Genomic DNA, 144,179 nt, shown 5'->3' on the forward strand with positions numbered 1-144,179 from the left:
GAAGCAGAATCATAAAGGTTATACAATGAAATACTCCAGAAACACATAGAAAAGTCTTCCTTTGCTTTTTAGTCCTTTTGTGTGATTTCTTCTTTCCAGAGGATTAATAACCTAAGTAGACACCCATAAAATCTCAGCTCCATGGCATGGGATTGCTCTTTGTCTACACCAACTGAGACCTCAGTGAAGCAATTGATTCTCCCTTGTGGCTTTGTAGACATCACCCTCAGAGTCAGAAATCCTCATTTCTGTGAATAGCACCAGGTCAGGTAACTCACATTTGATCTTCCCACTGTTACTTTGCTGCAGGCCCTTAGCCCAGCTTGCTCCTCTGCTGGTACTTCCTTGGCAGTTCACAGGTTTGGCTCCATCTGCACAGAGCTGCACGTTACTCTCAGGCCAGGATGGGCAGCTCTGAGTAATCATTTCACAGCACTCTGAAACAATTTCAAATCAATGAAATGATGAAAAATAATTTCAAACAGCGAAAGACTTTTTTTGGTTTTCCAAAAGTAGACTGCCTAGCAAATTTTCCTGTAGAAGTGTTTCTAATCTCAACAGAGGATGTCTCTAGAGCCCTAGAGCATCAAGAGCACCTGCCCCTTCTCCATGTCTAGATTTGCAAAAAGCTTTCTGGGAAGCAGGTGAGAAACTGCCAAAATAATCTTGGCGAGATTATTATTTCCAAAATCATACAACAAGCTGTATATGCTAGATAGAGAGCAATCAGGTCAGTGACTGGTGGCAGATGAGCTCCCAAACACCTGGACCCACAGTGGCTGCTGTTTTATATGGTGCTCCCAGGCACCCTGCTTGCTTCCCTCTCTCTTCCCCTCGTTTTTCCTTCCCTGGAGGCTGCTGCTGACTCCAAAAGAGCAAATGTCTTGTGTGCAGAAACAAGAGGCTTGTTTCATGGAAACAGTGTGCATGCTGAAGATAAGACTCCACTGAATGCTTTTGCCAGATCAAGCTCAAAATACAGAACGTCTTCAAGATTGTTATTGTCCTCGTGTAATCCATATGATTGCTGATTAAATTAAGGATATGTTGCAATTACAATAGAGATTTAAATATCTGATTTGGCCCAATGAAAGATGGGAGCTGAACAAGAATATAATAAGCAATGAGGAGTCAGGAATTTCCCTTGGGAATAAGTGCTCAGTTCTGAGAATATCCTTGAAAATTCTGACTTTCAGTTCCAGGTTATACATCTCCAAGAAAGTGCAAGTGCTGCCTGTCAACACTACAGGGCCAGGAGAAATCCCGTTTTCCCTCCTATCCTATTACTCAGGGTTAGTCATAACTGCCCAAAATAAATGTAACTTTATAACATAAGGCCTTCACTATGCCTTGCTGTCCATCTCTGTGGATTATTTAATTATTTCCTTCTCTACCTTACTTGTCCTTTCAGCTTATTGACTTTAAAGGAGTGTCTAGGGCTACATATTCATGTAAATTAAAAGAAAATAAAACATTTCAGGCTCTTCTCTTCTGTTTTCAACGGAATCAGGAAATGCAAAATTATCAAATTTAAAACAATTATTGGAAGCAAAAATCCTTACCAAGACAAGAAAACCCCACCCAAACTCAAACACTGCATATTATCTCTTGCTAACATCACCATTAATAATATTTGATTGTATTGGCAGAAGAAAGTAAATTATAAAAAACCACCTCAAAGGACCAGAAAACGACAAAATCCTGGAGGTTAAAGCTTGACTTTTCAAGAAGGATGTCAAAGGCAAATTGCAGTAGCTGGTCTCTTTGCTCTATTGAGTGCTCTGCAAGAGAGCACAATGCCTGACTTTAATTCCATTTCAAAACAAACAAAAAAAATATTGCTATTTCCCTGGAATTTAAATGACATTTCCTTTACCACAGGAAATACAAGAATGCATTTCTTTTTATATGCAGTTTTGTACGCTCAAAATTACTGTGAAAGAGAAATATGTATTTTTTTATCATTGTTAGTAATGAAACTTAAAGGTGTTCACTGCATGCAGAACTGACATGAGTTTCACAAATGAGAAATTTTAAGGCAGGACACTGATAGATTTTCATATCCCATCTTACAGCAGCAGAGAGAGAGAAATTTCTGCATTGTCCTGGATATTTCTAATATTAAAAAGCAGAAAGAGCAATAATTTCAAAGCCCAGAGCAACTTTGCCTTTTTCAGCACATGACATATTCTCCCTTTCGTAAAATTTTCACCACGGTTTCTGCAATATTGCTAAAGTTTCCCCACTGGGACAGTACAAGCCTGGATTAGCATTTGGGCTGAGGTCTAGATTATTACATTAGGGATGTTTCAATGCAAAGGATTTGCTGCTACATCAACCCCCCTCTTTTTTTTTTTCTTTCTTTTTGACTGACTTGTTTCTAGAAAGTTAACTGGAAAATAACTTGACAAAACAAAACTCAACATCTGGAATATATTCTCAAATACATAAATTTAATTTAGGCCCACTACAATCCTAGTTAGAGAAGCTCTGAGAGTGAGCATCTGATGGGAACAATAAGAGCTTTATGTTAATGAATATTCCTCAGTCTATAGAGGGACAGAGAAATGGGAAATGTGTACTCTTTAAAGGTAAAATCCACAGAGAGAAGCATTACCATTTACATTACTGAGGTGCCCTTTAGTTGAGATCCAAATTTATCTTACTGAATTACAATCTTTAGGCAATCTATCCTCTCTGTAGGTCGGAAAGTGCTGTTTTGTATGCCAAATATAATGTTGTTTAGTTAATAATATTCACAACTATGTCAAAAAGGGATGGCACTGTTATCATTACACACAGCTTTAGTCTTCTTCCTGGCAAAGTTGGAGTCACACTGGAAAAACTGAGATGGCACCCGGGTGTGGTTTTACTCCGTATCCAAATGCCAAATAATAAACTTTGTGTGATACCAACGTTAGGCATCTCAACTGAGCACAACTGGCTTTTGCAAAAAGGTTATTGAAGCTTCATATCAGCACATTTTCCTTCCAGATAAACACAACATTAATAATAACTAGCAACTATAAGTGATACAACACAGTGCTCTGAATGTGGATCAACATTTCAGTGCTGCAGTGACTTTGGGTTTGCCTCTGAGGTGACGGTGTGGAATCAGAGCTCTTCCCAGGGTTTCTGTGCTGTCTATTGGCCACCCATCCACCCATCCATCCCACATCCATTCATCTTTTGCTACAGCATTGCCCAAGTGTGCCTACACATAATTTGTCTGAGTGAATGGTGCCTGCTCTTGAAAACTCAGATAAAACAAGGTTATCCAGTGAGGTCTTCCCATTTGTAAAATTCAGTCATTAATTTAGTCACCACATTGGATGATGTTTTGCACTCTCTGAAATCAAGTTTCTTACCATTTTCTGTCCCAAATATATTTAATTTAGTACACTGGATGCTCTACCAAGTTGACAATGCCAATGCATCATTCATGCTCCACGAGCTTCACTTGGGACTTCTTTATTTCCCCAGTTTGGCAAAGTCTATTTGTTTCACTAAGTGCCTTTCTAGTTGGTTCATTAAGTGACTGTCAGATCTCAGCATGGACCTAATTCTCCACCCTACAAATTGGCCTGAGGTCAAGAAGCTGATCACTCTTCCTTGTGTTTCAGCATTTTGTCTCTAAAGTTCTATCTACAAAGAGATTTCCTCATTCTGTTATTAAAAGCAGCAAGGAGATCTGAAGGTTGGCTCCCACCAGCTGCAGGGAAATTACCAGGTCCAATGTCACACATCTAAGTGACGGCTGCAAGAATTGGAGCCCTTTTATCCAACTACACTGTTGGATGAAAACCCATTAACTCTATGCTTGGGATCTCTGAGTTGATAATATGTTGAGTGGATAATATCCCTTCATATGATAATATGAAGTTTATTATTTGGCATTTGGATACTGAGTAAAACAAAACAAAGCAAAAATATCTCCTTATCCTTCCCCACCCTGAAAAGAACAACCTGCTCAGGAGGAAGCTCATTTGTGCTTGAGATACAGGAGAGAAAATCTTGCAATCACATTCATTCTTTTATCTCTCCACGACTTGAATACATTTAAATCCCAAGTGATTAGAATGAAGAAGAGCAGGAAGGAAAGACTGTTTAGGGTGACTGAAAAATTATCAACCCCCAACAATATCTCTTAAAGTCTGTCTTACAAATGGCATTTTATCCTCTCACAATCACTGTTCTTCTGCAGAGCTTGCTGGGAAAGATCATGTCGTAGCAGAAAGGTAACAAAAGCCTTGCAACAGAAGACTGAAACTAAGACAGACATGGAATTGCTCAGATAGTTTTAGTTATCCAAATACTTAAGACTGAAATACCAGCAGGAAAAGTCTACAAACCCCCGACAAAATACAAGTAGTGAGATAGAAGATAACAATTTAGCAAGAGCAAGGCTGTGAGTGTTCTGTGGAGCAATCAATGAAGGACAGAACTTCCCTGTTCTGTTGACCCCTTCTTGACTGGCAGACCTGTGAGGGTGAGGAAGGGAAGTTGCAACACTCTTAGGCTGCTCAATCACAATCATTCACCTCAAACAAATATTTAGGGGGTTATATAGTGGTGGCATATAAGTGCCAGAGATTATGAAAACCTGAACTGCCCCCATCATCTTATCATGTGGCATTGTGCACAATCAATTGGTTCCTTGAGTGCTGTCTTCCAGATTTGAACTTCAGTAGTGAAGGCCTTGAACTGCAAAGCTCTTTAACATTTCTTCCCTTGGTTTGGCTCAAAAGGTCTTTTTCTATCTCATTCACACGCTGGTTCTCTTTGCCTATGGACAGGCTAGACTGAATCACAATTTTCATTCCAGAGGAACCACTGGTATTTTATCATTTTCTAAAATAACATCTTGGAAAGCTGAGATATTTTGTTTTAACATTTTTGACTGAAATGAACAATGTTGATGTTCCCAAGTTAGAATGTTTGTCTTGCTGAACTCAGTTGGAGTTTTATTTGAAGTCAATTCAAAATGAGCATACCTCTGCCAGTGGTGCTGCAGGCTCCTGGCTTGCCCCTTGCTTTGGGATGAAGCTGCAGTGACCTAGGGGAAGTTCAGGGCGGGATAAAGGAGTCTGGCCTGTAATGGAGCATGAGAAATAAGTCATGGGAATTCTGACATAACAGGATTTGAAGCGTTCAAGCAGAACGTATTTCTGAAAAGATGATCATGTCCTGCAGTCATTCTGTCTGGGAGAAGGGATGTACTGGCATGACAGAGGCACAGGAACATGACTTCCCTACCCAGAGAGGAGCAGTGCTGAGTCTCTAACACTGTTAGTGCTGTTGTTGCAGCAGGTCAGCACATGTTTTGTTCCAAAAACAATCCAAAGCAAACTTTAAGGAAGAGAAGACAAGTTCATGGTGTGCAAGAAAAAAGGAAAAGCATCAATCCTGAGCCTGCTTTTCAGTGCCTGTTAGGTAGAGGGGGAAAAAAAACCTGTGGACAACAGGAGGGCAGCTGATCAGCTGCCTGCTTCTCCCAGGTCCTTCTCCTCCAGCTCCCGAACAAATTGACTAAACATACTCAGCCACTGGGCAGGGTACTGAAATATTACCTCCCTCTTCCTCTCTCTCCTTCTACCTAAAATAATTCCTTCTCACTTGATGTAATTGACTTGTTTTCCAGGGAAATTATTATTTATTAAGACTAAAGGAGGAGAAAAGTGGAATAAACTGATAATGTGAGTAGAGGGGTAGGGGGATTTAACAGCTCACTGTCTTGAGTACTGATGCTACTTTGGGGTTCTCTGTTTTCTGTGACAGGGCTACTCAATGTGTGTGACTTTGGTTAATAACTTGTCCAAAACAGCGTCAAAGACACAGTATCCTATGAAATATTCTATTTTTCTCCTATTCCAAATGGACACGCAGTGTCTGAGATTTCTTGTGGACACTCTCATGCGACTTACCCAATGCTGTGGGGAGCCCACCTTGTCACGGCATGGACACAGGTCCTCTTGGACTTGGAGATGAAGCAATGAGAGGAGAACAAGAAGTTGAGCGAGAAAGCAAAATGCCCCAAGACAACAACTCAGGGTAAATCAACTAATTCTGAGCAATATAAATCACCTGACTTCTGCAGAGTATGTCAATACCTTGTATTACTGTCAGAGCAGAAAGCATTCCATGTTTTAGCATACACTGTTCATAGGAAAATTGTGCCATCTTGTGGGAAAATGTAGAAAATATCAAACCATACCTTCACATACATTATGCAAAATGAAAGGCAGGTGCCTCCATGATCAGATATTTGAGGGAATACTCAGGAGGTCACCATGCAAAGTGAAATCCCCAGCCTGGGCACTGAAAGACCAAAACCTTCAAAAGATAAGTTCAACTTCCTGATCTAAACACTTATGTGGCCTTTGTCGTTCTAAGACAGAGAAGACAAACTCAGCCAGGTGATTTATTACTGAAAAGTGCCATTCTGGCAGATTTTTCCCAGCCAGCTGTGAACTTCCACAGTAAGCTAATTCTTACCCAAAATAGATCAGCACAGGCTAGCTAACTCATACCATCCTAACGTGGAACCTTTAAAAGAAAAGAATATGCAGGTTGATCAGAAGAGATATCAATGAAAATTAAGGGAAAAGAAGACTATCAGAACTGGCAGAAGAAAAGTTGTATCATCAGAGCATCAGTCTCTGTGATTCTTGGCAAAGAGCAAGCCCACAAGACTTCATATCCAAGAGAATCCTGTTATATTAGCAGCAAAAAATAAAACCTAGATAATAGCAACAAATGTCTTGGTTGGAGTTCAAACGCTCTACAGCAAATCCTTGGATTATTTATATAGCTTGGAACACTGATGCTTTTCAAAGAGACGTTTAGACATGAATATTACTGAGCTGCCGTTGCTCAGGAATCCTGCTGCAAGAGGCATCATGAGGCAGAAAGATGAGAGAAAAGGAACTTGAATCTGCGGGGCCAGGGCATAGAGGCAGACAAAAAAAGGTGGGGAAAGCAGCCCACTCTCTTAGAAAAGAATAGGTAGTACAAATCTGTGACAGAGGAGGGCTGTGCTGTACCCTTCCTTCTCCAGTGCCTGGAGTGCTTTCCCACTGTTGGAGCCTGGCCCTGCTGTTGTGGAGGGAGCTCAAAGCCACCTCTCAGCCCCTCTACTCACAGCTGCTTCAATAATTGCAGCATACTGCTTCTAAAGGGTGAGGTTAATGAGCTCTGTACAGTCCAAGCTGCTCAAGCTGCTCAAGCTTCACAGCTGGGCTTACCCTTTGACAGGGAAAAGTGTCAGATGTGTCTTATTAGCTGCACTGCTTTCCCACAGCCATTTAAATAAGGCAAAGCAGGGAAGAAAATTCTGGAGTGCAAAAGAAAAAAACAAACAAGAATGCAGGTCAGGACAAAATGCATTGCCATAAAATCATATTTGGGACACACATGCTTTAAATATAAAAACAACTCAGAGATGCTAGACAGTGGAAGGAAAAAGGATATTAAAAAAGTAAAAATAAAAGACTTTCGGAAGTCTTAATAAGCAACAAAAAAAGGAAGTCTGAAAACTTATGTTTTTTGCTGCTTGGAAAGCTTCCTCTTTTATTAACAGCCCCCAGAGATATAAGGGAGGGTTCAATGGCAGGGAGAAAATTTTTAGTCTGGTTTGTTATTTTTACATTAAGAATAAGGACAGCACAAAGTAAGGAGAAGGTCAAGCATCAAAACAAAAGTTTATGTGATATGTCTGAAATGTTGACAGAACCTATTTTAAGTGAGAGTAGGTCCATGGAGTAGGTCAAGGCACTGAACTTAAGGCTAAGATGGAGATTCAGTGCATTTCTTTTCCCTGGGAGTCAATACAGAGAGAGGGGCTTCAGAGAGAAATGTACAGGGTTTCTTTTCAATCCTGTTGCTTGCAGTTGGGCAAATTGAATCCAGACTTTGCTGTGGCCACACTGACATTGGGGATGTTTGGTTCAGAACACCAGGTTTATGTGCTGGTTTTAGCTGGGATAAGAGTTAAGGTTCTTCATAGTAGCTGGGATGGGGCTGTGTTTTGAATTTGTGCTGGAAACGGTGTTGATAACTTAGGGATATTTTGGTTATTGCTGAGCAGAATTTACACAGAGTCAAGGCCTTTCTGCCACTTTCATCACCCCACCAGCCCTTGGGCTAGGGGTGCACAAGGAAATGGGAGGGGACACAGCTGGGACAGCTGATCCCAGTTGGCCAAAGGGATACCTCAGAACAAATTTGTCATGCTGAGCTTATAAACTAGAGGGGAAGCAGAAGGAAGAGGAGGGACATTCACTTCTACTCTTCCAAGTCTCTTCACCAGCTCAACCAAGCAGCATGAGCAGTTGTGTGGTACTTTGTCACCGGCTGAGGTTAAACCATGGCATTATGTCTAGTCCAAAGTAAAACTGCCCGTGGTGTGTTTGTGCCCTCAGCAATGTATTCTTCACCCTGTTGATCTGCCCTGGTTGTGCCAAACTGTTGCTCATGTGTTTGCTGAGGCAGCACTCCAGGAAGGGAGCCTGGACAGAGTGCTGAGTAGCCACTGTAATATTGTTCCCGGGCTGACTCCGACAGAGATAGCTCTGAAGGTTTTGGGGTTTTTGCAAAGCATGTCCTTTGCCCAGGGTTGCTAGGAAGGGCAGAGAATGACAGAAATCAATCACACTGTCCTCTCAATTTGATCAAAGCTGTTGTCCAGCACCCTGCCTCATGGCATGCAGGATTACCCACTGGCATGCAGAAAAAGCCTTGGCAAGAAGGCTCTTGGCACCTGCAGCCTTAATACTTAGGGCAACCATGAAGGCTTCTGGTTTTGTTGGTGCAGGAGGATGTCAGCCTGTGCCAGCACCAAGTCCTTCACAGCAAAATGCAGCGGGGATTTGTTAAAGCAGATAGAACAGAAAATGAGCCACAAATTTGGGATCTGGCCCTGATACTGAGACGAAAAAGAGCAAAACAGGGAGAGAATTCACAAGGAGTCAGCTTTAGCACCATGCTGCAGTAGGCTTTTTTGCATGTGAAGATGGATTACATAAACCTATCCTGAACACATCATGCATTGGTGAGCTTCACTTAGGAAGGCTGAGGCTTTTAGCTTTATTAATTGGGGCTTCCTCTGATGACAGCATCAACTCTGCTGAAGGAAATAGGAATGTATTTGAATAAAGACCTAATCAGGCCAGTAGCAACCATATTCCCACTGCTGAATGGCCTCTTTGTCAATTCAGCACAGATGTTTGATTGTATCTTGGTTGCTTGGCTTCCTTTTTATGCACAGCCTAACTAGTGTGATTAAAAAGAATTGCAATAACATTCCTCCATATTTGCTTTAAACTCCTCCCAGTTGGTTTTTCTTTTCTAAAAATATAACTACATGTGGGTTTTGACTAAGAAACATTTTTAATTCCTATAGTCTCTGACTAAAACAGGACATTGTGGTCATTCGCTGAGCTTGGGAAGCCCATGACAAGTGCAGGGGAACAGACATAAAGGTCCTTGGAGAAAAAAGAATATTTACAGGTTGAGAACTCACAGCTGATCCCTTAGCATAAGCTGTCATGGGCCACTAGTTGATGTTCACTGGCTACATCGTGTACCTCTCGTTCTTTGTTTCTCCTGGCAATAGACGTTCTACTGGCCCCTTTCCCAGTCCAAGCTATTCAGATTGAGACAGTGCCAAACCACCAAATTTGATCCAATTTTAATCTCCCAAAGTGTGGGGTAGGGTTCTACTCTCATATCTCGTTATAAGATTTCTTATAACAAAATCACTCCTTTCAAATATTCAGAATAGACAAATTGCTGCTGTCAAATCCACATAGTACATTATTTCAATTGTTTTCCTTTAGTTTTTCAGTCTAGCCCATGAAGAATTGGCATAGAAGTCCACTGATACTTGCCTCTTCTGACTTTCAGATTTATTGCTTTATTTCCTCCAGAGACTTGATTACCTCCAGCCATAAGATTTTTAACAGGCTCACTTCTAAGGCAGATCATCTCTTCTCCTGCCCCATCTCTCTAGGGAGACTTCCCTCTACTTTTCCGAGTGACAAGTTCTGCTTAAATACCAGGTTGTTTAAAAACCGAACCAAACAAAAGAAAACAAACAAACAAAAATGAAAGAAAAATCCAACTGCATCTGTTTTACATGGGTGGGCTGTTTTCCCCCTTGAACACCCATGCACTGAGGTGGAGGAGGGAGAGTACAGCCTCAGCCCATGGCCACAGCATGGGGGAGCCAATGAAGGTCCCAGAAAGTGGGTAAAGGTGTGTTACTGATCACCTGATCCAGTAACCACCAGCAGATGAAGGAAAGAAGTTATCATATGGTTTAAAACCGGTTCATTGAGGTTTTAAATCCAAACTCCAAAACCCTCATTGGCAATTTTTCATAATTTTTACTATCTTCCAGAAAGAAGTAGGTTATTTCAGCTGGTAGAAGTTTTCACCAGTCCAAGCACATTGTGAGAGCTTCTCCCTGTTCTGCACTGCTGATGGCATCTGCTTTCTGAAGCTGGATCCAGTTGGTGCTAGGTTGTTTTATGGATGAATTGCACAGGCACTTTTCAGTCTGTGTCCTTTAAACCACATCATTTTTAAGAAGTAGACCACGGTATTTTCCTTGGCTGGAGTTTCCCAGACTGTCTTGAGAATTTAGTCTTGCCAGATATTGTTATCCTGATCAGTGAAACTTTGCACTGCACTGATTTCCCTCCGCAAAGCAAGCAAGTTCAGGCCAGTGTGTTTCCAAAGACTGAATGCTATGTAGGATTTGTGCTGAAAAATCTGTGCTGGATTTATGTGCCCTGTGAACATTTCCATGATTTCACATATGTACATTTAAACCTTTGTGCTATGTAGTGCTGTTCTGTGCTGTTCCCCAGACATCTGCAGACACCATAGATAACAGTATTTCCATTATGTTCTCCCATCAAGAGATACACTCCATACCAATTTTCTTGTCTGCTGATTAGACATATCAAAATCTGGATCCATGTTTCTTCCACATGGTCATTCTTTGAGCCAAATTCATCTACAGATGAGCAGAGGAAACAAAAAAGGCTGCATAGCAGTGCTGCAATTGTTCCCCTACAAGGCCCTGGGATGATTAAAGCTGACGGTAGAGCAGTCTCCCTCTTTGTCTCAGCACTCAGTGAAAATAGATGCCCTTGAGTTTCCCTTTTTTCCTTCCATGGCCTTTGTTCCCCTCACAAGCTGTGATGAAAATTGTTTTGTTTGTACAGAGATGACATAATATCTTCTGACCCTAAAGCGAGTCTCCTGAACTTATAAATGTTCCTTAATATTTTCACACGTGCGATCCCCCAGTTTCAGCTGCAATGCCAGTGCACTGGGTGTTCAGTCCACAGGATCAAAGGCTGAGACAGTCACAAGCTGTGTGATAAATCACAAAGAGTGTCAAAACTGTTTACACTACTTCAGGCTGAACTTTTAAGTTATTTAGATATGTAAACATGCAGGGGAAGACCAAAAATCGTTTTTGAAAGGCCTTCTCTTGTTCAGGAACAAGAACACAAGATTTTAAAGATCCAATACTGCAAAAGGACATAGATGTGTAAAGTGAAGTTTAGGTAAGTACCAACCTTACAGCCTGATAATCTGCTGCTGGTTTGAAGAAACTCCAGCGGAGTTTCCCAACACAAAGTTGTTAAGGTACACCCTGCACAGGAGTTTTAGTCAGTTTTCTGATGTAGGCATGATTTTGCTTGGACTTCACTAAAGGAAGGTGGCAAACATTATTCCCCCACTGAGTTAAAGGGGGCAAAGTGAATCAACGGAGGAAATAAAAGGATTTCTTGAGTGAATCCTTTGGGTTACTTTATAAAAGAATAACTATCTCTTCAAATTTGCCTTAGGACCTGTGTGAAAATATAAGGCTTCACTTAGAAGAGACAAGTCTCCAGTTCCTAACTCCAGGATTGGGTCTTTTTAGCAGATTAAAATCATGATTCCCATACTTTGGTATTTGGCTGAGTGAGCCAGAACAAGGTTTTTCTGCCTGCCTGAGAGGAAGGGCACATGCCATCACTCTGCTTGTGGCACTGCAGTGCCTGGGACATGATGAGATTTTGTACCCAGTACCACAGTAAATGCCCAGCTCATATACCACAAACCTGACTCTTCCCAGAAGGGTTGCTCTTTAACATGCATTCAATAAATCATCAATAAGTCCTCACTTTGAGAGGGTTTTTTTTGACACATTAGCAAGCATATATTTATTGGGTTTACAATTACTGATTTATTGGTTTTCTATTTAGTTCCTGAAGGGCTGAAGTTTTTATTTTATCATGGCTTAGTGTCACTGAGCAACTGCTATTGTTGAAAACCTTATTAAGAGTATTTTCATCTCTTTCTGCCTTTATTTATAACAATACTAATTGGAGCAGTTAATAAGCCAATACCTACTTCCTGCTAAGGGCTGCTTTTAATTGTTGCTTTTTGAACTGAGGCCAGGTTAGTAATTCACATTCAATATCCATTCTCTAGTGTCCTGATCTCAGCAGGTAGGGAGTGTGAGAAACACCTGCCTCAGAAAACTCAGATCTTTCCCATTATTTGCAGACTAACATAGACTTGGCAATGAGCAGTTGTAGCAGTAAGGGGAAGCTGGGGTGATTGGAAGCTGGGGTAAGAAAGGAGCAAGAGCTTGTTATCACTGAGCATTCACAAGGCAAGCTGCTGAGAAATGTGTGTGGGTTGGGGATTTTTTTTTCTGGTTCTTTGTAAGAGGAAGCAGATGTAAAGTTCAAATATTAATTTCCAGCCTAATCCGTGCCTGGCAGAGAGGTTTCAGGTTCCTTGCCTGTTTCATTGCCCTGCCCAATGACACCTCACTGTTGCTGCTGTTCCTGGGAGAAGGGGGAAGAGCACCCTACATGCTTCCCTGGCAGGGTGGAGCTGCTGTCCTGCAACGCTGCAGTAGCTGGCACCAAGTGTGACACCTTCAGAATGAGGAACTCTTGGGGCAGCAATACTTGGTGGTGGCACACTAAATCCTGTTAACACTGTTTCTTGAGGGGCAGGGTGAACTCAGATCCTCTCTGCTGGTGCTGCAGTTTTAGAGCACCACTTCTATGCTTCAAGTGGGAAGGATGCTTTTTGTGACCATGTGAAGTCCCAGCGGTAGGAGGGGAAAATGTGACAAAGAATAATCCTCTGCTAAGGAGCTTGCAATTTAAATACAAGCCCATTGTTTCAGGATTTAAAGAGATTAGTGCCACATAACCTGGACAATGGGCAGGCTAACTCTGGCCTGCCTGGTGACCCTTCCCAACCACCACCACACTTAAATGACCTGATGTGGAGGGGAGGCACCACAGTTGTTTTTTGCTCTTTGGCAGGTCTGTGCATTGCAGAGACCTTGTATGATCAGCACAAGTTATCTCAGCATGTCCAGCACACGCTGAGCAGTGTATTTTCCTTCTCTCCAACAGCACTGAGATTTTCAGTAGGGAAATGGCTCCCCAGACTCCATCCTTAGCTGGCACTCCAGGCCTTGCATTTTGCTGCTTTTTGGAGAGCACAGCTCCTTCTGGCTGCCTTTGGATCACAACAGATCACTATATAAACTGTGTCCTCCACACCGTCTCAACAGGATTCTCCAGCATCAGGGCTTTTTTGAGGACTGATCTCAGTACTGGCAGAGCAGATGTCTAGCTGGAGTTTGGTACCTGAAAATAGACTCACCCTGCAATTATCCACACACACTGATGCAGCCAAGTTGCTTCCAAAGAACTTTTCCATAGCATCACATTTTCCCAGCTTATTCCTTTCTCATCTCCCATTAAGGCACATTCTCACTTCTCTCTTTCAGCCTTTTATAACTTTATCAACCAAAACTGATGCATAGCAATAAAAATTGTTACACTTGGGTTATTCTATGTTTATAATGGTAAAACTAGATATATTTCCTTTTATAAATAAAACACATCATTCTGTTGACTACTACTATTTTCCAGTTTAGAGGGTGGCTATGCTTAAGTAAGAGTTTCTGTCACTCACAGTATCCCAGAAACACTTCTTATATAAAACATCAAGTACCATTTCCATATAAAGCTTAGAAGTATTGTTTTCTGGATATAAAAAGAATATTTTTCTGTTCCAGCATTTTTTTTTATCCAGACACTGGGCTTTTAGGGTTTGTTTACTCTGTAACAGGTAGAGTCAGTGCTCTGTAGTTACCTTCCCATGAAATTACTCAGTTTGAGCTGGGGTGATCACCCAGGAATATGCAGCAAGCAAAATAACAGTGCTTCAATTAAAAGAGTGTCTAGGTTCACTGCTTTATGAATTTTTTTAACTTAATTACCAGCATGTATATCAACACTGCTTCAATATTCTAGGTCAACCTCCTTTAACAAGGGGGTTGGACTAGATGATCTCTAGATATCTCTTTAACCCCAACCATTAATGATTCTGATACAGCAATATAGCAATTTATGTAGCAATTAATTCAGTGCATTATTTCTATACCTATAAAATAAATTACTAAGTACTTCAGCTCTTCCATACACAGAATAGAGATGTTAAATTTGGTTTCATGTAAAATATTCACTTTCAACTTCCCAGTATAAAAGTCCAAAGGTAATTGGAAAGAAGCATTGTGGGTATATTTGGGTAATTGCTAGAAATCAAAGACCTGTAAAGAACAAGTTAATTTCAAGCTTCTTCCTACCTTCATTTTCAGTGCTGTTTGAAGAAGACAAGTACAACAATAAACATTTTGATAAACTGCAAGATCACAAGAGGTGCCCAATATTATTACTGCAATGGGTCTTGCAGATGCTTAAAAGCACATAGCAGATATTAATGTCTTCTTCCATTTCATTGCTTCATTTTCTGAAGCAAGAACTTTATGAGAATTTGGTATTGTTGTCACTGACCTTTCCTCCTGAAAACGTTTACTGCCATATTCACCATCACTCTTCCTTTCAACGGCATCTGTTTAGAGGAAAAACAAATCTTTTATTTATTCTCTTTATAGCTTAATCTTCTTTTTCCCCTTTATTATTTTGACTTAATAAAAGGCTTTTTAAAATGATCAGTAACCATCCCTGTGAAATGTACCATCTGGGAGCAGAAACAACCCAGAATGCAGATGAGTCTTAAAAGAGAAATATTTTAGAAAACAAAGCAGCAAAAAAAAAAAAAAAAAAAAAAAGGCAGATTTTTTTCTTTTTTTCTTTTTTTCTTTTTTTCTTTTTTTTTTTCATTCTACCCCATCAAATATGGTTTCTACTAAATGACAGAGAGGAGGGAGAACTAGAGAAGACACTGCACTAGTGAAAGACAAATTTCTTTTGATACTGTATAATTTATGCTTGGGGTTACAATGCAGAAAATACTTAAGCCTGCTGTGATTCAAGGTGCATATGAAAACAAGAAAGTCCTCTGATTTAAAAGGAAATAAATTGCTTCAATCTCAGGTTATCAGCTGTGGCAGTGAGGGGAATGTTCCCTCCTTGTTTCTGCATTTATGATGTTTCTTTTACACCACTATAAAGAGATGTTCAACTATCAACATAAGAGTATGTGGCAGGCAACAAAAATAACCTTGGAACACAGAAGGATTATAGGGAAAAAACAGCTTTGCATGAAACTGCCTATTACATCCCAGACTTCCATCCAATTCTTCAGCATCTGTAACTCTCTTTAAGAAGGTCCACACTTAATGCAGTATCATAACCTAGTTCTATTACAGTCTGAGAGCTCTGAAAATGCTCTTCACCCCTGTGTTCAGCAATTATTGATATTGCTAAAAAAGCAGCCATCCCTGACATGAAACACCCAAGGCCATTTTGTGCTATTGAATAGCACATCTGTGGAGTGGTTGGGAAGTGCAGACTTGCTGTCATGGAACAGTTTCACACAATGCAGTTAGCCTGGGATTGACTGTAATCAAAAGCAACTGATTTACCCTGTTGAAAATAATTAAAATCTTTCATGCTTGCTATTAGTCTTCTGAATGCTGTCATACACTGTCCTGAGAAGAGTGCCTTTAGCTCATGACATTTCCTGTGTTTGGGTTATTTCCAGAATCCATGCTTCCCATATTTCAGAAGGATCCTTCTCAGAAACATAGATGTGATTCATTAGCTATTCGAGGTGTATAATGATAAAAGGCTATTTCCCATGCAGGGAATATTTATCTAGGAAATTTACCTATTTGTCCTTCTTTGTGCTCATGCAATTCCTCTCTAATACTGAAGTGTATTTGTATGTTGGATGCAGTATGTATTTGTATGCAAACTTTCTATCAAGCTTTAAAAATTCTCTACAAATCCATTTCCCACATTTGTATAATCAAAATCTTTACCAACTACATTAACAACTAAAGAGGGAAAAAAGGAAAAAAAAATACATGTAACCTGTCAACACCATTCTATGAGGTCACAGAATTATACAAAAATTCAGTCCAGAGGGGACTCTGAGAGATTTCTTCTATTCTAATTCTGTCTATTCTCTTCCTCAAAACAGGGGTACTTTCAAAGTCCAAGGAATGCAGGAAGCATTAAACACCTCAGGTATAACTACTGGAGCTGGAAACAAGAAACATCTGCTTTTGTAGGTCTCATAAAAAGGAAAACCAAGGAGCATCTCGGGAGGAAAGCGAAGTTCTGTGGTGGTGTGAAAGGAGGCGCTCAGCCACCAGATGTGCCATTAGGTACAAACCAGGATTCTCCACAAGGATGCCAGTCAAGTGTTCCATCAGGGCATGAGCCTCTGGATCCTGACACAAACTCCCTTGACATTAAACCAAATGAGTCCCTAGACGTCAAAATTTCTCTTCACCCATTCTTTGGCCCGTAAGTGGTGCTTCCTGTACTGGGGACTGTGTCAGACTGCCAGTACTCACCCAGAAGGATGAACTAACAATGGAAAGAGTTACATGAGGCTGCGTCTTCAGCCCAGCATGACAAAAGCTTTACTCATCAACATAATATCCTTTTTTCCTATCTCAGAAGTGAACCATACACAGGTGGGTTTACTGCTCCTTACAAAGGTTTTTGGAGCCTTGAAGGCAATAATAACACAGCTTCACCTTGATTCTTATATAGGTATGAAACACCTTGAGGCATAAAAAACTAAATTACCAGTCTTACTTTGCCAGAAATACATATTCAATTATCTGTCTGCTTCAATGGTGTTAGTAATTTCAAAGTTGTAAGTAAAGAGAAAATGCGGGCTCTTTGTGTGTATACTGCCCAATTATAAAATGAGCTAATGAACCTGAGAGATTAAACATAAGACATTTACAAATGAACATAAAAACCAGAAAGTGCAATTCTTGCTGCCATTTCGCTGCTGAACTTTCTAGGCTTAATTTGCCTGTATTTGAGTCAGCAACCAAAGCAAACATTAAAACACCTCAGAGCTAATTAATCTAATAAATCAACACAAATTCAGTCCTTTGCTCACTTACAGAAGCTTGTCTTTAAGACAAACCCATAACAATTTCTTCCTGGAACAGTCCTAGGAGTCTTTTTCTAATCTTTTTACTAGAAACTCTTGGCAACCTTGGGTTAAAGATAATGGGCAAAAAGTGAGAATGCTTTTTTTTTTAAAAAAAAAGAGTGCAATTTTTTATCATTTTGTTCTTCCTGTGTGGCTTCAGATTAAAATACTGATGTTTTGATAATGAGACACTGTTTTATGAGATACATTAATCTCAGCTGCACCTTCTGAAAGTGCAGCCACTGGGCTCAAAGCCTGGTGTGCTTTGCACAAACATAAAAACAAATCTGGTGTGAGGTGTTTTACAAATGTAGTCGCAGAGCCAAAGGCACAGAGTATGGATTCCTGTGAACTCAGAAGGTTTTGTGGTACTGAGTACATTCTTTCACTGTACTAGTGTGAAGGATGCCTCACCTGTGCCCACTTGCTCACAAAACTGTGCTCTGGGTCTTGGAGATCTCTTTAACTTTTCATTTCAAACACCCATAGGGCAATGAAAGTTCCATTTATGCTGCGATTTTCCTCATTTTCAGAAAGGTTGAAAGTCTTTTCATGGTGACACATACTTGGCATGTATGAGTTTAGGTATGGTCAGAGATTGTGAGGTAGATGATATGTTCCTGTTCAGAACCATAGAATCACAGAATGGTTTGATTTGGAACGGACCTTAAAAATCATCCAATTCCCTCCATGGAAATGGACACCTGACACTAGACCAGGTTTCTCACAGCCCCATCCATTCTGGCCTTCAGCACTTCCAGGGATGGGGCATCCAAAGCTTCTCTGGGCAACCTATTCCACTGTCTCTCACCACTCTCACAATGAAGAAATGCTTTAATGCTGTTTCATTTTGCCAAGAACTTCAGGTTACCTGGAGGATGTGTAGAGCAGCTGTAACAATGAGGACAATGAATTTTGGAACAAATTTAGAAAATACTTGTCAAATGCACCATAAATTTCCATCATTTCCTAAGATGGGGCAGCTTCCCAAACGTGTAAGTCAGCCACATCATTAAGATGCTCATTGGATCAAACATGGAATTGATTGCATCCAAATTTCTGACTGATGTTTTGCCATAGATCACCTTGTATGACTTTCACAGTGCTCTTTGATGTTTGATAGGATGGTAAAATAACATGAAGATGGCTTGACCCAAAAATGCCTTCTCCTGCCAACCAGTAGATTGCCAGAATGGTGGACACGTTCCAGGAGCAGTGGGGAACACAGCAGGGATGTTGTGTGACTGCCTCAGCAGTGCTCACACACTGATATTGTGTACACCTAATACCTGGTTGCATGGCAGTGTGAAGGGCATCCTAAAATATGGAATGTTCCAGCAATAAGTGTGTGTGATCCAACTGCAAAGCACCATGAGCCAGTTGGAAATGGAATATTACTCAATTAAGAATAGAAGCATTTTAGTATTATTTAAAGTTCAGTCTTTGTAATTACTTGGGTTTTAGCTATTTTCTGGATGATTATTTCCTTTTACTTCAGAACAGATTTAGCCTTCTAAAGCCTTAAAAAATTATATCTATATCCAAATCTACATTTTCCTTTCTGTATTCATCCAGCCACATGGAATGTAAGTAATTTCTTGTTTCCTTTAAATGTTTATAAAATAAATCATACAAATCTGCAAATTTAGCAGAACAGATTTCTTGTGGTTAAAGTATCCAGCATATGGATCATGTTTCATGATAGAGAAAATACTTGCTATTAAGTCATTTCACATTTTAATTATGGTATTTTTTAGAAATACTTTTTAAAAAGCTTTATCATACTTTGAAAAACCGTATTTATGGTGGTGTTCAAAATAATAATTCAAATGGCATTTCTAATATTTTTTTCCTCATGGATTCAAACCCATGTCTTTAATCTTACCTTAACTTTGAAATAGGAGAAACACAACTTGTGCCCCCTATTTCAAGAAGAAATTAGAAAAGTCTTGGTATAAAAACTGAAACAAAGCTCAAGGAAGTCTTAAAGTCTGGAGCTATTAGGAAGTGGGAAATGCAGCTTTCAAATTAAATGTGAACATCTAAGTTTGAAGTCCAACTTATTTCTTCAGTTTCATCAGGATTTAGGCCCAGTGCCATGCATGTCCTGTGTAATTCCTTCACCCTCTTTTGGCAGCAGCCACCCACTGTAGTGAGGCATTTAACAGATATAATCCCAGCACAGTGCTTGCTCACTTGAGTTACAGTATTTTCTTTCCACTTCACAATTTGTTATTTGTTTTACACATTTTTCACACTGTACATTAATGTCTTATTTCTCAACCTTTTTCAGTGGTTCTGCAAATACTGACCTGTACTCAGCAGATATTTTCTTTCTTTAGACCATATGTAGCCCTCACATAGTTACAAATACTGTTAGGAGGGTTTTTACCATGTAAGTAAAATTTTAGTCTTGCAATCAGTCATACATTGAAATATCCTTTTCAGGAAAAAAAGGAATTTCATGCAATTTGGAATACAACATCTTAAGTACAAAAATAGCTCCAGGCCCAGGCAAGTGGTCATAAAGCTGTAAAGAATATGACATGAATTTTCTTATGACAATTTAAACTAAATGCAACAAGCACACAACAAACAATAACGTACCTTCCTGGCTAGCACAGACACCAAGTATGAATGGTGTTATTTTCTCACCACAAACAGCTTATTAAAAAAATATAAATCTCTATAATGCTTCCCTGTAAAGAACAAACAGTTCATTTAAATAGGATTCATAACTTTTGTGCCAAGTTTGAGAACCTGGAAAATTAATGTCTGTGTGGGTGGAAGAAGCATGCTTTTTACCTTGATTAAACACATCTTTCCTCATTTTTAAAAAGAGCCCTCCAAACCACAGTTGAACTTCTTCCTGTGGTCTCCCAGGTGACCTGCCCTTGTGACAGGGGGAGCACATTCCATGAGTTTCCTTTCCAGGCGTTGGTGAGGCTGCAGAGCACCTGTGCACAGAGAGCTCCTGTTCCTCCTGCACAGCCACTGCAGTGTTCCCCCTCTCCTCCCATCGTTGTAGATCCCGGTGGCACAAGTTGGGATGGGCCATGGAGAGCCAGGACACAGCAGGCACTGATCAGCTTGGTTTGGCTCCGGGGTGTGCAATTCCATGTCAGTCTGCTCCAGCTGTCAGCATGCACCAGCACCGCCCGTGCTCCCAGCTCCGTGTCCCTTACAGGGTGTGGTCTACAGAGCTTTCCCACCTGAATTCAGGAAAGTTATTCTGCCCTTTGTGGGGTTGGGAGAGGAACAGGAGCTGTTGGGAAAGGGCCTGAGCGCCTGGAGATGTCCTTCTGCATTCATATAGGTTGATCTGTCCCCTCAGAGCAAGGAGAGAGGATGCTGGACAAATCCCAAGCAGATCCCAGGGAACAACACCCAGGTATGGAAATCTGCTAATCCAGGTCAGGGGCTGCTCTGCACAGGATCTTGCTTAACTGTGCAGAGCAGATTCAGTCTAGCACAGGCACAAGCTGTATAAAACTCATTTTTCCTTTCCCTGCCACAGTGGTGACAACTAATTTTAAAAGTATGTGCCCTTTTTGAGCCTGACTAATAGCCCTCTGGGGATATTTCTAATTACTTCAAAAACCTTGGGTGGGGCTCTTGAAACTTTTAGTTCCCTTTTGTGCCAATGGGGTCAGCTGCTTCTCCTCTGGTGGTATGTGTCCACATGGGAGAGAGACGTGACATGGGGAAGGTTTTGGCACATATGTCTGCTCTCCTGGAATTCAGTAATGCCTCAGCAGACTGATTAACAAGCCACAGGGAACCACAGAGAGATGGCATTCGTTATAATTAGAAGTAAACTGTGAAGAGCATTTGGGCAAAGAGGGAGGTAGAGTAAACCACTACAGGTAAACTGCAAAGCCACAAACTTGGCACGCAGTGCTTGGCTTCCAGCCCGCCTCTGCTCCTGCCATCCCTCCAGCCCCAGAGCTGCATACGGGGAGGAAGCAGGACACTGGGTCACTGCTAGAGGAGACTGTGGGACATGGAGGCAGAGAGAGGTAAGGGCAGCTGCTGGAGAGAATGTAAATCCTCCCTAATTCACAGCTGCTATCAGGTCACCCAGTGGGGTTACAGTGGGAGAGACAGTCTCTGCTTCACCATCTGAATGTCGTATCTCCTTTCTGCCTGTCAAACAGCAGAGTTCTGCCCCATTCAGCTATCCATGAAGACCTAACAGCTCTGTTGCAAATAATATTCTGTGATTAAAATAGGGCTCCTGAAATATGTTTGGGCCCCTTGCCCAAGAGAGTGTTTCAGGACCAAACCCAAGTTTATTAGGAAAAAATAGAATAACGTCAGCAGTATTATCTCCCTGGGACACATGCTTGAAACCAGTTATCTGCTCAGTGTCTTTCTGCTCTCCAACTAAAGACAGCAGGCCATGCACATCCCCAAAAGGAGGGGGTGGAGGAAATAAAAAAGGTTTTGTCACAGAGGTAGTAACATGTAAAATCTGCAAAGCTGCCTTCATCTTTTCCCTTTGCCATCCAATGTTTCAACAGCTTAGCTCAGCTGTTGGTTTTCTATTAGGCTTACTGTCAAAATAAAAATAAAAAAGGAAGATGGTGGCTGAAAGAGAGAGAGAGGGAAATGAGAAGGGATCAGCCATCTTCTTTTTATAATTTCATAAAGGATTATGTTAAATTTAATTTTTTTCTGGGGTCCCAAGTTTGTTAACATTTACATTTAATCTCTCTTTGACACTTCTCAGAATCTGTTTCCGCTTAATCTGTCTCCTTCCCTTTTTCTCCTATTTTAACTCAAATGTGGCATAACCATTAGATCCAGCTCTTAAGAATAAAGGGTCAACTTTGCTTTCCCTCATTTCTGCTGTCAACAGCCAGCATCATGTGAGGACACAGAAGGACCTGTTAGAAGTAAAATGTGCATCATTTTTAAACCCTCCATCATCTGGACACTTTGTTTTAATTTCATGATCAAGAAATTTCATAGGTCACAGGAGGAGATTATCTGATACTGACCTTAATAGTGACATGGAGATCACTGGGATGTAGAAGTGGTCACAAGAGGACTGTTATCTGGGCAATTATTCCTACTCTTTTTTCAAGGCTTCTCTAGTTCCTTAACGACCTGCTAGCACAGACTTTGCACAGTACTGTTGCTGTCACTGTTACTTGCCCTGCCTGTGTCCAGATAAAATTTACCACGTGTGTTTTCTGTACCCAACCAACCACGCATCCCTTTGCTAACACAAAGCACAAGACCTGACCTGCAACCAGCTCCCAGTTGCACCAGCCTGACCAGCAAGTTGACCAAGAGGGGCCCCAGAGTTGTAAAGAGGCTACAGGAGTGAACGAAGCCATGCTGGCCAGGGAGCATGTCCTCATCCTTCAACACCAAGCACAGGCTTCTCCTGGTATCCAGGAGGAATAGGGATACTCATGGTGCAGTGAGCACCTTGGTGAATGAGCTTTTGTGGAGACAGCAAGCTGGAAATGCCCAGTATCCTGAGGCTATAAAACTCCAGAGTGATGTTGTGACTAAATCCTCAGAGCATTGTGCTAAAGTGGATTTCCTGTACTTTTTTCTTATCTCCAGCCGTTCTTGGCAGTTTGACTCAAACCTTTGCTGCCATGCTGCAATTGCTCATGCATTAGACAGGAGGTTACCTCTTCCACATTTCTTCTCCTCTGCTGTTTTCCTCCCTTTACTGCCTGCCCTGCAGCAGTGCCCCAGTGGGATTATTCCTCATCTCCCATTACACCTCGGCATGCTCTTGCCCACTGTGAGAGCTTTCCATTGTCAGCTGCCTCAGGCAATCTCACCATGCCTGTGGTGCTGCGTAGATGTTCCCCCATGGAGTCGGGACATTTTACAAACAGTGGGATGCCTCTGGTGAGATTCTGCCCAGCTCCCATCACACCTTCCTCTGACTCTGTTGATGCTTTTGTGTTTCCAGGACTCTGAACAGTGATACTGATGCACCCCCTTGATGGTGAGCTCTTTAAGATCCACATTATTAGAGATATGAATTGTGCTTGAGGAAGCCTCATATCTGAAGCTTGGTTAAAAGATAAGATGTCTCAGTCATGTGAACACAGATGTATGAAAGGGAGGCAGACATCTTGTTTTGCACTAGGCATTTTCATGTTTCTACTAAGAGGATAGTCATAAAATCTGTGTCTATAGATAAAAACCTACCACTGCTTTCTGTGGAGCCTGGACATAATTTGGCTCCAAGGGAAGACAAACTTCATTTTATCAACTGTTTGCATAATCCTTTTTAGTTTCATAAGCTCAATTAAAAAAAACTAAATCCAAGCCATTACTGATTTGAATTTTGGTGCCCAAACCTCACTTAATGAGGTATATTAAACCTAGTTCAGCTTATCATATGTCCTATTACAGGGGCATATTAATGCTGAGTGGAAACCAGGTTTCCTGCCCTGCAAAAGATTTTCCATTGTCAAAAATGTTGAGACAAATCCAACACCTTTCAGAGAAAGAGAGGTTTGACTTCTTTTGTTGAAGTGGTTTCACTTTGTATAAGGAAATACTCATTAAGAAGAGTGGGGAAGGTGCTCATTAGGTTTATAAAAAGATGATGGGATGTGAAGGAGACAAGCTGGAATATTTTCTTTCTTTTGACCATATGTAGCCCTCACATAGTTACAGACACTGTTAGAAGGGCTTTTACCCTGTAGGTAGAATTTTAGTCTTACATCAGTCATACATTGAATTTTCCCTTTCAGGAAAAAAAGGAATTTCATGCAATTGTGGAACAAGAAGATATCTTAAATACAAAAATAGCTCCAGGCCCAGGCAAGTGGTCATGAAGCTGTTAAGAATATGACATGAATTTTCTTATGACAATTTAAACCAAATGCAACAAGTACGCAACAAACAAGAACGTACCTTCTTACCTAGCACAAACACCAAATCCATTAATGCTGATCTTGAAGGATATGGAGTCCTTGCAATGGAGGAGCCTGAAGGATTCTCTCCACATGTAGGCAAGTGATAGGTAAAGTTCCTGTCTCAAAGCTGTGTCACAAGGGTTTGAATCCAAGTTTTCCATGTTTTGTAACAATACACTAAAAGATTTCATTCATTCACTGAGGACTGAATGCTCTCTTACGTTGGACCAACAGTTCTCTCTGGAGTTTAGAAACATTTCCTGCCAGGAATGGTACACATATTTCCCCAACTCAGAAAATTTTGGTTTCATTTAGTTGACTTTTTCCAAGAAGAAACATACTAACCATACAGGAACATCCAGTTCCCTGCCACCTCTAGGTTTAACTGAATCTTATTGAATTTACTGTTTAGAAAAGAGAGATAGTACTTTATCCCTCCCTTCTGCAGCATGCCTACTGTATCCTGTAAACACTGGGAAGGAAGGAAGGAAGGAAGGAAGGAAGGAAGGAAGGAAGGAAGGAAGGAAGGAAGGAAGGAAGGAAGGAAGGAAGGAAGGAAGGAAGGAAGGAAGGAAGGAAGGAAGGAAGGAAGGAAGGAAGGAAGAAAGGAAGAAAGGAAGAAAGGAAGAAAGGAAGAAAGGAAGAAAGGAAGAAAGGAAGGAAGATATTAGAAACAGGGTCAGTCTGGCCTCCATGACAGTTTTTGCTACCTACAGTTTGTGTACGACAGAAAGAGCTGGGAACAAAAGTAATGGTTCAAGTCCCACAGGACTAAGGTAACTTAGCAATAGGGAATTGTTCAGCTCACAGATAGGATGGAGGTCTCAATGCTCGGTGGATCCTTAGTTCACTGGAGGCTGGGTGCAAGTCAAGCTAGTGTTCCCCTGGTGTCTTGGCACTTGATACAGCCCAGAATGCAAAGGAGCAGCTGATGCAACCTCTGATGAGTGACAACCATCAGAGAGGGAAGGTTGCTGTGGTGCAGTAGATTCTCTACTGCTGGAATTGACAGCCATGAAAGACAACTTGTCCCCTTGGTGACAGAGCTGCTGTCAGCAGTGAGATCTCTCCTGCTGTATGATTACACACAGACATGTGAACATGCCTCCATGTATAGCTCTTCAAGCAAAACAGAGGAAGTGAGAATTTCCTGGCTTTTCCATTACATTTTCCCTCAAGCTTTTGTGCCAAGCTGAAGAAGAAAGTGAGAGCACATCAGAGAGAATGAACCAGCCCACACCTTTCTCAGCAACAAGAGAGGTATTTGGTTGTGTTGTCACTCCTGCACTGTGATGTATATGAGCAAGAAATCTTTGCACATAATAAGAATGCTATGATATAAATTTGGGGGATTTGTGGGTGCTAGTACAGCAGGGGCAGCCTATTCTGGAAGGGATCAGAGGAATGGAGCAGGCAGCAGCAGCAAAAGCTCAATTTTCCCCGCTCCTGAGGCAGTATGTCTGACACAATTGGCAGCTCATTTCTCCTGCCCTCAGATGTGAGCTGCCTCTGAATGCCTCCCTTGTGCTAGGGCTGGTACTGAGCTAAATGTGGGCCTGGTGCCAATGATTACAGTTCCCATTAGCTGGAATATACATTAACTTCAGAGGTTTCAGACCTCTCCAGCAAGGGAATTGCCTGCTGTATGCATCCATTATTTTTCTGGAAGAGAAAGAACTCTGTTTCATGCCCGTTATTCACTCACACAATCTGTTTGTTTTGGTTTATTCTGGGGTTTTTTAGGAAGCTGGCACTGTTAGAAACAGTTTTATAAAGGCCCTGAGGCAGTTTTGTCACCACAGTGTAGTATTTTGTGCTGTCATGCAACGTGGCACTGAGCGGCTGCAGCTGCTGGGGATGAGGACGTGCCCCAGCCACAGGCAGCTCCAGGAGCCTGGTGGGATGGCTGGAGGGGTGCAGCTACCTCTTCCCCACCACCTGTGTGCACAAAAGGTGAGAGGATGCCCTGTGAGCCTGAGCAGAGAGCCAGGGATCACAGCTGGGAAGAGGCCCTTGAGAGCTGCAGTGATTTAAAGCGGTTGTAAGAGCTCCTTTAAAGCCAGGGCGTTACCTGTGCTTTCCACTCACCTTTGCTTCTTTATCCTTGATCAAATCTCACATCCTGGGCAGATTTTAGTTATAAGCCTGAGTTGTTAAATCAATGAGCTCACTCCTCTCCTGAAGCCTAAGATACAGTCTAGGGCTTTAAGATGCTATTCACTTTACAGCTGTTTATCAAGAAAAATCTTGGTTCACAGGTCTGAAAAATGTGTTTTGAACAAAAATCCAACACTTAATGTGTTCAGGTTATTGATTTTTACTTTAGTCTGTGCAGCCTAGGAGATTTAATTGGTTCTGACCTCCTTTTCCTCTCCAACCTTTGTGTTATTTTCTGTGCTGTCAGTAAAACTGTGCCTCAACTCTTATCACTGTGGTATAGTTGCTGTTTCACTGAAGGCAGCCAAAGAAAGTCCTGGAGAAGTGAGTTGATCTGCTGTTGCTCTTGTGTCCTCACACATCCCTACACCTGAAACAGGTGTCTTGATTTTTTTAATCTGCAGAATCTGGTCACTTTTTTCATCTCCTAAGGCTTCTAAACAAAACTCTGTGCTAAATATCACTGTTGGTTATGTCAGCTGGGAACCCTTCAGGATGTGATCTGTTTGAATAAAATAAAGTGAAAATTCTCCTTTCCTTCATCCTGGTGGCTCACTGTAGTCATAGGCACAGTGTGGGGGATTGGTCAGACACCTAAAGCACCCCAGGGCATCAGCAGAGGTGAGGGCTTTGTGTGCTTAGTGTGCCACAGACAGGCTCTGGCTGAAGGATTTTAGAGTCTAAAAAGACAGACAAAAAACAAGGACAGTGTTGTCTTTCCTTTTCTGCTCACAGGTAAACAAGGCAGAAAAAAGGTCATTGTTTTACTCAAAGTTTGCCTTTTACCTGGAGCAAATATTTGCTTGCATCACATAAAGAAAAAAATAGAAGTACTCCTGAATTACTCTTGAAGACCTTTGCCACAACATTGTTCTCATATTTGAAAACTTTGCTGCTTCAGGAAATGATGGATTGGTCCCCTGGAGGTGTGACAGCCAAGTGTAATGGTAGCAAGGAAAAGTAACTCTTGCCTCTCTAAAGATCTGCACATTCTCAGTGGATCTGAGGATCAGACCTCCCATTTTTGAGGATGTTCTGACTTCCCGCATCCTACCTAACTGCAAACTGGTTTAAGGGGCTTATTTAGGAGACTAGGAGCTGTCAATTTTTGTTCTGCAGGAAAAAATGCAATTGGTTTGTGATTCCTCAGTGTAAAAAGGCTTGGTGTGGCAGGGAATGCTCATTTTCCAGAGGGCAGCGTTTGGTATCTGAGGGGTCAGGCTTTGCTTTGCAGGCCACCTGCTTCATCTCTCATTGCTTTGTTCACATGGCTGCCCAAGAAGGGAAAGCTGAACCACCCTTCTGCTTCTGCCTGAAGGGAACAGTTTGAGTTGTCCTCTCATCTCTTTCCTGTCCATGACCCTTCCCTGAAGAGCCCCACCATTGCTCCACCGGGGTAAACAAGTGAGAATATCAGTGTGTTGAAGGGCACACTGAAGCAGTAGATGGAAATTTTCAGATCATTAACCAAACTTTCACATTGCACTTCCCTTTGACTCTGGCCTTATCTCAGAGCTTTTGCACGAGAGCCCAGCTCTGTCCGTCTCCTGTGTCTGTTTGCTGATGTCATAACCTCACCTGCAACTGGCACCTGCTCCTAACCCTGCCCCTCTTCTGTCATCCTCTTTGCATGGCCCAATCTCATCCCACTCCAGTGTCAGCCTTCATGCAATGCTACTTCATTACACCCCTCCTCTAACACCACCACATCATCCATCTTTTTTGTCTCTAGTCTCTTAATTTTACAATTACTAGCTGGAGTCTTTGCCTCTATCTTTACTCCAGAACAATTTTATCCACAATTTCTATAAACTGATGAATCTTATACTCTGAACTAAAATGTAAAATCTCTAGACAGCTCTTGTCTAGCTATTCCTGATAATGAGTGGAAATGAGCCTATGTTCAGCATTTGATGTTTCACTCTGCTCCTGAGATAGCACCTGGGTTTTTATTGTCAAGCTCAGTTTTTGTTTTGCTTTGGATTTAACATTTCATAACATTTACTGAGACTTCTTTTTCCCTGCAGTTCTGAGGATTTAATCATGAAACTCCCCCTGTGAATGTTCACTGCTGTCATTACTGGCTTTGCAGACTGAAAAGCAGGAAATGCTCTGCATAGCTGACCTTCCTTTATGATATTAGCAGTGATTTGTGGCAGATATTTCTTGCCTGCTGCATTTCAGACCCCGTTTTACAGTAGCACTGCTTACAGCCTGTTTTCTGTTGCTTAACTGTAAGTCACGGCCCTGGTGTTTGCATTGGCTTTGTGCCACTGGAGCTTACCCTGGCGGCCAACAGGTTGCAACAAAGCAAACTGATGGGATCTTTGGAAAGTTAAATCACCCAAAAGGGTCATGCTGCATTTCCCACCAAGGTCTGCATGCTTACAGGCTGGTATCAAACCTCAGAGAGTCTCTCAGGGAGGTGTGGCTGTAGGGATTTACATCAGCAATGCCCAAGCAGCCACAAGGAAAGTTAACAGTGCATTTTACAAGGGGCAGCAAAAGAAAGAAATCAGCCTCCCGTCAGTGACTTTCTGTGCTAGCTCCTGCTGACTGCTGTCTCCTTCTTCTATCTCCATGCTCCTTCCTGACTGATGTTTGAGGGACTGAACAAAAAAAGCCCTTGTATTTGCATCATGAGGTGGCATCATTAATTTCCACGTAGTCTCACACACGTTTGACCACAGCTACATTACTGACACATCATTTTTTATGGAGTATTCGGTTAAGGGAAGACTGGCTCACTGTTGCTGGGCTGAAACTGTGAGCATCACTCTGAGCTGCATTCACAGCTCCAGTTTCAGTATCTGGGCTATCTGTGCAGTGCCTGGGGAGAAAGCCTGATTTCTGAGAATGTTTCGCATAATCCAGGCTGAAATGCAGAGACTGTCTAAGCTAGTCAAGAGGAAATACCAAGAAGAAAGGGGCGTATTAAATTTTGTGTCTCTTTGGAGCTTAAAGCTAGTGGGAGCTACTTGTCTCTGCTCAAGTTTTCATTGCAAACATGAGTCCTCTCTCTATTTTTTGTATCTGAAACAGGAGAGAGATCTCTTCTTAGATACTTAACATACTCGAGTAAGAACCAAGAACCTGGATTCAAATACCTCTTCTACTTGAGGCAACTTGAACTTTCCTCTTTTATATGAGCTTGGTGAGTAATGCAACACTGATGGAATGTATCCTGCTTCCAAATAAAAAAATAGCTAGGCAGTAAAACCTGCATCTAACGTGTGAGTGCTGCCATCATGGCAAAAAGCACCACCCTCCTTTTCCTTCTCTCTGCCACAATAAATATTTCATTACCTCCCACAGACAGTAAGAGATTCAGCAACTGAGTTGAAAAGCTCCATCCCAGAAGATCCTGTAATTCAGGTCTCAGGGTAATTCTTAGGGTGTATAGCTACATCTCCTCAGGCAGAGGATGAGGAGCCAGGACACCTTATAAAGCAGACAACTTCTCAAACACACCAGTCACAGAGTAAAATATGTTCCCCATCTGCTTCCTGAATATGTGGAAAAAACTTAAATGCGCAACATGGGACTTGAGAGGGGCCTTTGCAGTCATATGTTTTTGTGAGTAACAAGACAAGTCTCAACATTTTGTTTGAAATATGAACTAGGATGTAAGGAGCTCTGTATTTTAAGGTACATATAGTAATACAAGCATTTAAGAAGCCTCACAGGGGAAGCTCAGGCGCACAAGGAATTCAGATATCTGCAAAGCTGCATGTGCAGAATTTAAATTTCTGTTATTTAAATGTAAATCTGTAAAGTATCAGCCCAGCATCTAAGTGCTCCTGTGAATGGGAGCTCAGGCAGCTAGATGAAGGCAACAGGGGAGCTCTGGGGCACAAGGACAACTAAAAAGTGCCCTAAAGTCCCTTCCAGCTCCAACTCATGGCACTGTGTGGCCATGTAAGGTTTGTCCTGGCTGCTCTGAGGGTTGGTGAGATTCTGACATCCAATTTGTTGTTGCAGGAAGCTGCAAGCTCAGCCAAGGGGTCAGCAATAGTCATTATGGACTGTGGGGTTCAAATGCCAGTAGTCTAGTTTCAAAAGATCTTTTCCTCTCCTAGGAGCTTGTGCACAGCTATTTTCCCCCCTCGCTTTGTTCTCCTTGTTAAGAGGGTATTTCTTTTCCTCTTGGAGAAGCCACTTTTTTGGTAGATGGCAGCAGTGCTGTATGAACTTCTGCAGTGTCAGAGCAGTCCCTTATATTTTGGGTCTGCTCTCGGTGTCTGCCCCCAGCTCTAGCATCAGCTCATTCAGTAAGTGAGTCACTTTGTGTGCATGTCTCCATTTCTCCATCCCTGTGGTGTGCAGGACATCAGTGTCTGTGCCAGGCACATTGTTCCACTGTGCTGGCAGACTGGCAGGCAGATCTTGCAGCTCCTATGGCCCAGGGCAGGGCTCTGGCTGCAGAGCAGAAATTCCTGCTCAGAGGAACTTTCCATATGCACTCTGTTTTCCTATTGAAACTGGGTACATCTAAAAAAAAAAAAAAAAAAAAAAAATCTGTCTGTTTGACAGAAGATTTGCAAGGGACGCTCACAGTAACTGGGATGTCAGGGCAGACTGCAATCCTGCCTTGGGTTTGGGACAAGTTCATCAGAGCCAGAGCTGAGCTGGTATCATGAGCCGGTATTCCCCAGTGAAACAGAAATTATATTCCTTAGAAGACCCACAGGCTCCTGATCACTCATTGCTTTGCTTCCCCTTCCAGTTACTTTTTAGATAATGTTATTTCACACCATGAGCTACTAAAAAGAACACAAGGGACACCTTGCTTGATACACTGGTCACTCCAGAGCATCTCCTGGGAAATTCAGCATTTCAGTGTATCCAGTTGGCTGAAGCTGTCCTTCTACCATGACATCTGTGATAGGAAGAAAGACAGCTTTGGAATACCACTCCTCTGTAAGCCCTGCTCTCACCCTGCCTGCACTGCAAAATGTCAGCTGGCAGCTTCCCTGTTGGGGTCTTCATGCACTTCTTTCCACCCTGCCCTATTTCCAGGTTCCCCAAAAGGACTGTGTGGGAATAGCAGTGACAGGCAGCCACTGACAGCATTAGGATGGAGGACTCAGCTGGAAAAGCTGCTAGTTAGTCTCTAGTCATTGGAGTTGCATGAATGTCCATTTTCACCTCAAAAAGCCTGCCAGAGGCAGCAGTCACACCTTTCCTGTGCCTGACATGTCTCACAGGTACTGGGAGGACTTGCAGCTCCAACACCTACATTCTTGAGACTTAGCAAAACATAAATATTCACCCTAACATAGCTGTGACACTTAAGTCTAGCAGTGCTCTGAGTTGAGACCTGAATGTTGACCAGCCAGCAGCCCTCAGCCTCCTGGCTTCAGCAGCATGGTACCCTCTACTTCTGGATGCATCTTCAGGATGAATTCTTCACTCTAAAGCTCTCCTGCTATATGCTTCCAGAGCAATGTAGCCATGGTTAATATTTATAAAGAGTGAGGATTTCTACCCTGCTTCAGCATTCATTATATTTGCAGTGATTCAAACCTCCAGCATAGACAGGAACTGCCTTGAGCTGAAACTGAGCAACTATCTAATAAAATATAGTCATGAGATGAATAGGAGTTATACAGTTGAAGTGCCTTGAGCATGCTTGAAAGATTTATTTCCTGGCTTCCTCTGGAGGGCTTTTTAATAGGGAGGATTTGACTCTGTGTGTGTGTACATATAACCATATAAGAGAGAAAAAATATTTTAAAGTTTTAAGGGGGGGAAAAAGGACCCTTACACTACTTGAGGAGGTGCTACAGAGAAAGTATTCTTTATTTTCCATGGACCTGCTATATTTACAGCTCCTGAATTTCCTGGAAGAAAACAGATGTGAGTGCACCATTCACAGTCTTGCAGGCAAATTTACCATGCAGCTGTGGTACATGCAGGGAGACACTCAAAGTTGTAGGGCCTGAAGACTCCACTGTGGAGTGGGATGTGGGTAGAGGTTGTATTTGAGCTCAGAAGGGGAAGAGGCTGCCTGAGACAATTCTGTAGCCAGACTCAGATTAAGGAGAAATAAATTACAATGAAAAAAATTTATTACATAACTTCAGAGCAACATCTCCAGGGTCTGAAAAAGGAGAGCTCAGTAATCATTCCATGCTCTCCTATCCCTTTGATCTGTATGCCTGTCTTACCACACATCTCTTCTGCCTCAGATGCAACTCCTCTGTTACTCCTAGGATTCTTGCTCCAGAGGCTGGAAGTAAAGGGGAAATTAGGCAAGAAAATTCCTAGGACTCTTCTCCTCAATCTTTCTAGGCTGCATATGAAAAGCAGTGACAATTAAAAAACAGAGGAAGTGTCCCATTTTTGCCAGCCAGAAGAGAGAGCCATTCCAAAGGGCTCTCTCTAGAATCTATTTCTGATTTTGGCTTAGGGGGGGATAGAGCCTGTCTGGCCTCCTTAATCCTCTCTCATCAGCTGTTATTACCTTAAATGTAAGGAATTACACAATACAGCACCTCTTTCCATCCACCAGTTTCCATCCACGCTCTCCAAATAGCGCTGTAAAGATGTTCCTTTGTCACCCCACAGGATTTTAGGTTCTCTCATAATTTTCTTCAGTTTCTCAAGTATGCAATGTGTGTCCCGAGTAATGCTTCTCCCTTGTTTACCTGACTTTGAAACACGTTGTTCACAGACCCTGCTGACATTAAGATCATTGTTTTTGATGCACACCACCTCAGAACTGGCCAAGCTGATGACTGAATCTACCTCCTTTAAGAACAACTCATCCTATCCTAAGTGGCCTGAGCAAAGAGGAATAATCCTCTCTCTTTCTCTCTCCCCGTCTCTAGAGAAGATAGAACTCAGTTTTCTCCAGCTCTGTAATTTCTGGACAGACACAGGAGTGATCCCACACCTAAATTTAACCCTGCATTCAGACCCACCCCTAATATGCCATGGTAACAGGAGTGTATATAGAGAGAGTTGGTGAGCCACCCTCCACTTGAATTGCACCTTTTTTCATCTCCTTGGCATGTAAAATAGTGTCCTTCATTCATGTGCTGTTCATGTGGGAGTAACCTGGGGCAGTCTGAGCATAGGAAAATCTGTACATGTAGGAAAAGGAGTTGCCTTCAGCAAGACAACCTTACTTGACCCTCCTCCTTCCTTTACAGTCGGTTTTCAGCTGGGACAGAGATGAATGAGGGGACGGAGGCTAAGGCCAGATGTTAGCATCAGGCACAGAGGAGTTGAACAGGTTTTCTCCATGCCTTCCTGCCAGTGTACATTAATCCTGAGCCACAGTGCCCTGTGTCATTCCAGCTCTTGATCCTTTCCCTTAACCCTTCTATTTATACCTTCTGAGCTGGAGTCTCCTTTCTTATTGTGCCAGTTTTACACCAGTATAAATTCATGGATGTCTGTGGGTTTGTTACTGGCTTACTCTCACCTACAAAAGAAGAGAATTAGACCCATCACTTCTAGATACCAAATGGAGAATCCCCTACCCCTTGGTTTTGTAAATACTCCTTGTACTCCTATTTTTCATCAGTCTGTTCCAACACATATCAGCCTGCTGTTATTTTGATGCTATATTCCCAAAATGCACCCCACGATGCTGCTGCTGAAGCTGTGTCAGGGACAGCAGATCCCTGCAACTTCCTTCATGCTGAGCCAAACTGAGATAGACTCTTTTGTGTTCCTTAGCACCAGCATCAGCCAGGAGATGTCTATCAGTAGTCTTTTATTTTTCTCAGCTTCACCCTCCACATTCAGCCTGGCTAATGTAGACTGTCCTTAGGATTGTTTAGTGTTCCTCATGGCTCCATTGAGGAGAGCCAGTTAAAGATCTGGGCCTTCCATACTGGCCAAATGGAGGAAAAGGCCAGGACTTGTATTGCCTAGAGCTGAAATCTAAAGGCAGCATGATGTGTTTTTAACAAAGGAGCGATTATATGAATCACAGTAGCAAAATGTTCTTGCAGAGCACATGCCCCACGCCGTGACTTAAGCCTCCAAGGGTGGCTGTCCATCATTCCAGAGGAGGGATTCGCCTTGGACAGGGGTTAGGGTCAACTAACCCCTGTGTTACAGAGGAGTAGCTACAATTCCAGAGTCTCTTTTAATGAAGTTACTTGTGGCTGTTTATTGGACGGAAATAAATTCCAACTGGCCCATATAACAAATGAAACTCAACTACAAAAATGTAATGATATTTATTCACCCAGCTGCCAGCAAACTCACATGCACTATGAGTCACTCCAGATGTGGATAAAAACAAAGTCTGTCTGTGAAAGTAAGTTTCCTATCCCGAGGAGACTTGGTTTGGGAGAGGAGCTGCGCGCTGACTTCAGCTCTACTCAGAAGAGCAGACAGGTTCTTCTGCAAAGGGGGAGGGGGAGAGGAAAAGCCATTATTTATTCCTGAAAAGAAAGGAGCTGGGGAAATAAAAAAAGCTACTGTACAGCTAGACATACGTATTTTAAAGAGAAGGATGCTTTGGAAGACTTTGGTGCTGCTGCTGTTCTATTACAGTGCTCATGCCACTGTGACCCACAGATGGAGCAGAGGTAAGATTTCAGCCTGAAAAACTTTTTAACAGAAAAAATGTGAGTTGTAGATTTGGTCTGAAACTATATTGCATTATACATGTGTGCATGTATATATATGTACACACATATATATATGCACACAATTATAATTTTTTCCCTTGCAACTCTGGAATTTTTTTCTCCATTAAACAGAACAGCTAAAAATATATAGAAAATAAAAAATACACATTAATAAGTGCAAAAGGTAAAATGATATATGTATTCTATTATAATAAAAATATATAAAATAGCCCAAGAACCAGAATTACATTCCTGCACTGTCCCCCCCTCTTCTTTCTAATTTTTCTCCTGCACTAACAAAAAAATATACCTTATGAAACCTTCAAGTGAAAGCCTGTGCAGTCACAGGTGGCATAATCTGCTCTAGCAGGAAGATACCTGGCAATAGTAAAGCAAAGAATGCCTAGATTGTGAAAGGTGCCTGGCAATGCTGCTACTCTACCCTGATAGAGGAGCACAGATAACACAGAGAAAGTGACCTGGTGTGTTGCCAGGCTTCCGCTGCCAATGTGACAATACACAGTCGTGACATATTTGTAATTTTTTTAAGTGTGACAGCAGCATATGGAATGTTTAGGGACTATTGGATTGCATAGGAGATGCCTGCTTCAAAGCTAGTGATGATGTCCTTTCCCTTTTTTGGTTTTATTCTCTCCTCTGGTATTTGGCACTGGCTCAGTAGCTGCTGGAAGTGGAAAAAGGAAACACCTCCCAAAAGATTTCTTTGGTTCTGATATAGAGATTCACAGACATTTAAAGGAACTAGAGTCTGCTGAAGAAATAGAGCATTCAATTGCCCCCCTCCCTTCTCCAGTCACCCATGTCTTCTTCATCATAGCTGGTACCATTCCAGTCTGTCATTTGGGTTTGGTTTTGATTTTGTAGGAGAGGGAATGGTTGAGGGAATTAATGAAGAGCTACACAGTCCAGCTCAGGCTGTATGAATGCTTAATTTTTTCCTTACAATGTTTAATTTCTCCTTTCAAAAATCCCTGTTAGTGGGAACTCACTGGCAGGGCATTGACCATGGGACTGACCATGGAAGATTCTTTCCACAACTTTTTCAGCACTCTCTTGGCTGATATTGCATGCATCATTGTACCTGCATGTACCTTACTTTTCTCTTCTGGTATAAGACAGGAAATAACACAAATATTTGTCACAACATCCTGTAATTCTGTAGGTAAGAATTGGTTGTTCCATGGGTGACAAAAAAAAAAGTGAGAAAATCAGAACTAGATCTGTATATATTAATAAAAAACACAGCCCCACCCTTTGGAAGAATGATGTCACCTTGCCTAAGAAACAGGGAAAAAATTTAAAAAAAGAAAAGGGAGATCAATTTCATGTAATAATCACTATGTAATTTAAGGACGCCCTTCACTTTTGCTAACACCTTTATTTTAATTCAACAGTGTCACAACCCTAAAAAGAATGCATGCACCTAATAAAGTTCCACTTTAATCACCATGAATATTTAAAGAAAAAACATCAGAACTCTATTGTGGCTTTTGGGAAAGCAGATTTTTTTCAAGTTGGAATCTCTAGTGCTTATTTTTGGAGACTTCAGAGGAAGAGAAGATTCATTCCCTATTGTGATAAGGAGTTCAGTTGTCACAAATAGTGTGTGCAGGCATTTTCTGAGGAGAAATCCAGATTTTTTTTTTCCACATCTACTGGGGCTGTTCTGCTCTAAAGATGTTTTAGAGGCACGACTCCTTCAGCAATAACTACTTCAGTGAACCTCCACTCCCCTTGAACTGTGTGTCAACCCAACCAAATCTGCAATATCTTGAGAGGGTCCAAGCACTGCCTTAATTTTTGAATTGCTTAGAAACCTAAGACAAAATTGGAGTACTGAGAAATGACACATTCTTCTGCACATTCAGAGCTCTTCCCTCCCTCCACAAATGACAACTGAGTCTTGTTTAGGTTAAACCTCAGTCATTTAAGTCTTATCCAAGTCCTGATTTGAGTTTTGCAATGAAAAGGCAAAGACAGATCAGCATCTGGTCTGACGGAAATGAAAGACAGATCTGTGTATCATCTGCATGTTGACTTGTCATCCAGATTGTTTACAAAACAGTAGGGGAAAGGTCTTGCCTTAATTGCCAGCAGTTGTTGTTTGCAGTAGAAATGAGCAGTCAATATTGTATACAACAATGTCGAGTTTGACCATTTTCCCACAGGGAAGCACTGGGGCAGCCTGGGATCCCCAGCCCTTGCAACCAATCATTCAAACTTTGGCTCAGGAAAAACTCAGACATGAGAAAAGATGAACACAGTGGTGCTGACTGGGAACTCCCAACTGCCACCTCCCTTTTCTCTTTGCTTGGAAGAATCAATCAGTGGGGGGAAAAAATCCAAAAGCATTTCTGGCAGGAAAACAGAGGGCTTTATTCATTCCTTTTTCTTTTTAAACTGCCTCAGCCCTTTGCATTAAAAATCTCACACACACTCCTCAGCCTGACTTGATTAAGCTGTGGACATGAGTCCAGAAGTCACAGGCAAAACTTAATCCCTAGGATGGGTGTGTTTAAAATAACAAGAAAAAGATCCTGAGTTATGATGAAATAATTTTCTTGTCATCACCTCTAGTTTCCTTGAGCCTTTTGTAGGCTTAGCTGCATGGAAGTATCCTCTCAGACTTTGTGAAGCCACTGTCTAGGGAAAAAGGTAATGAAAAAAAGTTATTAAAAGTCTTTACTGACTAAGTATTATTCCCTATGCGATGGCAGAGGTGAAGTCATATAAATTCTTCAAGTTCCAAATAAGAATTCCAGATCTTAAGAGATGTTTCTTCTGAAGAAACTAAGGAACAAATCCTGGGTTTTAACAACAAAAATAAGAAAAAAAAAAAAAAAAAAACCAAAAAAAACCTTTCCATGCAGCTATGGCAACCAGTGGCACTGCTTGCCAGTTGCTTCCATCAAAATTTAAGGAGTACCAATTCACTAGACAGCAGAAGCCAGCCTTACGAGCATTACAAGAGTTGTCTCTTCCCTGAAGAGAAACCCTAAGGCAATCTTTATTAGCACATCTCAGCTGGCTGGAGCTTATTTGCTGTAAAGGCTGCCTGATTCTAATAAATGGGACACACAAACAGTAGCCTTCTTGCAGTGTGTTTACTCAGGGAGAAAAGATGCAGATTCCTTATGGTTGTGGCTTTTGGTCAGTGCAGAGGCAGCTGCAAGGGTAAGTTCACCCCTTATTGGAGGCTGTAAAAGGAGATAAAAGACACAAAATAAGAAGGTAGAATGCTTTTCACTCATCAGTGTCAAAAGGATATATCAGCACCACAGAGGTTTCATGCTTTTGGGGAGTTTTTGTGCTGTTCCTTCCATAGCTCAAAGGCAGCATTACAGTTCCATCCAGATCCATCTGGTCCATGAGCATCACTTTCTACCCGATCTCTAGTGGCTGGTAAAGTCAAATGACTGTTTGAGAGCACCAGGGGAACAGTCTGCTCTCCTTACAGGTCTTCTGCAGAAGGAATTGCTTGAAAGAACAGAAAGTCCATCCTCCTTGATTTCCCTACAACATTGCTAACTCTTACTATTTGCTCTGGTGTGGTGGGAGCTCAGTTTGTGGGTTTGATGGAACAGCTGCTGCCTGAGCAACTTTTCTCTGCTACTTCTGCTTGTGGACTTAGCTGGAACAGGCTGGCAGCTCTCCAGTGCCAGGAGAAGGAAGACTGTGTAGGAGAGAAAGAGAGACTGGCTGTTGCTAGAAAGACAGCCAGTACTTCTGTAAGGAAGTATCCTGATCTCTGCGGTCATTTGGTTGCCGGTGATCTCTGCTGTGTGTGCAAAGATTGAGTGCCTCAGAAATTAGAGCATGCCCTTTATCTTCACTCCTTTTCATCTTATTTCCCTCTCTTCCCTGCTGCATCTCGTATTGCATCCCTACTGCCAGGCACTCCTTGCCTGAGCAACTTCTGGGATTCCACCACTGACAGTGATTCTTGTGTGACATTTTTGGCTTGGAGAACATGAGCAAAGGGAATGTGGCCCGAGTCAAGCCTGTAATTGCAACACAAATGGTTGAATGCCTACATATTTATGTAGCCAGTGGTCCTTCAGTAAACCAGGTTATGGTCTGTGTTATTTGATGTGTGACGAGGTTGCCAGAGATCTGGTCCAAGAGTAAAAAGAAGTTACATCAGCTGGACCAACTACCAGAAATTTTTAAATTGTAACATCTATCCAACTTCCTTTAATTTCTATAAAGACATTGTTATCCAGTTCTTAAAATGTGCAGTGCAAATGAAAGATGTGAAATGAAATATGGAACAGTGCCAACTCTCTCTAAGCCTGGCTATGTAAAGAACGTAACTTCTTATGAGGAAAATGCAATATTTCCCTTTTCTCTGGTTCTCATGTGATCTCTTGGAAAACTGCCTCAATTGCCCCAACTTCCCTGCTTGTTGGGCCCATTCCAACAACCTCAGTGAAACTGCAAAAGGGGTGACTGATCTGCTGCAGAGCTTTTTCCCACCTACCCAGAGTCTGTTCCATGAGTCTGCCCAGTTCCTGGGAATGTATGTTTGTGGGCTGGAGTCCCCTGATGCAAATTATTTCTGCACCAAATATTTGAACTCTGTCTGTAAGGAGGTGAAGGCATCTCCTAAAGAAGGTCTGAAAAGGGATTAGTTATTAGTAAAGATGCTTGGTGTTGCAAGGGTAGCTGGAATATCACAGTCTCTGAATGGATTTTAACCAAGGTAGGATAAATATCCAGTAAGGTAGGGCTGTGACTGTAATCAAAATCCATTCTAGCGTGTCCTGATTCCCCAGATGCTCCTTTAGGACCAGACTTAATTAATTTAACCTGCATGGAGGATGATCCCTAAATCAGAATTCACAGTGGATACCTGAACCTGAAAGAAATGCAAAAGATGCTTAAAAAAAAAAAAAATCAAAGTTTTAAATCTCTTCTAGGGCAAAGATGCTAAACTCTGATGAGATCAGAGGGAAGATAGATTATGGAAGTTTTCGTATTTTAGTTTAGATCACAGATGATTTTTTACTCTATAAAAGCAGTCATGCTGTTAGGAAGGAAGGATTTAAGTGATTCTGAGACTTTGTTCACCACAGGAAACAGCTAAAAAATGGCTAAAACTTACAGCTCATACAGTAAAAGTTAAAAAGAGAGAGGAACTAGACAATTTTGAGGAAACCTGAGTAAACAACAGGAGGAAAACACATGAAGTAAAGCTGTTTTCTTTTAGATACGTCCTAGACCAAATGAGATCTATTTGCTGAGGGTGGCAACTGTAGAATCTTCCCGGTGATCCCAGATCCATTCCATTACTGAGGACTGGCAGGTCAGTTAGACATTTGCTGCCACTTTGGTCATCTTTTTCAGAATCCCTGCATGCTGTAGTGTCACATCTATTTGCCCCAGTTCCAGGAATGGAGTTGTCCTGGGATCTGGATCAGTTTGCACAAAGGTCCTCCTGCCCCCGCCAAAGCTCATCTGGGAAGCACCTCCTGACCTTTAAGCCCCTCCTTCCACTCTCACCTGGAAATAGCTCCCTTCACCTCACCTCTGACAACCATCTCACTGCTCTTAGTGCCTGTTGATCAGCCGGTGTTCTCTTCCATAGGCGAGGCAGCTCTGTGATGGATGAAATAACTCATGCAAAGACTGTAAAACACTGTCAGTCCCCTCTTGGTGACCTTATACTCGGCTGCTGGGCCCAGACACCTCAATGGTACCTGGCATTATGCAAACACACAGAATAAAAAATAAACTGTCCTTCTCCAGAGAACTTTCAGTGTAATTAAGGAGAGGAAATATTAGCATACTTTTTTGTCATGAGGCGCAGAGTCATTAAATCCCTTGCCCCAAATATCTTCAGGATGGCTGTGTGTGTGTGTCTAGTCCTGTGTACGGTTAATAGCTGTGATTTTTTTTTTTTTTAATTCTGTTTCTGAAGCATAAAGTGCTTTTTCTTGTTTTCCCGGGGTAGATCATGCCAAATTCAGCAGGAGTGTAATGACTCCTCACGCAGAAAGGAATCCTGTCAGAAGCACTGAATAGTGCAATCTAATTGAAAGGGAAGTCAACGGGCCTTAATGAACATCATTGGGCTGCAGAGGCTCTGATTATTCAGATGGTGACAGGCAAGATGTAAATTGCTGAGGTAAAGAACTGAGTGGGGCAGCAATTAACTTTGCACACAGTGCCTGTGCCCGGGTTCAAGGCAGGGCAGGACCCACAGGGCAAGCCCAGGGTGCTGGAGGAGAAACTGGTGATTGCCCAGGCACAGCCAGGGCTCTGTGAACGTCCCTGCAGCACAGTGGCTCTGCTGAGGGGAGCTGACTCCATCCAAGACGCAGAGAAGTCAACTGGGTACATGAACCTGGCTGCAGCAAAACAGGGAGCTCTGTGAGTGTTCTGGTTTGAAGGGGACAAACCTGGCCCTTGATTTGACTTCAAAAGCACATCAATGTGCAAACCAGCATGATGAAAATCAACAGTAGTTTTTCTGCTCTCAGGAGTGAGGCAACAATTCATTATCTGGAATTTTGTTTCCTTGCTTTTTTTAAAATCTTCCAGCCCAAATCAGTTATTTTTTATTTAAAGGGGTTTTCAGCAAAATGGCAGGGGTGAAGGTGATACAGGTCAGCTGTACAGAGAGCTAATACTGGGAAACAGAGGGGGAAATGTACCAAAGCATCATTAAAAGGAAAAAAAGGGCAACTTGAGTATAAGCTGCAAATGACACTTGTTATTTAACACAAACAAAAATACCCAAGGGGACTATCATTTATGGGGTTTTCTCCCTAACTGGAAGGAGAGAAAATCAAGGCAGGGATCCTTTATATCTATTGTGCCTGTCTCTTATTACACCCAAATCCTGCTTAATTTGGGAGTTGCTATGGCAGCTTTATGATATATCCCCTACAACATACTTGCTCATTCAGAGACATTAAACCAGCCCAAATCTGCACCACAGGCTGTGGTGTTCCCATGCCTACCCAGTGACCAAGCCTCAGCCAGGAACTCCCTTTTTGCCCTCCCTGAGATGCTCCAGGCTGCAGCAATAACCCGTCTCCACTTCTCTTGCTAGCACAGCACTTGTTGCAGCACAGCCTCATTGTTGGGTTGCAGGCTGAGAATGTGAGGAGGGGAGAGGCAAAGTTAAATAAGCTCCGCTACTCCCAGTTTCCACAAACATTCCTTTCCTCTGGTGAAAGCATATGTGAGGCCTTTCCTGGCCCAGTTTGCTGCTTAGGTTTGGCAGCCCCCCAGTTCCCCTGAGAGCAGCCTGCATACCGCTCGTCCTCTGGAAATTCCTCCCTGGCCACAGGGAAACAGGTCACCAGCCAGAAGCCAGGCTCCAAACCACTGAGTCTCCCTCTGCTCAGGAGGAGCCAGGTGGGTAGCTGAAAAAAGATGCTGAGAAAGGGAAAAATAAGTTGTTCGGTGCTCAGAGGTTATTTGGGAGGAGACGGGACAGTGGGAGGTCAGTGCTGTGCTTCGGTCTCACATTGGGGACCCAAACTCACAAGGACTTCTGCAAGGCCTGCCTGACCCTCTCACACCCTGGCACAGGGGAAGCAGAGCACTTCAAATAGGTTCTGCCTAATTGTAAAGAGAGTAAACTGCACTGGACTGGATGTGGATATCTGCTGCAAGCCAGAAAATCAGGATTTAATCATCTCCACCCATTTGGCAGGTGGTGGTGTGCCACATAAGGACTTGATGCTTCTAATCTCTTCTGTGTCTTGGGAAGAGTAGAGACTTTCCGGTCTGGCAGGGATAATTTGAGCCACAAAGAGGGAGAGGCAAAGGCACAGGACAGATATCCTGAGAAAGAACAGAGAAAAAGCTGAAAAATGAAAATGGTATGAAGGAGAGGAAAAATAAAGACAAAGAAAAGGTGCAGAGAGAGAGAAAAAAACCAATAAATATGGATGGCGAGTATCAAAGTGCACCATATCAAGATTAGAGCAGCATTGCCTCCCTTGTCAGCACAGTATGCATCCATTTGAACCCACATTTCAGCAGATGCCCATCTGTCACAGCTGGTCTTCATTTTACCCATCTGCCTCTCAGGGTCTTGGAATGGTTGCTTTTCTTTGGAGCTGGCTCTGCCTTTTCCTTGTGCAAGTAGGTCTCAAGTTTACTTCTAGTCCCCAACAACCTGTCATCCTACCAGGATACTGAGAGCTTCTAGTCTGGGCAATTGACCTCTAGTCACAGTATAAAAATTAAAGTTACTGCTACTGAATCATCAGCGTGTCAGGATTTTTCCACTTTTGTTTTAACCTCTCCCTTTGATCTTCTACACAACGTAGGCATGCAAAAAGGCTCTTGCCACTGCCCAAGAAACAGCCTATTTTATTCCACAGAAGCTGCAGGAATCTTGCAGTTTTACAGGACTATGGAGCTACAGCATTTCCCATTAACATCAGTCATAAGAAACAGCACCACAACTGCACAAGTCCCTGTATCTCCCTATCAGTCTCTGGAGAAATGGATCAAGTTTTGAAAGCCCTCAGTTTCCTGCCTGGTTTTCATAATGCTAGCAGCCCTGACATTAATTTTTTGTTTGTGCTTGGCTCTGAAGAAACACAAAGTGTTTATTGTATTTATTTATTAAGCACAGATTTTATGTCTCAGGGAACTGTTCATGTTTTAAGCCCCCTTTTAAAATAAAAGACATTTAATACATGCTTCTTTTTTTATTTACTGTAATTATTCATGGCTTGGCACTGAACAAACTCCATTTCCAGTCAAACACTACTTGTAGACCTCCTAATATAGTACAGCATGTGTTGAGTGAAACCATCCATTTTTCATAGTTGCAGCAACTTCTGTTTTCAGGGATTACCATGCCAATTTGGCAGAAAGTTTTGGAAGGTAATAGTCTAATGATAAAAATGTATACACTACTTGCTCTGTTGCTTTCTACTGCCAGGTTTTTTAACAAACAGAACTTAAAAGGGCTGTCCTACCCTGACTTATACTTAGCAAACATAAAGCTCAGTTGGGTCTTCACAAAGAAACGAGGCTAGAAAAGTGTCCAAAAGTACCCAAAGCTTTTTCCACACTGGGCTGTCCAGGAATAGCAGGAATCAGATGCAACCAGCAAAAATTAGATCTATCAGCCCCAGTTAGGCCCAGGTGGCAGGGCCCACTGTGTGTCTGCCCTGTTGGGCTCTCCAGCAGAAGGAGGAGGATGATGTGGCCCTGTTGACACACGGGACATCTGGGAAAAGCCAGAGGGAAATGACTGGGCAGCACAGCATCTGATCTCTCCCTAAAACCATCCTACTGCTCTGAGGGAAGACAGCAGCCACTTGGCTGAAGCCTGGGCACTGCTGCATATTAGGGGTGGAGGGAATCCTGCAGGAGGGCAGAGAGCAGGATGGAGATGTTTAGCAGTGGGCCTGAGAGACATGGGGCAGTCACACAGACAGGGGAGTAGTGTTGCCAAGGTGCTGCATTTTCCATGTTCACAGCAGGAAAACGCTGTGGGCTTCAGCTGATGTAGTCTGGTTTTGAAGAATCCGCCTGGTAAATACCTGAGTGTTAGGAATACTGTAACAAATTGCATTTCCCTAGAAAGATGCTCCTTTTCTAGCCAGAAGCTGTATTTTGGGAGCAGACTGCTGGACACTTGCTGGGAATTTCTGGATACCCTTCAAACCCTGAATGACTAACTGCATGTGCCATAGCACATCAATCCATCATGCACTCAGTTATGTCAGCCCCACTCCCTGTGCGTGCTGCTCACAGCCAGTGTGGTCCAGCCAAAGTGAATGCCAGAGCTGAAAAACATGTGCACTTAGATCCTCCAAAGGAACATAGAGGGACTCTGAAGTAAAATATCACCATCAAGGTAAAAAGCTCAGTTTCTGCTTGCACAAATTTGGCAGGGTAACCAACTTGTTGCATGTCTTAAATACTCCCTTTCTATTTTCATGATCAAAGATGGAAATGTGTGTCATGCCCAGCTGGCTTTTCACACCCATCCATGATGTTCCCCCAGGAGCTTTTTCCTCCTGGTTGAATTCATGCTACCAACCAAGATGCAAGCTGTCAGAGTAGCAGATATATTATTCCTGATTCCTCTGCATGTGAATGCTGCTGGACCTGAGGCTGGAGCTCATCTTCCCCTGGATGTCTGCCCGCTGAGGTGGGAAAGAGTGCCAGTCGTCCTCATTGCAATTCCAGCTGGGAGCAACTGCTGGAACATTGTGTGGTTTACTGAGCTGTTTCCAAAGTCCAATGCATTTCCCTCTGGGTGCTTTTGCTGACAAATTAATACATGTATTATTCAGACAAAGTTATAAATCACCTTCTGAGCGTTCCTTTCACAACAAATCAGCGTGCTCGCAGCAGCCTGTCTCTGCAACCCAAGTCAATGGTTAACAGCTACTAATCCAAGGAGCTCACCCATGACGAGCTAGTTTTCATTCTCCTTCATCCATCCTTAATCCTTGGCACTCAGAGGTCAAAGCAGAATTTAAAGATTACTGGGGCTAGCATTCGGAATTATAAATAAGGAGAAAAGTAGTCCCTGTCTTATTTTGTGGCCATACTAAATGTCAGTCTACTCCTACAAATGGCTACTGTGTTCCAGTATCTCAGACAATGACTACCCTAACTTGACTAAAGGAAATCATAGGAGGATGATGTAAGATGGGTATCAATCACATATTCATAACCAGGTGGTGTCTATAAGCTTACCTGGTAGATCACCATCACTAGCAAGCTGAGGAAGATCTGTCATGCAGATAAATCACATGCTGAAGTCCAGCTTTGGCAAGGAGTGATTGTGTAGGGCAAAGCAACAGACAGCAGACTGACCAGAAGATTTTTCTCTAGCAGGATGTAACGCACATGCCAGCAAAACTTTTTATGTAAGCTCATGTTATTATGCAAGCTTCAGAGTCTCTGAACTAGTAAGAAATCCCAAATGTAGGAAACAGGATAAGATTTATGATGATTATCACAGCATCTTATTTAAAGTGCTTCTCCACAGCAATAATGCCTTCAACACAGTCCTCACACACAGAGTTAAACCAAAGAACTGACTCCCAGCTGGTTTCAGTCAGCAGCATGCTAGAGGCTTTCACTGGAAATCAGACCTTTCTCCCTTTCTCTAAATTTATTCATCTTAAATTTAGAAGATGAGGTAATTTTTTCCTTAAACATTTACTTACATTATTTTCCCATAACCCAAAATCTATTTTACAAGTTCAGCTCAAATGGCTCCAGAAGAGGGTGTATGTTAAGGAAGAGGACCACATGTGACAAATTGGCAGGGTCCTCTTGGGCTGGGAGCCACTTGGAGATGCCACCTGTAGGGGCAAGAACTGCAGCAGTGAAAGAGAAAAGTTTTGAATTTCCATCAACTTCAGGCACAGCTGTCAGCATTTTGTGCCTTTCAGGTCTCTCTCCTCAGGAAACAGGATATTTGGGTTATTCTGCTGGCTGTAAGGTTTCTGTAACCCTGACTCTACCTTTCTTGTCTCCCCTGTGATCCCAGGAGTGTCTTTCACAGCACAGGGTTCTCCATGACCTCTCTATGACAGAGCAGTGTCACAGGGCTGGTGGTGCCAGCTCAGGTCATCTGAGAATCTCACCCACAGTGTCCAGCAGCCTTTAAAAATTTGCAACATTCCTAGTTTTGGCAAGGCTTTCTGTATTTAGTGGTGAATGCAGTTGTACATCAGTCTTAGCTTTATTTCAGCAGATCTTGAGACCTGAAAGATCTAGAAATAGCCAGGTTTTAGGGGAGTTTGGAATAGCAATGAAGATTGGAAAAATGCCAGCTTTGTAAAATGGAAATCCCATATGTATGTTTGTGAAAGGGAGGATACAGCTATAAACCCATTTTATATTCATTCTTTATATTTCTGTGCTATGTTTATGGCAATATCACAAAGACTGTCCTGGCCCAACATCACATCTGCACACATTAAAATCAACTGATCAGATTTAGTGAAGGATTATATTTGAGCTTCACTAATATTTTAATATTATTTTCACAGAGATGCAGACATTAACATAATGGGGGGGGGGCAGACATGCTGCAGGTATGCAGGTGTGTACTTGACTGAATAGATATCTTCCCGTGCTGATCCTCACTCACTTCTCCAGCAGAAACATGTGTTTGCCCTGACTTTCTGTACCCAGGGATACAGCCCAGCTTTCCATCCTTCATGGTCTGCTCATTAGCAAAGCAGCTGTACCAGTCCAGTTCAGAGAGAAACCCAAATCCATCTTCAGGTCTTGAGTCCCTTTCTCAGACTTCTTATCTTTTTTGACACTACTAGAATTCATACAATGATTTGAAAAGGCATTGCCTCCAAAAAATAACACATTTCTTTACAAAAAGGACCCAGTATCTCCATTCTTTTTGTTTGCTGGGCAAGGCTGATTTATACTCTTTCTCATCCAGGACATATTCATGTCATTAAGAAAACCCCAGCAGGTGCACTGACATTTGGAGCTCAATGAACAGCTGGAAAGGCAGCTGGGGTTTCCCTGCTTTTGAAGAGCAAGTGAAATCCCAGAGCAGAGGAAGCAGAAAACTGGTATTTATGTATTCACTTCCTAACAATTTATTTCAATTTGGATGGGGATCTGAAGGAAAAGGGAAGACATTTCTCGTTGTTTCTAATTGGAGTGAGAAGAAATGATCAATCTAATGTTTATTTCTCCTCCGTTCTGCAACATTCATACTTAGTGAGGATGAGGAGCACCTTGTTGTTTCATATGTGTGAGCAGTTCATACATGAATAAAATATTAATAGCTGCCAATCAGATCAGAGACTGCTCCTAGACCCACTGTCAGACACTTGAATTTATTTGCCAGTTGAAACCATTCACAGATGGCTTAAGTGAATAATTCCAGGGTCCCTGGCATTTCTTAGCTGTCATGTCATCATAAAATTTCATACTACTCCCTGCTAGGTCTGTGGTTCAAACTGGACCTTTGATTATTTTCTCTTCATCCAGTCTGGGGAAAAAAAAAAAAAATACATATTCTTTCTGCCAGTTGAATCATAAAAAAAAAAAAAAAAAAAAAAAAAAAAAAAAAAAAAAAAAAAAAAAAAAAGGGATCTTATCCATCTTGTGGTTAGATCAAGGGTGGGAAGGCCTGAGGAAGGGCTTCGGCTTTTCCTCCCAGGGCTAATTTCCATCCTTAGGTCACCTGAGGACTTGAACCACCACCAGATACACTACGAACAGTTAGAGTACAACTGCACCGGGAGTCTCTCACGTGTAGAAATGCCTCAGGCGTAGCAGATGTGTTGTGGAGCGAGACAGCTAAAAACTAACACGGGCTTTTTTGTTGGGTTTTTTTTTTGTTTGGTTGTTTTTTTTTTTTTTTTTTTTCTGTTTGCTTTTCCCCTTCATCCACCACCAGGCAGATTCCTGGCTTAGCAGCCCGCGGGGCCGCACAGAGCGGTGTCGGCACAGAGGGAAGGAGGCAGCGCCGGGCAGGAGCTGCCCCTCGCAGCTGCAGCTCGGTGAGTGAGCTCAGACCCGGCAAAACCCTGGCCGAGCAGTCACCTCTGCCTGCCAGGACACAGAGGAAACCCAGCCGCTCGTAACTGAGTGAATACCTTGCCACCGAGTCCAGGGACTCAGCTCTGAGGAAGCACATACCCGGGAGGTGGTGCAAGACCTGAGCCCACCCCTTTGGGCTCTGCGATGTCGGTATGGAAAGGGCAGGGAACTGGTGAGGGTAATTCGGTGTTGAAGGGCTTTCCTCCCAGAGCGGTGACAGCACCATGCAGGAAGCTCTTGGAGCTGCTGTAGTTTTGTCTTTTCCTGTGAGGCAGAGGTTTCCTTTGCTCGCTCTCCATTGCTCAGCAGCAGAGGCAGCTGCTCCATGCTGCTCCTTTCTGCTCCATGCTGCTCCATTCTGCTTCATTCTCCTCCTCGGGTGCTCCCTCACAGCTCAGCGCCAAAACACAAGCACCCTGCTGTATTCCTTTCTCCCTTCCCTCACTCCCTTCTCTGCTACCTCCTGGGAGAAATGGAAGTAGATTGGATTGCATCCCTTCACTTGTTCATGCGTAAGAAACTATTCCAAATGTGTTTAATTAGGACTGCTTGGTGTCTTCCCCTTGGACCAGGACCACTGTGAGCAACACAGACAGGGAAGGAGAGGTGGATCTTCAGTGAAGACAGGAATACAAAGAACTGCTCCATTTCTTGACTCTGCCTGAAATTAACTGTGTTACCGCAATTATTTATCGCCTATGCATTAAACCTGTGGAGCAGGGTTGATATTTCTTTCCTTTATTGCTGCCCTTCCCTTATACAGTTTTTGCCATAGTGTATCCCCGGTTTGTGCTAATATAGCAGCACACGGAAGGATAAGAAAACAATACATTTCACTTCTTCTTTCCTTCAGTTTCTCTGGGTGCATTTTTTCTGTTCACACCTTCTGCAGCGACTTTACTCCAGCATGTTAAAGGCCTTTCCTGGCTGACTGGAATGTTTTATTATGAGCATAAATAATTCCAGGTGGGGACCCCTCCTTATCACACCGAGGGAAGAATAAATAACTCAGTATACATTGTGCAGCCTGGGAACAAGTGAAAATGCTGCATAATGGAAATTCCATATGAGGGAATAAATTCTCAGACCATTTTCATTGGTCGGTGCTAGTGATATCTTTGAAACCATTTCACTTAAGTCATAAATGTAAATATCCTCCACCTCTCACAAACACAGGCTCAGCTGACCGTTTTCTTCTCTACCAATATCAATTTCTGCAAGCGTAATGGTTTTTTGGTCTTTCTAACACACCTTTACATTTCTTACTCATACCAAGTAGCTAGACAGGCAATTACTACTATAGTTTTTTTATGGGGACTCTGGTGCACATTAATCTAAACTCACACATCTCAGGCCATTTATGAAGTGCAGTAGTTTATGTAGGAATGGGTTCTGTTTCATGCAACTGAGACACCCTTTTGGAATATGTTTGTTCCTGAAAAAGGAGATAAATTAGTGCAAACTAACTTACTTTGAAAAAAACTGATAATATGTTGCAGTACAGAATTGAATACAATCTGCTGTTGTTTAAAAGTGTTTAAAACTGCTTTTTTTTTCCCAAGAACAGTATTGCCTGTTAACAACTTTTGTAGGGAGATCACTTCCTACATCCTTATTGACAAAACTTTTCAAAACAAAGCTTTTCTTTTCCTTTAACCATTTTTTTAATAACTAGAGATGATGCTAATGTCCATTCTCACTTTAGTCAACAGTCAGGAATTACATTTAGCCTTAGGAGCTGATAGCAAGAATATAAACTGAGAGCAAACAGAGGCACATTCTCCTGGTAGCTGCTTTTAAACGTGCTAATTCATGTTGTTTTGTAATGAAAATGTTTTCTCCATCTTGCTGCTGTGCTCTCCTAAGGGGCATTGGGATTAAACCCCCAATGATGGAGATTTAAATGTATCAAAGTTGGAATTTAAAATAGAAGCTACTTATGTGAATGACTGCGAATCCAGACAAGTTTCAGATGCTAAGCTGTAGCACTGCACTTTTTTTTCTTCTCTTTATAGGATTTTGTGTGTGTTTCCCTCATTTGATTGCCCTTGTTCTTCCTCCAAATCCCCAGTCTGTCAATTTCTCTTGCACTGGGACAGTGTTCAATGATTTCTAATATAGCAGTTTTGATACAGAAAAGCAAAAAGTCAGGGAGTGTAACCAAAGCTCACATTCTGCTCTGGCAACAGCTGCAGACCCAGGACAGTAAAAGACCTTGCAGATGGTGAAGATGCATCCTTCTGGGGATGAGCCAAGTACAGGACAAGGAGTAAAATGCATAAAACACATTAATCCTTTAATAATCATGCCCTTTTGGGGATTTACATTACCACTTTCACTGCCTGACACACCTGTCATAGGTTAACATCCCCCCACCCTGATGTAAGTAATGCTTTTGGCACCACTGCAGAAATGCTAGACAGATATTTTCAAGGGTATTTCCCTGTTAGCCTGAGGCCGCAAATAGGGAAGAGTGAATTGTTACTCCAGCATTGAAGCAACTCATCATGGACCCACGAAAATGTCCCTAGACAGAAGTAAAATTCTTTGTGTATAAGAGATACTTCTGGTCTGTGTGCAAGCCCTCAGAAGTAAGGTTATCAAAGAGAAACATGAAACAAAAGCTTTTTTCAAGTGTATACAAACTTTGACACTCATGTCATCTTCTCTTCTGCACAGCATGGTCAAGGAGAGTCCAAACCTAAGCTTCCCACAAACAGGTATAGAATCATCCAGACAGAACGGGCCAGGCTGGAAGGGGGCACTGTGGGTCACCAGCTCCCACCTCCCTGCTCAGGCAGGGTCATCCCAGAGCACATGGCACAGGATTGTGTTCAGACAATTCTTAAATATCTCCAGGGGGGGAGATTCCACAACCCCCGTGGACAGTCTGCTCCAGTGTCCAGTTGCCCACACAGTAAAGAATCCTCTTGTGAGCATTTCAGGCATTTGCCCTAAAATCCAAAACAACAGCTTCTAGGAACTGCCCAGCAGTCTCTGCAACAAAACAGATTCAGTCAGCCTGGATCATTCATCATTTTTTGCATGGCATTAATTATAATGGCTAATGTATCTGCCCATACAATCATTTTGTGGACAGTGCTGAGTTTGTTCTCTTTGGCAAAAACTCGAATCCCTCCTGTAGAATCAAATCCTTCTTGTTCCTCTGCTCCTCCTGTCCTTCATGAAAGGTGTCCTTCTGAAGCAATGAGAGAACTCTTTTCCATGCCTCTGATGACAATCAAAATAATTCCTTTTGAGCCATAACCCCAATTAAGCTGTTCATGTCCTAGAGCCCTGGGGGGCCATACTTGTTTTGGAGCAATGGTCTGCACAGGCCCCAAATCGTGTTTCATACCTTTTCATAGGGGAAGAAAAGGGCATTGATGATGCACAAATAACTGAGGACTCTTGCAGCTATGCTCTGTGCTTATTGAGCAAACACATCACAGGAAGCAACTGGGAAATAATGAACAGATGCATGAACTGGAAAGCAAAACTAAACATCTGTACCCTCACCAATCAAACTGCAGGGAAAACCTGGGAGAGGATCACAAATATTTACCACACGGCTAATGAAGTGCAGAAGATTCTGGCAGAATCTCTTAAGAGAGATGAAAACATCTTTAAAATGAGGCTATTGTCAGCCTCAAATGTGATGTTATGTTTAAACCATAAAGATGCATCAGCTAAGTAGATAGAAGCAGGTCAATGAGTTGGCAAACATGGCTTTCTTTTTGTTAAAAGGCCTGGGAAGTCTTGAAGGAGAGTGGAATTGAGTCAACAGAGCCGTAGGAGACTGGATTGGCTCCTGCAACAAGCAGAAAATAGAGATTTCTGTGCCAGTTTTGCTGGGCACTTTTAACCACCCTAAGCAGGAGATGTGTGGGCTGCCTGCATTCTTCAGGCAGAGGCAGTGGTGCACTCGAAGGCACAGGATGGGGCCATGCAGGATCAGGCAGGGAGGTTTGGAGGGGGTGGCTGTGCTCAGATACTCTGCTCTCTCTGATCCACCCCCAATCCTGAGCCCTGGACAGGCAGCAAGGAAGAACACCCAGACCCCTCTGGAAGAGGATGAGCATGTCAGTACACAGATATATAATAGAGAATGTTTTCAGTAAGGATAATGAAAAGCTTTTTTTTTCCTAGCTTGTCTCTGCAAATCATAGGCTTTTTGTTACATGGCTGACCAGTCCTTAGCACAGAAGTACCCGTATCTACCTTGGAGATGCCTTAACCAATATTTAAGAGAAATAAAAACAATAAATCAACAGGAGACTCTCCACTGACTTCAGAAATCACTGGACTGGGCTTTCTCTGTCAATACTAATTGGGGATCTCTGCTGCTTAGATGTTCATTGCCACTGCCATTGAAATGAATTGGCAGCAACATCAACATAAAATCATGCACATCACTCTGCATCTCCAATTGCTTGATAGCTTTTTAGAGAAGTCCCTTGGGAAAGAAATCAGTAAAAAGTTCTAAACTAACTCTTCTGTTCTTTGATGTCCCCCCACCACTCATGTCAGAGATGGAAATAAATGCAGGAAGAAGTAAAATCAGCAAAAAGTTTCAAATGGAATTTGCAATCATTAAATGCAGAAACTGACTGAAAATCTATATCTCAGCTTTTGTGCTTAACTGACACGTGTGTTAAGTCAGTTAAGAAAATCAGAGTGCTTCCTCCAAATGTTCATACAGACTTGGAGGAACTTGTGAATTCATGGAAAGGACTGTGGAGGGAGTAGTGGTGGAAGGATTTGACTACTGAGCAGGAAGAAAGAGAATGGGAAGGACTGAATAAAATGCAGATCAGGAAAATCAGATAACCATGACAAATACAAATGAGTTCTGAAAGACTTTATGAGTAGAGTCTCGAGGAGCTGTAACAAATTTTAATGTGTTTTGGGAACGAGATAATGAGACAAGGGAGTCAGTGCTGCAGAGGCTGGCATGCTTCTGATATGCATAAAAATCCCTTCTCACACAGAGCAGGCCAAGCCCTTGTCCCTTTGAATCTCCTCACAAACCCCTTCTTCTTTCTGAGGTGTTACCTGTGACTCAGCAAGTGGGCCAGAATCAGTGTTACGGCATTCATTTTTGTGTGAGTCCTTTGCTGAGGCTTTTCTGGGTGAGTGGTGATGGGCTGAAGCTGGTGGCTCCCTGCTCAGATCCACGGTGGGAATTGAAAGATAAATGCAATCAGTGTGATGACAAGAAGCATGACAGCACCAAAGCAAAATGCCACAGACTCTTTTCCATGGCTCAGGGGAGATTTGAGATGTAAACCATCTGCATATGTAGAGGTACTCCATGCTCTGAGGCTGTTTTCACCAAAAGGGCATCTAAAAGCTAAAAGAGATAAAAATGAATAGTCATCATTATGGACTGGATTTCTGCCAGCTGCTAAGTAATTAGAGTTTTAATTGCCCAGTAATAAAAGTTTTAATTACTCAGCAATTAGTGCTTGAAGTTTCAAGTGCTTCACTTGCACTCAGTTGCATTTTTGAATTGTCAAGAGTGAAAAATGGAGTAGCTCCAGCATGCCTCAGCAAAACTCTGAGCAAGAGAGTGAAACATCAGGGATGGAGCGGCTATGCCTGAAACTCATCCTAACTGCTGTAGCTACCTACAGTATATTTACTGCAATGCAACAAAATATTTTACCCATTCCCTAGCTAATTTAAGGCCAAAATACCCTTTGGTGTGTCAAGCATTAATTGCTTCATACCTAGCATTATCGTGATTCATTTTTGATATGCAGGATAATAGACGTCCTGAGGCTCTGGTTTCTCTCTTCTTGCTTTACTAGAATTTCAATATCATTAAGGAGCCAAACTATAACAACATCAGCAGTTGCCAATGGTGCAGGAAGCAGGGCTGCATTTAGGGTATAGAGCCTGGAAGAAACTGCTTATTTATAATCTGCTTGGGTAACCCCAAAGAGTCAAATTGTCTGATGAGCCATGTAGTCACAGAGTTGGGACAACTTTTCCATAAAATAACTACAGTTGCTCCAATGTTTTTGGTTTTGGTTTTGTTGTTGTTGTTTGTTTGTTTGTTTGGTGTTTTGGGGGGGTTTTTGTTTGTTTTGTTTTGTTTGGGGGGGGGGTTGAGGTTTGGTTTGGTTTGGTTTTGTGGGTTTTTTTTTTTGTTTTTGTTTTTGTTTTTGTTTTTGTTTTTGTTTTTTTGGTTTTTATGCCCAGAAGAGAGAGCTTTAAATTATGTTCAGGTTATTTACAGGCAGCGTGCAAAATCCATTGCAAGAACTTTGGCAAAACCAGACAAAATTGATTTCATAAAAATGTTTCATGGGAAAAAAATCTGGTAGAGGAAGGGTGGGTTGAAACTTTCCAGAAATTCAAAGTAGGCTGCGTGTTCTGTTACATGTTGCTCATAACTCTGAAATTTGACAGGGGAATCATAATATTTTTCAAAATGTGGGGGATTTGTTTCCTTTTTTTCTTGGTGTTATAAATGATCAGAGCCAATTTCCAAAATCAAAGATTTATTTAACAAATTTGAAAAGCAATTTTGGAAAACGTCACGATAAATCAGGACAACATCGATCGAATGTTGGGTGGACAATCCGGGAGCAGCAAAGGGTGCTTCTCCGGAGTACTGCCCACAAATTCGGGGTCTCAGGGTAGGTGTTTTATACCATTTTTCTATCCTGAGACATAAACAAGACGGTAACAAAGAACCCGAAGAACATGACATCATGTACATGACATAATCATTGAAATGTCTGGTGTCCGCAAGGGATATCTGAAAGAGTTTCCTGAGAAATTGAAAAGACGTCTGAATGAAAAGTCTCCGAATCTTCTGTCGGAAGGTTTCTGCCGCCCTCCGCCCAGATTGGTATCGGATCTCCTGATGAACTGTGAAGATGTGGTCAGCCCATGATTAATGGGCCGTTTCCCGGTTATCTCTCTGGCAGATGTCGAGGTAACACCTTTGGACTGTGAAAAGACTGTGGTATGCAAAGAGACGCCCTGGAACTGTTTTTAGGAATTCAGGATTTTTTGCATTCCACTGCAAAGTTTAATACACACAATTTTAATCCACGAATTTAATACTGTATATCTATTACACTTGGTTTCCAAATTTATGTATTGGTAAAGAGAGTTAAAATTGAGAAGTGAAGTTTATGGGAAACATACCAACAGTCACATAAGCACAAGTTTTTAAAAACCCCTTCATAGTCCTGAATATTAGAAAAAAATCCAACAAATTCAAATTATGATTACCCAGGTATCAATATCTAAATAACATACAAATAATAATATAAAAATAAAATGCTAAGGAGAGTTTTTTCCTTCTGCTCTGAAAGTAATTTAGACTTTTTAACAGTACATGGGTAGTTAGTAACCTGGTTAATAACTCAAAGCATTTAGGTCTTCTCTAAAGCAGCATCAGATGTTTTCTATACCGTGGACTCTCTAGGTCATTGATTCTACAAATGCTCTACTTCACTGGGGTGCTGAGTTCAGGGACTGTACATATGTTTTCTGTCTCATTTCTCTGAGAAAATGTCTGTACTGCACTTCACAGTGGTGAACAGATACCTGATGATAGCAGGCTCTGTTTTTTCCAGTTATGACACTGCAAAGTGTTATAGTCACACTAAGCTGGGAGTCACCTCACTGGATGTAGCTGTCTTGTCTAAGCTGGTAACAGGCTCAGTGAAGAGACACAGACATCTGGAGTAACTCAGTCCCTCTAAGCGCAAATGCCCAGGACAGATGAGCTGATTATTCTCTGTTGGACCTATCTCTAATGAATAAGAGGAGATCAACTTTTAGATAATTGAAGCCAGGAGAAATGTAGGCTCTCAGAAGCAAGACGGTAGAAGAATGGACCGAAAAAAGTAGGTTTTGTTGATTATGAGTACTGATTTCCCCTTTCAGATCCAGGAAAAGGACCTGTGTTTCAGACGATGTTAATTATTCATCTCACCTCTGAGGCTGCAGCTCAGAGTCCCAGGCTTGGATAACAAAGCACCTTGTGTTAGGCACCCTATGGATCCAGGACAAACAGCTAACCTCCATCCCTGGTAGATCAGGTTCAAAGCAGTCCCTGACACACATCTCCTTTGCAGTGAAAGGCCATGCTGTACAGTAAGACTTTGCAAGAGGCAGTTTTTTACTTGACTCTACTATTGGAAAGTGCTTCTTCTTGTCAGTGTTTGGCACCTTATAGAACCTCTCTTTCCCCATTACTGTTTTCCAGCTGTGCTTTTCCCAGCTGCTCAGCGATTCAAGAGGTCCTCAGCTGCCTTCCTCAACCCAGTGTTACAAAACTCGCTGGAAGATGTGGTCCTGCTTTATGAGGTTCAGTATATCAACCTTAAGCCTTAACCAGGACTGGGGGTACTGTCCATACTGGGGTTATCTACTATCTGGCTTTGTGTCACTTTTATTCATCCCAGCAGTAAACCCGTGGCTGTGTGAAGGTTCACCAGAAGGGTGGGAACACATAGAAACTTTCTGGTCTTCCCCCACCTCCAGACAGTGCAACTGCCTCCGTTTGACAAAAATTAAAGACCTGAGGGCATATTGTTAATTCACATGTGCTCTGTCTGGAGTCTCTTGGAGAAAATAAATAGCTTTCTGTGTTCTGATTTTTGCACCAGTTTCTTTTAGCTGAGCTTGACATTGACAAAGGTCAGAGGATCTCCATCAAAGATGAGGAGCTGGCTTCCCTGAGGAAGGCTGCTGAGTTCAACACCATCTGCAACGAGATTATCCCCAAGAGCATCACAGAGATCCGCAGGCTGAGCAGCAGGCTGTCTTCCTACCCGAGGGTCCTCAAGAAAGAAGACTTTGAAAGGACAGTGCTAACCATGGTATACACGGCCTACAGAGCTGCTCAGTCCCAAGGGCACCAGAAAGACACTTGGGCTGAATCCTTTGTCAATCTCTACAAAGCCCTGAAGAACGACTTGATGCTCCCCTACGGCAAGCAGCCCTCATAGTGGAAGAGGAGCAGCAGCTCAGCCGCCTGCTCTGGCTGATGAAGGACACAATGTAGCACGCCCACCACTTTATTCTGTAAAAGTGTTTAATAGCCTGCTTCAAGAAAGATTGTTCGTTTTCTGGCTCCCTCTTGTGGAATGCATTTTCTAGTTCCATGCTAAACGGTGAAAAACCCCTTCAGTCCTGAGAATTCGATTTTTGTGCTGTCTTGGAGGCACATTCTGTGACAGGAAAAGAAGGGAGTTTGGTTTACACCCAGGCAGTCCCTTGTTTCAGGCAAACCCTTGATTCATACTTTGGGTTTCCTATAAGAAATGATAAATATATTGTTCTTATGCTCACATGCTGATGTGTAAGTGCTGGAGGGTGCTGCTTTCCTAGCTGGGGAAACAAGTTCATGTCTTGGCTGGCCAGTAAGAGAATATTACACAGACATGAAGGCCCACTGTAAAAGTAAGAGGTTTCATAACTGTCAGCCTTCAAAAATTATGCCACATATTATTAATTCCAAATGTTCTCAGAAATAAGCACTCTCTGATTTACTTCATTTGGCTGAGCCAGTGTTTAATTGCAATAACATTTGCAGAAGACAAAGGGCATTGTGGAGAGGAGCAGCAAACAATGCCTGTGAACGTATTCCCCTCTTCCTGGAGCTGTCCTCCCAAAGAGTCTGCAATGATTTTTTCATTATTTGCACACGACTTTGCTTCTGCTGCTTGTTTTTGTTTGTTTTTTTTTTTTTTTTTTTTTTTTTTTTTTGAAAGGAACATGTATTTGTCCTCAGTGGAATCCAAGGCAAGACAAAGGCCCTATTTAATTAAATAATGCCACATTTTTTCCTGGTTCTATCACTTGAATGTAGATCATCTAAACCCATGCTTCACAACCCCGCTGAGGCAAGGGAGGAAGGTGCATTAAAACATACCTGGTGCTGAATTTGGCACTGTGGCTCTTTTTTTTTAACAGTAAATTATATATTCATTTGAGTATGTTTGTGTATGTGTGTGTGTGTTCATGCGTGTGCACATAAGTGCTGAGTACGTAGAAGAATCCCAAATTGTTCAGTCAGTGAACAATTACATCTGACCACTTAGCAGAAAAGGCTATTTACCAATTCAGTGGTGCGAATTATGACTTTGGGAGCAGCAAAGGAAAAACTGTACAAATACTGCAACCAATTATACTAAACTGTGAAAAAAATCATGAACAGAAAATAGACAGACAAAGGAGATCTATTTTGTCAGAAGGATAACTAGCTATCAAAAATCCAAACTTTACTAAATCAAACCCCCTAATTTTTCTGCTCGAGAGATACAGACTCTGTTTTTCTATTGATATTAGAGGTGCTTCTACTTCCAGACAATGGGGAAAATAGCTGAACATTTATTTCATTCTTTCATATCATCATTCTCCATTTTTCTATTGCATAATATATTAAGGATGCAGGCCCAAATCACAAATCCCTGAGACTAAAACAGACCTAAGGATTCCAGCCCAAGTTCTGAATCATGTTTAACTGCTTTTGCATCACCTGAGCAAAAGGAATTAATTCTTCTGTGTCCCTTAAAAGGGATACTTCAAGGGCTGTAGCTGAAAAAATCCACCCATAAGCATGGCAAAGAGCACAGTGCAAGCAGTCAGAGCACACTGGGTTTGGCAAACACCTGTGGGAATGTGGAAGCCCAGCAGCCTTAGGGCCAGTCTGGCCGCGGCATTAGCAGCTGGACAAAGGGCTTATAAAAGACAGAGTCAGGCTTGTTTCCTCCAGGAGTTTCCGGATTTGTGTTTGTGAGTGTGCACATTCATTTAGACACACATATGTGTAGGTGCACTTTTATACCTGAAGAATTTTTTTTGCCATCTTCAAAGCCTGTCTGGCAGATGGCAAAGGAAACTGCAAATCTCAGCCACAGAGCTGTGGGCCACTAACATCTCTGTCTCCTCTGCTTGCACACACAGAGCTCAGCACCCCCAAAGCAGCCTTGCACTCCTGCCCACATGCCCTTTGAGCCCTCAGCTTTAACACTGATGATCCCCTTGGGATTTCTTCCCCCACCATGCCTTATAAACACATGAAGGAGAAATGCCACAGAGTGCACAGCCTTTGCATCTCTGTTTCTTGGCTCCCTCAAACACCACTTTCTGGAAGAGCCTGGAACCAGGGCAACCCATAAATGCCTCATAGCCAGCTACTCCAAGTCTGCAAAAATAGCACGAAAGAGAACTAGAGCAAATATTAATTGCAAGCAGTCACCAATAAGAGAAATATCTCCCAGCACTGCTCTTCACCCCACAACAGGACTGCCCAGCATAGGTTACTAATCATAAAATAGCCCATAAAAAGAATTACGGATAATTTTTAATATCTTATTATTCCCTTTGGCATACATACCTTACCATACTTAAAAATTGGTAGCTGAAACATTTATCTCCTCAACAGAAAATAAAGGTTGTATGAGTTTGTTTCCCTCCTCTTTTTACTGTGTGTAATGTAAGAAAAAGATTTATTCCTTGGGAAAGTTCTGGGACTGCCCAGGTTAATTTAACAGAGACTCTCAATGTAATAATAAAAACATACTACATAAAAGTCCTTGCCTTTGCTTTGTATTGATTTCAGCAGGAGATTTACTATTTTGCAACTTCAGCTTGAGTAATTGCTTTGTCTCAGACTGTGAAACTCTTAATGGGAGCAATGGTACAGGCAAGAAGAGGGAACAGCGCTTCCCTCTGAAGGAGACAATAAATAGAAATGAGAGTGCCACCCTTTTCCAGAGTTCAGGTGGAAAGGAGCATCCTGCCTCAGGGAAGTTCTTTGGGCTTAGGGCATTTCCCCCCCTCAGTATTGCTGAAGATGCAGGTGTAGGTTGCCTTCTCTCTATCTCAGTTTTCGTCTTATCACTTTGGACTGAATCTTCTTTGTGGGCAGTTCTTATCTCACAAGTTAGAAAGTCATTACCCCTAAATGGCACGTTTTATCCACCCTTTGACCTTATGGATCAGAAAAATATGAAATAGGATTATATTTTTCCATTTAAAATAAAACAATTTTTCATTTTATGCACATTTTTTACCTTTTATGTATTTTTTACATTGTTTCTCTGAAACGATTGAAAAAAAGAGATCCTGAGCTGTATTGGCCAACCCAAAATCTTCACATTAACTATAGCTTTTCTTCCAGTTGTTAAATTTACCTGAAAGGTATGAAGGTTCTGTTGCTTGATGGAAGTTTCGAGGTATAGAAGTCTGAGATACAATTATCAATTTCAGGAAGAATTTACCCCGTACATCAAACTCCTCAGTGCATCTGCATTTTCCAGGTTCCCAGGACTCAGGGTCATACAGGCATTACAGTCCAGTCTGGGGAGCTCAGTCTTTCACTGACTAGAAGAGAGTGGGCAAGCAGGTTTTGAGGGCATGGAAAATCCTAGATGTGTTCGTCCCATGAGATACAGGGAAAATATACATTTGTCTGTCAGATCATGCATGTAACCAGCCAGCAGGTTCAGTCCTAGAGCTCCAGTGATTTCTGCCCCACAAAAAGTATTAATAACACAAGAGTTGGAGAAATGTTATTTTTCCCCTAGAAGGCAAAAGTAGAAAGTCTAAAAATTCTCAGTTTGATTTTGAACCCTACGGTTTCTCAGGGCACACAAGTCAGTACAGAGATCAGCCCATGCCTCATGAATTAGTGACATTCAAGGGTCATGATGGAAGAAACATGAATACAAAAGATACTGTGCAGAAAACAATGATTATTTATTTATCATCAGTACAGGGGCCTTGAAACAATAACCAACTGTTCAGCTACCTCTAAAAGGTCTTTTTATATATCTGTGGGAATGTCAGAAGGCTGTTGATTTTATCAAATGTTCTGACTGGGTTTGGGACAATGGGTGGAGCAACTTCTACCTTCTGCAGTCCTCATTGGTGATTTAGAGTTGCCTGTAGCTTTTTAAGAATTTTTTGTCTTGAGATCAAGTATAATCCATGTTGGAATTACTGCCCTGTGAATTCAAAGCTCAGGGCAAAAGTAGGGTAAAGGTAGATACAAAAGAGAAGCAAAGAAATAAAATCCAAAGGAGCTGCAAATGGAGGGGGGGTTTGGTCTTTTCTTTAAAGAAGAAGTACCTGAAAATTTTCTTCTATGCATTGAAAAATAAATTGTTTGGTTTAGTAATTTTCCAGCAGAAAAGAAACTGTATTTGAGGAGGAAAAGCAGCACCTCAAATTACATCTTGCCTGGTTTATTAAAACGGAAGTTACACCTCTAGATGATGGAAGAAAAAAACTTTATACAACATGGGAATAAGGATACAAGATATCTACAACTGTGAGTCTGAATTAAAAAGAAAATCTGCCAAAAGATCACTATGCTCCTACTTGCAAACCTCTGCATGTTATGGTGTAATAATAATTTGGAGGTGCTGGTGAGCCCTACATAAACTGAATTTTTTTTTAATCAAAAAACCTTTTCAAAACAACAGATTGAAGAATAAATAAACTAGAAAAGGTATTTGAGGTGACTGTGGGTATAAGAGATGAGGTTGTGAGTGATCTTTGCTGGAAATCCAGGCACAGGTGAAGGAAAACGTGGCATGAAAATTGTAATATCTGAGGAACCAGAGAAGAATCTGAAGAAGAAAGTCACCAGGAGTATGGCAGTGGTGAAGGAGATTCTCCGATCCAGAAACCTCTTGCTCGTTGTTCTCATTCCACTTCTGCTGCTTCCTCTGCCACTCATATACCCCAGCAGTGTAAGTACATTTTCATTTTCTTTTAACAAAGTCTCCAAGTGCAGCAGGTAGGCCTGCTGATTAAGTTTGCAGTGTGCAAAAAAAAAAAAAAAAAAAAAAAAAAAAAAAAAAAAAAAAAAAGACAAAGGCATCAAGGAGCACAGGTCTTAGAAAAATCAAAGACTTATATTTGAAGGACTGTGAGGGTGACTGAGAAATCGTCACTAAGAGCTAGAGCTACCTTGAGTCATGTCACGAGCAGAGCTGAAGAGCCAGGTGAAGGTAGAAAAGCACTGATTTAAAGCAGAAATGATGGATCTCTTTCTAAAATAATATCTGTGTGGAAGGGGAACCAGAACAAACACAACCATGACATTTTCTTTAATGAGAGATCTTTTAAAGGAATGCTTATAGAGCCTTTAGGTTTTTTAGTAATAAGTATGCATGGAGGGAGTTTCAGTTTAGTGTGTGTTTATAAAGACAGCAACTCAGATGAGGCAGGAGCTAGGACTTGGTGACAATGATGTCACCTCTGCTGGAACATTTCAGCTCTGACATTGGCTCATAAATGCTGGCCCAGAGACATACACAGAAATCCAAAGGAGGGAATATCCTCTGCTTAACACGCAGACTGGGGAAAAAGGAGTGAAAGCAGCTGTGTTCCTGACACTGCTTTGGAGATACTGAATATCTTGGTCACATGGTAAAGTCCTCTCTTTGCACATCTCTGCAGTTGTAACCCATAAAATAGCAATGTTTTCTTACCTTAGAGAGGTGGTGATATTTAACTTATCAAAATCTGTAATGTATTAAAAATCTGCAGCTTATTCTTCCTCATAGACCTAGACATAAATCTGTCTAGAAGGTGCAGCAATATCCATTCCATTATCTACCCTGCTAAAGATTAATGCTTCCTTAAAGTATCAGGGGATTTATGAATAGTAGTATCTTATTGAATAGAAATGCAAAGGATTAGAAATTGCATAGCTGATTTGAGAAACAAAACAGTTACATTTTGTTTGGAAAATAAACCAGGATTCATAGAAAGGAGATGTTCCTGCACCACTGAACTGTATGCTGCACTTTGAGTTTTCCTGCTTTGAACTTCAATGTGTCTTGGCTGTTCTCTTATAGCACTTTCTCATCTCTTTTATCTCAAGAGAGGGAATGAATAACACAGAGTTGTGCTCTTCAGGGAACAGAAAAGCTCACTCTTTCACAGAGGCTTGTTTTACAGAAGGGTTTAATCTCTCCTGATGTCACTGGAAGGGTGACATGAAAAGAGATGCTCCCCGGCATGCTCAGCCAAGGGGATTGTAAAGCACCTTATAGGTGCTGAAGCAGGAGTTCACTGACAGGATTGCTGCAAGAATTGCTATTGTACACTACAAGCTCCTCTGTGCTAATACCCTGCACCTCGTGGTGCTGCTTTGCTGCAAAGTGATGTGAAAATCCATCCAGTGGAGGTTTACACCCACATTGTATATATGTTAGTGACCACAGAAGGTAAAGTGCAGCTGACAATCTGCCCAAGAGCTGGACAAATGTTTTTAGTGTTATCAAGAAAATACCTACACCAAGCAAACTCTGCTGGCAGTACACTATTCGAGTGCTTTTGCGTAGATTTGACTTAATTACCATCCACTGACTATGATTACTTTTTAAATATGAAGATTAAATTTGATGCCTGCTCACATGCTTTTATTTTTACAATTATATTAGGTTTTTGTCTTTTTTATAGAGATTGAAATTACCAGGTCATTCATATTTGGACTTCTGCAGGGAATCAGCTTGCAGTTTCTTTGATGATACCAGCACATCTCTGGAAATGTCAAAGAAGTATTACATGTGTAGTGGCAAGAGAGATCAAAGGGAGCACAAGGACTCAGAATTGTTTGTAGATGCTGCTAATGGGAATAAATTCCACAGAATATAATTCTTTTATATTATTTTGTGAAAATAAATGGTTGGGTGAATAATATATTTGAAATTTTTTTTAAATTCCTTTTCCCCTTCTGGAGTTATGACTGGACTTGTACCACAGGTTTGGACATACAGAAATGCCTTTCATGTCAAAAAAAGTGTGTGCTTTACAAACTGAGGATCTTTTTCATTCTGTCCTTATTTTCTTCATTGTTTACAGTGGCATGAGCATTTTTGCTTCTTTTTTTTGTAATCTTTATCCACGTTTTTTTTTCTTTTTTGTCTTAAAGCCACTAGAGATACTATAAGGCATGCCACATGGTTTCAGCCAGTTGGGGACATGCTTTCTGTGACCACTGTTCCTGTGGCCACACTGCACTCAGTCAAGGACATTTGGATGACTCCTGAAAGTCAGCTGTTGGCCGAGTGTGAGACGTGCAGTATCAGGGCATGTTGACATCTTGATATGCCAAATCAGCAGAATGGACCCTAAAGCACAGAACATGCTCTGAAGAGCCACTGTTGACATATTTTCATTCACCTTTGCTTTTCTTTACACAAGCTGAAGGATGGAATTTCAGTATGATCCCATAACATCAAAGATGTTATTCCAGAGGCTGGATTACCTCTTTGCAGAGCTTAACCACATGTCTGCATGCAAGATATGCAAAGGGCAAATAAGTGGGCAAATTTCCAACATAGAGTTTATTTTTCCTTTTTATCATTCTGAGATCATTGGATATTTTAGTTACAGAAGTTTTATGCATGACCTTTCGTGTGGAGTTTTTAGCCATGGCTTCTTTTCACCTCTTTTCTTTTCACCTAAGAGACTGAATGAAGGCAGATAATTAGACGATAGTCGCTTCAGCCATCACATGTTTTCCTATTCCCTGCTTCAACCTCTGAAGTGGGTTTACAGAAATTTTTCAGCTGTAAAACAACAGGTGAGGAGGGCGAAACAGCTAAAATTACACTGCCACTGCTTCAGTGAAATACTTAGTAGCTCTGGTAACCATTATTTAAATATATAAACTCAGTTCAATTAAACAGAAGAGATTAATATGGTTTCTCATGGAAACGAACTGAGAAAATAAATAAAGTTGCCAGACAAGCCGATTAAGTTTTTAGTGGAGATTAGCAAGCTTGGCTTTCCCAGCATTTGTTTTCAGTTTCGTACCATTTAAAAACGGGGTTTATTTTGGGTGGAGGTTTTTTGTTGGTTTGGAGGGTTTTCTCTTTGTTTGTTTGTTCGTTTGTTTGTTGTAAAATGGTTACAGCCTAATGTATAGGAAACACAAAGACTTAGTGCTCATCCCAGTAAGATTTTGGTAGAGATGCAACTTCCCTTTGTCATATCCCATTTTCACTACCAGCCTACTTTATTGCCACACACCGAGTAATCGAATATAACAATCACTCAAAGAAATCAAAGAGAAGTACAATTTTGAAGTGAGAAACAGATTTGGATTCAGGTTAGGATTAAATTAATTTTATTAATTTTGGCAATACATATGCTTAGGATCTTATATCTGGACAGCTTTGAAATAAAAATCATTGATTCTTCTTTCATTAGAAGTTATTTTTCTCCTCACACAACTGCTGGACCTCATACAGAGCCCGTGCAAACACAGTTGTTTGTTAGCAGGAGCTAATTAAAAATTAAAAATGTGTCAGAGTCATGAGGTCACAAAGAAGGCCCTGTGATCTGCCCTCTGTGGAATATTGACCTTGAGGTATAAGGTAGTTAAAGGTGACTGAGCAGCAAATCGGGTAATCCAGAGCTAAATTTCTCCAGCAGCCCTTCAGATACTCTTTATAACCTCTCAAGTAACTGGCATTTCTCTGCTCAAAGGAAGTTAGATTTTCTTATAAAGTTATTTCAGTAATTCTGGTGGCCCTGCTCAATAGAATCACAGAGTCACACAATAATGTTGGAAAAGACTTCTAAGATCATCAGGTCCAACTGCTAACTCAGCACTGCCACGTTTACCACTAAACCCTATTCCCAAGGGCCACATCCACATGTCCTTTGAAAGCTTCCAGGGATGATGGATCCACCACCTCTCTGGGCAGTCTATTCCAATCCTTGACCACCCTACCATTGAAGAAATGTTCCCCAATATCCCAAATAAACCTTACTTGGCTTTGCTGAATTATAACTGTTTAATGTTAAACTTTTCTGAAATGGGAGTCAGAGCAAGATCTGGCAGCTAATTTAAATCCAAGCTTCTGAGTAACTTTGGCTACAATTCTTACACAAGTGAAGGAAATGGTGTACATATCAGTCTATCCTGTATTCCTCTCTGGGCTGTGTTCTGCCTGTTGTTCCTATAAGCTGTACTTCAAAAAAAGATGAACATCTGATTGTGGCTCTTTTTCAGGGGTAACGTAGAAATGACATTTATAAGATGAATTTAAATACAAGGTATTGATTCATTTCATTGAACCCACATCCCTGTATAATTTCACCAGGCTTTACACCACCTTGTTCACAAAACTGATTGAAAACAATGAAATGTAAAACATGCTCTTTGATTTGCACAATGATCTGTGAGAAATGCTTCTGTGAGCTCTTGAAAGCTGCTTTATTTAGCAGTCATCCAGCCAGGATGGATGTATAATATATAAAATTATTTTTTAAGAGACTCAAATAGCATTTTTGAACAGTGAATTTTCTAAATAGCCGTTTGTAAGTTGTGACTCCATATGGCTTGATAGGTTCATATGGAAATCTGGTGCATAATGAAGAACAGATAAATTTATAGCTGAAGTAAATCAGTGAAGACCTACCAAATGCCCCAGAACAGCAGGTTAAGGCCAACACAGGACTTGGCTTCAAATTTGAGAAAGGAAATTCTAATTCTCTGAGGAGTGATGATTGAACGCCTGGTAAATATTGGATTATGAAATCAAACAAATTTATAAATGCATTTGAAGGAAAAACCTTTTCTTGAGGATAGTTTCTGTAATTATTATCAGCAGATATCCTTAGGTTTTTAAGTATAGAAACTATTGCTAAGTATGGCAAACAGAGCATAAGGAGAACTTCATTGAGTGCCATAAATGAAGACATATCTTAGAAATGGACCAGAAGACTTCCATTCACTAGCTGTGTTTTCCTGTAAGAATATTCAGCAGATAGCACTTTTCTTCATCATGTCCCAGCTCCCCATGACTGCTCACCATGATGGTCTCATGCCTTTTTCTACCAGAACCTTGGACAGCAGCAAATTTGTTTGATTAACTCCAATCACCCATTGCCTCCAACCCTGCATGGCTGTGGTCTTCTTCCAAGGTTCGGTAAATTACCTGAGCAAATAAAATCAGCGAACAAAAGTGTTTGCACACTGTTTTAAAAAAAGAAAAAACAAACCAAGTTTCCAGAGCATTCCCCAAAATAAGTACAAGGTGTTTTTATGGCAAATATGAACGCTCTCATCTGGTTCTGAAAAACAACATTTCCTGGCTTTGTCCAGGACTGGAGAGAAAAACATGCAGAGGTAACTGGTCAACAGCTCTAATGTGAGGAGTGATAATTGAATGCTTGGTAAATATTGGATTATGAAATCAAACAAATTTATAAATACATTTAGAGCGATTATTTTACTCATAAATTGTCTTATCCCAGCACTTTGCCCTAACATGTGAAAACTTTCATTAGCATCACCTTCTGACACTGTCCTTTCAGATGGTAGACAAGATTTCACACCCAAAGAGCTGCACCTTTGGAGGTCCCAATGCAGACCTTTTTTTTTTTTTTTTTCAAACCCAGGCACCCAAAGTCTGAAGAATCCTATAGGTGAGTTCACAGGGCTCCTGCAGCATGTGGTGGAGCAGCAACACTCATCCTCTGTGCTTTGTCTCCGCAGGAAGCCTCGTGTGCCTACGTGCTCATCGTGACAGCTGTGTACTGGGTCTCTGAAGCTGTGCCTCTTGGGGCAGCAGCCTTGGTTCCTGCTTTTCTGTACCCTCTCTTTGGGGTCATGAAGTCCAGCGAGGTCAGACCCTTGTGTGTTTTTGCCATCTAATGTTCTTACTCTCAGCTTATTGTTTGAATGAGGCTGATCTCAGTGCAGCAGCAAGACTTAGAGGTGTGGGAGGCAGAAGTGGACATCTTGCAACCTGTAACTGGGTCTCACCCTCTCTTTCTTCATCTGAAGATAGATAGAGGACACAGCATAGGCTCTATGAGGCAGGAGAGATGTCCATCCTTTCAGCTACTGCATCACCAATGATTACCAAAACCTATTGCAAAAACGTATTGCACCCACCCTTGCCCTCCTCGAATCCATGCGAACAGCAGCTATAGGATACACTGTAAAGTTCCCTTCCAATTTGATTTATTATGGATGTCATATAGGGTAGGAGGCTACTTATGCTAAAACCAGTTACCATTTACTGCAAAAGACTAGATAATTTTGTTATCCAGGTGAATGTCTAGTCCTTTTTCAAAGCTGCTTTTAGCCTCCTGCTGCACTGTAGCCATGAGTTCTTGGGCAAAGGAGTAGCTGTACAAAAAGGTCTCAGTCCTGAATTTGCCTACTTGAGGGGTTTTTGAGTGTTAATTTCTTTCATTATATGCCAGGAATTTCTTTTATTTTCTCTACAACTTTTTCCACCTGCCTTTTTCCATCCCTTTTTGGGGGATGAGGAGACAGCACATTTGATTTAAGAACAAGTAATACAGATAAGAATGCAGAGGAATATGCAGCAAACATAAAATTGTTGGATTTCTATCACAATCTAGCACTGGGAATACCCATAAATGGATAGACACAAGCATAAGCTGAGAGTTTTATGACTGCTTATTCCCCCAAGTTTTGCAATAAAATGAGATACATTTTCATACCAACACAATTCAGTATTTTCACAATCTTTTTTTCCTAACATAAAGGTAAAGTAGTTGGGCATTTTCATTAAAAATTTGGCAGCACATTGGAGAAGGAAATTTAATGTCAGCCTGAGAGAAATTCGATGCAATAGCAAATAAAGTGACAGTAAGAATACTTCAAAGAATGTATTATTTTCTTTAGGAACTGAAATAAATCCCTGCATTCAAAAATAAACAACCCTGAAGATGTTGCAGTATTTCAAATCTGCAGCTCTAGAATGACTCTTGCCTAGAAAATTACTACTATTTAAGCTACAAATTACTCACAGGGTCTTAAAAACATGAACCAGAGTGTCATATATATGCATGTTGGGATTAATAAGACTATTATTATTAGCATTCACTTACTTCTCCAAAATGGCTATGAAAAGAACAAAGGAAAAAACTCTCAGATTCTTCATGTTGCTGGATTGATGGATTTCCTTCATTCACCTCATTATTTTTTTAAAAGGTAGCAGAAAAATAAAGAAAGTTAATGAGAAAGAAACCAGTGGAAGAAAGCGAAAAAGGTGATATCTGAAAGTTCTGGCACACAATTATGATGGTCAAATCTTTTTAGTCACCACAGAGATTTATTAAAAAAATGTGATTATATGTATAACCTGTTGGAGATTTCACAAAATAACATTATTGTCATTCTTGCACTTTCTGGAGGAGCATCAGTATAACTGAGGACAATGGAAAAATTATTTCTTCCTCTGATCTTAATTGCTTTAAAATGCTGGCACCTACATTTGGTTAGAGAAATAGCTTTAAACTGAAGAAATCATGTTTTTTAAAAAGTATTCCAGCAACAGCCTAGGCAGGATTGCATCAAAATTATATGAAAAATTTTGCTAGACCCCAAGCATCTGTTTGTAACTTTTATTGTCTCCCATTTTCTTTGTTTTTACAGAAGTATGTGTGTATGTTTGTGTAAGAATTTTATGGTTTGCTGAATTTGTATTTTTGCAGTTGCTTCACAGAATATCTTCTCATATTTTAGCAAGGCCCACATTTCCTGCTTTGGAGGCAGTCTCTGAATATTTTCCTGAACCAGTGATGTTTTTGCTCATTGTCTTTAAATTAAAGTTCTTTTTCTTGAAACTTTTTCCTCTTTTCCTGATAAAATAGAAATGGATTTCCAATGTGATAAGTTTTGGCCCAGGGTTTGTGGATCACTGCAGCAATATACCAACCTTTTCTTATTCTATTCAAAGAGCAAGTCCCAAAGGACTGTTTTTCTGACACTGTAGGCTCTAGGGATGCCACATTTTGCCCAAAAGATGAACAAGATAGAATAAATAGAGGCAAGATAGACAATAATACCTCCAGAATGAACGAGCAGATGAAGCACATGAATAAGCTGCCTTCAGTTTTGTGTGTGCTTGTTTCCATCTGGGCCTAGCTGAGTATGACTGACTTAGTGCAGGCACTGAATATCCTGCCTGCAAATGCAACATTTCTCTTGATCTCTTCATAAGTGAGGAGTCTATAAACAATAGGGGATAGAGCCTTATTTGTAAACACAACAAGAAAGAGATTAAAGAGAATATTTTGATTTATGAATTCTTCATTTTCTCCAGCTCCCTGTCACTCTTACTCTAGGGAGCAAAAATGCACAATGCTATATTTCTTCTCATTCAGCATGCTTTCTGTGTGCTTTTTTTAACTGACTGCTTCCCCCGGCCCATAATGCAGGTGGCAGCTGAATATTTCAAGAACACAACTTTGCTCCTCATGGGTGTGATTTGTGTGGCAGCTTCTGTAGAAAAGTGGAATCTCCACAAGCGAATTGCCCTGCGCATGGTGATGATGGCTGGAGCCAAGCCAGGCATGTGAGTGAACCTTGGGCTTTGGGGTAGTCTGAGGCTGAGAGCAGCAGCTTGAAACCACTCTGATCTTCCCATCCATGGGTTAAGCTATCTTGGCTTGATGCCTTTCTCATACCCATCTTTCCTTAGGTTTGAAAGCCTACAAATTTTCCCCTCCTTTTTCTGCCACCTCCAACTCCCTGTGTTTCCCTGTGCTGCACTCCAGGTTGCTCCTGTGTTTTATGTGCTGCACCACGGTGCTTTCCATGTGGCTTTCCAACACCTCCAGCACAGCCATGGTGATGCCAATCGTGGAGGCAGTGCTCCAGGAGCTGGTGAATGCTGAGGAGGAGTGCGAGGTCATCACCACTGCAGGCAGCAACACTGCTGAAGAAAACAAGCCAATAGGTATTTGTATAAATAATATATAAATGGTATTGGCCATTCTTTTCTCTTTTGTTTATCAGTGACCAGACTTGTTGATACATGTTAGTCAAATTCTATCGAGGTCAGAGCTGTCTGACTTATACTGCCAAAAACACTGATATGTACTCTTTCTTTTTGTACTCTGATATTCTTTTCAAAAAATGAAAGGAAGTTCTAGAAGTGATGGAAGATTAGGACCTGGGAAACTATTTATACTGAATATGGGCATCTGCTGTATCTGTGTGTCATAAACTCTTGGTCATAGGATTTTACAGAGTTGGAAGGAAATCTTTGAGAATAAAGTCCAGGAAATTTGGAAGAGGCTCAGAAGTTTTCTCTTGACGATCCCATAATAAAAAATTGATAAGAGCTCTAAGGTTAATTTTGTTCATTCCTTCCCAGAAGGAAAAGGTTTAGGAAGAAAAGAATCTGTTTTTTCTCTCACTTTACAGTTTCCAGGCTGAAAATTATTTCATCCAACCTTGTCTATTACATGTAGGTGTCATAGTCTTTTAATTGCCAGATGCACGTGATCAGTACAATACAAAATAATAAAATGCCACATCAAGAGAGCAGCTGAGACTCTTTGGACAAGTTTCATTTGCAGCAGTACTTCCAGGTGTGACCCAGGGGTTCAGCTCAGCTCTTACCCCAAGGGCTGCTCTTTGTTCCTCTGTTGCAGGTCTCGGTGAAAAGCACGGCCAACCTTCACTGGAGCTTATCTTCATCAATGAGGAGTAAGAATGAACCCTGTACACCAGGACTGGACATTTGAGCCCTACACAGGTTGCCATGAGATGAACCCAGGAGTTAGAGCCAGGAAGGGCAAGCAAAACCTTACAAGTGAATGTTTCACATATGACTGACAAGGAAGGCTTACATGATAAATGGGATTAATGCAGTTGTCTGGATCTCACTAAAAACTCACAGTATCCATTTATTTTTAAACATTATGGATATTTTAGGGAGAAGGAAAATATTTCTGGGGGGTTGAAAGCTCTTTTGAAGTCTGAGTTTGTGCTGTGTAAGAAAGTGCAGATTTTTATTTCTGTTCCCCTGAAGGAACAGTGATGGAGAAGATCCAAGCACAGCATTGACTGCCCACAGGACATATCCAGAGGGACTTCACAGAGCATTCCTGAAGAAAGTGAACTGCCTGCATTTAAGAGAGAGATGAGAGTGGAGGGCAAGGGGACATGGGGGGAGAGAGAACCCACAAAAAACCACCCTTCCTCCCCTACAAAATTTGTAGAAGATTTCTTTAAATATAGACAAATATCTTCAGAGGTTTGAAACACTAGTAGTTTCTATTTGGGGTAGAATCTAGTAAAGGGAAAGGGTAAATCAAGTGAAGAACTGATTTCTTTGTCGAATTATCTAATTAACCAACAGTTCAAGAGATACAAGACAGTATACAAAGCTAATGTTCTAAAAATTTATTATAGGCCAATTCTGAGGAGCATATCATGATGTGTGAGAACAAAATTGCACAGTCCATTTTTGAGCTCCTTCTGCATTGTTTGCAACTGTTCAAAATAAAAGAGAAGCAAGTTTCTTTTACTTTAAACTTTAATTTATTTTAAAACAAATATTATAATTCAAAGAATACAAGTTGATGACTTTAAGTTTACTTGTAAGATCTAAATGGTTTTCCCATTAATCTAGAGACTATTGAGGTTTTCTAATATTCCCTGTTATCTCTTTTTATCCCAGCCATATTTTCTATGCAATATAGAATCAAATCTTCAGATTGGCATTGTGCCATTAATCCCTTTAAACCCTGTTGAAGAGTATGTGTGGGATATTTCATACACATTTATTATTAAAATAGGATTACTTGAAAAAGAGCTTTGAATTTGGCAGGAAAAGTAGCACATCTGGAAATAAGTTCAGTGGATTGTTTGCACGATCCACATGCCACACAGGGCAGGTTTTAGGGAAGGCTTTAATGTGGTGCAGGTACGTACTTAGAAACAGCACTGGAAAAGCTGGCAGAGAAAGAATTTGACTAGAACAGGCAGCAGTGGTGCGGGATTGCCTGGTGATTCACTCCACAGAGAGTAGAGTCCTCTCCTAGAATGGGGTAAATGCTGCCAAGAAACAATTTTTTTCTTGCATGGAGGTGGAACACCATTGTTACACAGCTAGAGATTGAACTATGAAACATAATAATGACTTTTATTGTTTGGCCAAGAGTCCACATAAGAGGTTCTAATAAGAGGTATTCAGCATTTCAGTAAGCACTAGTTCTCCTGCAGATGTTGCCCCTCCTACCAAGATGTGTGCCTCTTGCAGGAGCTTGGTGAACATGCATTTTTAAAGTATCTTTTCCTTTCTTTGTTTTTAGTGCTACTACTACTGACTTCAGCTCCTTGATGCACTCAAAGGTATTGTCATAGGTGGTATCTTCTGTGCTACTTTGTCTTCAAATGCAGGAACCCACAGAGCAAAATGCACCCAGCTCTGAAAAAAATGCTGGTCCATTTATTTCAAATGTGTGGTGGTTGTGGGCAGAAAGTAGGTATTGCAGACTGTCCTGCTTTGTATTTAACCTGTCAGCCTGCTTGCACAAATCAGTGGGGGAACATGAGCTCTGTAACAGCAACAACATAAGTACGAAACAATATAACTTTGTTGTACTTCTTGTTGGAGATCCTGAGATCCAGTCAGCAAACTAACAATTCCATGTGGTTTCTAGAAAATTCAGATATGATATTTTGTTCTTCCAGGATTGCCAGCTTCCGAAGCTGAGAATTCTCAGTTGCTACAGCAGCCTGCACATATCACAAAGTCACAGGCTCAAGAGACCTGTTAGAGTCTCCTACATGGCAGAGGAAGAAGACCTAATCTCATAATAATCAGACTTTAAAATCACTTTAAAATAAAATAAGTAGGGGGTTTAAACTTTTTTTTTTCCCCCCCAGCATAAAATTAACAGCTGATTTTTAGTGGGTTGGATTTTCTTGTCATTTTGGATCCTTTTTTCCTTTTTTCTTTTTTGTCCCCAAAGCCTGCCAGTACCTTTACAAAGCATCACCAATTCTATTCCAAGTGTTCCTAGGAACACAATAAAGGCTAATCCAAAGGCATTTTCCTCCTTGCAGAGTATGAACGGTGTCCACATGATAGCCAACCCTATTGGAACAATGAATTCTACAAGCAATGGGCAGCACCTACCTCAGGTAAGGAAATGTTAGACCTGAGACAAAAGACAAATGTGAGTATCACCTGCTCCCCACTGTTTCATATTTGCTCCTTGAAAGGAATCATTCTCCATCATCTCACCACAGCCACAGCTTGGCCCTTTGCCAGTTCTTGCTCCCATTTAGATGCAACCTGCACAGGTATGTCCAGAAGACCCTTCCCCAATGGCCAGAACAATTTATTTAGCTCTACATCCAGTAATGTGATCACGAGTTTCCTTTATTATTTGACTGTAATAGCCTCTTTGTTTCTGCAAATCCTCCTTGGAAAATAGCCCAACTCAAAAATAACAACCCCTGGCACACAAAATCCTACTCAGAACAAAAAAGCAGCAGGCACTGACCATTAATCTGTTCAGCCACTTTGTTGGGTACTCTTAATATTCACTTCCTTTTTGTCTTTCAAAATATCCAGCCTCAAATTCCTCCATTAAATCTATTCATTCCAATATTTCTACTTCTCTTGAGTAGATCCAAGAAGAGATTGCTGTTTGGATGACAATTTTGTCGTATCCTAATGGCAAAAGTTTATGTCCACAAAAGAATAGGCTAAAATCAATCCATGAATTTGCATTCACAGTTCAAAAATAAATCAAAAGACAAATTAGTAAATATAACAAGCCCTTCTGAACCACTTGCTGCCTTCTCCCTCATTCTTGAACTACAGGTTGCATGAGAAGTGCTTTGAAATACGTTACCATTTTTCCAGTACAAGGACCTGATCTACCAACAGAGATTGTTTCCTGTCACTGATAAGAAAGCTTCTTTTGGAGAAAAATTTTCTGGCATCTTCTCCTTCCATATTCCCATCACTCAGCCTTTTCCACGCAGTTTTGAGATCCCCAGCACTCCATCCCTAATTAGGGGCCCTGAGCCAGTAAAAGTGTGAAAAGTTCACAAAGCCTTTGTGTAGTGGCTGCTCCTAAACCTCAAGGATTATGGATTCCTTCTGCTCAGTGCTGGCACCCTGTCCCTGCAGCCCTCAAAGGCTTTTGGTATCCCACTGGCATTCCAGTCAGACCTGGAGCTGGCCCAGACCTTAGCCAGAAGTCTGATTACTGCTTGTCCAACATTTTTGTCACATGCCAGGCAATTTCAGGCCCTGGGACAAGTCTCCAGGACTGATCCCAGTTAATCCCTGTGAAGAAAAACCTGGCCTCTCTTACACAAACCTGTTTCTCACTGTTGGCATTGGAGCAAGCTGGGCTGCTGTTCTGATCACCTGCTTTGCTTGTGGATGTGTTCCCTCACAGGCTCAGCTCCTGGTCCTGCCCCCCGAACCCTCAGATCTTGGCCTGGGCAGCAAGTACCGGTACCAGAGCAGGCATGACCACATGGTCTGCAAATGCCTCTCCCTGAGCATCTCCTACGCAGCCACCATCGGGGGGCTGACCACCATCATAGGCACCTCCACCAGCCTCATATTCCTCGAGCACTTCAACAAGTAAGTGACACTGGGATTTGGTGAGAATGGTGGATGAGCCATCATCATCCTTGTGGGTCATCTCCTACCTTAAGGAACCCCAGTAAGAACACTCTGAAGGAAAATTTGCTTCTTCCTCTGCTCTAATGTTATTACCAATGGTCAATGTTTGAAAGCTAATACATATCCATGTTTTTCTGTTATGCAAAGTAAAAACTCCTCAGGGTGTGGTAACATTGCAGTTTCTCTAGCAACTTCTTTTGATTTGACATACTGATTACCATGAAGGCAGCAGGCACTCTGGAAAAGTAAACACTAAAGCTATGAAGATAGAGCAAAGAAGACAGAGAAATACTCACAAAAGAAGAAATGTCATAAAATCAGCTGCTCAACGTGTAGTTGCGAAAATACAAAACCAACTTAGATATGTGGCCTTACTCATTTGCTTCAGAGAGGATAAGAAGCATCCCTCTGATGACCTAAGTATTTCCTTTATCATAGTCCCAGGGCTCTCAAAGACATGAATGTTTCAATGTCAGAAACATGAATATTTTTCTGTCAGAAGACTGGTGGTACTTCTCATGCACAGAAACACATCCAAGCTTAGATCTGATTCTGACTATCTACTGCTGCCACTACTGCCTTGACATCTCTCATTTCCCTCTCTTAAATGGTGGTAGTAAAGAAGATTAGTTTAGAAGTCATGGTTAATCCAAGTACTTTTATTCTACAGGATTTTCCAAGATCTTGCTTTTGTGACAGTTGCACCAAATGCACACATCCATCTTTGTATGTCACAAATGACAACATCTTTGTCAGAGCACAGCAAAATGTAATCAGTATTTGTGTGGCTCATGAGAAGACATAGAAAGAGGTTCTGAGTGAAATCATTCTGAAAGTCTGACAACCATAAGAGCAGCTTTAATATAAACCACAGTTAGGGATGGAGTTTCACTTCAGCTATTTCCAAGTGTTTTTGAAGCTAGTCAGACAATCCAGACTATCTGGTGTTAAAGGTTTGGAAAGCTATAGCATTTGCCTGTTGGTTTCACTCTGCACATGTAATGCAAAGGCAAATGCTGTTGCAAATGCAAACTGACGGAATTCTTCTATCACCCCATGACAGATATACATGCCTATAGATGTGTGTGCAACCATGACTGTTGAAGGTCCCTGTCCCTTTACTGTCTAACTTCTCATGCTTGTTAATTTTTTAATTTACAGCCAGTACCCAAAAGCTGAAGTGGTGAATTTTGGAACCTGGTTTCTGTTCAGTTTCCCCATCTCCCTCATCATGTTGGTGCTGACTTGGTTCTGGCTGCACTGGCTGTTCTTGGGCTGCAAGTGAGTGAAAGTTGTTCAAGATATACAGATCACAAAAGCTGGGCATCTGCAGCTCCTCTCAAACATGTCTCATGCAGAAGTTTTGACTGACAAATGACAGAATTTAAGGCACAATTTCCTTCTTCTTGCCAGAACAATTGCCAGAGGAAATCCCACTGCTTAGCTGCCCTGCATAGACAGCAGTGTAGAGTATTGCTGCTTGAGATTGAAGTGCCCAGGTATTGCTGATAGAAATCTGTACTAAACATTCAACTGGTTTGGGCTTTTTTCATTCTTATGACAATGAGGATTCCCTTGTGGATCAAAATCTTGTTGTAAGTCCTTTTGAAAAAGCACAGTTTAAAAGATGAAGAGAAAAATAACTGCAAGTGAACAAGTTACTTTTCAGATCTGCCTCCAACTCAGTGAAATTAACATAAAGCCAGTTAAAATTAAAGGTAAATTGACTCCATACATATTTCTCTTTAAAGTGGAAAGGACTCACAGCTTAGGCGACAAATACATTTAATAAGATTAAGCCCTTAAGCTCCAAAATAAGAAAAAGTTTCAGTCTTCTAGTCCATTCATACCACATATTGTCTTTACAAATTTAATGAAAACTGCCTAAATGTGTGCATTTAGAATGGATTCATTAATCTACATTAAATTGCGATGCAGACACATTTACTCAGAAAATTGGCCTTAATTTGATTTAGTTTACTCATAAAAGTAAACTGAAGTGACATCACTGCTTCACCCAGGACAATGAATAAATTGATAATGAGTTCTGCTTGCTGCTGACCTTGACTAGCTTTGAAGAAGTAATTTAGAGATGAATGGCTCTATGCCCCTCTCAGTCAGACTCTGAGTCTTGTAGTTCCAAATTAAAAGGCTAATATAAATTCCTTCTGCCACTTTTTTTTTTAATGATGAGAAGAAACAGGTCCTAACATGACCCTCAATTAATTTGGTTTAAAAAAATAAAATTGAAATTCTACATTGCATCCAAGACTTCATGCTGATTAATATTGTTCTAAATAATACCAGAGACTGCAGCATTATTGACGTTTTGAGAAGTACTAGTTGATTCCAAGGCTCCTTAATCTCTGACTTCTAATCACTGCACTTCATTAAAGAACATACTATGTTGGGAGCTGAACTTCAGTGCTCTGCCTTCACATCCTCCTGAGCCTGGAAGCACTTAGAACATGTTGAAACAGCTGCCTAATGCTTGTGCATAAATGTTTAATGAATTCCCGTCATGTTGTTATCCTAAGAAGCCCTGTGCCATCAGTCTGTTCTTACTTGGCTTAGCTGGAGCAGCATTTCAGATTTTAAGGCCCTAGACCAGGTCAAGGGTGAAAGACAATGGACCCACCAAAGGATCTTTGCCAGCAAAGAGCTAAGGGTAGACATTACTACAGAACTGTCCTTTATAAACCATATAGCTCTTCTGTTCCAGCCTGGAAGGCTCTTCCAGCCTCATCTCTCCCTGCTAGTAGATTTTACTGAAGTCTAACAGCAAGACTTTCAAGGAAATTTAAAACACCTATAGATGAAGGACAGTGCTAAGTGAGCTAAAAAATGTGTTACGTATTTGCCTCTGTGAAATGAAAACCCTGGCTGAATCCTTTTGTTGACCAGACAGGGCCTGTCTGGATCTTGAGCAATGCAAATTCCTTTGCAAGTCTGTTCTTCAGCAGATACATTAAGGGAGATTGCAATCCACGGTTTGGCCAGTGCTATGGATTGGGTGCCTAGTGAGGTACCAACTGAGATATTAAAATAGTAGGAACCATAAAAGCACCCATTATCACCTAAAACAACTATCAAATTTGCACTGCCATGGCACCTGAGTCGCTGCTGCTGCCTCTTTTAGACTGACTTAGATGCTGGTACACCTCTGTGTGAGAGAGGACACAGCTGGAGTGGAAAAGGAGGGATCTGTGGCTCAAAGCACAGCAAGATAACCCTTCTGGAAAGAAGAGAAGGGGAGGGTTAAAGTGACCTTGAAAATATCCTAATCTGAATTTAAAATGTCCATGCTTTCTTATAGAATGAAGGCACACTGAATAAACTAAGGAATCCACTTAACATCCATACAAATGTATAGGAGGATCAATACATCCAGTTAGGAAATATGCTCATGTTTTCATGTCCCTGGCAGAAGTACAGGCATTTTTCACCTGGACAAAACCCCAGGCTGACTCCCCTGGCCTCTGTGGTGCTTTTCTTGCTGTGTCTGGTTTAGAAATTATGAAATTAGAAATTATTCAGCTATTATCATGGCAGTATAAGCAGAAGCAAACAGGTTGTGGCAGATAATGGAATCCCAAGCACAGCTTTCTTTCATTATGAATCCTGAATATTTGAGGCAAATATGGTCTCAAAAGCCAGAGGAGGCCCCAAATATGTCGGATAACCCTGATCCAACTGGAAAGCATAGTTAGCCCATGAAAAATTTCTATTGATAGCTGACCTCTGTCACAATCTTTTCATGTGATGATAAACACTAGCCGTAGTTTTTGGAGGTTTCTGGCAGTTCTTTGAGGAAGCCCACGCAGAGGGAGCCCAGCCATGGCTCAAGATGGCTCAGAGATACCACTCAGTACGAGTCAGAGGACCCTGGGGACCTTCCAACTATGTCTAGAACTGAATCTTAAAAGAACTTGAAATCAGATTAATCAAATATCACACACAGTCATTTCCTTTCCCGTTGTCATCAGGCCTTGCCCCAGTCACATCTTCTCCCAACAGTTCCTGATACCAAAATTTTCAGTCTACCTCATTGCTGGGGTTTTTTTTAATTGCTTTTTCCCCCACCTCCTCTTTATGCCCTTGACTTATTTTATTTTGTTATCTCAGTTTTAAAGAGACTTGTTCTGTGAGCAAGAAGAAGAAGACCAAGCGGGAAGAAATGTCAGAGAGAAGAATTCAAGAGGAATATAAGAAACTGGGAAACGTAAGGTAAACCAGACCTGCCTTCCTTGGGATTTCACCTCTCTAGGCTGAACCACTGTCTCCTTTTGCCCTCCATGCTGCCTTGGGCTCATGTAGCTTATTCAAAAATTCTCAGCTCTTTTTCCTCCCTTCCAGGATAGAAATAGAAGTAAATGCAGAAATGAACTAAAATCAAAGACTTTGTTACAAGCATGCATGTTAACATGTAACTCACTTATCTATTTCTGGAGAAAAAGGGAAAAGAAAGGAAAGATTTGAGTTTATTCCGGGATTCAAAGACAAACCTTGACTCAGATAACCTTTGGACCCTAAAGGACCCCTTCCAATTCAAGCTCATACTTATTTTAGTGGATGGAAGTTCAACAAAGGCTTTTTCCCATGCCATGAGTTGTCCAGCCTTCCCCGTTGCCCATAACATTTATGCATGACGGCAACAAATGTCTCTTGAAAAGATTATTTGGCAAGATTTTCATTTTCAAGAGGGCTGATACGGCAGAGAACTCCTTCCTCACAAAACATCTTTGTGCTGCTTAACTGAAATGCTGAGAGATCAATTGCCTGAATACAATAAACTCTGAAATTAAACTGTTGTTCAGGCTGTGCCTAAATATGAAATCACTCTTAATTTAAATCTATGGTAAATTATAAATCCTAAAGCCACCTCAAGTATCCTCAAGTCACCTTGTGTGCACCATCTGTGCTAATTTACATTGTAATTTGCTCTTAGGCTTTCTACCCTTCTAAAAAATGCAAGAGAATGTGTTTACAGTGGAATGCTAATATGAACTTCACCTTGTTAACACACTTAATCAGATAATAATGCAAATACAAAACAAGCATTTAGAAATATTTTCCTTCAGGTCCTGCCCATGAATGATTAAATTGCAAATACAGATGGATATTTTTAGCCTATTTCTTACTGGATTAGATGGTTCCCAGCTGGGAGCCAAATCTAGAATCCTTTAATTCAAACTAATCTTCCTTGCTGTTTTTCATATGGTTTTTATCCTTTTTTGAAGCCAGTTTCTACTTTCTTACTTCTTCTGGAACTTGCTCTTGAGTTTTCAGACAGACCTTGGAACTACTTCCCAGCTTTCTCTGTTTCTTATTTCTAGCTATCCTGAGATGGTGACTGGATTCTTCTTCATCCTGATGACCTTGCTCTGGTTCACTCGTGAGCCTGGCTTTGTACCAGGATGGTCATCTTTTTTTGAGAAGTGAGTGAAATACCCTAACCTGCACAGGGATACAACTTTTCTACTTATGACTTTCTACAATAATTTTTTTCCCCTAAGACATCATCAGTCACATTTAACAAAGCAGTGAAAAATGGAGTCTGTATTCAAAAATTAGGATTTTTTTTCTTAATTTATATTTGTTCTTATAATGAAAAATTCCATTCTTTCTCAGTATTCAGTGAGTTAAGTAGAGAAAGTAAATTAAACAATTTCAAAAGTAAAAGGAGGGTCAGATTTTGAGCTTAAAACATTTCAGTGCATTCACAATCACAAAGAAGTTTTCACTAGAATATATTTCAACTATAATTGAAATTAAAATTTTTGACAAAAAGTGTTTTATCAAGAAAATGTTCATTCAATTAAATATTGCTGAGAATGGTAACTGAAGCAAATAATTTTTCTTTTATTTTAAATGATATTGAAACAAATTACATTAAAGCCTACTATAACACACTTTGTACATCAAAAAATATGTGATTTGAATGTAAGTTTTCTTTATATTACTACTGTATAAAATTTCTTTAATCTTTATTCCAATTTTGACAGAAAACCAATTTCTAATACTGTGATTTTCTGATTATCACTGGAGTTGGGCACTCCTCAAAATACTTTTACAGAAAGAGTTTTAACATTTAGTTTAAAATCAATCTACAGTTCACGTCCAAAAGATCACTTGGGTTTGGCTTTTCCCCAGGATGTGTTTACTGCTTCTTACACTACAATAAACACACTATTTTTCTGTATCTCCAAGTTAATAGATTTGTAAACCAAAAGGGATTATTTTTTTTCAGTCAGAATGTTAAAAATTGTTGAGCTGTGATTGAAGTTGGCTACCACAGGCAGTCTAATAAATGGGAAAAAAAAATCCAATTTGTATACTTGACATGCTGGCATATTTTTCTAGTGGGCTGTTAGTATGACTTCAGATGTGGGAATACAACTGCACCTGCAGAAATGTGCTTGGAGCTATGCACCTAGTTTGGAAATGCTTCTGTTAATGTGCTTTTATGAAAACGTTGCTGTTTCTTTCCTAGGAAAGGTTACCGGACTGATGCCACTGTCTCGGTATTTCTTGGGTTTCTCCTTTTCCTGATTCCAGCAAGAAAGCCATGTTTTGGAAAAAGGAGAAAAGGTGAGGAGAATGCAGTAAGAAAGAGAGTTGGTGTCTTTTTCAATGTCTAATGATTTTTTTTTTCATCTGTACAAAGTTCCAAGATACTTTTATGTTGGCTAATTAAGGTTCAGTTTCTCCTCTGATCACAGCCCTTCCTACATCAGACCCCCTTTGCCGTAATTCACATTGTCTCATTCGGAGGATGACAAACAGGCCTCGAATCTGAGACTGCCACCTCTTCTGTGCTAGCAGTTATTAGACTTTAGGACTGAGGACTGAGCTTTAGGAAATGTTCAGATGGAGTTCCATATTTTAAAACTATAATGTAAAATCAGCTGAAGAGAAACCCTAGCAAAAAAATTAGTCATCACTTATACAGTGGAAATCACTGTAATGTCTTAAGATAAACATAAAAGAGGTTATAAAGTGCCAGACAGTGTTCCAATTCTGTGCAATGCTTCTCTCACAGTCTTCTTGATAGTGAGATTATTTCACATTTGTGTTTGGGTAGCACTCAGTGGTTTGATCAGTTTGCTGCGGCAGTCTTTCAGCAGTGCTATATGAAATTAGAATTGTCTGCACAGTCTTATGTAGACATTATAAATGTGTATAAACAAATATTTTTATATTGTCTTATATTGTACAGGTTTTAGGAAAATAACTCCTCCTTCTAACTCCTCCTTCAAGAAAATACTCAGGCACTTAAAAACCTGACGTCCTCAGATAAAATCTAGGGGCCTAAATGCACTTTATCAAGCATCACGGCCTACTTCATAGCCCTTCTTTGATAATATAATCCCATCATGACACCATTTCAGTGGTCCACAGATATACGCACATGCATGTCACAGCTCACAGTCCCTCAAAAAACTGTAACATGAAAACACAGGGGTTTACAACTATTTACATCAGCAGAGCAGCCAAGGGAAAGTCAGGATGTTTAGATATGCTGCATTTTCTGTGGCCAGGCTATCCAGAGAAACGGGCTATGCACTGTCTCTTTGCCTCTCTCTCAGGTAGTCCCATGCATACTCAACCATTTCTATTCTTGTGAAAAATGTGAAGGCCTTTGCAAAAAAGGGCAGTATAATGCTGGTCACACACTTTATTTGATATAGGAGATGGCAAAAAATCAACAGACATTAACACACTGGAGCCCATCATTACCTGGAAGGACTTTCAGAAGACCATGCCCTGGGAGATTGTCGTGTTGGTTGGAGGAGGTTATGCCTTAGCAGCTGGATGCAAGGTACTGGTGTAGATTTTTTTTCTATCCTCCTTCCTAAACATATTATCAACCTGCTCTTTTATTCCTTTGTATGCTCCCCAATTTGGATTTATGATGTGGATACTTACAAGTTTGTACATAATGTAGTGGGCAGCACTCCCTGCACTCAATATATGTCTTTCTTGCTATTTATTGATACTGCAGTGAAATCTATTTTACTGAGCAAAAGGAAATGCAGAAAGCATTGACCTAAACTTTGTTTATTTGCTGGCGGGATTCTCTGATGTAAACTGCCACAGAAAGAATAAGCTGTTTTACAAACATACCAAGTATTTAGTTATTCTTGTGCTTCTGTCCTTTCCTCAGACCTCTGGCCTCTCTACATGGATTGGACGTCAAATGCTCTCCCTCAGCAGCCTTCCCTACTGGGCTGTTACTCTGCTGGCTTGCATTTTGGTGTCCATTGTAACAGAATTTGTTAGCAATCCAGCAACCATAACCATCTTTCTGCCTATTTTATGCAGCATGGTGAGTTAAAATAGTGACATTTTTAGTCTGTTGTTTCCTCACAGGCTTGTGGGAATTTTTTAGGGTGTCAGGGTCGTGGCACTCTTCACATGAAACCCAGCCTCAGCTCCCAAGCTACTGTTCTGTAGTCTTGGAACTAGGAAAAATAATATAATTGGGCAGCCAAAAGCATATTTTACTATCAAGGAATTTATAATACCTCTCAGACAAAGTGCACTGAGGAATTTATATGCCAGGTGCAAGAAAAGATGAGTATGGAATCAACAAGTTAGGTGAATTTCACATAAAGCTTGAGATGCTTTTGTCAATGTTATTTTAAATGTGTTGCTCATTACTTAGTGGTCACCTGCTCCCTACTTGTGAGAAAAAGACTGGAGTGCTGAATTTTATTTCAGATTTAGAAGTGTTCAAGGGGTTGATCTGGTAAGCATACTGTCTTCCACCATGGAAAGCAGAGATGTTTGTAAGGAGCAGAAAAAAACCAGGATGCTATTGACAAAGGTGGAAGAAAGAGATAGTAATTTAATTTTATATTGGAATAGCAGTTACAGAAAATTTCCTCCTTTTTTAATATAATGTGAAACGTTAATCATCTTTCCCTCTTATAACTATTTTATGGGATAATCCCAAAGCATATTGTGTGAACAGTTCTGAGTTAATATATAGATGTGGCCAGATCAAAATATGTGTTTCTGTGGCTTAGGAGTTCAGATTTGCTTCTGCTTCACGCAGAAAGAAATTCTCCTGGAAAATTATTTAGAGCAGTTATCTACTTGTAGCGTGAACTGCCATCTTAAGGCAGACTCCCTTAGATTGCAAAAGTAACCTGGAGACACTTCCCAAAATGATTGTAGCTTTGTTTATCCTTCCATTTCCTTCTCATATAAAACTGGGCCAAAGCAATGTAAATGGAAATGGAACATTTTATCACCACTGAAAACTGCATTCTTAAGCCCACTGTAAAGAATACTCCACCATCCCTGCCTTCTCACCATGCAAGTTTGGATCATGAGCAGCTGGTTCTCTTAACCACTGTTCAGGAGGACATCACATAATGGTCTCAGCATACTCAGCAACTGGAAGAAGCAAGTTCTTTGTGTCAACCTGTTGTGACTTCTCGTGGATGAAGACTGAAGCAGCAGTCAGTGTTACGGTCCAGGAGACACGATACAGAATGACACAGAGAACAAGTGAGAGAAAGAGCAAAGGTGTCCTATTAGTAGCAAACTCCACCCTCCCTCAGTGGGAAATGTCTCAAGAGAGACTCTGGAACAGGACCACTCAAAATTATGGCATTGCTCTAAAAAACCCAACCGACCAAATAATACTTCCACGCTTAAGTTTAGAAAATAGGCAGGTGCGATTCACAGCAAAGAGGGTCCTTTCAGCCCTGACTTTTACTGATTAGGTGAAACACCTCTCTCCCTCTGTTCCTTCAGTCAGAAACCCTGCTTATCAACCCTTTATACACCCTGATTCCTGTCACCATGTGCATCTCATTTGCGGTGATGCTGCCTGTGGGTAACCCTCCAAATGCCATTGTCTTCAGTTATGGGCACTGCCAGATCAAAGATATGGTGAGTCTTGGCACTGGGTATATCCTCCCATGCTTCATGCAACTCTAACACCTACTCCCACATTCAGCTGATAATAATAGTAATAGTAATAGTAATAGTAATAGTAATAGTAATAATAATAATAATAATAATAATAATAATAATAATAATAATAATAATAATAATAATAATAATGGTGCAAATAGTAATTATTAAATTGGTGCTAATATTTAGTAGTGATGTCTGCACTGCTCTTATACAATACAGCTGTCAGGTTAAGAAAAACCACAGATCTGCTGTAGGATGCACACACTTCTTATCTGTATTTTTTTTAATAAATGTAATGGTCTAAAGAGCTTTAGGACTATGCAATCCTTTGCACTGACCTACTAAGACAAGCAAAAGAGAGCATAAGAAATTAGATTTATCATGTAACTCCACAGTAAGTTGTGTATCACCCTGTTATGTGTGGTTTAAGTCCCCATTCTGATTATCTGATTGAGAAGTCCAAGTGCCAAACTGAGCAGTTCACAATGAACTGCACCACTCTAGCCATCATTCCTGAATACTCCAACATGTCCTTAACACATATGCTCCCATTTATGCTTTTTTCTTTTTGCTCTATAAATCACTATACATAAATTACCATAATTGAATGGTAAGTGAATGAATTAGTATATATACTATTGGGGTTTTTTTCTATGTTAACTGTTTTTGATTAAGTTGCTCTGATGTATTTTGCTTTTGCAGGTGAAAGCTGGCCTGGGTGTGAATCTGATTGGCCTGGCTGTTGTCATGGTGGCCATCAACACGTGGGGAATTAGGCTCTTCCAGCTGAACACCTTTCCAGAGTGGGCAGCAGTCAGCAACATCACAAGCCAAACGTAATCTTCAATGGACAAAAGAGCAAAAGTGCAAGACCAAAGCAAGTTGGGACAAAATATTGCACCTACATTTCACATACAAAAGAAAGAAGGAAACTTGTGTATACAGAGAACCAGGATCCATTGTAAAACCATGAAGAAAACCTACCAGGCCAACACCCCCCATCACTCTCCTGTCTCTTTGGCTGCTGTTTAGTTATGCACTTATGATTCCCCTGACAGAGAAAGTCTCATCCCCGATGGCACTCAGTGCTGCTCCATGAGTAAGAAGGGAGAGGGCTGAAGTGGAGTGGTGCTAGTCTATCTCCCCATCCTGTGCGTTCACTTGAATGTCACACCCCCTGCTCTCTAGCAGCCCAGAGAGCAGGAACTTCAAATGCAGGAAAATGGCAGAGACTAAATAACTACCAAGGCAAAAGGCCAATCTCTTTATCTCCCATCAACAAAGTGAATGCCCTGCTTTCCTCACTGGATCTCTGTGACACACATTAAGTCTTCTCATGTATTATGTCCAGTTTTTAATAATTTCTTTAATATCAATACATTTGAGTTGTACATTAGAATGATTGAATCTCATGTAATCACACTTAAATGAATTTTTATGCTTTTCCACTTCCAATCTAGGTTCTCTAGTTGATAGTGTGAATGTCTATTCTGCAAAAATAAAATGTCAATAAATTATTCACTACTGCACATTCTGATGCTCCAGGAGAATACAAATATTTCACCCATAACCCACCAAACCCTTAGAGAAGCAGTGTTGAGACAGCAGGAGATGTTGGTTTACTGCTCCTGTCAAAACAAAGGGATCCCACAGACTCATCTTGGAAATAAAGAGGTACAATAAAAGGTCTCAGGCTGGCAGAGGGAAGAAATAAGGGAAAAAAACTAAAAGCGTTTATTAGCCCTTGTTCAAAAAGCAGGAAGTGGCATCCTTTAGCAAAACAATTGCTATTCCTGGTAGTTCCTGTAAATTTCATTTTGCATAGCGAAGTGTTTCTGTGCATCAGTCACTGAAAGCATCCCCATGACCCCCAATGCATAAAACAACTCACTTTTTCAACTCTCCTCCCATCCCACCTGTTGCTGTGTTCCCCCCAGCCCGAGCCTGCTGCTGTGCTGCACTCCAGCTCACAAAGCTCACGGCGGCCTCTGCCGTGTGGATCCTTCAGAGCCTTCCTGATTCCCTCCCTGCGTGTGTCCCTGCTCCCCGGCAGGAGGCTGCTGCTGAACACGGAGCCCAAAATGATGCTCAAAGCAGAGGCACTCCGGCCTCCCCTGACACGAGCTCCATTCTGAAGCCCCAGGAGCAGGAGAGGAGGGGCTGCAATGCCTGTTCACCAACACGGGCAACATCCTCCAGGACAAGCACTACAGTGGGTGGGGGTGTCTGCAATACCAACAGTTGTGTCCCGACACACAGCAAGGAGAACATCTTTTGTTCACAGCGCCTGAAGTCACTTTTGACCATTCTCCCCCTGCCAAGAAACTTTCTGGCTTGCCTTCTTCCTAGGGCTTTAGCTGCTCTGCACCCTTTACTTGCACTCATCTTCTAAACCTTTTCACTTCACGTTTCATCCACCAGCATCATCCAATTGCTTTGTTGCTCAGCAACAAATCACTCTCTGCCCTCCTAATACTGATTTCTCAGCTCTGCTCAGCTCCCATCACACCTTGCTATCCCAGAGATTTCCCAGGGGATATTCTCATTTGTGAGAGGCACCAGCTGGCATTCCAGCCAGCCTTAGGGAGACCTGGGATTACTCACAAATCAAACAGAGCATCCAGCTACGCTCTTCAGTAAGAACAGCAATAGCATGAATTGGCTTGGTACTATTGCGCATCTCAAAAAATATTTCTTCAGAAACATATCCAGGAGGCTCTGGATTAGCTTCTGTCTCACGAGATTGGTGTAGAGGCATTTGGAATGGACTCAGGCAAGGAATTTCCCCAAGAGACTATTTCTCCTGTTTTGGTGCTCCTGGCACACTTCCATATTCATGGCTGCTGACACTTGCCACTGCCATGTCCCACCAAGGTAGATGTAGGCAGTGTACTGTCCTGGCCTTTTTTCCACATCAGATCAGTAAATGCATGCCCTAACACCACATTCTGCTCATCATTATTGCTTTGTTGTAGTAGTAGTAGTAGTAGTAGTAGTAGTAGTAGTAGTAGTAGTAGTAGTAGTAGTAGTAGTAGTAGTAGTAATAGTGGCAAGTGGACAAAGAAGTCAGGAATTTTCACTCATAAAATATAGTGTACTGTCACTCAACTTCAAATTTGTCTCTACCAACAACCAAGGCAAAAGTATTTTTTTTCAGAGGCCAAATAAGCCTGATTTCAAATTAAGTGATTTCAGGGTGATTTCAAGATTCAGCAAGCCTTAAAAACAAAAATTCTGCTTTCAGCTCAGCATTTATCCTAGGAGTAGAACTTCATTAACTAATAGAAGTATAATATTTTATGTTTTTATATTACTTTTTACTAAAATCCTATTAGGGCTTCACATATGTACTTTTTTAATATACCTGATGTAAAATCTGAACAAGTTAACTGAAGCAAATTGAGGTGATTTATATTGAGCAATTACCCATTTCATAGCTGCTAGTATTTTATTTCTCAGGGAAAAGACAGAGCATGATAGCTGTAGGTAATACTTGTACATGGCTGTTCTAGTCTCTCTTGTTTGCAGAAAATTTGAATAATAGAATTTAAAACAGGCCCCTTTTTTTTTTTTTTTGTATGTTGATTGGTATCTTAGTTATTAGATTGCATCTTTGGGCCCAAAAAGTGCAGTGATCAGAGAAAGGTTCTAATCTGAGGAATTATTCTGTTGCAGAATCCATGTTTCCACATAGAAAACAAAAAGTGTGTTCCACTCCAGCATTTGGGCTTACAGCATTGGAAAGTTACAGTGTAGTTATGGTTTGAGTGAGTTTCAGTGATTTACAGGATTGGGGTATTCATTCTTTTTCCAAGTACATTAAAGACTAAAGCCAGAATTGACTCTGACAGGAGCACCTATTCTGAGGGCAACTTATGAAATTTATTTTCCAGAAAGTAAAACTTATCATCTGTGAATAATGCATGTTGCAGGTGAAAAAGCAAATAACCTGCAGAGTTATTTTATCTCACTACAAATTCAATAAAAATGACCTTGGTTTAGGACTTTGTAAAATTAATGTTAACATATACCACCAAGAAGCCTAACAAACAAAACTACATCTCTCTTTTTTGTTCTTTTGAGGCAAAAATAAAAACTGTACAGGAGACTTTCCTCTGGGTTTTAGCAGCAACTTACAGACTGATGTCCACCTAATGTCCAAAATAATTCTGCATTCCATATAGAATATTGGTATTTTTACATTTGAATATCAATGCACAACCTTGTTTCTACAAACACAGATATAATCCAGGCTTATGAAAGTAACACATTGTTAATTTCCAAAATTCCAGTTTCTTGCTTTGCAATGTTTTTGTTTCACCAGGGATGGGGCAAACATCACTGGGTAGAGGGCTGTGGTTCTGGGATGTAAAACCACAGAATACTCATGTGTTCTGTGAGGTGCATCCACTGACTTTATTTGGGTTCTGATGCCCAGCAAGCTAATAATTAGCTTTGCTATCTGTCATTTTATTTTGGTTATTAACCCTTGACTGTTTAATAGCAGAAGAGCCTTAGGGCAGTTATTTTCCAACATGGGATAACACCCTCAATCCACAGTCAATATCTTAGAAGTCTGTTAGTTGCTCATATATTCCTTTCCTCCCATTTTACCTTGAACCTTCAGCTCCAGGGCAAGTCTCAAAAGAACCAATACATGAACACAACTGTTTTCAGCAAAGGAAGGAAGTCTGCTATTTTAGCTGGCAATATTAGCTATCCACATAGGTATTTGAGATGGACAGAATTCACAGAGCCCACGTTAACTGGGAAACTTGCTCCTAGATTAACTTCTTGGAGCATCCATCTTTTGTGCCCTGCATCCAAAGCACTCTGAGTGGGTATCAGCATGTAAGTTGCTGCTAAAATCCAGAGGGAAGTCTCCTGTTCATTTCTTTTTATTTTTGCCTCAAAAGAACAAAAAAGAGAGATGTAGTTGTGTTTGCTAGACTTCTTGGTGGTACATGTTAACATTATTTTACAAATTCCTAAACCAAGATCCTTTTTATTGGATTTGTAGTGAGATAAAATAACTGCATCAAGCAGTCACTATCTGTGCTCACCATCTAGCCTCTGAAAGGTAAGGTTAAATTTTAGCATCACCTTGGATAACCTCAGCCTAGGTAAAAGGTGTTATACAGTAGTTGCAAAGTCCACATCAGCTGTGTTATGATGTTATCCAAATTTACAGCTTACTATGTGGGAGGAAAAAACCCAGATTGAGCCAAAATGGAAAGTGCTGCAAACAGTGTGAAACACCTCAGAAATCCTGTCTTCAGTATTAATGAGCATATATTGTTTCTACAACATTACAGCTGCAGCTTTTCACTTCCTAATATGATAGGAAAAAAGAAATCCTAACATCTGTTTGGAATGCTCAGCTGAAAGAGTCAGCTTCAAAAACACTTCTAGAGTAACTGGCCTGTTTGGCAACAAATACAGAGATCTGGAACATTATTTCACTTCTCATCCCCACGTAAAGAAAGGGAAGAAGAATATAAAGTATGTTTGAGGAAAGAAATAATCCAATTTTAGACACTAATATCATTTTATATGGTGATGAAAGGAAAATGAATGGGTTAGAGACAATATTTTTCAATGCTCAAGAACAGGAAAGGGAGGGGAGGGAGAAGAAGTTGGGGGAACCTAAGTTCATCATGTTCCTGAAAGCATCAAAACAGCTGTGCAGTGCTATCACTATGGAAATGTTTCTGGGCATGGAAGAAAACTCCTTCAGTCAGGTCTGAAGTCTGTGAAGCAAGAACATACAGTACTAACTCAGTAAAAGCTAAACATCATTAATTTGACTTCAGCTGGGAACTCCCTTTACCAAGCACTTTGTGGGTGTCTTCCACACATGCTGCCACCACAAGGTTTCTGATAATCTTCTATTAGGTGGTGCAACCATTCCTCCCTTTTGGAGTTTCATGGAGTGTTTACTGTAGGGAAAATTGGTTGTATCGCTACTAAGATTGCCTGACTTGAGCTACCTTTTAAACTTGGCAAGTCACCCTTTGCAAAGACTGAAAGCTTTATGTCAGCTACACATTTCAGGGCAGAGGTGAAAGGAAGGATTTAAAATTAAAGGTGAAATATTCCTTATATATATTTATAGTGCTTAAGAAGGAGAATCTTCGCATGAGGAATAGTTTCCTCTGTTTCAGGAATGCATTGTGGAAGAACTTTGTCCCCACCAAACTTGGGCAAAGAATGCAAGTATTTGGTGTATGGGACTCTGCAAATGTGTCCCTACTGATCCAGTGTGAACTCCTGAACTAGGAGTCCACTCAGATAAATCCAAATTAAAGGCTTTGGTGTAGAGGGTGAAAATTACAACGGGTACATGAGTTCTATATTTAAAGCTTTGATGCTATGTTAATACCAAACAGCACAGTTCACTGACAAAGCAAGACAATTAGTGCTCAGAGCTTGGGTTCTTTTCCTTCTGAGTGTCTCTAGACCTGTCTAATGCACTAAACACCCATTAGAGATCAAAGCACATCTTCTGATTTAGTCTCTTTTGAGAGGAACACAGACCATGTGCTCTACAGTTTTCCTATGATGAGAATGAAAACATAGTGAAAAGACAAACCACTTTGAAGGCACAATCCTCATCCTAATTAAAACAATAATGGAGAAGCACTCTAGGTATGCTTTAATCTAGAGCCTGAACAAATGGAGGTCATTCTGTGCTTGTCTGCAGCAGTCCATTACCAAGAATCCTCAATAAAAGCAAGAACATCTTCCTGGCACTTTTCTTTGTTCTTCACATCCTGCAAAAGACTGTCAAGGAGACTCTGTCATTCAGGCCATGTTACAGAGTTGATAGAACTCTTCCATTTTAAGGGAAAATAATTATTTGAGAGATCCTTGAATTAATAAAACTGACATCTACTCAAATCATTGCAACTTTTTTTTCAGAATTTACAACAGGAGTTTTTCAGAATTATGGTTTCAAGCAGAAGACAAGAGTTCTACAATAGGATGTGTGTTTTCTCACACACCAGGGGTTTTAATGGCTGCTTTTTTTGTTTTGCTTGTGTGTGTGGAGTACCACCACTCACAACAAATGACAAGAAACACTAAGTTACTTCTTGATGCATTTAATTTCTTTTGTGCTGTTCTAAGAGCTAGGGTATTATCAAGTGTGAGGTACACATTGGAACAAGACCAAAAGCACTCCAGTTGGATCAGGTAAAAACAGATTACAAAATATTAGGAAAAAAGAAATACTGAAAAATACAGATGATATCATCCAGTCAGGCATCAGTTGCAAATCCAAATTCTGAAACCCTTGAAAATCAGTCCCAGGAAAAGTTCACAGCCGCCCTTTCAAAAGAAGGATATTCCAGTTCTGGAAGACTAAGAGTGGAGGAACCTCCCATGCCAACCCTCTACTTGACCTTTGCTGCCTGAAAGGTAAATTGCATCCTTGGTGTACACAGAGTTGACCTGGGGAACACATTGCTCCTTCAGGACTTGTCATTAGGAGGTTTCTTCTTGGCTTCCACATCCTTCTTAAAATCTTCCAGCTTCTTTGCAATGTTAGGAATCTTTAAAGACAAAAACAAACAATCAAACCCCACACAACAAGAAATCCTGGGCTACTACGTGAGTTTCATCAAGAAAGACAATACCATACATGCAGCACGAAATTCAATAAAGTTTAAACTGTTTTTAAAAGATATTTCCAGTATCTGTTACCTTGCACAGAGATTAAATCTAGGCAGTATCAGGCAAACAGCAGGTGAGAGCCCCTCACAGGAGGCTTCACGAAATACTTAGATTATTAAGGCTATAAGTCAGCCAGTGGTGATGGGAACAGGAGGAAGGAAAAAAAGATCACTTTACAGGAAATTTAGCATGACCAGCCCGGCTTCCTGACTGAGAGAAGACAAACTGCCAACAATAAGCAGATTCAAACACTGATGCAAAGGCTTTCAAGGGGGAAATTAGATTGCACTATAACCCAAGAGAAAAGAGATGTTCAAGAGCATCAAATATGTTCACAAGAAATTTCTTAAGAAATATTTCTCCTGGTTCATCTGGTGGGAAACAAAATTCTTCACTGGGGAATTCTACTGTATTGCAAATTGGCACCCTTTTGAAGTTTCACACTTGAATGAAAATTCAATTTACTGCTTGTGAGTTTCAAAACTTCAGCTTTCTCTTACAAATAAAAGAATTTTGATAAAGCAATCCAACAGTAAATTTTGATAACTTGAAATGGGAAAAAAAACCTGAAGCTCTTAATAGCACAGATTATGACTAGCTAAAACTGGAAAGTGATAATGTATGATTTTAGAAACTAACTGATTCAAACGAAATTGAAGAAAATTTTCCACTCTTAGCTATGGAAAAAAAAAATCCTGGGTTTTTACTTCATAGATAACCTGACCACCAAGCAGCAGTTAATCCAAACAGGATGCCATTCCCTTATTGATTGGTCTGAGGCTCACAGAACTGGTAACATAAATTCCTCTTACCTTCCTTTTCAGAATTAAGCTCTCTTTGAACAAATGAAATTAAAGAGACCAGCCTGTAATAACACGCCTGACATTTAAACTAAACCAAAAAAACTCCACCGTCAGCAGAACCCTCCATGTACTTACTACTAAACACTGTGTGTACAGCTGCAGAATTAGTACCTCATTATAACAAGCTTATATTAAATGTCATCTCAATCCAATCATCTTCAGCACCAGCAATAAAATTGCTGTGTCCATCCTGCAAGTCAGTGTTGGATTTCCAGGGAACCACTTCCAGCAAATCAAAAGCTTGAGTCCCCCTCTTGTGGCAATACTTTATCAGTGCTGCCAGGAAAGCACCATACAATGATTGTAATACATATCGATACATCCAAATATATTCTCATGACTGCATTTTTGTAACACTATAAAACATTGCACAGAAACACCAGCCTTTCCTTAAGTCCTTTTCCTGGAGAGGCTGACAGGAAAAATCACCAAAGTTTGTGCAGAAACAAAGAGCTAAATGTGAGATTTTTTTTTTTTTTTTTAAGTGAGATGACTTCAATAATAAGCCAGCAAGACATCAATACTGAAGATGAGAAGAAAGCAAAACATAAATGTCACCAAAGCCTCAACAACTTTTTATTAAGGCTAATACAGATTGCATAAGAATTTTAAAAAATTTATATGTTAAATGTTCTTAACTCCTCTAGCCAGAAAGTAAAGTGGCACTGCTCTTACAAGGGATTCTGCTGATTTGGCAGAAATTAAAAGCATGTTTTGAAGGCTCAGCTTGAAATCTTCTTCCTCTGCCCTTTCACATTGAAAACCCTGTCAACTGAGAGCTAAAAAAAAAAAAAAAAAAAAAAGCTCTCTTTCTTTTCTCACTGTGAGAAAAGAAGGAGAGAAAGATTGCAGGTCAATACACTTTTTGAAGTAGGAGAAAGTATTGCATTTTCCAAAAAAGCTGGTAAAATTTATTTTTATTATAGGTCCAGAAGAAAGACATTTCATGTGCTCTGAAGATTTTTTTTAACAGTTACACTGAGTGGAGAACCCTGTAAGAAGACAGGATATCCAAGATAGGAAACCAGTATTTTAATGCTGTTAAAACCCATGAGCATCTGAAAAACCTTTTCTGTTTCTCCTGTCTCTGCCTCTAGATGGCTGAGCTCTAGGACTGAACAGAAGTTTAGGTTTAAGTACTACGCTCCCACAGAGAAGATGATGTTTTGGTTACTTTTTTTTTTGTTGTTGTTTTTGCAATTAAGGTTGGAAAAGACCTACAAGATCACAGAATCTGACCTTTGAGCAATCATCGCTTTGTCAACTCGACCACAGCACTAAGTGCCATGTCCAGTTATTCCCTGAACACCTCCAGGAGTGGTGACTCCAGCACTTCCCTGTGCAGCCCATTCCAATGCCTGACACTCTTGCAGTGAGGTAATTTCCCCTGAAGAAGTCTGAGTTCTCCTGGAACTAAAGTCAGCATGATCTGCATTCTGTTTAAATAATATAAACCATGAAAACAAAGACTGATTCCATTCTAATTGAGAGAAAATAGCTGTACATTTTCAGTTCAGAACAAGTTTACCTCTGAGAATAGCAGGATACTCACATCATAGTTCTGAGCCAGATACATCCCAACCACGTTGCCAAGAGTAAAACCAAGCTAAAAGGAACAAAGGGAGAAGAGTTAACATCCTTCCATCAAAAGCTTATTGGCTAAAATAAAGAAAAAGGGATACTGCAAGGTATTTAATGAGTTTCAACTCCACTCCTACCTAATTTCCCATCTTTCATCCAGAAGGATGCAACTTTACCCATCTTCTGTACCAGAAACACCTTGCCATCATTTCCAAAACACCAGAGTTTTGTTATTCAATCCACATCCTCAAGACTGTTTGGATCAAGCTGTGTTCATCCTTGTGAGGTTCCCTACACACCCACAAAGGCAGTAACTCCTAGAAAAATGGGGGAGACTGCAGGAGGAACCTACATATCACAGAGCTCTTGGTCCATGCTGGGAAGGCCCAAAGCAACACCTCCCTAGAACAATGCTCAGTTGTTGTTGGAAAGGGACATACATGTCTTAGTATGAAGTAAAAAAACCAAAACAACTTCACAACATGAACTTAAACTGATGTAAACCGGCTGCTTCTCTTCTGCAGCAACAGCTGTGCATCTTCCAGACAAACCCTTCTGACCCCAAGAGATTAGTTCTCAGCCAAATCCACTCTGATCTAGGGGCTTCTCCAAGGCAGTACAGTTGGTTGGAAGCTGGGCACAACCTCTTTTGACAACTGTGCAAACTTATAGTTGATGAAGGGTGTTCATAAAAATGCACTCTGGCAGCAGAGCAAGAGCACAGATTCTGGCCCAAACCCTGTTTGCCAGCTGAGGAAAATCCTCAAGCATAAGAACCCTTCTGGAGTGAAAGAAACTCTTCTCATTCAGCAACTTCTCAATATTCTACATTTTTTTATTTTTGCTGTTACACTTCAAAATAAGTTTGCCCTATATCATGAAAGTTATTTAACTACTTTGAAAGGGGACACTTCTAATATTGTGCTTTCATTCATTGTTAGTAGACAAATCAGTCCTTGTGACAGTTGAGGCCAGTTCTATTAAAAAAAAAATTGTTATTGCTCATGGTTACTACTGTCAAAATAAGACTATATGAAGAAAAATAAAACCACTGTCCACAAAATAACTTTGCCATCACTTACTAACCAGACATCTTTTCCAGGCCCAAACTGGCACAGAGCACAGCTCATCTTTCCTGTGATTCAGACTCCCTAAGCAGCACTGGTGAAAATCTATCTATAGAAAACTAAAATTGGATGAGAGCTGTCATATGAACTCTGACTGCAAGTTACTTCAGTATTTTCTTAAACAGATTTTTGGTCTTATTCCTTGTTTATCATCATTTTTAAGCGTCAAAAATTTAAGAATTATTCTTGTGTGTACTGCCTTGATTAGCATATGGTCTTGCAGTGTCAATTACCAGCTAAGCAGGTACAACAAATAATGCACTGATGAAAACCAGCCCGGCAATTTCTCTTCATTTAGAGCATCAATTTAAGCAGAGGAGAATTTCCTGTATCTTTAGCAGTGTCTGGGAAGCCACCTGGAAACACAAACCAGATCCCTGTTTACTAGCAGTGTTCTAGGCTTTTACCCTAGAACCTCTCCAACATGTGTCATATTCTGTTGTGAAACAACCCTTAGTCAGCAGAGATAGACCTGAGATCAGTACTCCCCTAAAGTGTACTCCTTTATTAGGAAGTCCAGCACTGCATCCCCCCAGTTACATTTATTTTTAGAGCTGACAATTCAAGCAGTGGGGGAAAAAACATCACTACTTAAGACTTCAATTATATGGAAAGTAAAACACAGAGCCAATGAAAATGTGCATATTCACTAAAAACAACAGGACTGATGAGGGTGCAGGGTCTTCCAATTTCCAGCATTTCAAGATGCATTGTAAACAAATGGCTTTTTAAAAGCTTAACTCTGGATTGCAAAAACACAAGGTTTGTGAGATTATTCCTTTATCTCTCTGCTACAGCCCTAACCAGTCAGAGCAAGTCCAATCTCCACCCAAGCAGGGAAGAAACCCAGAACTAGTATATCTTTTGTCTAACTCTCATGCACTAATGAGAAGTTATAAAGTATTTTTATCTGGCAACAACAAAATAGCAGAAAGCAGTGGAGCTGATAAACACAGAAACTTTGAGAGAGGCTAACCATATTTAGCCCTACTGAAGGTTTCTACTGGAGTGCAGGGGGGATTATAAACAGATACAGAAATGACTGAGGCTTTTCATACATGGTATTATGAAGCTGGGATGAGAAACAGACCTGATTTATTCATTATATATAATATTATTTATATATTATTATATAAAACAAGCAAGACTCTCCCACCTTACAACAGGCCATCACTTCTAGCTCGGTATCAACATCTGCTATGAAACTTATTAGCCAGCTGAATTATCTTGCCCCAACGAAAGACAAAGTCTAATATTCAGTCTAATAATTCTGCTGCTCTTCGGGGCAGTAATGAAACGCGATCCCTCGCATTAATTTCCGTATATAAAAATCCACATCTCAAGCGATACACTTTTAAGGGTGTACAAAACGGCAAGGGCTGACGCCCTGCTCTCACTAAAGGACAGCGGTATTTATGCTTACACAAAGAAATCTGAGCAGCAAGGGGAACATCACCGTGAGCAAGCAGAATCTCCAAGGCCAACTGAGAGCACGACTCGGAGGAAAAACAAGCCGTGGAACTCCATTTTCGGAGCGGTTTTAAGGCACCGCTGTGCGAGAACGAGGGGGGAAGGAGCGGGAGAAGGGAGAAGGGAAGCCGCCCAAAGATGAGGCGCTGCCGGGGATCCAACCCCGGGCGCTGACAGAGCCCGCGGGGTGGCCGGACACGGACACGGGGACACGGCGGGGCCGGACACGGACACGGGGACACGGCGGGGCCGGACACGGACACGGGGACACGGCGGGGCCGGACACGGACACGGGGACACGGCGGGGCCAGACACGGACACGGGGCCACTGGGGGGCTGGACACGGACATGGGGCTGCGGGGTGGCCGGACACGAACACGGGCCCGCGGGGTGACCGGACACCGCGCCCTTCCTCCCTCGGCCTGGCAGCGGCCCCGCCACCCCGCCGCGCCACGGCCTCAGAGCCCGGAGCCTTACCAAGAACTGCAGCATGGCGCCCGCTGCCCGCGCTGCCGCCCCGCCCCACAGCCGGGGATGTCAGGCGGGCGGCGGCTGCTCCCTTCCGGGCCCGCCCTCGCCGCCGCGGCCGGGGGAAGGCTCCGGGCGGAGGGGCGCCGCCGGCCCCGCTCCCGGCCGCTCCTCAGGGCCTGCGCGGCGATGCCCGGCCGTGGTTGTTACTTGTTTTGGGCTTGTTTTCTTGTTGGTTCTTTTTTTTGGGTTGCGTGAGTACTTGCTCTTTGTGAATCACTTTGGGTTCAGCTTCTTTTAATGCCCACACTTAATTCATTGAGATTTGGGCGGTAAATGTCAGTTAGGAAGATTTCTCCTGCTGCAAGTCACTAAGAGATCGCAGGCTTTATCGCAATTTATTTAAAAACTCTTCCCCCCCCCCCCCCCAAATTTGCCGACAAAAAATAAAGCCCAGCAAACAAACAAACAAAAAAACCCACAACAACAACAAGAGATATGTCTGGTTTTGAACTATTGGGACACTCTGCCCTGAAAGCAAGTTAACTCACAGTTAGTTTCAGTTCTCAGAAAGCTCAAATGCTCCATGTAATAGAAAACATGCAGCTTCTGCCTTTAATGGGGAAGGTGCCTTGGTGAAGCAAAGAAGTATCTCCTATCCAATTCTGAAAAAACAAACAAACAAACAAAAAACCACCCAGAAGGATACTAAGTAACAAAGAGGTTAAGATACTGCCTTTTTTTTTGTTCTGGTGATAACCCTAGTAAGGATCCGGAGTTGAGACCACTTTCTCCTGAGCTTCAGGGTGTCCCAAAGCTGCCGCGTCGTTCTTCCCTCCCTGAGCGAGAGCTGCCACCTGGCAATGACACAGAGGTTTGAACGGATGTGGCACAAGGGCCAGGGCTGGGCTTCCTTGTCCTCTGGAATGACTGACTCTTCCAGGGGTCTCACAAGTGAGCTTCGTTCCAGAAAGAAGAACAGATGAGCTGCTAATAGCTGTTTTCCTAATGTTGAAGCCTTCTCCATGTGTGCGGGATCAGAGTACTGAGATAATATTAGGCTCCAGCCGGAGCACATGTCAGAAACCAGATGGGGCAAACAAGGCTTTTGGTAGTTAAAATGCTTCCACAGTATCATCCCAGGGAGATAAGGTTCATTAAAAATGTTGTTATTATGCTTAGGCTATAATAAATACAACATGTGTTAGGCAGTCTTGGCTCAACATTTCTCTACACAGTTCTTTTCCTACATGCCGTGAATTTCCTCTGTGACATTTAGCGGACTGCCAATTTTTATTTTTTTTTCCTTTAAAGTAAAACTTTTCCATTTGCATAAGCCAATGCTGAATCATTTTGGGTCAAAGGCTGTAGAGGGTGGGTGCTGTGGATGGCCTACATTAGTGGAAGGAAGAACTCAGTCTGGTAGTTATAAATGCAACTATTATGCTTTTATATAAATATGGGGGAGAAGCTAAACCAAAAAAAAAATAAAACCAAAAAAACAACCCAAACCTACTTCTTTTTTTGCTGCTAGGGAAGACTTTCTCAGTGTTATCTACTGCACTCTGACGTTCTGCAAGTACATTCAAGCCCCTGAGGCGTGTAGAAACTTGTTTCTCAGGAAGTACTGGCTACTCAACATTTTTCTCAATTGCTAAATCATATTTGAAGATGCATTCGTGTTGGTTTAATATTGTTTTTATAGTGCTTGTGCAGTGTATGTGTACTCCACTCTATGGAAAGTGAGAATACCTTTTTTTAAAGGATAACATTTAATTTGCCCTGCTTTTACAATAAGTTTGCTGAGTTATGAACATACTAGGACAGGGATGTTTTATATGTTAGGCCCAGTAGAAAAAGGAGGGTGTTCTCTCTGATATTGTGAGAATTGCTAACAAAGAAGAGTTTATATTCTGATATCCCCACGACTCTATGTGCCCGGACAAAATTTGCCCCACCATGAGAGAAATGGCTGGCATTGCTGCAGGGCCACTGTCTATAATACTAGCATTTATAATTAAAAGTTATGAAGATCAGAGGATATCTTTAATGACTGGAAGAGAGCAAATATCAGACATATCTATAAGAAGGGCTCCAAAGAAGGCCCAGGAAACTAAAGACACATTAGTGTTTCTTCAACCCCTCGGACAATGATGGATCAACTCCTCCTAGAAACCATTACAACCCAAGTGAAGCAGGTGATTTTACTGTACAGCCAGTAAACATGTTGTTGTCAGATCTGAAAGCAGCACAAATAAAATATTTGATGTGAAAACTTGTGATAAGTGTGTTGCAAATATTTGAGAGTTTATTTGAATAAAGCAATAGTATTGATTTAGCCATCATGAGGATGTAAGCAAAGCAAGGTTAGTAAGGAGGAATAGTATTTTGGCATTCTAACCAGTATCCTAAGAAGAAATTGTGAGTTTACCATAGAAGCCCTTTCTCAGAACTGAAAATTATTTAAGTCACAAGATATAAAAACTAATTTTAAAAAGTATTCTTCTTGTACTTTCACAATAAATAATATACAACTTTGAATGTGAGTCCTCAGGGTACATATGTTTAACTGTCTTTTTAATACCACTCTTCATTTCTCGTGTGTAGCTGGAAAGGGAAGTGGAAATCATACTTCCTTCAGCTAGAAATTTTGTGAAAGAAACACCAGATGGAGCCAGAAAACCACCTGGTAAATTTCTGTGAAAGTTTTGTTATGTTAAATCTGTACATTTTTGTTTTAGTTCTGCCCAATTTTTTTTTGCTTTGCTTTAGTAAAGTATCTTGTATGATCTGTGATGTGGTTTCAAGGTTTCTGAAAAGTTGTAGCTATCCAGGACTTTTTTTGTCTTGCTATGGAGACATGCACTATTATAGTACACAATAGATACAGAATGTATTATGCACTTGACATGTACTGAACAATTGTAATTGTAATAAGAATTGAACAATATGCAATAATATTGTAATAATATGTAACAATATGTAATAAGAAATCAGAACTGCAGTGCAGTCAGCTTGTCAAAAATTTAGTAGAAGTTAAGACCTTTCAATATAACAAGTGTAATTGTCTACCTCAAAAAAAAAAAATAGGTGTCCTTTCATCTCAAATCCTTCCTGGTGGAGGTGCACTTTATTGTTAATTAAATTTTTTGTAAACATCTTTTCCATAGTAACTTCCAGTGCCTTCCATCTTCTCTTTGTGGCTGTATTCCAAAGGCCCTCTGGAGTTTTCAGATCCATAGCCTACTACAGTTCAGACAGAAAAACAGAAGCCATCCCTGACCTCACCATGTGAGTCAAATTTTTAAGGCCAAATTTTCAAACACAGTTATGACTAGAAGAGGTAGTTAGTTTATGGTGGTTTGTATTGTCCCTCTCAAAGTCAATTTTGACACAGAGCACTCTGGGAGCCAAAGCTGATTCTGTGCACTGGAGTCTGCCTGGCTTTGTGTGAATGCTTTGTCAGAGGCAGAGTGAACCTGCCCTTCGTGCCAGCCCTCAGCCAACCTGCAGTGTGTGCCCCCCTCTGCTGCCCTGGAGGAAACAATCCTCAGCACCTGCTGGAACAGGGAGATGTCAGGCAGTACTGGGCCCAGAGTGCACTCCAGTGCACTCCCTTCTAAAAGTGCTCCACAGCAGAAAGAGGAAACTCTAGAGCATGAGGAACGTGAGTCCCAGGAGAACCAGAAGAGATAAACCTACAGAAGGTCTCTAAACAGCAGGTAGCACGAATCATAAGCTGGAGTTGAGGGGTCTGTCACACTCCCAGGGCGACACAACAATGCAGGACCCTGGCCTCACTCCAGTGAAGATTGTTTCTGCATTTCCAAGAAAATGAAAAAGTGGCCCTTATTCTCATGGCATGGTCTGATGATGGATGTTCTAATTCAGTCCATGAATCTAAGTATCCATGCCTTGTTCCTCTTGAGTGACTCCACAAGTCCCTTGGCACAAGGGGAGGGAATCAGAGGGACTTGAGGAGTAGCTAGGAAACACAAAATACAAGCAAAATTTTCTTTATGTGCAAAATAATAGCAATGGGACACTCCTGCAACCTACCAACCATGAGAATTTGAAATACTTTAAATGAAAAAAAAAGAAAAAAGATCATTCAACCACACTTTTTTGTTACTTGTAGATGCATGAAACTGCATTACCTGACCCATTTAGCCATTCTGTATCCTAGCATTGCAACTTAATTCTGCATTTCAACTAAAGGCCATCTGCAATCCCTATCTATTAATTTATCATATGCCTTGAAATTATCTCATACAGTGATATATATATATATATAGGTCTACAGATGGCTGTAATTTATCTTCTTAATATCTGGCCACACACCTTAGTGCCTCTGGTTTTACCCACGTAAATGGCTTTCTCCTCTCCATCAGTATATTTATATATATAGGCAACTTATATCTGACTTGGACTCAGCTTACAACTGTTTCATCATGAGGTCAGTCAGATGATGGTGCAGGTTGGTCAGAGAGGCTGTGCCATATCTGTTTTTCAGGTTTCTTTTTCTTTTAATGGAAGAAAGAGATTTTTCAGTCTTTGGATACAAAAATAAAGAAATAACCATCTACCCTGCCAGGAGAAATAGAAACCTGTTCAGTGTGAGTTCCAGTGGTATCACCAAAAAAAAAAAACAAAAACAAAACAAAAAAAAAAAAGAAAAAAAAAAAACACCAAAAAAACCTGAAAATACTGATTATTTATAGGCAGGGTAGCAGAGTATCTTGAATGCAAATGAGTCCTGATTTTAAGTTTTTACCCTGGAGCTACAACATCTAGAAATGTTCTTTAAACAATTCCTCCCCCAGCCAGTTGAGATGTTCCCATGAACACATGTCCCTGGGACTAGGAATTCAAAAATTGGAGGCTGAGTCAAGCAGTGAATTATTGAGTAATGGTACTTTTCAGCTCTTGCTGCTGGGCTGTGGCCTGACAAGGGCAATATATGAGAAGCAGACAATATATGAGCAATATGTAATTCTCCAGTGACTCAAGGAGAGGCATAATTGCATGAGCAGAAAATAGATATGTAATGAATCCCACTCTGTGCCAGACCCACAGAGGGCGTGGGTGCCAGTCATGCAGATTTAACTGGCCTTTCAAGCAGTAGCTATGCATGCAACTGTGGGAGCTCCTTGTTCAGCTCCTCACATTCTGGTTTAGAGACAATCATCACAATCACATCAGGTGTGAGACACTGGGGAAATAGTCCCATCACTCTTAGGATGACAGCAATCACCAGCACACCAGTTTTCTGAAATTGTTTCTCAGAACAGCACTAGAGCTTTTTAAGAACTCAGATCCTATCAAAAGTACAGAAAAAATGAGCAAAGAAAACCTATTTATAGCTAAGCATTCTTGCTGCAGTTAAGGCCCTGAGTGCACCCCAGGCTCTGCAGCCTTGACTACTACCCCTGGGCTGTGAGACAGAGCTGGGAGAAACCTCACTGGGGACCTCTGTGCCTTGGATCTGAGCTTGCTTCCTGCTGCTAAGGTGTTGCTGGCTACCAAAACAAGAAAACACCACAGTGGTATCAGCTGATGGCTGAAGGTACATAAGCTTTCTTTCACATGTCTTCAAGAGTCATCCAAAAACTCTGGAGTTGCACACAAGTAAAACACACTCAAGGGAAACACCATGCAGGAATTTCAGAGTGATGATCAGTAGATGGTGCTCTTTTCCCAAGTAAGAATGTAAGAAATATTGTCAAATTATCAAAAATGTTATCAACATATTTTAATTTTTTATTGAAAATTTATATTATATTGTAATTATTAAAATATAATTAAAATATTATTATACCTAATTTTTCCAGAATTAGGTAATATTTATTAAGAATTGTTTAATACACCTTTTTCCTTCCAAAAGTCACTCCAGATTTTCACTAGATAGATTTTCATAAGGGACAGAGAGACACTGGTTTAACTGACCCACTTTATTAAACTTGGTGGAATAATCTAATTGTGGTGTTGCACTTTAAAAAGCAGCCCTTCAAAAAGAATAAGATTATCTATCCAGATTTAAATTAGCTCTCCTTCTTCTATAATGAGATTGTTTGTTCTGCTTTTTATGAAAACAAAACAAAACCAAACCAACATGTCACCCCCAAAATCCCAAGCCCCTTGAACAGCCTGGTGTTATTTTCTTAGACATAATTTCTTCAGTTAATTAAAATAATCTGAATTAATATAGAGATCAACTAAAGGGTGTTCTGTTCTCCTTACAGTAGTAATGTCAAAAAGAAGAGATTAAAAAAAAGAAAAAAAAAATGCCCCAGGACTCTTGTCTTGAAGAGACTTCCAGGTATGCAGTGAGAAGTTCAGGTGACAAGTCACAGATGTCATGCCTTGGCAGGACTGTGGCTCTAAATGTTCAATTAATCTCTGACACAAGAAAATCTACACTGATGCTTTCTGCTGAGCCCTGTTCATATTTCTTTTTAGTTGTCGGTGCAAATAATAACCTGCACACATCACATAGAATTGAGCAACCCCACTTACTTGATTACAGTTATTTGGTGTTCACTCACTTTCTGTTTTTCTTTGATGACTGTCATACTCACTGGCAAGCAGAGTTCATATGCTCCCAGTTACCAAGTTACCAAGAAATTTTGTGCAGCCGCTTCCCGAGTTTCCACCACTGCACAAGAAAAACCATTAAAGTAAATCTGGGAAGCACAACTTCTATGAATGCTCTTTGGCAGCCCTGTCCCTGCCTGCCATGCCTGTGAGTGCTTCCGTTGAGGAATTACAGCTCCAGAGCATCTCAAGCCTTCTGCTGGCTTTGGGGTTTGGGCTAAGTAATTTAAAGAGCCCAAGAAGGATTTAGAGTTTCAAATGCTGCTAAAACCCATGCTTCATTTGATAGCTGCCTTTACATAAGGAATATTTACAAAAATTTAATAAAAGCAAAAGAAAATTCTGGAACGCATGCTATGTACATCATTTTTCCTGCAATGGCTTTTTGAACTGTTTGAATGATTCTTCTGTTTGAGCCAATGTGGTGTTAGAGGGAGCATAAAAGTCACTGTGATTTCATACGGCTAAAATCAAGGATATTATAGGATGTGAGATTTTATCTTAAGCAAAAAAAAAAAAAAAGTGTGTATATATATATATATATACATATATATATATATAAACAAGATTGGTGAATCTGTGCTTTGTACTTGTTTGTAATGCGTAATTCAGAACAGGCAATTTCCTTCTGTTGCAGTAACTGAGTGCTCCCTCGTTCATAGGCTCATTTAGATGCAGACAATGAGATCCTTTACTTCAATAGCACAATTCTTTTAGATGGATGAGAGATATGTCGCTGTTATACTTGAGAACATTGAGGTTGCAAAGATGTAAATTCCATGGATAAGGAAATGTGATAGACTTAAAGGCTTACCTCCAAATTATAAAAAGCATTGGGGATTTAAGGCCTAATTTACAAAAGGACAAATGTAATGCCTTGCCTTCTGAAAGGTTACTGAAGTAGAAAACTGAGATGATCCAGCTGACCCTAACTTCTTTCTGGTAGTGTGTCAAGAAACAGCAAAGCAAGCGCACGCTTTCCACGAACAGTCATTGTTAATTGCACTGTCAAATTTATATGCTATTAAAACAAAACACCGTGTTCATGTGTGTAATGTACATCTTGTATAATATCATGTATTTATATTAAAGTGGTTTAAAAGTCTAAATTAAATGAAACAAAACAATCTGATGATTATGAAGGGAAAGAATTTTCACTCTCAAGGAAGCATTTTAAAAGCACATATATTTTTTGTTCAAGTTAAAGCATCCATTTCTGTTAACATTTAATTTCTGAATGGGAGAGTTTTGAGTAAGCTTAGGGATTAATTGCTATGTGTATTTGATTCTGTGATCTTGTCCTAAGAACTTTATGAAGTGCTATTGTGTTGTACAATGTGTACTAGATCTTGCAAGTTCTTGTCCTCATTTCTGACCCCTTTTAACTACTATAGACCAAAACTAGCATATACGTTCTCATTCTGATAATATATTCTCATAATGAATGTATTATTCTCCTTTAACATGGGAGAAAAACATAGAGAGAAACAAGTGCTCCATTTTCACCTCAGACATTTAATATTGCTCATAGTCTTCAACAACATGTACAGCCAGATGCTCTTAATCTTCTCCTGCAGGCAGTTCTGACCTGTCAGTGCTCAGTATCTATTAAACGGTAGTGGATATTTCAGTCCTTTCTCGTTTAGCTAATTTCACAAGTTTTTTCAGAAAATCACAATATGCCCTGCTGTTTTCCAGTTCAGAACCCCTTCAGAATTGTGTTTACGAATGCTTTTTTTGACATTTCTTATTCCATGGAAGCAAGAGTTGTTCTTCAGATAAAAAGATCTCGACTTCTCAAGACATCTCTTAATATACTGATAGCAGTTGCAAGTTCTTTTCACATTAGTTAAAGTCTTGTTACTTAGGTCAAAGTAAGGTGGTTCTGGCAACATCCGTTTTAGAGTGAATATTAAAAAACAATGTGATAGGTAATGAGCATGAGGTTACAGACTTGAATAACAGGTATCAAATGCGTGCTCCTGTTGCCTTAGTAACCATTCCTTCTCCACTGAGAATTTAATTTAACCCCTATGAAATGTAAATTTAGCCCACAATATTTCCCTGTTACAGTCAAGGGAAACATTTCCGAGACCATGAATGAAATTGCTGGAAGAAACAGTGGCTATTTTGTAACATTATAGCAAATCTTTGGCTCAGCTCCCTGTTCACCTCTTACATAATCTAAGTACAGGACAGTTTCCCATGCCCTTTTTGTTTAATATGCACATAGGTGTCAAAAGCTTCATAAAAATTCACTGTACATCTGAGGATAACTTTATGTGGAAGTCCACAGGTAAACAAAAATTGTTTAGAAGTTACTGAATCTGTTTAGCAAAGTGTTTAACCAAATCAGGAAGATGATGTTCTTTTCTCCCTCTTGTGCCTAATTTCACAAGTGCCCAGGCAATTATCCTTGCAGCTCATTCCAGGAGCTGCCTCTAATTATTATAGTTACATCTGCTGAGGCGTGAAAAGAATTATGTCAAAACTTAAAGTAAAAAAAAAAAAAAAAAAAGCAAAAGAACTAAAGTGTCAAGTTATAGCTGGAGCTTGTTCTGTACTCAGGGATTTTTGCACAATGCACTGTCATATCTTAAAGATATAAAAGGAGAAGGGGAATCAAACTGCTCTCCTTTCATGTCTTCTTGAAGTGGCCCCTAAAAGACCTGATATCGGATGAGGTCCTACAGTAAAAAATTGTGCTGGCATTGCTCAGGGATATGAGGAGGTGTGATCTCTGAGCAACAGACCTATGCTAGCAGAGAAACCTTGGTAAGAATCAGTTATGGAAAGGAGAACACACTTCAGTGTGTTGCAGGATGCACTATAAGAAATGCATCTTCTGAGTTGTTTTAGCAGTCAGAACCCTTTGCATCATTATACCCTGGAATCAATGAGGCCTCACTAGACATTCTCCTTTTGTTTAGATTTTACCAGATGTGTATCTTTTGTTTTTCTTTTTCTTTCATTTCAATTATTTATTTTGCTCTTTGAAAAGTTTCATTTTCCTTCTGCCTAAAACAGTCGGAAAAGCACAGCTGTGTCATGCCACGTGGCCCTGGTAAGGCTCTTCATGTGCAGCAACATATAAAACAAGATCATTTGGAATGGTCTATTGAGCTGATGGCCTGGACCTCAGGCAGGAATGCTTAAACACAGTCCCCAGAGAGGCTTGAGACTTTGTGTGAGGAAGGGTGCCTGCTAAGAAAAACAGTTGTAAGAATGAAATGAAAGCTTAAGGGGCTGTGTAGGAGCAGAACTGCACAAAGGGAAGAAGCCCAACTGAAAAGGTCTCCTCGATCCTGATAGTCCCTAATATTTTTGTGTACTATATAAATATTTTGCATGCAGTATATTATTTATGAGGTAAATCCCTCAGGACAAAGTAAATGATTTTCAAAGTCCCATCCCACCTCAAATAAAAAGGTGGATAGAAGCAGAAGGAAAAGAATTGAATTATGCAAGTAATTTCTTTGAATAAAGAATTGAATTATGCAAGTTTTTTATTTGGAAAAAACAATTTTGGTGCTGTTCATATATTAGCCTTGAGTTTAATACCAGTTAAGCATTTTTTCCCCATCATTATCTCCATACCCTCTGCCCAAGGATCCCAGACAGTTTGTCCTGACATTTCTATCTCTGTTTCCACCTCCTTTACTCCTTGGTACAGGTTAAAGCCTAAAGCTCTGAAACTCTGAGAAGGGCCTTTGCTGCAAAACCCAGATTGCAGACAAGATAAAATAAGCATGTTCTTCCTTGGTGTTTGAATATGTTTCTTCAAAGAAAAACAGTAAACTAGATACAACATTTCAAGGTACCATTGCAATACTTCCTTTGAACAGATGACAGTAATGCTGTCCTTTTTGTCGACAAAAATTTGCTCTTTTTGTGGCCCCTCACTTCTTTCTTCCAGCAAACCCGTGCGACATTGCACTTAGAATGGAAGCAGGAAAACTATTCTGAGGAACCCACACATCTCATCCTGAACAGAAAATCAATCTATGTCCCATTTCTTTGATTGTATGGTAAAATAATGGGATGGACAGAGTGCAAAAGCTGCTAAATCTGAATTTCTTGGGAAAATTGAGTATTGGAAAGAAGGTCCACTTTTTGCATGTATTCTTGTCTCACTCTTTTTCCTTTCCATATCCTGCAAATAAGAAAAGTTATTTGCCATTGCTGTGCTGTTAGTAGCAGAATTTGAAAATGTTTTTGTGTCTACAGACTGTACATATGTTGGCTGTCAGGTGTTATTCAGATCCTTTTCTGCTTTGAGAGAGGTGTACAGAAACATTTAAAAAGGTACCAAAAACCATCCTACAATAAAGCTTTTGATGAGCATGAAGATCATGAGGCCAGCCAGGCAGGCAGCTGTTCAGGGTCTGCTAGACTGGGAGTGTGAAAAGAAGTAAGTGAACAGGCTTTTAGACCCAGAGAGAGAAAGTTTCTTTTCTCTCTTCCTTCCCCTTATGTTTCCAAGATTCACATGGAAGTTTGGAATACTGGAAATGTTGTGAGGAAAGCAATGCTAAAGGGTACAGATGTAGCTGACGCAGATGCACTGGAAACTCCCATTATGGATCCCTGAGTTCTTTGGGGTAATGAAACCTTTCTGTGTTCTCTGTGCAAGTTCTGTGACCTTATAAGGCTCCTAAATTGTAACACAATGCCGTAGGAAAGAAAAGATTATTTCAGTGGAAAGCAGTGTGCTGAGTAGGAGGTAAAAACCGTGACACTGACACAGTGAAATCAAAACCATGGCAATTGTTTTAACCAACTCACACTAGTGAGAAATAACTGTAAATGAATTTCAGTCGATTACTATGAATTTTTTTTCACCAGCAGATCTCAATACAGTCCATGACTAAGTCAGTGTGATTGGCATAATTCTGGAAATGAAGAAATTGTGGTATAGAGAAGTAACAGAGTTTAATGCGAGGTCACCTATCTCTCTGAAAGTACCACAGTGAATACAATCCAGGAATCTGTAGACTGAATCCAACATTCTGCAACATTTTCTTGTTGAAAGTGTGTGTGGGGTGATACTTGGCATGTAGATGCTCACAGATCTATTCACAAACTCTTATACTAGCAGATATTCTAGAAATAATGGAGGTATAATTCTGTACTATCCCATACTAGTACTCACCTTGTCAGGAGGGCAACGAGCACATTTTATCAGAGTGCAGAATAATCTCACCTCTAATCACTTTCACCTTTCAATCCATTAAGAGGCCCATCTCTGTTGTGCCTTCCATTTTTTTTTTTCAAGAGACTCTACTGATCTAACATATATTGATCTGGGCTTGTCTTCCAAATTACTGATTTGTTTATATGCTCCTAAATGGCTCTAGCGGTGTTTCTGCCAGGATTCTAGCAGAATCTGAAATAGACTCTTTTTGATAAACAAACATGCAACTTGTATCCTTTTTATAATAATATTTGATTACTGTTCATCATGTTTTTACAAAATACTTCAATGTAGTAAAGGACAGCACCCACCTTTGGGTACATAGGCTACTTTTCTAAATGCTGTAATTTATCATTTCAGTAAACCCATTTAAGCAAGATGAAGTTATCCTGCCTAAAATTGTCCCAAGGGAACAATGGGATCTACTTTTTATTTAAAAGGTACATTTGCATTATCACAGACCCTGAAAATTAAAGTCAGATTGGCTATTATAAAAAAAATAATAACTTAGCAAGTATAGATTGCAAGCCACCAAGAGAAATAAATCAAATTTGTCTTATTTTCACTGTTATATTTGTCATGTACCTAATTTGTTGTGATGCTGTTCTGATCCTCTGTTATTTTAAGAATCAGAAATGATTAGAAATTTGCTAGCAGTACTTCCACCAGAAATCTCCTTTTTGTACACTTTCTCTGGATATTTGTTTATGTTTTCACAAGAAATGGTAGTATAAAGGTTCCAGATCACTGTGGGTGTTAGTCTCAGTGTAACTTCTCAGAAACTTCTTTTTCCTTGAGATTGCTGTTATAGAAATTTTCTAGATGACGTATTGTAAAAAGATCATTAAATCATAGAATGGTTTGGGTTGGAAAAGACCCTAAAGGTCATCTAGTTCCAACCCATCCTTGCCATGGGCAAGGACACGTTTCACTATTCCAGGTTGCTCAGAGCTCCATCCAACCTGTCCTTAAACACTTCCAGGGATGGTCCATCCACAGCTTCTCTGGGCAACCTGTGCCAGCGCACTGAAATGAAATGCTCAGAGGGTAATTTTGATCCTAATAACTACTGGGGATACCACTAAGTTACATCACCAGAAACTGATTTCTAAAGCCACCATTGGGCTGTCAGATGAAGACTGGGGACTTTCAACTGTGTAAGTCTGTATGTTCCTGGTGGTGGAGGTGACATTCTTCCTTCTGCAGCAGGTGGCTGAGTCTGAGATTGGATATGGATGCAAACTTGGTGGTAAGGGGCTGAGCTTACTGGAAGCCACTCAGTTTGCCCTCTTTTGCAGGCTGTTCTCCTTATGGATCTGCTAAATTCCAACTCAGTTCATTGTAGCTTGCCCATCTGTACTTTCAAGACAGAAAAAAAACCAACTCCTTTTCATTTCCATTCTGAACCAACAACTTGCACACTTGCTGTTGGTCTGCAATCCATGTCAACGGGCTTATTATCATCCACTGTCCAAGACAAAGTAGTTTGCATCTAAGTGTTGAGTTTTCAACTCAGAAAACCCAGGAGAAAAGTTTCAGCTGCAGAGAGAGAGCAGCTTTTTCTTATTCTTCCGTGGCACCTTTGGATCTGTCTGATTACCTCTCCATTTTATCTTTTTGTAACTGTCTGTAATGTTCCTCCCTGGCACATATTTTGGATGCTTCAAAAGCAGAGGGAAGAGATGGACAACTTTTTAACCACATAAGTGATTTTTTTCTCTTACAACAAGAGCAGCAAGCCAGTCAAGGAAGCATTTGAGAAGCTAAAAACATCAAGGAATGCTCTCCTCTTTCTTGCATAGAGTAAGAGCTGCACTTCTGAAGACTGGAAAAGAACAAAGTCTTTGTGCAGAGCCTGGGCACAGTGGGAACTATTCACAGATGCCTCTGTCCTACTGCATTGACTTTGTGAAATTAAAGCACACGGTGTAAGTTGATATCTAAGATACACTGCATTTATGAAATTACATTTATGTAAGCATTTAAATTCTCTTTCTCCCAATTTAGTGTTGGAGTTATTGATTATGAGCTAGAAAATTAATTTTGTTGCTTTCCCAGCATAAAGAGAAATGTGGAAATGTGGATACATCCATGAGGCTTCTTCTCTTTTGCTGTTACTCAGAATGCCCCCAGGAATTGTAAAGATGCAGAGGACATCTCAGCCCTGAAAAACAGAGAACATAACGGTATAAGCTCCCCTGTGCGCACCATTTGTCAAGCCTTTGGATGTGAGAGACTGATGCTTTACCAGATTTCCCTATGGCCAAAATTTACCTAGACAATGCTTCGTTTGGTCTTATGGATATCTCACGATTTGCTGAGGCTCCTGAGTGTCCAACTGAGTGCACATGTGCTTGTCTGCCATCTGCCAATAATGGTTCATCTATAAAACACACCCTGCCAGTAAATGGACAAAAACAAGTAGAGTCAAGAGACTTGACCACAGAAGACTACTCCTCATTACAACAAACTGTCTGAAGGCCCCGACAATTTGTTTCATTACAAGCCTTGCTGATGCAGACAGACCTTAACAATATTCTGCCAATGATCCACTGTGGAGTAGCAGTTATCTTGAACTTTTCATTTAGAGTTGTTTTTCTTTCACTTTTTTTTCCTCTAGGTTTTCTCTTAAGACAAAGTTAAAAGGCACATTTCAATCTACCAGACTGATGTTAAGCTCATGCACTGAATTCTCATGGGGGAAAAAAAAGAACAAAACTTTCTGCTGGAAAGAGGAAAACAAGACTCTCCACTCCAATTATGTTAATCAGGAATCTGTCTGCAGGAAGGAAAGAAAGGGCTAAGTAGAATTAATAGAGGAGAAAAATACCTATTTTATTATTTATATTTGAGTGAGTGCACCTGACATCTTGCACACTAGGGACCTTGCTATCAATAAAAATATACCACCAAATATTTTTAAAGAACTGTACAGCAGCATTTCCTCTCTCTTGGGAGGCAGGAAATATATTCAAACATATGTCAGAATTATACAGTCATAGAAAATAGGGCTGGAAGGGATCTTATTTAATCCTCAGGCTCATATTGGCACCTCATGCCTAAAACATACCTGGCCGACATCTGGAAAGTCTTGAGCAATGGACATCCCACGGCTTTTTTTGGACTAACAGTGCCTTGTCTCTAGTATTAATCGCTTGTAAGAAAGCACACACATTCCCCTGAAGCCCTGTCCTGTTCTACCAAAACCCAGCCTTTTACAGAACCACTGGAAGCTACTGTAGAGCACTGAAGTTGGCCCTGACAGTTTCTCTCTTTCCTTTTTATGCAATATTACCCTATTCAAATAGGTCTGATGGCAGCTGTTGCTAAGCAGAGCCTAAAGAAAAAGATGTTTTCTCAGATATTTGTCTCAGGTACTGGATTCTGCCCATTCACGAGTGTGGGTGCAAGAAGGAGGAACAGAAAATGAAGCTGAGAGAGGAGCAGATACAACCAACACCTGTAAGATATTGGTGTGCCCTGGCATTGGATGCATAAGTTCTGCCAGTTTTCCTCTGACTTGTGTGGCAGAAGCAATGAGAAGTGATGGCATATGTCACAAAGGCAAATAGGGTTGATGAAGTCTGATAGGCCATGAAGTCTCATGCACTGCTAACCAGAAATTTGGTGAAATGCCTGTTTTTCTCCTCCTTTTTAGTACAGCAGTTGCTACCATGTGCCCTTACCACTAGAAGAACAGGGACAATAGCTGGACCCTCCTGGGTGCACACAGCTTCAATTATGCCCTGGGCAATTTGTTTTCAAACACAGTCAAAAGTTCCTGGAATTGTGGGATTTAGGTAGTTTTGTCTTGTCTTTTCTTTTTTTTTTTAATTTAGTTTTGAATTCTTTTTTCCATTACCTATGGAGTAACATGTCAAGTAGCAGCACATAATACCACCTTGTTTCCTTCATTTCATCTGGTACCTAGAGCTTTGGGGTTGTACCCTGTAGAAATCCAGACACTCTCCTCATAATGCTTACATTCATATAATCTAGAAAAAAATTCTTTATTGGTGTTTAATGCCTAGCAGCCGCTGCTGTTTGGGTGTGATTTTCACAAACAACAAAATTACTTCCATAATTGTGGTCTTGGCTCTTGAAAATGTATCTGCTGTGTATTTTTAACACAAATTTACCTTCACCCAAAACCAGTTTCAAATATTTTACTACTGAATTTGGATAATGATATGTTAGATCTTTTAGCAGAAAATGAACCTATTTCTAATTTAAATGTAGGTTTTAAAAGAACAGATCACTTCACACACTGTTGGAAAAACCTACCATTTTATGGATCTGAAAATTCAGCCACAACTGGTAAAACAATCAAGATGTTTTACATTTCTGTAAATTTAAATTTAAATGTAAAATTTCTACATTTACATATGCCCATTTCTGCATAGTAGGCAGGAGAAATCAAAAGTGACTCGAAGCAGTTTGTTTGCTTGGCTGAGGAGAGAGTTTTAAAAGTGGCATCGGGGCCTATAAGCACAGAGACACATCCCAATGTGGTGCTCTTCCAAACACAATCTCTCCTCAGCAAACGTGACCTGTGATGAAGACCCATCTCATATCAAAATTGCCAGGCAAGTCACAGCGAATCCCTGGTGTCATGATAAGGACTCTGCTTTATTCTCTTTATTTATGCAAAATTTCTATGGGAGCAGAAGCATTTTAGTTGATTGCACAGTAGGTGGGTTTGCTGAGGAAAGGGGAGGAATTAAGCTTGCTGGGAGCTCTGTGCTGCTCTGTACAGGATGAAAGCAAGGGGTTGGCTGTGCCCTGTACATCACCCTCCTTCCTTCTGCCCTGACTCCCCCAGGCCAGCTGCAGCAAGTTTTATTATCCAGCAATGCTCATTTTTGAGGATGGTGATGCTAACACTGTCTAAATAAATTTTCCATAATAGGTAAAATCTGCAGGCAGAGGGATGGAGAGTGTCCCCCTCCCTTTTTAATGAGCATCCGCAGCTCCCACCTCATCCCCAGTCGGCATAAAAACATCTCCCTTAATTTTTCAATCTACTTTTGAACACAGTGCTGGGGCAGAGTGAGTTTGGCCTCTTTAAGGGACAGATAAGGGACAGAGAAATGCCCATTCCCTAAGCAGTGTTTCTCTGTGAAGGGTGGAGGATGCAATCTGAGGCAAACTGGAGAGGCAAGAGGATGATTTTAGACAGCAGGCTCGCTGGAGTAACATATTTATCTATTTATCATTTTAGGCTTTGTTTATAAAGAAACACGCTGGCTATATCTGTAAATATTTAAAATAGTTCAGTTGGTGGTAGACGTGGGAAGGGGATCCAAGTAGGGATTCTGAGCATTTTCCTTGCTGTTCCTTCTGACATGTCAGTTCAGAGCAGTCGGTAACATAGCGACAGACTGCAGCACTTCATTATCACCACAATCTGCTACCTTTTTAATACAGTGTCTGACATTTCAGTCAGACAGAGATCTGCATCCTTAAGCTGGCAGGAACTTTATGCCTTGCACTTGAGAACATCGCCTTGCTGGGTGTGGGGATGAGGCAGGGCACAGGCTGTCAGTGTTTATCTAGATATGCCAAAGCATGGTGAAAGGTGATTCATTCAGGTGAAAGGCAAAAATATGTTAATACTAAAGGAAAATTGCCAACAAGATCCAAACCATCCTCTGCCATCTGGCAACAACATTTCCCTGTTATGCAGTTTTCCAGCAAGGGCTCACACAAGTGTTTATTTGAGAGGAGAAAACCCAGTGTCACTTGAACTTTGTTGGCAGAGCTGAGGTACCCAATGGGAAGAGTGTTAGTGTTGCCTGTGCCATGAGGTTGTAGGGAAGATGCCGAGACTGAAAGTGGGGTAGCCACAGGGGCACAGGATTGCAACTGTGTTAGCCAGGTAAGAGGCACAGGCAAGGCTGTACTTTTGGGATTGCAGTGCAGGGAAAAATTTGAGCTTGGAAAGTTCTGACTTAAAAGAAATCTGAGCCACCCCTAAGTCTTTTCCTTAGGTATGTTAGAAATTATTTATTTCATACCTGCCTTCTTTTGCATGTCTTTATGTGGTCATCTTGACTGTTCTGTTCTGTTTTGCTCTGCCTACTTGCCCTTGTTGGGAACAGTTTCCTTGTTGGGAAGCTACTATCAGAAAACCTAAATAAATGGCAGAGTGGAAAAGTGTAATGATATCTATTGTTTATTTGAACCTCTGCATCTCAAGCTCCCTATTATAAAATCTTCCAAAAAAATCAGACCTGGAAAGCAGATGTTACTATTATCAATTTTCCAGACGAGTAAACTGAGCGACAAGCAGCTACTGTTCATGTACAGGCTTTCCTACCTTTACTGGGAAACAGTTTCTCCCAGGAAGACTGTGAAATTTATATATTACATGGAAAAGATGCAAAAAAATTATAGGATTTGTCTGCAAATAAGTAATCTAATTTTGAGATCAGAAAACTCTGTTTTGCTGAATTTTTGCTTTCCACTTTAACAACACTGGCAAACCTGATGTTTCTTGTTACAGCCCATTGAGATTTCGGTCAGGGGTACCAGCATGACTGAGAAGTTGAAATGCTGTGTTAGATGCTGATCAGCAGAAGGGCTGCCCTGTTTGCCCCACAGCTACACAGGAGTAATGTGTGAAATCCTGATTGTTTGTCATGCTTCCTGTGTTATCCAACTTGAAAGACTAGATAAGTTTTTGTTAATATTTCAGCAAAATTTATATCTTAAAAAAAATCTTTGATCAAAGCTTAAAATTATTTTATTTGATCTAAGCTGACTTAACAGGTAGAAGTAGAATAAGGGGATGATTTTCAGTACTCTCCATTTTATCTTGGCTGGAATAGTTTTTCTCAATAATTCATGCCCTACAACATCCATAATCTTTCTTTTATTATGGCTAGACTATTTGCTTTAATACTAGGTTTAAAAAGTCACATAGGATAACTATGGGGGTTCTGTGAACTGAATTGTTAACAGCACTTTTCTGCTTCGTAATTCACTTAAACCATAGGCTGATTATGAAACTAAAAGCGTGTGACCCTTTAAGTTATACTAACACATTATGGTTGTTGCAGTGAAAAGAAAGGTGAAATCTTTTTCTTGTCAAAGAGAAGCAAGTATGTAAAACACAATCCTGGTCTGATTTGTGAGAAATGTTTAGCACAGTGGTTTAGTGGAAACTTTCTGAAAGTGCCCCAGTAATTTGGGACAATTATTTTATTTTTTAAAATCAATCACAACCTGTGCAAGCCTGATATTCATTGTGAATCAGGGAGACTTGAATTCCTAAGTGTCTAAAGCCTTTAGGAAAACAACTATTCAATTCTCAGAAGCCTGCTTTTCCTTCTAAAACTCTCTGTTGAAATTTGGGGGGGGAGGGGGGTGGTTTAATGTATTAAACCTCCTTAATACCAACACAAGTTTGCCTTAAAGAGTCTTTCACTACTGAGTGAGTGTATGTGGGAAATGTGTAGGATTCCATGTTATACCAAAACACATCATACATGCATCACCTGGGAAAGACTTATCTTGCTCACTGAAGTTCACTGCCTGTGAATAATAAAGAGATAAAATACTAAGAGAGGATGCTGAGCACGCATTAATTGATGCAACACACTTCTTGCCCAGTGGACAGCTGGCAAACACCAATAGAGAACACCAGTGGTCAAGGAAGGGTATCACAGTGGGAATCAACCTGGGAATCATCCTAATGATGTTTCTACATGCATTGAACATGGTTTTCATTGTGCCTGGAGCTCACCAGTGTGCTGGAGGTCTGATAAAGCTGTCAGCCAGATAGGAAATATCAGGAGATACTAGAGGGCAGGGACATGAAGAGCTTTTGAATTCCAGGTTATGGTCACCAGACCTGCAAGGCAGATCAAGTTTGCTGCGCAAAACCAGGTTCCAGCCCTTTGTTACACTGTGTAACTGAAGTTGGTTCACAAATATCATCAAGGGATATGAAACAAACACTTAAGAGGCTGAAAAGCTTCAGTGCTAAGGTCGTTTCCCACTGTTTTGCTTGATCAGTATGAGGGGAAATTCGTCATCATTATGGCACTAGAGTGTGCAGTTCTTTGCTGAGACCACTCTTGACTTTGCACCTCACTTTGTAGGAGCTCATTCCCTGACAAGAAGTGCTTGCTAAGTGTATAGGTTTACCCCACCTTGCAATTAAGCCCCACACAGCTGCTCACTCACTTGCCCTGGTGGGATGGGAGAAAGAATGAGAAGAGTCAAAGTGAAATAACTCATGGGCTGAGATGAAGGCAGTGTAATAGGTAAAGCAAAAGCCACACACACAAACAAAGCCAAAAAAGGGTTTGGTTCCCCATTTCCTATGGGCAGACAGGAATTCAGCCATCCCCAGGAAAGCAGGATGCCACCACATGTAACAGTGACTTGAGAAGACAAACTCCATCACTCCCAATATCCCCCCCCCACTTCCCCCTTCTTCCCCAGCTTTGCCCAGTGAACATGACAATGCACGGTGTGGGGGATCCCTTGGGTCAGTAGGGACCAGCTGGCCTGGCTGTGCCTCCTCACAGCTTCTCATGCACCCCCAGCCCACTCCCTGTGGGGGAGAGGCAGAAAAGGCCCTGACCCTGGGTAAGCCCAGCTCAGCAGCAGCTTTCCATACTTCTGTAGTATAAACAGCGTTTCCAGCACAAACTAAAAACATAACCTGCGCTAACTGCTGTGAAGAAAATTAACTCTGTCCCAGACACAAACACCACACCATGGAGGTCTGGATCTAAAAATAGTGCCGATGCTAATGGAAGAAAAGAATGAGATGTGAATGAAAAATTGAATACATTATATTGACGTCTCAACGAAAGAGAGATTTCTGACAGCGTTTCTCCTGCAGTTTTGTAAAACAGTACTTCCATTTTATTAACCATGACTGAAAGAAATAAACAATTGCCTACATATTTTTCTGGGGAAAAGTTTCTCCTTCTGAAATCCTTATAATGAATGGCCATTCTCTCTGCCTTTCTGAAACCAATTTGTTCATAATTGCTACCTTTGAAAAAGAATATGTCTGTAGATTTCAGTTTTCATCTCCCAGTCCAGATCTTTAAAGTACAGAGGCAAAACAAATGAGCTCAAGCTAAAAAGTTCTCCTTTTTTTGTGTGTGCATTTTCTTGATTCTTTTTTCTTTTTTTTTTCCACAAAAACACTAAATAGGCCCATGCTCCATGATGCTTTGCAAAACCTTAAGACCCAGAAGTTTCCTATCAAGACATTGCTTAATTGTGGAACATTATACAGCTTCATAAAACAAAAACAAAAACAAAAACAAAAAAAAAAAAAAAAAAAAAAAAAACCAACAAAAAAAACACCTCTGCCTACCTCCAATTACTGATCCTTTGTATTCCATAGTGGAAAAGAAAAGACTTGTGAATCTCATAATTTCATGTCTCAGAAAATACAGCCTGAGAGTTAATGGAAAGGAACCTGCTGTAGATCATTATGGGTACATTTCAAAGTCTATCATTGATTCACAGCACAGCATTGAGCAAGGAACTTGATCTCTTTGCAGTCCACTTTATATCATTCTATAAAAGTTGTAATGAAATCTACCTTCCAAGGGTTTTTTCAAGCCTTATTGTTCATAAGACACCAGGAAAGGGCCAGTCATTAGAGATATCTCAAAGTATAATTAGTGTTGGAGGATTACTGGGCTGTTTCATACTTATGTGATGTGCAATTAACCCTGTAGGCATCTCAAAGTGCCTAAATCCCCAAATTCACTCTATGAGACACTGATAGTTTTAATTTACAGCAGCACCAAAAAAACAGATAGAGGAAGATAAATACATAAAGATAGGTAGATAGACAAATAAATTAAGTAAGGATAAAGATAAGATAAAGAGAAAACTTGAAAACTCCTTTGGATGGCTCTTCAAGCTGTCAAGTAAAGTGAGCTGCAAGTAAATGCCAAATTAGCAGTGGCAAATCTTTTTTTCCTTTTGACCATATTGCTGAGAAATTCCTTAGTTTGTTCCAAGATGTTGCTATTAGGAGTCTTGGATGTAAAGCAAGCATTTTGACAGTGTATCTGAATTAACTTTTTGTGAAAAAAGAGATTATATTTTATAAGTTGTCTACGATACCTCACTGCAATTGTATTATACTGGGATATATTCATCATTGCACCTAGTTACTGACCTAAGAAAAGCCAAAGGACAACCTAAATACTCTCCTTTTGGGATAAATCAAATGAGCAATTAACCATTTGGATAGCCAGGGCTAGATGCAGCTCAGTAATGGGATGCACTGAGCACTTGCACCATGTGGCTCAGGAGAGCAGATGCCAGAGCAGCTGCCACGACAGGCTCCAGGAGCCCCAGCTCACCCTGTGCCACGTAAATCTGAATTTGGGGGCTCAGCTGGTGTGGTGGTGGCCACTGCCAGCAGTGCTGGGAAGCAGAAGGCTGAGCAGAAGGGGAGCAAGACGGATGAGTGGTTCTGGGGGCGCTAGCTGCCAGGACTGCCACCGGGGTGCGGGCGGATTATGGAAGGTCGTGCGTGTATTTGTGTGTGGCAAAAATGAGACCAGCGAGCGTTAGCAACACTTCCAGGGAAAGCCAAGAGCCCATATTTCACTTTGTAAACAGTTTTCTGTCTCAAGGCATTCCTTTCTGCTTGTTTTTTGGAAAGTTTGACTTATGCTGTGTTATAGGAGACAAGTAATGAACTCAGTTTTAACCAGTTTCTTCTCCTGTCAGTACTTGCTTCTCACAGTTTCAAAGCTTTGCACCTGTGTCTTGGAATAAGAGATCCATGCCCTTTCTGAGAAGATTTATTTTAAAAAAAAAATTAATTGGACAAAGATTCAGCTAATGTTTATACGAGTAATAGAAAAGATGAATATTTAAAATTTTCTTTTCCTTAGCAGTTCAGAAATTAGGTCCTCTAGAGAAAATAAACAAATCCCAACATATTCAAAACATCCTGAAGAAGAAATTCATGACTTTTGTCCTGAAAATCTTTGCTTTTCGAAAGTAAAATATTTATACTTACTTCAAATTTAAATTGTCTATAACATTCAAGATGTCTCTTCAAATCTTGCTATTCCAAAGAGTCTAAAACTAGTATTCAAATTAAATTCATTCATTGGATATGAGAAAAGGAAAAAAAGGAATCATCCCATGCATCCTCTTATATGTATATGGGTTTTTTCTTAGGAATTGTATTTTATGCCAAAGTTTATATTCTGAAAAGTAAGCCTGTTTAAATGTATGTTTGCTTCTGTTCTATTAGGACAATAATTTACATCCTCATATAATTTAGCAGTCAGCTTAGAGCATGACTTTTGTTTATGCTCTTCAGAATTCTTCTCCATAAAGAGGTAAATCTAATTTCTCTTCCATTTTCTTAAAAATTTTACAGTTCCTGTATCACATGGGTCATCCTTGGTACTTCTTCTTATGCATAATGTTACTCAAAGTACCATTCTTCATTAAAGTTGTATTTTTTTTTCCTTTTTTATATTTTCCCTCCCTAAGGGCCAACAGTGATTAACCTGTGCATGATGTCATTGTAGTGCCAGTACCAAAAGAGCAGTTTTAAGTGCTCAGAACTCTACTGCTCATTTTGGATTTAAGGCAGCCAGCCACTATGGTTTGGATGAAGATTCAAAAACAAAGTTTATTTGAATATAATAATGAAAGAGAAATATTAGGCAAAAATAAGTAAGCATAGAAAAGAGATGAAACCAGAATGCTTTAAATTAGTAACAGACCTTGCAACTTCACCAGGTAGGGTGCTGCTGCAGACAACCTCCTTGCTGAAATGAAATGATTTGGCCCATGTAGAGCAGAAAACCAATCTTACTGCATCCCATACAGGCTCAACTGTAGGAAGAACCTTCTGTGACTGCAAAATGAAAATGCACCAGAGGGGGATATGATTCACACTGTTCTTCAAAGGCTCTGAATCTGTCAACAGGTTTGCCACCTGCAGATCACTTTGCAAAACTTTTTCAGATGTTTCCCTAAGTGTGGGACTTATTGTTTGAAAATTGATCTGTCAGATATTGTAGAAAGAGTCAGAGCACAGTAGTGTTATCAGAAGAACAGCTGGTGACCTTTGTGAACTCCCTGTAACCCTAATTGCACCTTCTTGATCACTTAACGTCAGATCCCACGCTGTCCAATACCATAGAATAAGGGGAGGCAGGAATGGTGTTTTACAGGGTCTCTTTGGCTGGGATAGGGTTAATTTTCTGAGATTTTCTGAGAACACACATTTGAAGATTTTTCTATAATTGGGAGAGAAAAAGTGCACATAATTATTTTCTGGTTTTAAATGGGAAGAAAACCTGGTACAACAAAATAATCGGCACCAAGTGATCTAAAATGTCAAGTGCTTCAATTTCTATCAATTCCACATACAGCTAAGTCAAAATATATTTTATAAATTGAATAAAGTGCTCTACAAATGTTTTAGAAATACCAAGTGCTATGCTGCCATTTTGTTAGATACAGATTACATGATGTTGGAAGCTGAAAAAGAGTGGAATTTCACCAAGCCCTGGAGGTGGATGACAGGATTTGTTTTTCACTTGTCTTGGGTCTGTGGTTTTGGTCCAGCATTGCGGATGAGTACAAATATGAAAGATAAAAGAAATTAAACTGAAAAGGGAAAGATTCAGCAATGAAAAGTAAACTGAAAAGACCATGACCATGTTGGACAGGAGCCATGGAGTGAGTGTCTGCTGTGGTAAGCCTGAAGAGTCAAGACAAACCTTTCTCCCTTGCTTGTAGGTCGGTTCCTTCTATTGCTGCCGTGCCCAGATGAAGTTGTTTCAATGACTACCACTGCTTGACTAATTCATACTTACCCCCCAAAAATCCACAAAAAATCCACTTACAAAAAATTCTTGGGAAATTTAATAATCAGCATCACTGTCAGTTTAATGGAGAGTTTTATGTGCTTTCTTAAAGGATTCCATTCTAATTCAGAAATTTAGAAGGTAACATTTTAGGCAAATGTCACTCAGTAGCTCATATTTTGTGCAGTATATAATATCTGTACTCAAAGGTTATACCTACAGTTTAAAAACAATTCTATTTCCCAGTGTGTGAGAGGACTGTGAGTGCTGTGGAGTTGTACTATTTCAGGGTAGCAGTTGTCCCCAAAAGCTAGTTTTTCTTCAGAGAACTGTCTCCCAAACCTCCCTACTTTTTTAATGAAGGGATTTCTTCCAAGAGTCCAGTGAAGTGTATTCCCTCCATCCTACTGCCAAAACAGAAAATTATCCAGGTGTAAAAGGGAAGGGGAGAAAGTGAAGAAATTAAATTTTGATGTTATACCCCAGTTTTCACTATGTAGAGGGAGGATTAAAGGAGAGTCCTGCATTCAGGTAAAAGTCTGAGAACCTTTCAGAAAATGAAGGATTCAGAACAAACTTATATAATTGATAATACCTGTTAAAATTGTTTACTGAAGCATTCAGTAGGGTTTTGATCAAAAACAGAGAAAATTAAGCCAGTTTTTAAGAGAGATTTCACAAAAATACATCTCAGTAAATCTGATTTCCACAGTAAGAAAACTGGAAGACTTTATAATAAAGCAGTAATAGTTTCTAACATACAAGTATAAAACATTGGGGAAAAATCAACATTTTTGTCATGCACCACAGATCTGTCAGATTCTTTGGAACAGTTAACAAACAAGCAATAAAAGGGCCTGGGTTAATACAGCATTATTGAATTTCAATTCAATTATTGAAGTTTTTTAAAGCTATTGCAAATGTAAATAAATGGCTTGCCATTGATATTTTCACAAAAGAGTCTTTGTAGAACTTTTGCTATTCCTCATAATCATAAATGATCAGAAAGAAGGGGAAATTAGTGAGATGATGAAATTGGTTGCTGACACAAAATTAGTCATAATAGTAAAAATTAAATCTCCAAACTTATTCCCAGGGAAGTGGTTTTTTCAATGGTGAATTGGAAATTTTGGAACTTTTTCTCTAGAACATCATGGGTATAGAAATAACTAGCCCATTCAAACATTAGACAAATTCATCTAAATCCTGTAACTACTCATTTCTCCAAACAAGACCAACATGCAGGCAGAACTATTCAGTCCTTGCTTTTATGTCATGTTCTTCCTTGTGCATTTTCCAGAAACTGTCAGAGACAGAAAGCTGGGGGAGAAAAACTGTGTCTGTCTCCCATTTCTATCTCCACCTGTCCGTCAATCCTGGCTTCTGAGGAGGCTGTAGAAATTCTGCAGTGTTTCGAGGTAGGGACTGTAATTTGGGACAGCCTCCCTGTGTCCCGTGTGGGAAGTGTGGGGTGATTCCCAGTCCTGTCCTATGGGTGCATGATAACTCATGACAGTGCATTCTTCATCAAATTCAGGTAAGAGCTTGAAGAAAGCTACAGAATTCTTATTCAGCACAGTAGGACTCTGTGGAAAACACACCCTGAAATAAACCCCCAACATTCCAAACGAACTCCCACCAAAGTTCTTTCCCTTGTCATAACACAAAGAATTTTGGTTTTCAGTGTTGCATTAGAGACACGTTGATGCTTGGTACTGATGGGAAGCTTATCAGTGCCAAAGGCAGGGAATTGTTGAGGTATAAAAAAGGTGTCTCAGTTAAGCTACTCATTATTTATTAAAACTGTTCCCTGGTTAAGAAACCATGACTCTTCTGAAAATTTTCTACCAAAAAAACCCCTTTTTTTTTCACAGCCTAGCACCTTTGGAGGCTCATGAGGTGCTAAAGGCCTCCAATAATCCACCGCACATCTCATTTCTCTTTGCCACCTTTGTGTATTTGATTGTATCAAGCTCCAGCTATTCATAATTAAACCTGTCAGTCAGACAAGGGTCCTGACATGTTCTGAGTGAGAGAAAAATGTAGCAGACATGGTGCTGAGGTGTTGCTAATGTGGGAACCTTGGAGAACAAGTTCAAGCAATGAATTTGGGACAAGAAGAGGAAAAAAGGATGGTGAACTCTTCAGGGAACTGGCTGTTTAAGAGGACTGGCTAGAGCAACGAACTGCCTTCTACATTATTAGTCAGAATTTGTTCAATACAGCATTACCATTGTTGGTGTGAACTAAAATTGCCACTGAGAACCTCAGGCAGTGCATCAGGAATAAAATTAAGTTTAAACACACGGGAGTAGGGATGATGAAGATGGGATGGGCAAGAATGGCCGAAAAAAAAAAAAAAGGGGTTTTTTGGCTTTACTTCTTCCAATACCATTTTTTTGCTCCACAGAAAGAGATGACAGCTCTCACATGTTTCATTCTGGCACCTCTTCATTAATGGTAAATTTGCTTTCTAAAATCAGGCAGCAGCACCAGGAACTTTGTCTTTGATTAGAGCAATTTTAAGACTGAGCTCATTCTTAGGTATCTCGATGAATCAGTACCCAAATTTTCAGCTTCATTTCTTGGCCTTTGAAAATATATAGAATTGTACTGTTAGTTTGACAAACCAAACAGACCTCTGAGGAAAAGGTGTATTTCTAGATTTGAGCTGTCACTCTTTGCCTTCAGAAAAACAAGACAGTGTGCTACATATCTCTCTAGATTACTAGGGTTTTTTCCTTTCTAAACAATTTAATAGATTTTAAGCCATAAGCATTATCTATTCTGATTTACCACTTCATCTGACTCACTGACTTTCATCCAGTCATTTCTGTTTTGAATCTAATAGCCTGTAAATGAACTAGAACTTTTCTCCTGGGTAGACATACAATCAAGGAAAACATTGATTTTATATTTGTGGTGTATTGTTTTTGAAAAGTGTTTTCTCTACACATATCTATTTAAAAATATGACAACAAATAGTCTCAGGATATCACTCTGTCTGGACAGAAAAATTTGTACAAAATACTCACTTGACAATAAGGAGTGATGCAGAATATTATACTAGTGAAAAACCTGCTATAACTTCATATTCAGTTCTTGCTACAATATCCCTAAAATCATTTCTAAGAGAAGCAAACTTATTATCTTATTCCATGTTTACTTTAAATCTCAAAATTACATAATTGTGTCTTATTTTCAAATGATATGTGAGTGCTTTTGTGTTGATACCTTTAGCCTTGTGAAACAGCCTGAACTGTATTTCTTGGGATGCAAGGGACAGCTTGCTCATGTAATTCACCAGTTATTTTTCTGGAGGAATAGAAGGACCCAAACCTAGGAACAGAGCTAAAATGCATTTCTCCATGCATTTCTTAAAGGCTCCTAATTCAGAAATGTTTTAAGTATATAAGCCCTAAAGCACCGGAGTTCTGTAAAAGGGAAGTCTTTGTAAGACCAGAGTGGGTTTTTCAGCACTGAGAAGCACATTGTAAAAGTCAGAGGGTATTCACAAAGATCATTTAAGGGTTTTCTTGGATGCTGTCTGTAGGGTTGGGTTACCTTAACTGCAAACGAAAGGAACGCACTGAAATTACTGCTGGGCATCAGCCAAATATGAAGAGACTCCTGTAAATCTTGTCAGACCCTACACAGACAGGTGAGACAGTCAAAGCCGGAGGCTGCTATGTTGTCATGGGTTTCTGAGGAAGGTGATTCTCCCATGAAGTCTCTGCCTGTTTCTGTACCTGTATTTTTTCCACTCCATGTTCAAAGTGATTTTGTCAGGCCCCACATTCACCCTTATAGCATGCCTTTTGCTGGGAGCTGAATGAAGTCACAGTAGAGTTAGACTGTCAGATACCTTTCATCACAGAGTTCACAAAGATGCATTTGCCCTTCTGTCCAGCTCTCACACATGCAGAGGCCCCACCAGGGCTCTAAGACAGGATTGCAAAGGCTCCTGGGCATGAAGACATGAAAGAGGAGACAAGAGGTGTTGAGCTGAGGTGTGGAACCTGTTACCAGGGCTGGGGAGGTTTCAGTTGTGCCTAGAGTATCAGAGGTGTTAAAATCAAAGACGTAAGTGCACTGTTTACAGTGTGAGGGGCCAACAGAGGAGGCACAGAGCATTTCAAACCTGTTTAAAAGGAGTCTGCATGGTGTCAGCTTCTTTCTTCTCTGTCCAGGCTGTAGAATGATCCTAGCAAAGATCTCTGTTTCATGCCAGAAATGTTCAGAAGCTTGTCCTAATGGCCCAGCTCTACAGAAGAGCAATCTTTGTTAGTGTAGCTCCCAACATGGTGCAGCTGCTCCCTGCTAGTCTGGCTAGAAATGTCAAGCCACATAAAGACCTGAGAACAAAATAGCTGTGAACAGGTTTCCTCTCATCTGATTTTTCAATAGAGGTATTATTACATTTCAATATTTCCATTTCCAGTGCCTGTTCTCAGAGCAGACAGCGTATAATTTTACCTAAAAAACATCCATTCCCTCTTATATCCTACTACAGGAAGCTGAAGACACGATACTCTACATTTTACACACCACACATTCATTTTATGAGGCAGCATTTTCACTTGTCTTTCACAAAACAGCCTAAGAACTTTCTAAAATATTCATCGAAATAAGAGGTCTTGTCTCCCACCTCTATCTACCTCTGTCCTATTTCTAAGCAAAAGTTAAATAAAATAAATGCTTTTAAAATAAAAATAATCTGAATGTTAAATAAGTTCCACAGAGCTTAGCTGCCATCTTTCTGAAGGGCTGCTAATGGTTAAATAATATTTGGCTTTGTTCAACTCACAATTCCTTGAATTAAAGAAAGACAGAAATTGTGCAGAAAATAATTTTTTGCATAATTTCATCAAATATTGAAAGATAAATTAATTTCAAAGACACGTCAATTCACATATTTCTCTCCACTGATTGGAAGAACACCTTTGTAGGTATCATCTCATTTATATTTCTCCTGTTTCTCTATCAAATGTATATTTCCATGATAGACTTTTTTATTCCTATCCATGAACTCTATTTCAAGTTTAAGAGCTTTAAATTCAGATAAAATCAATGAAGAATATGTCAGAAATATAGAAGGCTGCAGATGTGGTGGAAGAGGAGTTGCCGATTCAAGGGGTTTCTTTTACACAGTGTAGGAAGTAAAACCAAAGAAATGATTATAGTGAAGTATTTCAGTTGATAGAGTTGATTTATTTTTTTCTCTGTTGGTTTATACTTCCATCTAACCAGTCAGAGCTTAGTACAGAAAACAGAAGCTGAAAGTGATTTTCCAATCAGAGAAACAAAGTGAAATTGACAAAGCTCCTTTCAATATTGCCATTTTAACTCTCCCTGGATTATCTAATTCAGGCCACCTTTAGCATTTATTCAAGTGCTTCACAGATTACTTGAAAACCCAAAGAAGTAATTTGCTAGCTAATACATGCAAGGAACAATTTCGCTTAACAAACTTGAAGTGTAAACAATCCACGTGCTCACAGTTCCTAGTAAGAAACCCATGAGTGATTGCAGGTCAGGCAGTGGGCAGGGCAGGGGCACCAAGCCTTCATATTGTTATTTTTCTGTATTATGGCTCCCTGTTTTTTCTTTCATGGTTTTACACACCAGGTCTCCATGTTGGTGTTTATCCTCTTAGACCCACAAGCTGCTGTGAGTTTATAGCTTTAGCTTCTTTACTTTAGCTTCATTACTTTTACTCTGTGTGCTTTCCTAGATCCCGTTCTCGCAATGAAACCTTGCTCTGAAAGTTCTCCCCAGATTTTGTAGCTGGGCTGCATTGGAGCTAAGCCTGGGGCCACAGAGAGCTGCACACCTTGTCAGAGGAATGCAGGGGAAGGGTTTACAGCTAAAATGTGTTTGTACTGTCTGTGTTTATGTACTTTTAAGCAGAGAGAAGTGCTGTGGTTAATCCCACCCTGAGCTGTTGTTTCAAGGTCTCTGTAGGTGCAAGATCTCACACTGGTTACATGTGGTTAAAATTGCCAACCTGAGTTGTGCTTCCGCCTCTGATTCAATTTTGCCTTTACCTTTGAAGCACATGAGTTTTTCCTTTAAACAGTGGGAGTACAAATGGTAACTCTCCTCATTCTCCTTTTGTTGGCAAAGGGGTTTAGCTTCCTGCCCTACAGGGAAATTTGGATAACTCATTGTCAAGACAACTCTCAGCAAGATCAAGGCCTTGCATGAACAATTGCATTTTCCACAATGAATGCTTTAAAACAAAGCACAAACACACCAGGCAGTAGGTGGCAGTTCAGGGTGGTATCTGATGACAGAACATTTCCACAGAAAAAGAACCTGAACTACAATTGCTCTGTTCTGCGAAAATCACTAGATATCTTTGCTTCACACCAGTTGGTTTTCATCGTCTCTTCTTCATTATATTGAAATAATTGATGCAAATTAAAAGTAAAAATTAGAAAAAACCAGGAGGGAAGAGCACAGAAGAAAACATGCCAATGTCTTCTCAACAGATGAAGGGGTTTGAAGGAGCTGAATAGAGCAAAAAGGAGCCCCATGTCATAAATTATATTGGACAGTGATTTGGAACAGAGAGCATGTTTAATCCTGTGAGAGTGTGATAACTTGCATGATGTACAAGTGCCTTACAGACAGAAATTATTGTCACCATTTATAATATAAATGACCATATCTGTGTAACAGGGTTCATTACTAGATAATTCTTTATCTGGGCTGAAAAATTAAATTCTATGACAATAGCATCACAATAGTTCCCTTGGCAATATAGCTGCACAGCTGTTGAACTGAAACAACCCTCTGTGAGGGCAGAGACCTCCAAAATGCAACATATCCTGTGCTCCTCTGCTCAGCCATGACAGTCACAGACCCAGTGGTCTGTAGAAACCAATGTTTTCTCCTTGTGTATGTGAGAAAATAATTTTTCTCATTCAAAATGTTACAGCTATTGTCATATGTGGTTGCACTAGAAATCCACTTTGTAACAAAAACCCTGGATTTTCTGAGCAATACAGCTGCCAGAGGATTCACAAATACTCTGAGCAGAGTGATGAACTAATATTGGATTTACCTTTAAAAGATAAGATTTTCTGAGAAGCCACTGTCTTTGGTCACTTCAGACTCTGCTGGGAGAGCTGTGAGGAACCTTTGTGAAGCTGTGCTGACTCTTTCTCACATGAGGCACATAAACCCCATTCTGCTGGCTGAAGCTTTGCCAATTTGTGGATGTCTTTGACCATATTAAGTGGAATTTGAGAAGAGCTTAAGGAGAATTAGAAATTCTTATTCAGAACCCAGTAGCTTAGCTGCTGGATATTATTCTGAGCTGCTGGTTTTTCTAATGTCAGTTTCAATGATTTTCATTTCAGAAGAATCATCTTAATAACACATTGGGAGCAGGAATAATATATGGAACTGTTTGAAGGCTACTGGCTTAATAAATATAATTTCTGTTCAGCCCATCTATTCTTCTAGATTTCTTTTTTACAGCTTTCTTTCTTTCTTTCTGATAGTCTACCCCATATTTCTTCTGATAAAATTGGAATTCATCAGACACGAGTTTTAATTCCTCTTCTAGAGTCAATGCAAAGAGAGAGGTACCTGCAAACACTGACTTGGTGCACCAAGACCATAAAGCTCTGCACAGCTTTGGAGGGAACTATTAATGAGCAGAATATTTACTTGAATGACTGAAATAACATGAGGCTAAGTCAACCTTTGTTTGTCCTATTGAATGTCTTGCCTAATACCAAAACATTTGTGACAAATGCAGTACAGTAAGAGCAGAAAGATTTGAGAGTAATCTTTTTTTTTTTTTCCCTTAGAACTGAAGGTCCACATTATGGTAGAAAAGACAAAGTCATTTCAACATGCACCCAGTGTAGACAAGCAGTCCAGTCAGGAAGTGAAAAATCAGACAGATGAAAGAAAGATGCAAAATTTGCTTGGGAGCAAGCATATTTGAAATCAGCCATTGAGACACTATTCTGCAAAAATAGTATTGGAACAAACACTACTGTTACCCACTGTAGAAGGAACTCTGACCATGGCAGGAGTACTGATGAACCTTGCCACTAACTCTCCTAAACAGTAAATGCAATCCAGAGATCCAGGAGCTGATCATGATGCAGATATTGGATCAACTGCTTTTCTTAGAGAGATTCAAACTTTGAAATGAGCCACTTCCTTATGGCATTGGAAGATATTAAGTAAATAAAACTGGGGTTTATTTTGGCAGCTTTCACGTCTCCTACCATGTCCATGCTGAGAACCTTTCCTATCAGAGGAGGCATTTGTTTCCTTGCTCAGACACCCATCAAAACAGCAGATGCACCAAAGCTTTTGCAAATTTCCTGAATTTCTGTGTAAACACAGAAGCCTTATGACCAATTTTCTGAGGTTTTGTGACAAAATCCCAATTTTCCTTGTTTGTTAGAATCTCTCATAACTAGTCTCCTGGTAAAATATCAAGATCCCCCAAAACAAAAGGATCTCATAAATGAAGAAGAAAAGTGTTCAAATTAAAGGAACTTTTTCTATTGCATCTTTAGATGGTAAGAAAACTTTTTTTATTCATCTAAGTCACATTTTTTAAATACTCCTGCAGCTTTTAACCAGCATAAAGTGTTGCTCAGAAAGTGTGCTATGGAAACAAGAAGGGCATAATCTCTTCCTCCACCTGCTGTCTCTGATCCTGGTACTAAGATCCAGTTTGCAGTTTCTGGCATCACAGGAGCACACTGGGGATTAATGTTCAGTTTTTTGTTCATGAAAACTCCCAAGTCTTTTCCTTCATGGTTTCTACTTAGCTGTCCAGTCCCCAGTTTACTCTAGTCTAGGTGGTTATTGCAGGACTTTTGTTTGTCCTTGTTGAAATTATCGAGAGTCCTGTTCACCCACAACTCCAGGCTATGAAGGCCCCTTGGAATGGCAGCCCTACTATCCAGCATGGCAGCCGCTCCCCCAGTATGCTCCTGTTTGGCAGCTCACTGGGTGGGTATTTGTTACTGCAGTGGTTAATGAAATTTTAAATAATACCAAGAGGTGCCACTGGTACCCAGCTGCCAGTTGGACTTTAAAACTTTGACCATCAGCCTTTTAGGCCAGAAAAAAAACCCCAAAACTAGTAGTTTTCCACTATATACTCCATCTATCCAAAATATAGTTCTTCAGCTTAGCATCATGGAATACCACACTGACATTCTTCCTGGAGTCAGGGTAAACAACATCTGTTGCTGTGTCTGCTTGTGCATGGATCAAGTCATCTCCTCATGGAAAACAAATCAAGTTGATCAGCTGTGCTTTCTATTGCTAAATCCATCCTGGCTGCTCCCAACCACTTCTTGTCTTTCATGTGCCTGCAAATAGCTTAGACAAGCATTTACTCCAAAATCTTACCAAAAATTTAGGTTAGATTGACCAGACTGTAGTTCCCCATATTCTCCTTTTTGCCATTCCTCTGGCATTTTTTTATCTCACAGTGAGGATAGATGCCTCAGACTCAGTTAAACACCTTTCCTTTTCTTTTCTACCCTCTTAGATTTGGATAAGACTCCCTCTTCATTCAACAGACCTGAACTGATGGTGAGAAAAATGTTCATTCACATGGACCTGGGTTTGTAGCAGTGAGTCTGTGACAACCAGATGACATGGAAGGCTAAAGTGATAAATAACAGAGGGCTGTTTTGGGATTTGGCCTCTAGTTGTGTGTATTAATTTTAGTGAACCCTTTTGCAGGTACTATTTTAGGGTCTTGGCTATCTTCCTTAGGTGGAGGATTTTTTTTTCTCTTGTAGCATCCATTATTTTGTTTGATATGAGAAATCTTTGGTTCAGATCTAGGAGTACCCACCTGTCCTCACATGCTTGTAAAAGGACTGCCTCAAAGTTCCATTGGTGTCTATATACAAAATTAATTCCACGATACCATCTGAATTTCAAAGTATTAAGAATTTCAGTGAGCACAGTTGCTCCTATTAAACATGTTTGCACACTCCGGAGATAATTTCATTCAGAGAAATATCTTGTTACACAGGAGATCAGTTAAAGAGACTGTGTCTGCTGGAAACTCAATTAGGAAAAAACAGTTTTATCCTACTAAGCTAAGAATGGAGTTTACTTAGACTACCAATGGTAGAACCTGGAGATATTATTTAAATCCCTTACATTACTATTTCCTTAAATATTTTATTTTGTCACATCCCATCTGGAAGTTTGCATATAAATAAGTTAAGGAATTCTTTTCATTAAAATGATGAATGAAAAAATTTTAAAAAATTTGTTTCTGGTAAACCCTTGTACTTTCCAACATCTTGCTCTGCAGCAAAGGAAAGAGTAGGAATGCAAGATATGAAATCACAGAACCACAGAATTATTTTGGCTGGAAGAAATTTTAAAGATCACCCAGTTCCGATCCTCTGCCGTGGGCGGGGACACCTTCCACCAGACCAGATTGCTCAGAGCCTCATCCAGCCTGGCCTTGGACGCTTCCAGGGATGAGGCACCCACAGCTTCTCTGGGCAACCTCTTCCAGCGCCTCACCACCCTCACAGGAAAGAAATTCTCACAAATAACTCCTCTCTGTCAGTTTGAAGCCATTCCCCCTTGTCCTGTCACCATATTCATGTATGGTTTGGGACATACTGTGGCAAAGTTGACAAATTCCATGTCTACTGTGTCACAGTTAGTATCACTCACTTGAATAAATATATTTGGCCTGGATTTCTTTTGAGTTGCAACATGAAAAAATAATATTAATATTAAACAATTTGCAGAAGCCTGACTGTCTTCTAGTTCAAACTCAGAGGAGCTGAAAAATGCACTGAAGTGCCATTGATGAGATTTTAATAGATTTATCTCTGGAGTTACTTCTAATTAAACTGATAATAGTATTTGCTGTCTCTTCCTATTTTAGAAAAGGTGCAACCAGCCAAAAACTATTGTCTCCTATGGATACCTAGAGATCTTGTTGAGTCACAGTTTGAAAATAGAGCTTCTGTAATGCTTATGAGATTCTATGTGCAGTTCTAATTGTAACAGCACCTAGAATAACCAGGGTTCACACAAATGTCTTGATGCAAAGAGCAGCCTAAACAAGACACATCAGCCTTGAACACTTTATATCATATATAAAGTAAATTATACCTTCAGCTGAAAGTAGGAATGTATTAAAACAGTGTCCAAATTGGAAACATCTCTACTTACTGATTGCTGTAAGAGCAGAGTTTAGCCTTTTCTTCTTGTTTTTATCTACACAGTAGTAGCACCCAGTTACATCAGTGAGGGGTCAGTGCTCTCTTCTACAAAGACAAGTGAGAGGAAGGCCTTATTTTTATGATGTAAGGTGTCATATAAGTGTCACATGTAAGAATGCCATAGCATCCAGGAGGAGAGAGAAGGGGGTTTTTTGGAATTTGCGTATTATCTTTATGTGATACATTGAGTCCATGTTGGCCATCTCCAACACAGCTGTAAGATTTCTTCTGGTAGAAGGTCTGGATCTAAACAGAAATTACATTAAACTCCTTATTTGTTAATATGAGGAAAGAGAGGAAATGGTCTGTGTTTCCATGTCATCTGGTCAGACCTGTAGAGACTCCTATAGGGGTATGAGAATAGAACATAGTTATTGGGATAGTGATGAGACTCTCAGCTTTGATTGTTGGCAAGCCAGGACTTCATTACTGACTGCAGTCCTTCATTTAGGCATAGTCCCTTGCAAAAGGCATGAAATAGAAAACAAGCAGAAAACTTTGCAGGGAGAAATAAATCCCTAGACCTGAGGGCTTCCCCCACATAACAACCAAAATAATTCAGCATGAACAACTTTATTAGTAAATATCTTCAGCCAGTTCCTCACACATCTTCTATTCACCCTTGGACTATTCACAAGGGAAAAATTGTACACACATTAGAAACAAACAGCTCAGAGATCTGGATGAAGAACAGAGCCAGGAACCTCTCCCAGTGTAGCACCTGTGACCAGGTATCTCCTATTTTAATTAATTGAACTCAACTGTGTTTTCTTGAATTTATGAAGAGAATAAAATCCATTGGTTTCAGTTGCTGCTTTAATTGCACCACAGAATCACTGCCGTGGAAACTGTAGGGCACTACCAGAAATACAGTCAGTGACAAAAGCAGCTTTAGGCTCTTTCCTCAACACTCAAAAGTAGGATTCAGGTCGAAGTCACTTCCCAGTTTAGCTTAGGAAAGATGAATGTCCCCAGTGGAGTGACTGATTTTTTTGAAACCAGGCAAAGGAACCCCTAAAGCACAGTGCAAGTTTGTGAGCTCTGTGGTTATGGAAAGCAGTCACAGAGCAAGCATTGCATCCTTCCTGTTTCTCCTGTCCCTTGCAGTTCTGCTGCCTTTCAAGGTCAGGGATAGACATTTTTGCTGTGCTTTGGGATTCATCATCACCTGTGCTCTTTGGATTTATCATCTTCTTTACATTAGCTCAGTTGACCTCCATAATACCAGAGAAAGGATAATGGGCAGTACCTTTTTTTTGTGATTTATAAAAATATTTTTCTCATACAATTGTTATTTATTTTTTCAAATGTAAACATTCCCTTTTACCATTAGAGGGCTGTATTGTTTGTTACTTTTCTATCTGCTGTCTATTGCATTCTTGTTTTTATCAGTCAAAAACTACTGGTAATAAGAGCCACAACACAAACAAGTTCTTATCTTCCACCCAATAAGTGGCATGGATCTTGTTTGCCCTCATATCAGGAGTCTGACAGAAAGAGGTAAATTAGTAACTGCTCCACAAAGTTACTCAGTCTTAGAGGTCTTTTCTGCAGCTGCTCATCAGTGAGGAGATGATTGGCCTCCTTTCCCAAAGGGAAGCAGATACAGCAGATTTGTATGGTGATATCTGAGAGGGAGATCCCAGAGAGAAAATCTGTCCTCACTGAGGTCAGCAGGAAATTTGCCACTGAACTGGGTTCAGGATTTCTCTTGCTTCTGTCTAACACATTAAAAGTCATCAAGGAGAACTCCTACCAGTGACTGAGGAGGCTAAGATGAAACATTGCAAGCAATCACATCTGTCTGTAACTTCCCAGTTCAGGATTTATTACAGCTTCCTCTGTCACATTTGAAATACTGGCCATCAGTGTCAGATATAGTCACAGGTTGAATGGGGAAGGGGAATTGCAAGAGTTTGTTCTTTACATCAAGAACAAAGCATACTTTCTCCTTAGGAACTCTTAGGTCCAAGGAGGCCTGCAAAGAATTCATGCAGAAAGATAGATATGGTTTTGTTTATAAATGAGAATATATACATATTTTTTATGCAAGGTCAGGCTAATTTCGTGAGGGTTTTTTTCAAGGCAATGTCTGTACCCTTTTTCCGACCATTAGGAATATACAGATGCTCAAACACTGTGATTGAGTTCGCACAGTGGAGTTAGCAGAGACCTTCACTAGTTAGAACCCTCGTATATGCATTTAGAAATTAAGGTGAAAAAGACAGCGCTTTCCAAAGTTACCCAAGTAGTGAGTGCAGTGCCAAATTCAACTCTGTAAAACACCTGGTTGGATAAAAGACAAAATTATTTGATATTTTCCATTAAAGTGAGCTCACTGGGTTTTCTTTTATGACTTATCTCATGCATCCAGATTAGAAAATGTCAAACCATTAACTGACTGTTCTTCTAAGCACTCAGTATCAAAACAGCCCTCCACTGTATCACTGGGACATTTTCAAAGGCTCAAATGACATGCAGACACCAACTTTCATTATCTGCTCTGGAAATTGTTTCAGAGGTTGGGGACATTAGGGACTCTGACGTTAAACATGAGGACAATATTTTATCAAAATACCTTGTTAACCAGGGCACACAGAGGAAAGATTATCTTAACTTGTCATGAAAAAAGCTGCATTCTCAATTCAACAAATCTTTTAAAGACATGATTGTGTCTCCTGAAATTCAGTACCACAGTTTAGGAGAACACAGTAGCCATGCAGAGAGAGAAAAAGAGAAATTTCAGAAAAACTAGAATTTCAAATCCTGACATTACAAATAAAAATAAAATTAAAAATTTTAAAGTACAGTACATTTTAAATAACCAGTAGGACAGTTTAGTTTTAAAAATTCTGTTCTTTTAAAAATTTTAAAAATTCATTTCACATTGTAGTCAGGGCCCCAAACACACCTCTGCCCCCAACACTTGAGCTGAGAAAGTACCTGTAAATAAAGATGGCATAGTAGATGTATGGATCACCACAAAAGGCTTTGAGAAAAGTTATTTGTTGTTCTTTCTGCTTCCTAATATTAGACCACACAATAAGAAAAAGAGCTTTCAGAAAAAGAGAAACAAGTTTTATTTACCTCCCTAACATGTAGATCACAACATGTCTACCATGAGCTGTGGTATTTATTTTTATGCAAACTTGGTACACAAAGCCATGGGTGAGAACAACAGACAAACAAACAAACCAAAACCAAATATCAAGGAATGTTCCCATTTTTTTTTTTCCTAAATAAAGATTTATTTCTTAGTTTGCTTTTGACTGACAGAATATCAACATATGGATTAACTCCCTCTTGTCATTATTGGCAGGGATGTTAGTGTGTCCTTTTAACACTTGTTGTGTCACAATATTGCAGACTGTTTTAAAGAAAATGTTCATGAGCTGTTGGTGGCAAAAATCTGCTAGGATTCACACACAGAAATTAATGTTGATTAGTTTGTTGTGACAAAGCCCCTAACACCAATATTTCTAAACTACTGTGAAAATTACATGAAAAATTTAAAAATAAAGATCATGAATAATGGCATCATCAGTAAAATCCTGGTAAAATTATTCTAATAATTGCATCTACTTTTATTTGTTTACATTATACTATGGCCTTCATCTTTGAATTTTAGTCACAGTTTAGGATTCTGGTGTGTCAAATGCTGTAGGTTTGGTGCTGTGAACATATAAATCTGTTTTCTGTTCAGAAAGATTAGAATTAAACTTTATGACAAAACAGATGGACAGAAACAGATGAGAGGAGTAAAAGAAAATAAGGAGGCAACATTTGTGGGCGTGCTTGGCTTCTGATCTCAGAATATACCCAAATCCCAGCAGTCCCCACTTTTGTGAGCATCTCTTCAAAGAAGAATGGTTGTTAAGCAGTGGTTTTAAAAGGAATAACCAGAGTTCTAGGGAAGGCCGTAAGAAATAAAAGACAGGTTAAGGTGTCTCTGGATGCCCGAATGCATGAAGTTCAGAATTTACCATAGGTGTGGTGAAAGTTGGCCTCATAGATCACCTGCAGGAGGGAAATGTCTACTTGATACTGCAATAAGACCCGAAGAGCTTGGAAAATTAAAAAAAAAAAAAAAGTACTCTCTTTGATACAACCCAGAAGGTGAGAGCAATTGATTGCAGAGTGTGAAAGTCAAAGTGATGGACTAGGAAAATGACCTTAGCAGCAGCCTGCCACATGCACACTGGCAGCACAAAAGTGCCTCTGACAGGAGCAGACAACATGATGCCACAGCAACTGAGTTGTGAGATGGCAAAGCTTTAAGGATTTAAAGGAACAATGAAACTCTACCTTTGCAGTACTCCCACCACCAGCACTGAAAAAAAAACCTGTCACATTTAAAAATAGGTCTGACATGTCAGTGTTAAAAAGCACTCTAAATTAAAGATTAAACCTAGATTGCAAACCTGAGAGATAGATCACTTGAATCTGTAATGATATAGAAAAGGGATGTCTCAGAGGTAAAAGACAAAGATGCGTTTGTGAGGTAAAATATGCCAGGAAGCTCATCTCAGTAGTGAAAGCAGTGAAAAGGGAAGATAAAAAGAGTGCAAGGAAGACAAGCTACATGGTGAGGTCATTGGAACAATTAAAGGAGTTGGGCAAAAAGCAGTCAAGAAGCATCTACTTTTAACAGGTAAATGTAATAGTTTTAGAATAGGAAGACAAACGCAATGCAAAAGCACTCCCTCTGATCAGGTTCCTCTTGGGAACCTGACAGGACTATTTATGGAATCAGTCAAATGCTGGCTGTAGTGGAGAGATTCTCAAAGACAGTGACGTGGTGATTGATGGTTGGGGTGAGAAAATCCACTAAATGTGAGGAGAATTGTTAACTGGAGAAGAAAGATAGAAAAGGTGTAGTAAATGTTTTGTGGCATTTATTCCTAAGTCTAGAAAAAAGAACAAGGGGAGAAGGCAATGGGGATGAACCAGGATTTGATTCCAGCACAAACTAAATAGGGGCAGGAGAGAAAATATTCATATGAGAGAAAGAAAAATCCTGATGAGTAATTATGTTAACAGAGAAAGGAGAATAAAAGGGAAATCAGGAGGCAGAGTGAATCTATAGAAAGCTAAACTATAATGAGTGGAAGGAAAGATAGGTGATGACAGGTCAGTAGTTGCCTCCAGGACCTAAGGTGAGCTACTAGCTGAAGATTTTTAGTAAAAACTACTTAAAGAGAAATATACCCTAGTGATTGCCAGAAACAAATGTCATGGGGTCACTGCGGATTGACAGCTTTGAGAGTCCTTATGACCAAGGCTCTCTGTGGCAGGACAGTGGGCAAATATTACAGAGTGCATTTTTGCCTGGAGAACTAGAGAAGTACTCAGTATGATGTGAAAGCCGTGAGTACAGAAGCACTGCAAAGGTCAAAAGTTAAGTTTAGAAAAACACTGAAAAATCCAGCAGGAAGCCAATATTAAGAGAAAGCACTGGGGAATTGAATAAAAAAAAATACATTATAAAAACACAACTCTGTCCTGTTCTACTGCAGTTCACACATAACACAGAGAAAAGCAATATTTTAAGAATAAATATCTAATCTAGCTGCATAGCAAGTGTTTGTCATCTTAGTATTTTGGGATCTCACATCCATTGCTCAAGAGCCTATATTTGGAATGAAATGTGACTCACAATGTATTAATGGCAACTGAGGTGGGTACAAAAGTGACTCAAAAGGGAGAAGATGGAAGGAAAACAGTGGTACTTAAATTCCTTGAGGTGGGAAAGTGTTTTCCCGTGTGTAAGAACAGGCTCTCACCTGTTTTATGTGGAATGTGGTGGCAATCTGTGTTTTCAGAAGAGTTGCTGGTCATCTCAATCCCCTCAAGTTTGGCCACTTTCCTCCACTGCTTGGGTATTTTGAGAACCAATAAATTTCCAAGGTTATTTCAAATTATTCTCATATATTTCCCATAGGTACTTACTTGACTTCTTTCAGAGTCACTGTCCACTGTCCATTCCTCTTTTCTAGTCCTATGTAGCATATTTCACGTAATTTTCTTGAAGCATAGTATGGAATTTGTGCAGAGCTCTTAAATAGCGGAAGTGAGAAGAAAAGAGATGGAAAAATAGGGTATAAAGAGCTGTCTAACTGAAAATACCTCATAAATAGATGTTTTTATGACAAGATTCCTTATACAGCACTCATAATTCTTAAATAACTAATTTCTGGGCATATCCAAAGACAAAGTGCAGGAGAGATTTACGGTTATTTTTGAGGGGTTTTTTCTTGGATATTTGTCTAAGATTCCAGTGGCATGTGTATCTCTGAGGTTGTCGTTTAGCACTGTGAAATTCTCATTCTCAGTACCAGCGTATCTTCTCCAGCCACACTTCACAGACTGTCACTTGGAAGGTTCTGTGTTCCCGGATTTCAGCCATGCAGAGTTAAATGTTCACTCTTTAAACTGTTTTTCTAGAGTCCTCCCCCAGTTTCTAGAAATAGAAAGATACCCCTACTGTGGCACAAAAATTGTACCCAGGAAGTTCGAGAGTATTAAGCTATTTTGCATGTTTAGCTTGATAAAGGGATTCCAGAAGTTTTGCTCCAGGATTTCTGTAATTTGCAGACAACTTAACAGTAGTGCAATGAGAGCAAAATGCCCCAAAAAGAGCAGAGATAGGCTTGGGGCTTATTTTTTATTGCAATCTTTGGAAGCATTTTATGAAAGCATGAAATTAATCTTAACTATATTATAGAGTTATCCTAATGAAACAAATAATAATAATAATTTTTAGAACAATAATTAATTTTAATGTTACAGTCTTCTTAAAATTAAAAAAAAAACATAGAGCTTGATCTGCAAGTGGTTGTATAAACACTCACAAAGGTTCTCACAAAATAGCATCTGTTTGGCCCTTTTGCCAGTTCTGTAGGAAGTAATTTGGTCTCTAATTTCTTATCATGAAGGTACATAAAGTAATAGTTCACAGCCTTCAGAATTATCATGCGAAGAAATTAATGAATGCTTCACAGTCACTTGTATTCTAAAATTGTAAGGGCTACATAAAAGCAAACTTCTTTTTGTAGGTAATGGAATATATTAAGTGCACGGAGCTGCGCAAAAACATGAAAATTGTTCAAAAGAGAAATTTGGATTTCCTCCAACACAAACGCAGAAAATAAAAGTCAATATTGACTAATAAATAATTATCTTATGTTAAAAATTAGTTTATGATAAAAGATGTGTCCCCCAAGCTTGTGAACTTTGATTCAAGTTCTACTTTACAAACAAATAGTATGAAAACATATCACAATTTATTGTCTAGTAGAGACTGGTAAGATAATCAAGGTTCAGTTTTGTGTCTGAAGGGACCTTTAAGGCAGCATTAGTAGCATTGTGAGAGCATTCAGTACTTCCATTTTCAATAATTTTCACTCCTTAATCAAACAAACAAGAAGCGCTATAATCAACAGAAGAGACATCAGAGTGTGTTGATCCAGCAATCAAGAGGAAAAAAGCGGAGAATATGGACTACAATGAGGATCCTGAGCCATCTGGCATCCTGCGAGTTTTACCTGCAGGCCTAGAGTTAGGGGCTGGAAATGCAAAGCTAGGATTTGGAAGTCAGTAGCCACATGGCTCCTTGGAGGATTGGGAACCCAGCAGGTGCTGGTGGGATGTATGGCTCCAAAAGCAACATCTTCATATTTGTTATCTGGACATCCCCATTGCCTGTCCCAGTGCCAAGTTTGCAGCTATGCCAGGAGTGACTTTGGAGTCCCAGGTAGAAAAGTGGGCATTCAGAAATTTTGTAAACCAGATCAGTTCTTAAATACAGTCTGCAAAGTCAAAACTAAAGCTGCAGGCTCCAATGCCTGTTGTGCAGAGACACAGGCAGGGAAAATGCTCAGCACTGAAGAAATATTCATATTTCAGCCTGTGCTGACTCCCCTATGGAGCCACTGTGCCAGACTGTGCAGTCCCAATCTCTGGAGCACAAATTCTGGGGAGGAAGGAAAGTGGAGGTGGGACCAGGGAACAACTGCAGAAAGAGATTAGGAGGAAGCACAAAAAAAGAAGATATTAATACATCTTAATTACCTAATTAGATATTTTTGAAGCACATTAGTAACAATAGAAAGAGTGGAAGAGGAGAAAGAGTGCAAAGCCTCTGCCAGGTGTCAGAAGGAATTTATTGACAGAAGGAGACATTGCCAAAATATTAGATGTCTAGACTTGCATTTCTAAGGAAAGAGTGAGAGGCAGATTTTTATTCTTTTAAGAAAAATTATAATCAAGTGAATTCAAACATCTTGGAACACAGAACTAACAGAAAGTTAAAAATAAAAAAAAAAAAACTCCTATAAAATTTGGGACTAGAGCACGCAAATCCATGACATTAACTAGGGAAAAGCCAGCTGGGTGTGAATGGAGAAAAAACAGCAGGGAATGAAAACTATGGATTATACATGCAAAACTGATGTTTAGTGCACAGGAGAATCAGTTTCAGCAATAATAAAATGTTTTAACAGAAGGACAGTAAAAAGGAGGGGGTTTTGAGGCCCAGCATTAATTGACTTTATAATTAAATAAAGACATTTCCAAGAATCTAATATATGACTGACCTGCATAAAGAGCCTGAGGCTCAAACCACACCCTGAAAAAGCAGGTTTATAGCCAGTGAGGACATTCTCATTTACAATAGGGTTGTAATAAAAAGCTTCTCATTTAAATTCTAGAGTTTCATTTACAGTCTCTGCAAGAAGTTGCGTAAATGACCTTTTAAATACTTTTAATTAAAACCCAAGGACAGGGGTTTTTTCTTCTTTTTAGCATATAAATTGTTTTAAAATGCAATCAGATCTTCTAATTTGAGATACAGTATAGTTTTCTATGTATTACATGCAACTTAATCCAAAGGTTGAATTCTGCACTTCTGGATTGAACAAGCTGTTTGGCTGGTAGACTGGACTCTTAATTAAGTAAGATGTACTATCTTTGCTTTTCTACCCTTTAACAAGTGATAGGAGATGAAATGTTAATGGGAAAGCTCTTTTTTACCTTCAGAAGAGACAGAGGGCAGCCATTTACCATCTTTTGAGGGCATCTGTTTATTTATCCCCGTCCCTCAGAACATC

The 144,179-nt window shown here is 40.4% G+C and overlaps 3 protein-coding genes across 3 annotated transcripts; 2 read left to right on the forward strand and 1 right to left on the reverse strand.

The window, feature by feature from the left end:
• Positions 1-34,700: 34,700 nt before the first annotated feature.
• FAM180A (family with sequence similarity 180 member A) lies at positions 34,701-57,690 on the forward strand. Its single transcript, XM_066184638.1, has 3 exons — positions 34,701-35,071; positions 56,886-56,986; positions 57,289-57,690. Exons 1-3 carry the CDS (start codon positions 34,996-34,998, stop codon positions 57,628-57,630), a joined length of 519 nt encoding a protein of 172 aa, XP_066040735.1. The 5' UTR covers positions 34,701-34,995; the 3' UTR covers positions 57,631-57,690.
• Positions 57,691-62,286: 4,596 nt separating this feature from the next.
• On the forward strand, positions 62,287-87,533 carry SLC13A4 (solute carrier family 13 member 4). Its single transcript, XM_066183839.1, has 16 exons — positions 62,287-62,385; positions 68,157-68,285; positions 70,859-70,995; positions 71,198-71,379; positions 72,080-72,134; positions 73,745-73,784; positions 74,502-74,579; positions 75,854-76,044; positions 77,248-77,367; positions 80,212-80,313; positions 81,423-81,524; positions 82,580-82,677; positions 83,778-83,908; positions 84,254-84,415; positions 85,855-85,992; positions 86,722-87,533. Exons 1-16 carry the CDS (start codon positions 62,287-62,289, stop codon positions 86,857-86,859), a joined length of 1,902 nt encoding a protein of 633 aa, XP_066039936.1. The 3' UTR covers positions 86,860-87,533.
• Positions 87,534-93,106: 5,573 nt separating this feature from the next.
• On the reverse strand, positions 93,107-99,312 carry STMP1 (short transmembrane mitochondrial protein 1). The gene is made up of 3 exons (XM_066183840.1): positions 99,212-99,312; positions 96,109-96,162; positions 93,107-93,572 (listed from the first exon to the last, which is right to left on the reverse strand). The coding sequence occupies exons 1-3, from the start codon at positions 99,224-99,226 to the stop codon at positions 93,492-93,494; spliced, it is 150 nt and encodes a 49-aa protein (XP_066039937.1). The 5' UTR covers positions 99,227-99,312; the 3' UTR covers positions 93,107-93,491.
• Between the last annotated feature and the right edge of the window lie 44,867 nt (positions 99,313-144,179).

Source organism: Chamaea fasciata, unplaced genomic scaffold (genome assembly GCF_029207755.1).
Source record: "Chamaea fasciata isolate MVZ Bird 193981 ecotype frontalis unplaced genomic scaffold, bChaFas1.0.hap1 SCAF_5, whole genome shotgun sequence".
NCBI lineage: Eukaryota > Metazoa > Chordata > Aves > Passeriformes > Sylviidae > Chamaea > Chamaea fasciata.

Excerpts from the sequence above, each read along its gene's own strand:
- FAM180A (XM_066184638.1), top strand. The coding sequence starts at position 34,996 with ATGCTTTGGAAGACTTTGGTGCTGCTGCTGTTCTATTACAGTGCTCAT. Across the intron at positions 35,072-56,885 it reads GACCCACAGATGGAGCAGAG|CTGTGCTTTTCCCAGCTGCT; the intron begins GTAAGATTTCAG and ends ACTGTTTTCCAG. Across the intron at positions 56,987-57,288 it reads ATGTGGTCCTGCTTTATGAG|TTTCTTTTAGCTGAGCTTGA; the intron begins GTTCAGTATATC and ends TTTTTGCACCAG.
- SLC13A4 (XM_066183839.1), top strand. The coding sequence starts at position 62,287 with ATGGCAGTGGTGAAGGAGATTCTCCGATCCAGAAACCTCTTGCTCGTT. Across the intron at positions 70,996-71,197 it reads GCTGGAGCCAAGCCAGGCAT|GTTGCTCCTGTGTTTTATGT; the intron begins GTGAGTGAACCT and ends GCTGCACTCCAG. Across the intron at positions 76,045-77,247 it reads TTCCTCGAGCACTTCAACAA|CCAGTACCCAAAAGCTGAAG; the intron begins GTAAGTGACACT and ends TTTAATTTACAG.
- STMP1 (XM_066183840.1), bottom strand. Across the intron at positions 93,573-96,108 it reads ATCTGGCTCAGAACTATGAT|ATTCCTAACATTGCAAAGAA; the intron begins GTGAGTATCCTG and ends TTGTCTTTAAAG.